General features: G+C 45.5%; 1 protein-coding gene across 1 annotated transcript; it reads left to right on the top strand.

The window, feature by feature from the left end:
• Positions 1–38,053: 38,053 nt before the first annotated feature.
• On the top strand, positions 38,054–139,865 carry LOC140191059 (uncharacterized). Its single transcript, XM_072248134.1, has 13 exons — positions 38,054–38,146; positions 40,830–41,000; positions 44,051–44,152; positions 44,980–45,030; positions 46,950–47,120; positions 53,446–53,522; positions 54,557–54,664; positions 59,369–59,492; positions 63,887–63,965; positions 64,180–64,309; positions 71,870–72,042; positions 78,152–78,563; positions 137,805–139,865. Exons 1-13 carry the CDS (start codon positions 38,129–38,131, stop codon positions 138,748–138,750), a joined length of 2,562 nt encoding a protein of 853 aa, XP_072104235.1. The 5' UTR covers positions 38,054–38,128; the 3' UTR covers positions 138,751–139,865.
• The last annotated feature ends 4,314 nt before the right edge of the window (positions 139,866–144,179 follow it).

Raw genomic sequence — 144,179 nt, 5'->3', positions numbered from 1 at the left:
AAAGCAGATCCCCTTTATTTACTTTGCCTATACATATGAGATTATCAATCTCTCCGTCAAATCCTTTCACCTTCACTCAAAGCCGAAACCGTCCAGTTTGTCAATGCAAGTGCAGTCTGTCAGACCTCACACCACTCAAACTTTCTGCAGCTTTCCCCAGCACGAGGAAAGGTTGAACAAGCTCGGGGTTTTCTCTCTGGACTGAAGGAGGATGAGAGGAAGCTTGAAAGGGGTGTACAAAATGATAAGAGGTATAGATCGAGTAGATAGCCAGAGCCCTTTCTGCCCAGGGTGGAAATTGCTGATAGGGCACAATTTTAAGGTGATTGGAGGAGAGTATAGTGAGAACAAAGGGGAAGGTGCCAGAAAAGAAAGGTGGGGAGGGGGAAGAAGGTATAGCCAGAGGTGATGGGTGAAGCCAAGTGGGTGGAAAGATGGAGCTGGAGAAGGAATCTGTTGGGAGAGGAGAGCAGACCATAGAGGAAAGGGAAGGAATGGGGGACAACCCAGGGAGAGGTGAGAGGAGTTAAGAGGCCACAGTCGGGAATAGGAGTGGGGGAGGGAAATATTTCCTTCTCCAGAAGGAGAAATCAATATTCAGGTTGGAGGTTATCCAGTTAGAATATAAGGTGTTGCTCCTTCACACTGTGGGTGGCCTCATCTTGGCACAACGAGACCGGCATGTCAAAACGAGAATGGGAATTGGAATTAAAATGCTTGGCCACTGGGAAGATCTGCTTTGGGTAGATGGAGTGGTGGTGACCAGGAAGTTTCTCCGATCTCTTGTTGCCTCCTTCGTGCATTCCAAGCGCACGATCATCAAAATGTTTGATCCTGTCCCATCCGTGTGGTTTTTCCTTCAATGGGACAGCTCCCACTGACTAATTCCATGCTGCAGTTTCTGTGAAAACAGTTTCAAAAACTGTGCCTATTCTAGTATCTGTCCCCCACTTTTCCTTCGCTACATCGACGACTGCATTGGCGCTGCTTCCTGCACGCATGCAGAACTCGTTGACTTTATTAACTTTGCTCCAACTTTCACCCTGCCCTCAAGTTTACCTGGTCCATTTCCGACACCTCCCTCCCCTTTCTAGATCTTTCTGTCTCTGTCTCTGGAGACAGCTTATCCACTGATGTCTACTATAAGCCTACTGACTCTCACAGCTATCTGGACTATTCCTCTTCTCACCCTGTCTCTTGCAAAAACGCCATCCCCTTCTCGCAATTCCTCCGTCTCCGCCGCATCTGCTCTCAGGATGAGGCTTTTCATTCTAGGACGAGGGAGATGTCTTCCTTTTTTAAAGAAAGGGGCTTCCCTTCCTCCACTATCAACTCTGCTCTTAAACGCATCTCCCCCATTTCACGTACATCTGCTCTCACTCCATCCTCCCACCACCCCACTAGGAATAGGGTTCCCCTGGTCCTCACCTACCACCCCACCAGCCTCCGGGTCCAACATATTATTCTCAGTAACTTCCGCCACCTCCAACGGGATCCCACCACTAAGCACATCTTTCCCTCCCCCACTCTCTCTGCATTCCACAGGGATCGCTCCCTACACAACTCCCTTGTCCATTCCTCCCGCCCCCATCCCTCCCCACTGATCTCCCTCCTGGCACTTATCCGTGTAAGCGGAACAAGTGCTACACATGCCCTTACACTTCCTCCCTTACCACCATTCAGGGCCCCAAACAGTCCTTCCAGGTGAGGCAACACTTCACCTGTGAGTCGACTGGGGTGATATACTGCGTCCGGTGCTCCCGATGTGGCCTTTTATATATTGGCAAGACCCGACGCAGACTGGGAGACCGCTTTGCTGAACATCTACGCTCTGTCCGCCAGAGAAAGCAGGATCTCCCAGTGGCCACACATTTTAATTCCACATCCCATTCCCATTCTGACATGTCTATCCACGGCCTCCTCTACTGTAAAGATGAAGCCACACTCAGGTTGGAGGAACAACACCTTATATTCCGTCTGGGTAGCCTCCAACCTGATGGCATGAACATCGACTTCTCTAACTTCCGCTAAGGCCCCACCTCCCCCTCGTACCCCATCTGTTACTTATTTTTATACACACATTCTTTCTTTCACTCTCCTTTTTCTCCCTCTGTCCCTCTGACTATACCCCTTGCCCATCCTCTGGGTTCCCCCCCTCTTGTCTTTCTCCCCGGACCTCCTGTCCCATGATCCTCTCATATCCCCTTTTGCCAATCACCTGTCCAGCTCTTGGCTCCATCCCTCCCCCTCCTGTCTTCTCCTATCATTTTGGATCTCCCCCTCCCCCTCCAACTTTCAAATCCCTTACTCACTCTTCCTTCAGTTAGTCCTGACGAAGGGTCTCAGCCTGAAACGTCGACTGTACCTCTTCCTACAGATGCTGCCTGCCTGCTGCGTTCACCAGCAACTTTGATGTGTGTTGCTTGAGTTTCCAGCATCTGCAGAATTCCTGTTGTTTGTTGTTCTAAAACCTGTTGCTACTTTCGGAGTACTCTTTCACTTGCAGTCTGCCTTTGATGGCTCTTCACTCTGGCTGTCTCGCTCTTCGCTCTGACTGTCCGTCTCTTCCAGGAGGGCCCCTGTCTGATCTCAGCTACATTCATGCAGCATATCCAGCAACAGCAAGCATCCTAGAAGCTGAGCACCGCAGCAATCAGATGAACAACGTTTTGCGGGTTATCAGTGATTTTCAGCAATGCCGTGTGTCCGGTAATAGCTTGTCGAAGCAGGACCTGTTGTTCTCTGTTCACTGCCCTCACCTGGCTTCATCTTCTAGCCCGAGCTGCTTCCCCTCCCCCAGCTTCTTACTTTGGCCTCTCCCCTTTCCGTTTCCGTCCTCGTGAAGGGTCTTGGCCTGAAAAGTCGATCACAGATGCTGCCTGAACTTCTGAGCTCCTGCAGCAATTTTGTGGTGCTCTGGATTTCCGGCGTCTGCAGAAACTCTTGTGTTCAATTCTGTCTGCCTGTCTGTCTCTCCCTCTTCTGCTTTTGCTTCCTTTAGATGATGAGGACACACAGTCCTCTTTTATTGTCATTTAGTAATGCATGCATTAAGAAATGATACAATGTTTCTCCAGAATGATATCACAGAAACACATGACAAACCGACTTAAAAACTGACAAAAACCACATAATTATATAGTTACGACAGTGCAAAGCAATACCGTAATTTGATAAGAACAGACCATGGCACGGTAAAAAGTCTCAAAGTCTCTTGAAAGTCCCATCATCTCACGCAGACGGTGAACCTCCAGCGCCGCAAACTTGCCGATGCAGCATCCTGGAAGCATCCGACCACAGTCCGACTCCGAGTCCGTCCGAAAACTCCGAGCCTCCGACCAGCTCTCCGACACCGAGCACCGAGCACCATCTCTGCCGAGCGCTTCGACCCCGGCCCCGGCAACAGGCAACAGGCAAAGCCGAGGATTTGGGGCCTACGTCTCCAGAGATTCTCGATCGCACAGTAGCAGCGGCAGCGAAGCGGGCATTTCAGAAGTTTCTCCAGATGTTCCTCTGCGCTTCTCACGGCTGTCTCCATCAAATCAGGATTGTGCACAGCCCCCTAGTTACCACATACGATATCATTCGGAACTGCCGCGCGCACTGTTCATCCCTCTTTGTCTTTCTCCAGACCAAGACCACACTTGCTGCATCTCAGCCATCTTTGGCAGGAGTAGAAGAAACCCCTTTACAAGACTGAATAATAAAGGACAAGGAATACTGCATTTGAAGTCTTGTAAGAGTTCTATGCAAATCCATTGGTAGGATAAATGAGCCAACATCAGTATTGTCCCTCAGGCCAGAATCCTCAGCATCAAAGCTCGGCACTGTCTGCATGCCTGATGCTAAATCCCCCAAAATAGGTACTCCACTCTAAGCTTTGTCACGTCAGCCAGTTCAGGGAGCACAGAGAAAATCCTTCAAGACTGATTACAAGGCGTCTTTGGGGAGAAATCATGAAACAATATCAGCTTTTGGGCATCCCAAGGCCGTACCTGCTGAAACTAGAGAAGCATCCAGAAGGCACAAAGTGCTTTGGGTCTTTTGAGGAACTGAAGAAGACCATGCAGGTTCAGTGATCCAAAGAACTTGGCACAACACTGACAATCTGGGTATCTGGCCTGGGACTTCTCCGGCTGGGTTGATGACATTTCACATTAATTCTTTTCCTCTATCTCCACATGTGATGTCATTGTTTATAGATCTTCCATCATTGCCTCATGTCCAGATGTATCTGGACTCTGCACGATACATTGAGGAGCTACAATCCTTCTTGGAGCAAGACAACTACAGCTGCCATTGTCTCCAGTTCGGTTCTCCAAGGTTATTTTTGCTTTTACTTTTACTGTTGAATTCGACAGGAGGGGCCTTGTCCTGCAAAAATAAACACTGGCTGCATTCCGAAACATTGATTCACTTGAGATTTGCGGAATTCCAGAGTTATTCCACGAGACTCACATATGATTTGACAGCGTTCCACAGACTCTCCCTATTGCTTGAACCTGTGTCATGTCCTCCACATCGAGCCTCTGAAAGAGAAGCTGAAGGTGAGGGCTCCGACTTTGTGCAAAACTGTAGTGCAAGCAGGCAATCAGGTGAATGGCCATAAGGAAGTAGATTGTGAGGTCAAGAGCCTTATCATACTAGCGGACAGTTCAATAGTTTTATAACCAGAAAGCTATCCTTGAGCCTTGTGCTTTCCGAGGAACTGTTATCAGGGTATTTTTTCACGACGTTCAAAAGCCCTAAGGCACCTTCCCACTAACAAAGTACTTTTGAAGTGTACCCCACTATTGTATTATAGCTTGCATAAGCAAGATGGTTTTCACCAGATCATCTAGTAACGTTGAACATGGATAAAGGTTGGGTAAGATACCAGGGGAAAGCTTTTGCTTCACTTTGGTATGATGTTGGAGGTCTTTGTGATTGGCCTTGATTAAACATCACACCTGAAAGATGCCATACTCCTGGTGACACGCTGGAGTATTAGCTCACACTTTTGTACTGGTATTTCTGGAATGGAAAATTGAATCCACAGCCTTAGGGGGTGAAAGGGATGCCACCCACTCAACCACTGAAAATGATTTTATTGTGGGGAGTGATTTGCACCATGGTAGAATGGGCACTGCATTAAAATTCTTCATTTCCTAAGGAGCTGTTGACACCCGTGGGCATGTGGCCAAGTGGTTAAGGCATTGGACTAGCGAACTGAAGGTCGTTAGTTCGAGCCCCAGTCGAGGCAGCGTGTTGTGCCCTTGAGCAAGGCACTTAATCACACATTGCTCTGCGACGACACTCGTGCCAAGCTGTATGGTTCCTAATGCCCTTCCCTCGGACAACATTGGTGTCGTGGAGAGGGGAGACTTGCAGCATGGGCAACTGCTGGTCTTCCATACAACCTTGCCCAAGCCTGCACCCTGGAGAGTGAAGACCTTCCAGGCGCAGATCCGTGGTCTCGCAAGACTAACGGATGCCTTTTATGTTGACACCTATGAATGAGGATGAGTGAGGAGGGAAGTAGGATTGGTTCTGGCAGGAGGAGGCTATTCCTATTGAACAGAGTGACAAGTTCTGTCTAAACTCTGGCTACCCCTCTGTCTCAGGTCCACTGTCCTCCACTGAAGCAGTTGAATATTCTGATGGCGATGCCACAGCCGCGTGTCTGTGCCTGCCGCGTGGTCACAGGAAGTGGCAGAGTGCTGATTACCAGTAAGTGACGGACTTCACTCTGAGGGCATTGGGCAAGTATCTGTCACTGTGCATCAAATTTCACGACACGTGCCAGTGATTAAACCTGATTCAGATTCTGTCAACCATGAACAGCTGCTAAATGGGACTGCAGGTGTCTGGACTAAACCAGCCTTCAGTGGCACAGCTGAGCTGGCACTTTGGCACAGTGGGCACCATCTGCTGCATCTTCAGTGCAGTTCAACCTGGCCAAGGGGAAAGAGCTACGATCTGATTCAGAACGACATTGAGAAAAGCTTTGAATGATGTGAAAGGATGCCATCTGCTCCTGTGAATAGTTTATTTAACTTAATTGAATAATTTCTAGACCCAACAAGGTGAGAGTAACAGATTTTCACATCTGAAACCCATTAGAGTTGTACGTTTGGGCATCTGGGTGGTTTTGTGTGATCATCGTTCCTAATGACAGTTTTAAATTCCAGGACATTATCCAGATTTATAATCGCACAGCCACCATGATTTGAACTCTGCCCTGAGCCCATGTCTGTGGTTATTAATCAGATAACCTGGGCTCCACCGATCACCACTGTCCTTGAAGGCAGCAGGGGTTTCCACTCCTTCCCACTGCTGCTTCCTTGGGGTCCGTGGTTGGGGTCTCCCATATCCAGCTGGCGCCTTGCTGGGGGTCGGGGTGCCCCTGTCCCACACTGATGGTGTGGGGGAGTTCTCTTTGAAAGTCATGTACGTTCTGGTGGACTGGACAGTTCCGCCATGAGTCTTTAATTTTATTCAATCTGTTTAATTTCCTGCAGTTGCTTTGTACCTCAGATATTAGTCGTGGAGGGAGCTGGCGAACGCTGGGCAGAACGTAAAGGTCGAGCTGTGTTCCCATCTTTGCGTCGCTGACTCTTCTAGTCCTGTTTTATAGGTGGCTGCAGATTAAGTGTCCTCACCGTATCCCTCCTACTTTGTACAGCAGTAGGCGGGCGAGCACCACGGATCCCGAGAGGGCCACGTTCCTCGGCAGTCGACCGTAGAGCCTATTGGATGATAGTGTGATGGAAGGTAGTTTGCCATGGGCGATGCAGGCTGAACACCAGCCGGCCTGTGACCACTCTCCAGATGAGTCATGGCCAGGTACTGTATGGGAGCACTGTCTGCTTGAATGATTTCATAGAACATAGAACAGGAACAGGCCCTTGGGCCCACAGTGTTGTGGTGAACCAGCTGAAAGTAAATCTGAAAACTAATCGCTCCTACCTACACAATGTCCATATCCTTCCACCTTCCTCGTATCCATGTGCCTGTCTAAATATCCCTTAAAAGCCTCAAATGTACGTCTCTACGACCATACCAGACAGCGCGTACCAGGCATCCACCACTCCCTTGCCCCTCATATCCCCCTTGAACCTACCCCCTCTCATCTTCAATGCATGCCCTCTGGTACTAGACATTTCTACCCAGCTCAAAAAATACTCTCTGTTTACTCTATCTGAGCCTCTTATAATCTTGTAAACCTCTATCAGATCTCCCCTCGGTCTCCACCATTCCAGAGAAACAACCCATTTGTCCAGCCTCTCGTGATACCGTAAGCCCTCTAAACCACGCAGCATCCTGGTAAACCTCTTCTGCGCCCTCTCCAAAGCCTTGGCATTCTCCCTATCGTGGGGTGATCAGAACTGTATGCAACACTCCAGGTGTGGCCCAACCTTTGCTACAGATCTTCAGGTTCATATTTCCATCTATAAACCTTTCACGGTCTCGACCAATGAAATGCTCCCCGAAGGGTGGTGACTGGAATAGGAGAGCTTACAACCAATTTGTGCATAACAAGTTCCTTGTAGTAACGAGTAGAAACATGCTTTCTTATTAGTGATTAAAAATTGCACACTTTTAACTAATGTATAAAAGGAAGAATGTAATGTTGAGACTTTATAAGGCACTGCTGAGGCCTCACTTGGAGTATTGTGAGCAGTTTTAGGTCCCTTAACGAAGAAAGGATGTGTTACCGTTGGAGAGGGCTCAAAGGAAGTTCACGAAAATGATCTCATGATTAAAAGGCTTGTCAGAAGAGGAGCATTGGATGGCTCTGGGTCTGTACTCACTGGAATTCAGATGATCTGGGGGGAGGGGGATCTCATTGAAACCTATTGAATATTGAAAGGCCTCAATAGAGTGGATGTGGAGAGGATGTTTCCTTTGGTGGGGGAAACCTAAGACCAGATGACAAAACCTTAGAATAGAAGGACATCCATTTAGAATGGAGATGAGGAATTTCTTTAGCCAGAGAGTGGTGAATCTGGGGAACTCATTGCCACAGGCAGCGGTGGAGGCCAAGTCACTGGGTATATTTAAGGCAGAGGTTGATAGGTTCTTGATTGGTCAGGGCATGAAGAAACTCGGGGAGAAGACAGGAGATTGGGGCTGAGAGGGAAATTGGAGGGAAACATGATGAAATGATGGAGCAGACTCAATGGGCCAAATGGCCTAATTCTGCTCCTACACCTTATGGTCCGAGGTTGCTCTATAGATCAAGTATATTCCTATATGTCCTTATTTCTCATATAAAAATATATTAAATTTTGTTTAATATCACTTCTGTTTATCGTTTTTGAATACTTTTACAAGATTGCTTAACACAAATGTTATTGTTTATTGGAAGCTCCATAAACTGAAGTTCGTACCTCACATTCTGTCAGAGTTGATTATCTTTGTCAGAAGGACTTGCAGTTGAATACCAAGGGAAGCATCTTTCAACAGTTCAGCAGCCCGTGGGAAACAAAAAAAAGGCACAAGTCATCAGTCGTGATTAATTGGCATGTATGCAGTAGATAGCCAGTGTCTGTTTCCCGTGGTAAAAGTGTTTAAACTAGATTGCATGAGGTGAGAGGGAGGAGGCTTAAAGGAGATCAGAAGGGTAAATTTTTAAACAGTGGATGGTATCTGGAATGAGGTAGCAGCAGAGGTAGTGGAGGCAGGGAAAGTAATAACATTTAAGGTGCATCTTAACATCCAGAAGCTTTCCCTGCATCTTAATAAGTAGGTGAACGAGCAGGGATATGGGATTTATGTAGGCAAGTGGAACTACTATGGCTAGGTGTGATGGTTGGCATAGAGGTAATGGGCTGAAGGACCTGTTTCTATGTTATGCAACTCCAACTCGTACAATTGTTTAGTAAAGTGTCATGGGATCTTTTGCATCCGCTTGGAGTCAGATCTCAAGCAAGAGAGCATCTGCAGATGCTGGAAATCAAGGTAACACACTCAAAATTCTGGACGAACACAGCAGGCCAGGCAGCGTCTATAGAAAAGAGTCAACAACTGACATTTTGGGCCGAGACCCTTCATCAGGACTGGGAAAATAAAGAGGCAAGGTCAGAGTAAGAAGGTGGAGGGACAGGAGGAAGAAATAGAAGGTGGTAGGTGATGGGTGAAACCAGGAGAGGTGAGGGGTGAAGTAAAGAGCTGGGAAGTTGATTTGCAAACAAAATAAAGGACTGGAGAAGGAGGAATCTGGTAGATGAGAGCAGAAGACCCATGGAAGAAAGGGAAGGGAGAGGAGTACCAGAGGGAGATGATGGACAGGTAAGGAGATAAGGAGAGAGAGGGAAACAGGAATGGGAATGTTGAAGGAGAGGAGGAGGGGGTAATTACTGGAAGTTTGATAAATCGATGTTCATGCCGTCAGATGGTATACAAGGTGTTGTTTCTCCAACCTGCATGTGGCCTCATCACGAATTAGAGGAGGCAATGGACTGACATGTCATAATGGGAATGGGAAGTAGAATTGAAATGGGTGGCCACTGGGAGATCCGCTTTTTCTGGTGGGTGCTTGGCGAAGCAGTCTCCCAATCTACGTCAGGTCTCACCGGGTGCACAGGGTACAGTAGATTACCCCGACAGACTCTCAGGTGAAGTATCACCTCACCTGGAAGGACTGTTTGGGGCCCTGAATGGTAGTGGGGGGAGGAGGTGTAGGGTCAGGTGTGGCATTTGTTCCACTTGCAAGGGTCAGTACCTCATTAATATCCCATTTGAAATACAACACTCTTAACAATGCAGCAGTCCCTCAGTACAACATTGAAGTGCATTTAAGCCTCTGGAGGAACTTCACCTATGAGCTTGTATCTAGCACTGATAGATTAGATATTTCCTATCAGCTGACATCTCTTGAATGCAACATCAAATCAAGATCCTATCTACGTTCACAGGCTGATGCAGAAAGATCTCATAGCAGTATTTCAAAGAGCAAGGATGTTTATCTTGGTGGCCTGACATTAACATTTACCTTTCAAAACTAAAACAGATAATCTTTCATTGACTATGGTTTCTTCATCACTTCAAAAGAACACCATTTTTGGTTTAATGCTGCTTGTGAATTTCTGAAGACAGGTTGCATATTTCAACATAACAATCCACAGCAGTCCCACAAGACTTGAGTACTCCTTTCCAGCCTTGTAGCTCTTGTTTTCCCCCACCCCCATCACCAAGTGTGAAATTCACAGGAAGTCCACTGCCATGGGATAGTTTTGTGACCCAGTGGCAGCACCTTACCACCTTTCTGGGTATAGTTTCTTGTGTTAAATTTTGTGGTTTGCAGTGAGTATCAAATGGAATAGCTTTACCACCTTTCTGGGTGTGGTTTCAGGTATTAAATTCTGTGGTTTGCCGTGAGTATCAAATGGAATGGCCCCAGGGTCACATTTCATATCTTGGGACACTAGAGAACTATGTCCATAAGACATGGGGACATAGAGTTTTTGGCCCATTGAGTCTGTTCTTCCATTCATCCATGGCTGATTTATTATCCCCCCCCCCCTTGAACCCATTCTCCTGCCTTCTCCCTGTATCCTTTGACACCCTGAATAATCAATAACCTGGCAACCTTTGCTTTAAATATACCTGCTGACTTGGCCTCCACAGTCATCTGTGGCAATGAATCCCACAGACCTATCATCCTTTGGCTAAAGGAATTCCTCCTCGTCTCTGATGTCATAGGCACCTCCATCCCACCTTGCGTGTGGAAATTTCACACGGGATTGGACCCAGATCATTGGTGCAGAGGCGTCAGCACTTCCAGCTGCACCACTCTGCCATCCTTGGGCACGGTCCCCTTACTCCCAGATCTCCAGCACACTTGTCCCCCAGTTGCCTGCAGAACTGGTGAATGCCTTGGGGAGAAATGCAGACAGACATGGAGTCAGGAGACTGCAGATGCCAGCATCTGAAATAACAGATAATCTTCAGGAGGAATTCAGAGGGTGAAGTAGCATCCCTAGTTGGTGTGGGGTGGGGGGAATGTGAGGAAATAGACAGCATTTTGGGTCAAACTCCTACTTCAGGACTTCTATTTTGTGAGAAACTCTCATTTCTTACAGCTACCCAAGAAGAAAGTAGTGATGATAGTGAGCAGAGCACACGGCCAACTTTTGAAAGGTGAGAGACTGCACAATTGGATGAGGTTGGGTTTGTCACATTGTGTAGATGGGATGTTCCGGTGTTAAGCGTAAGGCCTTGTGATGTGCTCAGATTCAGTGTCCAAAGTGGATCAGGATCAATAGTTAGACCACGTATTATGAAGAGGTTCCATGTTCCATGGCCCGTGGAATTTAAGAGTGGTTTGAGGTCTTTGTCTTTTAATATTGTTCCTAGGCAGACAAAAAGCACAACTCTGCTGGTGGGATGGGGTATAATTATAAAACTGAAGTAAATCCATTCAGAAAAGAAGTTGGGAAACGTTCCACATGAAGGGTGGAAGGCCAATGATATAGGGTGGTGATGACTTGATCTTGTGCATAGAAAGCAGAAAGGCCAGTCATTTCTTGTACACTAAAACTCTAAACCTGAGTAACTAGAGGAAACCCACACAGTCACAGGGAAAACGTTCAAACTCCTTACAGGCAGTGGTGGGAATTGAACTCATATCGGCTCTAAAAGTGGTCAGCACAGCACTTTGCGGTTCAATACCCGCCGCTGCCTGTAAGGAGTTTGTATGTTTTCCCTGTGACCACATAGGTTTCCTCTGGGCGGTCCGGTTTCTTCACGCAGTCCAAAGATGTACCAGTTAGTAGGTTAATTGGTCCTTATAAATTGTCCAATGATTAGGGTTAAATTGTGGGATTCCTGGGCTTGAAGGGCCTATTCCATACTGTATCTCAATGAATAAATATCTGAATTCTTCTTTCCCCAGCCTCCTCCCACCCCAAGGCCGCAAGACTAAACGCCCTGCTACCACCCAGCTCTCAACACTCCTGAAGCCCAGTAGGGTCTTGCTGTTTACTTCGTAAACTTGTAAATGCGCCTTATTGCAAACCTCAATTTTCTGAAATGCATTTTATTATTTGCCATTTCATTTGTGATAATATTACTTTGTGATGGGTGAATTATATGTACTGTGTTGTGCATCATGGTCCAGAGGCAGTGTACTTGTATATGCGTGAATGGCAATAAACTTGAACTTGGTATTTTAAAACCCAAGGCCATTGGTGTGTGATAACTAGAAGTTTTAGGAGATGTAGTGCCAATGCGGTAGATAAAATAGAGATTGACTGTGTTCATGGTGGTGGAGCAGGCCAAGAGATGTATAGTCGTTTGTCTCTCTCGCCCACCACCACATCCCTTGAGTGTATGTTGACAGGGATTTGTTTCTGGCACAGGACTCGACTGTATCACTCTCTGGGTACCATGGCACGGAAACCGCAGAGCTGCAGCAGGGATGTAGTCGGGTATGTAATCCTCAGTGAGAGGACTGGTACACTGATGGTCAACGTCCTTGATTTTAGTCAGTGGTAATGTTAGAGAGAGCCTGTATTTGGACTATTCAGGTATCTGGGTAGAATGCAGATGTTTTGCTTTTGTGTTCCAAGGTCTGGAAAGGAAAATTTCAGTGAGAGGGCAATGAGGTTTCTTTGGTGTTCTTGGTTTACATAGCCTTTGGCATTCAGCTCTGATGGCACCGAGCACCCACCTGTAAGGAGTTTGTATGACTGTGTGGGTTTCCTCCAGGTGCTCTGGTTTCCTCCCACAGTCCAAAAACGTACTGGTTAGTAGGTTAATTGGTCATTGTAAATTGTCGCATGATTGGGCTAGGGTTAAGTGGGGTACTTGCTGGGCAGCACAGCTCAAAGTTCCAGAAGGGCCTGTTTCTCAATAAAATAAATGAATGCCAAACCTGAATTCTACACTTACTCTTTGTTTGATATGTGCTGTGTCGTATGATGTTTCATTCATGGTCTCATAACCATGATTGTTCTTGGCAAATTTTTCTACAGAAGTGGTTTGCCATTGCCTTCTGGGCTGTGCCTTTGCAAGATGGGTGACTCAAGTCATTATTAATTAATGCTCTTCAGAGATTGTCTGCCTGGCATCTCTGATCACATAACCAGGATCCGTGATGTGCACTATCTGCTCATATGACCATCTACCACTTGCTCCCATGGCTTCATGTGACCCTGATCAGAGGATTAAGTAGGTGCTACATCTTACCCAAGGGTGACCTGCAGGCCAGCGGAGGGAAGGAGCGCCCTGCACCTTCTTTGGTAGAGACGTATCTCCATCCCGCCTCCCAAATTTGCGCGAATATTCGTGTCATAACCTACAGGTCAAGTGCTGGGTGTGGGTCAAGGCTGGCAAGGATTTCTTCAAAACAGCACACAGAACCACCCCATTGCCTCATTAATTTTCCTTGTAACCAAATCTCCACACACTTCCATCTGCTTCTGGATTGAAGCCAATGGTAGAGCGATTAAATTTGAACATGAGGATAGAGTTACAGAATGCAGAGTTGCTAGAGGAGTATTTAGTGATAGGAAAGGTCAAAATCATAGAGTAGTGATGCCCAACTTTTTGGAATAAGAGTCCCACTTAACCTACCAAATGTGGACATGTACCCATACTGCTATCAGTTTCTGTTGGCATCATGGGTACTCTGAGAAGCTGAGGATTTCTAAACATTGCTAGCAGCTAATATTTTGAGTATGCCACCAAGGCACATTTAGTAAAGTTGCTATCTCACAGTGCTGATGGTCCAGTTCAATCTTAACCGGTGTTATGTGTGTGTGGAACTTTCGGTTCCTCTCTATGACTGTGTTGGTTTCCCCTGGGTGCTCCAGTTTCATCCCGTGTCTCAGAGATGTGTGGACTGGGAGGTGAATTGGCCTTTGTAGATTATCCCTAGTATATATGTAGGAACCTAAGGCAAGTAGACGGGATTGCTGGGAGAACAGGTTACATGGAATGAGATTGTACTATTCTGTGTGCCAGCCAGACTCAATGAGATGAGCATTCTCCTATGTTATGGAAATAAAATCAGTCATGGAAATAAAAATAAGTAATTGTGAAAATGTGGAAATTGTTTTAGTATCAAGACATTACTCAGGCAAGAGCCAATATCGGTTTGCGGGCATAGCATTGATGGCAGATGAGTGGAATTTGGGATGTCAGCTGCAGGGTGTTGGACAACAGAGGTTATGTCATTGAGTCGAGAGTAATGTTTCTAGCTCTGCTCTTCTCCTCTTAGACCCGTATTGCCTGATGGTCAAGGATGTGCAACCATTGAAAGTCTTCTGCGGAGGAAAACCATCCTGAAGAATGGCAAGAAACCTCTGGTAGGGAATCAGTCCTCACACTGCCTCTCGTTGGCAGTCTTTTATTTCTGTTGGCCAGTTATCAGAGAGAGATGGGTACTGAATGACTTGATACTATTAACCACGTTATAGACGCAAAGACATAATGTGCTTGCACAAATGGGTTTCCCCTCCGGGATACATTCTCTTTGTTCTACTCATCCCTTCCTCACTTCTCTGATACTAAAAAAACTAACTTGTTTTTCTCTCTTTGTTCTGTTGAATGATCCTGGACCTGAAATGGTTAAGTGTTTCTCTTTCCACAGGTGCTGCCCAACCTGCTGACTGTTTGCAGCAGCATTTGGTTTTAGACCAGAGAGCAAGAGTGACCCCTCCCCATACAAAATGAAAATCACTTTTTAAAAAAGCCACAGACACTGAAAATCTCTCATTCAACCATGTGTCTATCATTCATTCTTTGGGGTTTCTTCTTTTGTGGATATCTGAGAAGAGAAAGAATTTCAGGCTGTGTACTGTATACATTCTCTGATATTAAACTGAACCATTTAATTTGAATCTAAAATACTAACAAAATGTTGGAAGTGCGCAGCAGGTCAGGTGGTATCTGGGAAGAGTTAATGTTTCGGTTTGTAGATATTTTGACCCTTTCAATTTCAGGTTTAGGTTTAAAGAACATAATTCTGCAAATTTACGTTCTTTAAAGTTAGTTTGTGCTGTGGGTGGAATATTTTCCATGTTGGGCTTTGGTCTGAGCTGAACAGCCAGCATTTGAGGCTTTGTACCTCATTGCCTGCTAACTTTGTGATAAGGATGAGAAGGGAAATAATTGCATTTCTCTAAACATTTTATGATATCTTAAAGTAATCTTCAGCCAGTGAAAGTTTTCTATATCATTGTTCCTGTAGTAATGTAGGAGAGCCAACAGTAACTTGTACAGAGGAAATTCAAAAAAACCATCAGTGTGACAATGAGGCCAGGCAGCATCTCTAGGAAGAGGTACAGTTGACGTTTCGGGCCGAGACCCTTCGTCAGGACTAACTGAAGGAAGAGCTAGTAAGAGATTGGAAAGTGGGAGGGGGAGGGGGAGATCCAAAATGATAGGAGAAGACAGGAGGGGGAGGGATGGAGCCAAGAGCTGGACAGGTGATTGGCAAAAGGGATATGAGAGGATCATGGGACAGGAGGCCCAGGGAGAAGGAAAAGGGGGAGGGGGGGGAACCCAGAGGATGGGCAAAGGGTATATTCAGAGGGACAGAGGGAGAAAAAGGAGAGAGAGAGAAAGAATGTGTGTATATAAATAAATAACGGATGGGGTACGAGGGGGAGGTGGGGCATTAGCGGAAGTTAGAGAAGTCAATGTTCATGCCATCAAGTTGGAGGCTACCCAGACGGAATATAAGGTGTTGTTCCTCCAGCCTGAGTGTGGCTTCATCTTTACAGTAGAGGAGGCCGTGGATAGACATATCAGAATGGGAATGGGATGTGAATACACACATTCTTTATAATATACCCCGGATTGCACCATCCGTTGTTAACCAGATCAGTAAGCACCCAACTCCTTTACGCTTACCGCTCTCGGTGCACTTCCAGTCAGCCGGAACGGTATTACCCACTGAAACTCCTCTTCTCCAAAAGTCTCTGTTGTCTCGACCCGGTCCTCCTTCCTCGGCTTTGTGATCCCCCTCTGCATCCTCTGTGTGTTTTCCTCTGGATTTCAGCAGGGGTGTCCACCGCTCTGTTAGCTAAACCAGACGGGATTTGCTGGTCCGTGGAATACACAATGCGACTTGCTTCTGTCCCGCGTGTCAGGGTGTAACCATTTCGGGAAGGGACAGCCAGAAATGATCACATTCTTTTGGCCATGTCCTTTGAGTGAAGGTTTCTAGCTAGGGAAGCGCTGTTGAAGGGTCAGCGAGGGTCTGAACTGCTTCCAGCACACGTACCACATGAGGCTATTCAGTCCATTGTATCCCTGCAAATTGACAGAGACCTATTCAGAATAATTCTACTTCCCAGCCCTTTGTCCTTTGTGTTTTAGATTACAGTTCATTAACTGGTTTATAGGTTTGAGTTTTCATGATCACTTTTCAAAGGGTTAGATGTTTCTGCCTCTACCTTGTTCAGGCCTCCACCACCCTTGAGTGGAGGAAAAATAGTTTTTACTACCTCCTCATTAATTCATTGTCCAATGACCTTAAATTTATGTCCCTTAATTACATCGGCTTCTCATAATTTTAAATGCCACAACCCCAAATCTCCCATCTCCTCTGTTCCAAAATAAACAGCCCCAATTTAGCTGGTCTCTTGACCCTCCTAACCCTGGCAACTTGCTCCAGTGGTACCACATCCTTCCAACGGTGTGGTGTTGGGAGCTGTAATGAGTATCCTTGCTGTCATCACAAGCAGGACCTTGCTCTTGGCAAATGAAGTCAAATAACTTGAACTGCCTCCTAACCACACACTGTCAAGCTTCCCGAGATCCTTCAGTTCCTGCACTTTTCTGATCCTGCTTTTCCCTTGTGTTTTCCCTTTCCCAAATACATTGGGTTCATCTCCCTTTTGGTGTGTCTGGGTGTTTAAGTTCAAGTTTAATTGTCATTCAACCATCCTGTACAAAGGGAGCCAAACGAAACACCGTTTTTCCAGGGCAAATCCCACTGCCAACAGGCATACACAGCACAGGACACGTAGAGTACGGCAAGTAAGCATACAGTCACTCAAAAATATATACCGTATGTGGGTGGTGGGTGGAAAAAGAGCAGAGGTTGGAGTTTGAAGCACCAGAAAGATTTTATTTAATTCAGTCCAAAGTGAAGGCACCTTAAACTATTTTTAATTATTGAATTTATCTACTGGTGTTGTGGGACAGTTTAAGTCGAGTTACTGCAAGAGGTTGTTGATTGTGGGTTGGATACCTCTCCTGATTGAAGATCCAGAGAGCGAGGACGTGTTCCAGCTCACGGACCCCGAACACGGTGAGTCATAGCTACCTTTGTTTCCTGTTTAAACCTGGATCCTGCTTCTTTATCAGTACGAAGAGCAGTTCTCAGTGCTGGGTATTTCATCCATTCAATCTGACCCTTCTCGTCTTGCTTCAAGTCCAGCATAGAACCCTTAGTAGGATTCGGAATCAGATTTAATGTCACCGGCGTATGTCGTGAAATTTGTTAACTTTGCGGCAGCAGTGCATTGCAATACATAACAATAAAAAACTGGATTACAGTGAGTATGTATATTTTTACATTTAAGTAAGTGGTGCATTTCACGCTTGATCCACCCTCTAAGTCTTTTACTCCTTAACTTAAATCTATGTCCTTCCTTGCTCATAGAGAGATACAATGCAGTAACCCGTCTAAAACTAGACCTAGTGTTTTTTTAGTGTTTTGATTATCATACTTTATTTAACATTTTCTCTGCAACTGTGAAGGCCAGAGGGGAAATAAATACTCTTCCCCACACATTCATCTCACCCCCCCCCCAAAAAAAAAGATAATGAATGGATACCATGATATTATCCACCATCCCTTCAAACAACGTAGGTGACAGCAGGACTTCACTTCGTGATGAACCCAATGCCTTTATGCTGGCTTTGACAGTAAAAACATGGAGGAGCCGTCGCAAACTCCCACAGCCCCCCAAGGATCCTGTGATTTCAGTCTCTGAGGCCGCCATGCAAGCAGCCTTCGGGAGAGACTTAGGGACTCCAACTCTGGATTATTTCCTCGGGGTTGACTCCCAAAGCCTTCCCCATGAGTGGGTATAGCTGCAAGGTGGCGGAAATTTGAGATCGGATTTTTCCTTCTCCTAGATGAGCTGCCAACCGCGCCTGACCGAGCCCCATTCGCCTGAAGCAACTGGTTTTAAGGCACCAGTAACCAGCCTTTGCCCCTTCTCCTGTCAGCAGAAACGGTTCCACCATTCTTGGTAGCTAAGCCACACCTGAAGGGCAGGAGCTGGACTTGTTTGACAGAGGCTATTTGAGGCGCACGCCATTTAATAGGCAATGGGAGCTTGTCCCCATTATTGCTCCCGGCTGTAACAACTTTAAGAACACTTCAATACTGTCATCCCCTCAAAAGTAATCAATAAGCTCCAAGACCTTGACTTCAGTACCTGCTTGTGCAATTGGATCCTTGATTTCCTCGCTTGTGGACCTGATTCATTTCAGATTGGCAACAATATTTCTTCCACGATCTCCACCAGCACAGGTGCCTACAGAGCTGTGTGCTTGGCCCTCTGCTCTACTTGCCTTGTACTTATAACTGTGTAGTAAGCACAGCTCCAATGCCATATTCAAGTTTGCTGACGACACCATTGTCATACACCAAATCAAAGGTGGTGGTGAATCAGCATACAGGAGGGAGGTTGAAAATCTGACTGAAGGGTTCCATAACAACAACCTCTTACTCAAAATCAGCAAGACAAACTTCTACAGAAGTGTAATAGCAAGTACATTGGTTGCATCACAGCCCTGTATGGAAACACCATGGGAAAATCATACTAAAAGTAGTGGATTTGGCCCAGTCCATTATGGGTAAAGTCCTCTCCATCATTGAGCACATCTGCATGAAACATTGTCACAGGAAAGCAGCGTCCATCGTCAGGAACCCCCACCACCCAGGACACGCTCTCTTCTCGCTGCTGCCATCAGGTAGAAGGTGCAGGAGCCTCAGGATTATCACCAGCAGGTTCAGGAACAGTTATTACCCCTCAACCAAAGGGGATGACGTCACTCAACTTCACTTGTCCCATCGTTGAAACGTTCCCACAACCTATGGACTCACTGTCAAGAGCTTGTCATCTCGTGTTCTCAATATTCATTGCTTATTTGTTCATTATTAGTTTTTTTTTGTATTTGCAGTTTGTTGTCTTTTGCACACTGGTTAAATGCTCAAGTTGGTGCAGTCTTTCATTGATTCTGTTTTGGCGATCACTCTATAAATTTATTAAGTATGCCTGCAATACACTGAATCTCAGGGTCGTGTATGGTGACATATAAGTACTTGGATAATAAATTTACTTTGAACTTGTAAATTTCTACCAAAATGCATGGCCATACACTTCCCTAATCTATATTATCTGCCTCCTCTTTGCCTATTCTCCCAATCTATTCAAGTCCTTCTGCAGATTCCCTGCTTCCTCAACACTGCCTGCCCCTCCGCCTATCTTGTATCATCTGCAAATTCGGCTGCACAAAACAGTATTAAAGTTCGTTTAGCAACACACACACACACACACACACACACACACACACACACACACACACAAAATACTGGAGGAACTCAGCAGGTCGGGCAGCATCTAAGGAAATGAATAAACCGTCGCTGTTTCGGGCTGAGACCCTTCCTCAGGACTGAGAAAGAAGGGGAACGGCACCAGAATGAAAAGGGTGGGGGGGAAGGGGAATGGCTGAAAGGTGATGTGAAGCCAGAATGGTTAAAGGGTTGGGGAGGAAGAAAGCTGAGTGGACCATAGAGAAAGCGAAGGAGGGGGAGAGGTGATAAGGCAGGTGAGAAGAGGTAAGAGACCAGAGTGGGGAATAGAAGCAGAAGGGAGGGGGAGGGAAATTCGTACCATCAGGTTGGAGGGTACCCAGATGGAATATAAGGTGTTGTTCCACAACCCTGAGGATAGCCTCATCTTGACACAAGAGGTGGCCGTAGACCAACGTGTTGGACCAAGAACGGGAACTGGAGTTAAAATGTTTGGCCACCAGGAACTTCCCTTTTGGTGGATAGAGTGGAGGTGCTTGACGAAGTTCTCCCCCAATTTATGATGAGCTTCACCAATGTAGAGTCAGGAGCACAGGGCACAATAGAACTCTGTTAGTTTTTATCACCAGTGCAATTATCTGTTTTGCAAATTATTGATGCTCTTCTTTGTGTTGTGCTGTGTAATTGTGGTTCAATGCTGCCTTGAGCTTCCTAATTCCTACAAGTTTCTGGCAGGCAGCAGAATGAATGCTACACTGTGGCTCAAGCATCTGAGCAGAACTTGCAAGACCAACTGGAGACAGGCAAGTACATCCAATCAAAGTCTATCGGGTTTCCTCTAGTCCCAAAGATAAATATCAAGCTTTGAAGGTTAAGAGGACAAAATAAAAAAGCACATGAATTCTCCTTGGTTAAGAATAATAGGTTAAGAAGAATCTCAAGATTTTTTATATCAAGAACAAGAGAGTAGGCAGGGAAAGAGTGGGTCCCATTGGGAATCAAAGGGTTAATCTATGTGTGGAGCTGGGTGATGTGGATGAGGTCCAAAATGAGTCCTTCTCATCTGTATTCACCAAAGAGAAGGATGCAAGTTCACGGAAGGGTATATGAGTATTTTTTTTTTAAGATTATGAGGACACTCAGTCCTCGTTTATTGTCATTTAGAAATGCATGCATTAAAAAAATGATGCAATGTTCCTCCAGAATGATATCACAAGAAAACACAGGACAAACCAAGAATAAAATTGACAAAACTACATAATTATAACATATAGTTACAGCAGTGCAAAGCAATACCATAATTTGATAAGAACAGACCATGGCACAGTAAAAAGAAAAGTCTCAAAGTCCCGATAGCCCCATCATCTCACGCAGACGGCAGAAGGGAGGAACTCTCCCTGCCATGAACCTCCAAGCGCCGCCAACTTGCTGATGCAGCACCATTGGAAGCACCCAACCGCAGCGGACTCTGAGTCCGGCCGAAAACTTCAAGCCTCCAACCAGCCCCTCCGAGCACTGATGTACTATCAATTACTCCAAAAGACTGGAAGTAGAGTAAATACTGAAAGGCTTTTATTAGCAGTAAAATGTGACCTTGACCACACTGAGTATCTGCCCTGGACTGAGGGGAGGAGCAGTGACACAATCGCCTTTATTCAGGGGTCTATGGAAGGAGCCACAGGAACAGTCAGCAGAGGGTCGTGTCCAGACAGGTAATATATATATAGTTCACCACAAGCACCATCCTCTGCCGAGTGCTTTGACCCCACCCGGCCGTTGAGCAACAAGCAAAGCCGAGGACTCGGGGCCTTCTCCTCTGGAGATTCTGGACCACACAGTAGCAGCAGCAGCGAAGCGGGCATTTCAAAAGTTTCACCAGATGTTCCTCCGTGCTGTCACATCCGTCTCCATCAAATCAGGATTGTGCATGGCACCCTACTTGACAAATAACAGACATCACCACTGGAGTGGCCGCTGTGAGCTATGTCACGCCACCATCTTCTCCTCCCACCTTGAGGAGAAGGTGTTGTAAATTGTGGGATACCTGAGGCTTGATTAACCCACGGCCCATCAAGATGATCTCAAGTTGCTATTTTTATAGGTTTGTTCACTACAACTGAGGTATGTGAAGGTTGAAGGACAACCAATGTTACTAAAGAAGATAAGATACCAGAGATAAGCCATATAATTTCATGCCGGAAACATTAATGCTATCTGAACCAAGGGGATTTGGAAGGTAGGGGCTTATCACGAACATTTAACATAGCTTTGAGGCAGAAATCTTTACTCACTAATTTGAGTTTCTAAGGAGGTCACTAAGACACCTGAAAGCAGGGAGATGTACATTATCTGTATGGACTTTAGTAAGGCAATCAAAGACCTGCATGCTAGGCTGGTTGTGACTGTGAATGAAGCCGCCAGAGAGAGAGACAGCTGATAACATAAAAGCCTTTATTTGGGACACACACAAGCTTGACAGCCTTTGGAGTCACTTGAGAGAGAGGCTTCCTGATCCAATATTACAGCACATTTTTATATGTTAAAGAGCAAAGGTAACAGGACATTTTCTATAGTTACAATGCTGCTTTTGAGTTGCATGTAGTGCTTCAAGTATCGGGATCTTCCCACCAACGCACCCAAAATGAGTGTTAATTATCGTTGACTCAGCGTCATATTCATGTTTGTGCAGAATCTTGGGTCAATGGGTGTTGATCGCATTCATGTATATGCCGATATATCAGTCAATTGGGAGTTTCCTGTTCTAAAATTTACTCTAAAATGCAGCTTCAGGAAGACTATTGTTGCATTTTAAATTCAATCTACAATCAATGTTCAGAGCTGAAGGCGGATTACTGTTGAAATTAATATCTGCTGTATACTTTAATAAGAACATAAAACATAAGAAATAGGAGCAGGAGTAGGCCATCCGACCTATCAAGCCCGCCCCGCCATTCAATAAGATCATGGCTGATCTGTCCGTAAACTCAGCTCCATCTACCTGCCTTTTCTCCATAACCCTTAATTCCCCTACTATGTAAAAACCTTTCTAACTGTTTCTTAAATATATTTAGTGAAGAAGCCTCAACTGCTTCCCTGGGCAGAGGATTCCACAGATTCACCACGCTCTGGGAAAGACAGTTTCTCCTCATCTCCATCCTAAATCTTCTCCCCTGAATCTTGAGACAATGTCCCCTAGTTCTAGTCTCAACTACCAATGGAAACAACTTTCCAACTTCGATTTTTACCTATCGCTTTCAAAATCTTGTATGTTTCTATAAGATCCCCTCTCATTCTTCTGAATTCCAGAGAGTATAGTCCCAAGCGACTTAATCTCTCCTCATAGGTTAACCCCTTGATTCCTGGAAAATCAACCTGGTGAGCCTCCTCTGCACTGCCTCCAAAGCCTGTGTATCCTTCCTCAAGTATGGAGACCAGAACTGCACACAGTACTCCAGGTGCGGCCTCACCAGTACCCTGTATAGTTGCAGCATGACCTCCCTGCTCTTGAATTCAATCCCTCTAGCAATGAAGGCCAACATTCCATTTGCCTTCTTAATAACCTGTTGTACCTGCAAGCCAACATTTTGCAATTCATGCACAAGCACTCCCATGTCCCTCTGCACAACAGTATGCTACAATCTTTCACCAATTAAATAATAATCTGCTCTTCCATTATTCCTTCCAAAGTGGATGATCTCGCATTTACCAACATTGTATTCCATCTGCCAGACCTTGGCCCACTCACTTAATCTATCTATATCCCTCTGCAGACTCTCCACATCTTCTGTATAATTTGCTTTTCCACTCAGTTTAGTGTCATCAGCAAATTTTGCTGCACTACACTCAGTCCCCTCTTCCAGATCATCAATGTAAATGGTAAACAGCTGCGGGCCCAGCACTGACCCCTGCGGCACCCCATTCACCACTGACTGCCAACCGGAGAAACGCCCATTTATACCAACTCTCTACCTTCTATTGGTTAACCAATCCACTATCCATGCCAATACACTTCCTCCAACTCCATGCATCTGTATCTTATTTATAAGTCTCTTGTGCAGCACCTTATCGAACGCCTTCTGGAAATCCAAGTAAATGACATCCAACTGTTCCCCTCTATCCACTGCACTCATTATGTCCTCAAAGAACTCCAGTAAGTTTGTCAAACAGAACCCGCCCTTTCTGAATCCATGCTGCGTCTGTCTAATGGAACCACTCCTTTCTAAATATTTCACTATTTCTTCCTTAATGACAGCTTCAAGCACTTTCCCGACTACAGATGTTATGCTAACTGGCCTATAGTTGCCTGCCTTTTGCCTACATCTTTTTCTAAACCCTAACTCCAGAGTATGTCCTGGCACTCAGTATGTGCCTTTCATGCTTTCTGTGAATGAGGTGGCCCATTCTGTCCGTTGTGTTGATTCAGAAGGAAACACTTGCACTTACATAGTGCCTTTCATATCATCTGAGACCCTGAGTGCTTCACAGCTAATGAAATATCCTTGAAGTTTGGTCTTGCTGGGCAATTCCTTCATGCCCTGCACGCTTTCCATCAAGTGACAGTGCTTTGTGAATCAACTGACCACCTGGACACCACAGACGAGGCAAGTCCCTCTCCCTTTGTCACTCCACCCTCACCATTGTCACAGGTTGCTATCTCTCCCCGGCTTGCTTCCCATCTTAAAGCTTGCCCCTCATTCGACGAAAAGTTTCTTTGCAATACCTCATGGAGTCGAAGATTGTATGATGAGGTCAGAAGGCTACTAAACTTAGTAGGAAGCCACAGTAGGGATACTGGCGTAATTTTCAGGTTGACATCTTGTAAACAGTGAGGTGTTGCAGGAATCAGTGCTGGACTTTCAGCTGTTCACAATATATAGTCATCTTTCCTTTAAATCAGGAGTTCCCAATATATTTTATGCCTTGGGCCCCTACTACCATTAACCGTGGACCTCAGGTTGGGAAATGTACAATAGCAAAAAGATTGATGGTTTCAAAATATGGGGGAGAGCAAGCTGAGAAGATGTAAGCAATTAATTTCAGAGAATTGGGTTAAGTGATGGGGAAAAAGCTGATAAATCTTTCGATGGAGAGTGAGAGCTTGTTGTTCCTTGAGACAGGGTGCCGGGGGGGGTGGGTTGGTGGACCCTGGATCAAGGGCTCTTTGGGGCTTCTGCGGTTGCTTGCATGATGGGGAGTGGGTTGGGGTGGGGGCGGGATCGGCGTTTCTGCGGTCGGGGGGGAAATAAGTGCTGATGATTTTGCTACTGGTTGTGCGAAGGAAGGGTGGGAGGGAGCTTCAGGGCTTTGATGTTTCTATCATCCATTCTTTGGGATTTCTTTGTTTCATGGATGTCTGCGAAGAGGATTAATTTCAGATTGTATACTGTATACATGCTCTGATATTACATGTACCTTTGAACTTTGCACCTTTCAAATACAGCTTAGGAAATGTGAAGTTAACTTCAGTAAGAACAATAGTAAAACAGTATATAAATAGGAACACGAGGAATTCTGCAGATGCTGGAATTTCAAGCAACACGCATAAAAGTTGCTGGTGAACGCAGCAGGCCAGGCAGCATCTCTAGGAAGAGGTACGGTCGACATTTCGGGCCGAGACCCTTTGTCAGGACCTGATGAAGGGTGTCGGCCCGAAACGTCAACTGTATCTCTTACTAGAGATGCTGCCTGACCCGCTAGCAACTTTTGTATAAATAGGAAGACTATAGAAAGCTCCAGCGTAAAGGGATTTGGGGATCCTTGTATATAATACACAGAAAGCTACCATAAAGTGCAAGTTGGTATTTGGCAAAGCTGATGGAATGTTGGGTTGTATCTCAAGTGGGTTAGACTATAAACGTAGGGAGTGGGAGGCCTTACCACAACTGTACAATTAACTAGTGAGACCATGTCTAGAATAGTATGGGAAGTTTATCAGAATCCAATTTTACATCACCAGTATATATCATGGAATTTTTTAACTTTGCGGCAGCAGTACAATGCAATACATGATAATAGAGGGACAATGAATTCCAGCCAGTATATATATTACATAGTCAAATAAGTAGTGTAACAAATAGGGAAAAAAGGTAGTGAGGTGGTGTTCATGGGTTCAATGTCCATTCGGAAATCAGATGGCAGAGGGGAAGAAGCTGTTCCTGAATTGTTGTGTGTGTGCCTTCAGGCTTCTGTACCTCCTCTCTGATGTTTGCAATGAGAAGAGGGCATGCCCTGGGTGATGGGCATGCTTAATGATGGACACTGCCTTTTTGAGGCATCGCTCCTTGACAATGTCCTGGATACTACAGCGGCTAGTGCCCATGTTGGAGTTGGCTAATTTTACAACTTTCTGCAGCTTACTTCGATCCTGTACAGTAGCCCCCTACCCCCCAATACCAGCTGGTGATACCGCCAGTTAGACTGCACTCCATGGTTCAGATGTAGAAATTTGAGATTGTTTTTGGTGACAACCAAATCTCCTTAAACTCCGAATGAAATACAGTCACCATCTTGCCTCCTTTATAGCTGCATCGATATGTTGGGTCCAGGCTAGGTCTTCAGAGGTGTCCACCCTCAGGAACTTGAAATCGCTCACTCTCTCCACAGGAAGGATGTAATATTGTTGGAGGCATTTCAGAGAAGGCTTACTGAGAGGGATTACAGAGCTGTCTTGCAAGGAAAGTTGAGAGTTTTGAAAAAAGGTGATCATATTGAAACAAAAGTTTCTTCATAGCTTGATGAAGTAAATGCTGGGGAAGATGTTTCCCTCACAGGGGTATTAAGGACCTGAGGGAATAGCCTCAGAATGAAGGGGTCTGTGTTTATAACAAAGATCAGGACTGGCTTCCGAAGTTTGAGGGGCTTTATAACTCTTTACTTCAAAGCTGTGAAGGCTCAATCCTTGAGTACATTCAAAGCTGAGATCATTAATCAGTAAGAAAGGAGCCTATGGATAATGGACAAAAGTTAGATCAGCCACGATCATATAGAATTACAGAGCAGGCTCAATGGGCTGAATGGCCTAGCCCTGATCTTCTTTCTCATGACTTTACTTCTTTTTTGTTGCAGCTTCCCACAAACTTGATGTCTTTTGAATGAGGTCAGGAAGACTGGAGGGAGAGATGGAGATCGTGTTGCAATTAATAGATTTAAATTGAGGGTGGCTGCTCGATGTGCAAATGTGCTAATGATATCTTCGGCCCACATGGGTTTCTCAGCCTGTCGAATCTTCATTTGTGGAGCACAACCAGAGACTGGAGTGACAGTGATGTTTCAAGCAGAGCAGACTAAGGTAAAACTGTCCTAGGTTGCCACTGTCTGACGAAGTGCTGATGGAAGATACTGACTAGTGGCAACATACAGGACATGCTTTCTGACCTTGTGTATGGCTGGAAGAAATGTTTGCCAATCTCTTCAGGGACTGTGAAGATATTTTGCAGTCTTTGGAACTTTGCCACTGCATTGAGGATTTCCTGTTGATAATCCTTGCTCATCTGTGGGTCGAGTCCGTGTTGCACAAATGGTTTAAGTGTGGGCACGCTGGGGTAACTTGGCTGTCATCCTTAAAGTAAAATTATTTTGTCCTTTTCTCCAACCTTGAGTTGCTCGAAGGAAACGCAACGTGCCCTTGAGCCTCAATCATAACGCTGCTGTGTGCTTGGAGAATGTCAATGTTAAGGAGTCACCTTCCTCTCTGCTACTGTTCAAACAGTGGAACACCTCGGACTTGGAATATTTATCAGAAATCCCAGACAGTGAGCTGACATGAACATATCCTGTCAGCACTTTACAAGCCTTGGCTGTCCTGGGCATTGACAAACTGGATCTGCTGATTCTTGAAACACAGGAGCTGATTGTGCATCTGTCAAAGCACCTTGGAAAGGTTACAGTGCAAAGTTTTTTTAAAAAACTTTTAGCATGGTAAAATAACAGAAGAGTTATATTTTGCATAAAGCACTGGTGGAAAGACTCAAAACAAGGAAGTCCTTGATGCTTTTTTTAATGCTTTTTCAGTTAACTCTTGTTTTTACCCCAGTAAAAGGGCCGCAATGAGTTCTCCAGTTTGCTTGATGACTCTGTTGCTGCTAAATGTGAACAGGCTCCCACTACCCATTGTTTGTGAGCCTCGAGCTTCCTTCCTACACCAAATAACCAGAGGTACAAACCTGTAATATCCCTGTCTGAATTATATTAAGTGGATGGGTGGGGTGTGAGAAGGTCATTTTTCAGCTACAAACCCAGGCTACAATCTTGCTGCCTCAGGGCTTCAAAATTCCAACTGGCATGTTACCACCAAGCAAATCCTACTTTAGCCACAACTCCCTGAACATGAATTCCACCTCAGCCGCCCACGGCTGATTTTGTAAGTTGCTGTTGTTATACATGAGATTGAATCCAGATGTCTTACAGGTCTCACACTGACCCCTGCTGTAGCATCACAGAGCCAAGTGTCAGAGCACAAGGAAACATTGCGAGATCCAGACAAATCTGGTGTTTCCTCTGTTAGCGAGTCGTAGTTGCTAACACTGGTTGGGCATACCTCTGGAGATTTTTTTTAATTGCATGACCTTCCTACTGGGAGAAGCCATGCTTTGCCTCCTCACCCAGTCCTGTCATTATTCACCTAATAAGCCCTACCAGTTCTTGGAGAGCGAGTTCTCTTTCATTACACAGACGTCTGCGAGCCCTCACCTTTCCCCCATCTCAAATATGTGTTTAAAATGAAAATAGGTGCTATACCCCAGTGATTTATTTGGCAGATAAGTTTTAGAAATTCCCTTTGGTTACTGGAGAGACGACCTGTACTCTGCATTTGGTTTAACTATTCTCAGTGGCATGCTTTGCCCAGGGGTAGGTTTGGCCTCACCATGTGTTGGATTGGGTGTGCCCGTGCTTGTGGGTGTCAGTCCTGCACTGGCTGTGTGGCACGTTGTAATTCCACGTGAAGCCTCGGTGTTTTTTCTACATGATTGTCCGGATGAGACGCTGTCCAATGTTCACCACTTTGTAAGTTCACTCATCCCGCACCACTCACTCACTGTGCTCTTCCCACACCTAACCTCCTGACAGCATGTATGTGGCACCACTTTACTGCTTGTGGTGAAGGAGACGCTGCTTTTAATGGGGCACTGATTTTATTCATTGTATTGCTGTGCACTTAAGGATGCAAATGGAAAGCAGTAATTTATTTGAATCTCTTCAAATTGCCTGACCTGTTTCGACAGTGCATATCTTGCCCTGTTCAATATTATTTTAGTTATGTCCCTCTCAAATGGGTGGCTCCTTGCTATCTACTGGCTGTAATGGGCATGACAGATTTTTTTGAACTCTTATCACAACATAATGTTGAATACTGCTGCACTGGTGACAAAAATCAGTGCTTCTCAGTGTCCAATTCCACCTTTGTTCCCGTTTTCCCTCTCCCACCCAGCAAAAAAAACTCTGGCAGTAGTGGAGTATGAATTGGGGATGATCGTGCTTGTGGGGTAATTGATTTGTGTGCAGGTGGGGTGTTGATAATTGGGTATGTTTGCTTGGCATGCGAATTGGTGTGGGATCATCACCACCGCCAGTTCTCTGAGGACCCGTGGCTCGAAGCTGTCGTGCACAGGAAATGCAATGTACAGATACTGACCTACTGACATCTGTGAATCCAGACACTGTTCGACCAGAAGGAATGAGGGACTCTAAATATTCCCAGCTCCTCAGTTAGATTGGTTCATCAGATCTGCAGGGAATATGGGAGTTTTGTCCTGCAGAGGGGTTGCGCTGGTTAAAACTGTACAAATACCAGCAGGGTCTCAGATAAAGGAGATGCAGAACATAATCTGACCTTTTTTAGATTTTAGTTTTAATAAGTTGCAGAATAAAAATGCAATAATATTAATTACCTTGTCTCTTATCGCAATAAAATTAATAATGTATTCTCATTTGTTTTTGACATGTATCGGTAATTATTAATCTGTGATTTTTAGAATAAAAAATAAATCTGTGATGGAATCTTACATTTGACTCTTATTATTTTTAATGGAATGTCCTCTGCTTTGTTCCTGTGCCCCGCCATTTCAGTGGGTAAACTCATGACCTACTCTAAACACAGGCGCACATACAGACACAAACTCGTGTGCACTTTTGAGCTGTGCTGCACTGCAACTCCTGATTTAACCCTAGCCTACTCACAGGGCAATTTGCAATGATTAATTAACCTACCTGTTCGTCTTTGGACCGTGGGAGGAAACTGGAGCACCTGGAAGAAACCCACGTGGACTCAGGGAGAGCGTACAAACTCCTACAGGCAGTGGTAGGAATTGAACCTGGGTCGCTGGTACTGTTTTAAAAAAAATGCTAACAAACCATGCCACCATTCTGCCTTGCAATTTCACCTGCTGCAGGGCTGTTTCCGTTGTCTTGGTGGCACAACAGACGCGGGGGGGAGGGCGGGGTGCTGCATGGCCTTAGTTGTAGCAAAGACTAGGCCTCATGTCGTGGGCTTGCCTGCTGTATACTTATTTAGTTTTTATTATTTATATTTTTTTTCTTGACTCTGTGTGCTCACTATTTTGAATGTGCTGTGTAAGTTTTGTACCTTTGGCCCCAGAGGAACAATGTTTCATTTGGCTGTATTCATGTATGGTTGAATGATAATTAAACTGGATTTTGATTTGATCTCCATGGAGATGCAAGAGACAGATGATATTGGAATGTGAAGCAAGAAAGAAAAACCAACTGATGGAGGAACCCAGAGAGTCAAGTATCATCGGTGGGGTGGGGAGATTGTCAAACGTTGTGCTTTGAAGTGCTGTGTTAGGACCATCTCCGTTCTGTGCAGAGTTGGCTGCTGGCTCTGGACCACTGCATCATGGAGGATCAATTGAACCGCACGTGTTCTCAGTGAGTTTGGTACATTGAGTGCTATACCGTAGACTCTACTCTACACTTCCCTCTGATGAAATGAAGCAGTGTCTGTTGTGGGGTGTGGAAAAAGAGGGATTAGCTGCTAAGTGGGTTTTACAACTCCAGCGCTGTCTGTCTGGAGTTCACGTTTGCAGTTATTGCGTAGCTTTCCTCTGCCCGTGGGCTAATGGGCTATGTCAAAGTACTGCAGCAGAGATGGATGTGGGAGAATCAGACCAGAGTTGATGGATACGTGTGTGAGAGAGAATAGGTTAGTGAGAAGTAAATGGGCAAATGGGATTGCTCCAAGAACCATCATAGGCTTAATGGGCCAAATGGCCTTCTGTGTGATGAGAATTGGAGAGCGCCTGTGCTTTATTCTGCAATCAATGTCATCACCAAAGCAGATTATCCAGCAATTATCACTCACTTACTGCCATGTTTCCTGCATTACAAAAAAAGTTTCAACTGTTTGTAAAGTGTTAATGGTCCACCATAAAGGACATCTGCAGGAGGTGATGCCTCAAGAAGGTGGCACTCATCCCGAGCAGACATCCCACCTCTCCCGGAAGTTCCGGGAGTCCCCCCCGCAAATTGATAGCGGCTCCCTGACACCCGCAAATTATATACAATACCCGGAAATTGATTTTTTTGAGAGGGAGAGCAGGATCGAGAGCGAGCATCCTGATTGGTCTCTCTTTGTGCTAAGTAGACCTATCAGTTTTCTCTGTGGGCGGGCTTTACAGTCGACCTCTGTCTGTCTTTCATTGTACATCAGTTCAGTTTCGTGTCCTGCACTGCCATGGCAGAGTGCTTCAAAAAAAAATATAAAACACACTTCACCCCAGACTCTGCTAAAGTGTACCCCTGCCTAATAGGGGTCAAAAATAATGACAGTGTTACTCGCTGCACTGTTTGCAACAGTGACTTTTCTATTACCCATGGTGGGTTAAGACTGTAAAAGACATGTTGAGGTGAGTTTAACAGGTGTCATTCGTTCATTAGCATAGCTAACGTTATTTAGAAACATAGAAAATAGGAGCAGTAGGCCATTCAGCCCTTCGTGCCTGCACTGCCATTCAGTATGATCATGGTTGATCATCCAACTCAGAACCCTGTACCTGCTTTCTCTCCATACCCCCCCATCCCTTCAGCCACAAGGGCCATATCTAACTCCCTCAACTGTTTCCCATATCTAACTCCCTTTGAACTAGCTGGCTAGCTGCTAAGGAGCCACTCTATTGATGTCCCACGTGATGAGGCCAAACTCCCTGCAGACGTGCTTAAAGTTGTAATAGAGTAAAAAAAACGACTCCATGATAAAGATAGCGGAGTGAAGGGATATGGGGATAAGGCAGGAACGGGGTACTGATTGTGGATGATCAGCCATGATCACAGTGAATGGCAGTGCTGGCTCGAAGGGCCGAATGGCCTACTCCTGCACCTATTGTCTATTGGTAATATAATATAGTATCTATTCTGTATTCTGTATAAGTACAGAAATAGCAAATACTCTGCCTACTCATCAACCAAGACAGCAGCAACTGTGAACATGGCACTGGCACCTGAATGTTCAGAGGATTTGTACAAGTTCACCCGGACAGAAAAAAGTCCCGTCCATACATGGCCTCCTCTACTGCCATGATGAGACTAAACTCAGGTTGGAGGAGCAACACCTCATATACCAGCCCCTTGGTATGAACATAGAATTCTCCAACTACCGGTAATTCCCTCCCCCTCCCTTCCCCTATCCCAGTTTCACTCTGCCCCCTCCCCCAGCTGCCTACTGCCTCCCTCTTGGTTCCGCCTCCTTCTACTACCCATTGTGTTTTCCCCTATTCCTTCTTCACCTTTCCTGCCTATCACCTCCCTGCCTCCCCTCCCCCACCCCTTTATCTTTCTCCTCCCTGGTTCTTCACCTGGAACCTACCAGCCTTCTCCTTCCCACCCTCCCCCCACCTTCTTATAGGGCCTCCGCCCCCTCCCTACAGTCCTGACGAAGGGCCCCGGCCTGAAACGTTGACTGATCGTTTTCACGGATGCTGCCCGACCTGCTGAGTTCCTCCAGCGTGTTGTGCGTGAGGCCATACAGTATTTTGGTTGATGAAAGCAACGATATCATGTGCCATTTTAGCCAGGTACTGGAATGAAACACAGGATTAGGTAACAGTTGGATTTGTAGACATGCAATGATGCCAAAGCTGAAAACATAGAATGCAGTTGAATATGTCAGGTGCTTTCAAAAAATCTTGGAGAAGTTCCCAATGAGAGACCAAATCTTGAAAAATCTGTCAGTGGTCAATACAGAGAGCCAAGATGAGGTGAATCCAGACCAGATTCTGACTTTGGCAGAGAGATTTCCAAATGTGATCAAGGCAAATGCAAGAGAACAGCTCCACCTGGAAGTCCAGGATTATGTCTCAACTAACCTTGAAGGACTGATGCCAAACTACAAAGGTTTGCCAGTTGATGAGTTCTGGGGGAAGCTGTGCAAAGTAAAATCTGTGAGCACAGGGCAGTTGAGATTCAAAGAGTTCTGCCAGTTGATGAAGCTGCTTTCGGTGCTGCCAAATTCTAATTGTGATGTAGCAAGGGCATTCAGCATGGTGCGTCACATTACGACAGAATTCAGAAGTCAGCTGTCTCACAAAACACTTGCGAATCTGATGTCTTGCAAAATTAATAAATTCATTGACGCAGACTGCTATGGGGTTGAGACTTCCGACAAAATGCTCAAATCTGCCAGGCAAGCCACATCACAGTACAAGGAAAGTTTGCAAAAGAAATAGAAAAGCTATTTGCATTAGCATTTAGCTATTAGCATTGAGACTGCCAACAAAACACTCAACATATGTATATATGTATATGTGTGTATGTATATATATATATATATATGTGTGTGTGTGTGTGTGTGTACATATGTGTGTATGTATATATGTGTGTATAAATAGTTTCAACATGTGATCAAATAAATTGTTGTGTTCTTTCCTAATCAAATATCCCATATACATGCACCCTTGGAGGTCGACCGGGGGGGGGGGGGGGGGGGGGGGATATGGGGTTGTGGGTGGCGGGGGTGCTACCTCACTGAAATGAGTCTTTGCAGGGAGGGATATCTGCCCTAGGAACCACCACGTAACTGGGACATGCCCTCTCCTCGTTACCCCCACTGGAGAGGAGGCACAGGAGCCTGAAGATCCAGACTCAGCATTTCAGAATCGAGCTTCATATCAACCGCATATGTTGCAAAATTTGTTCAGGTTTCTGTGCCTCCCCCCTGATGGTAGCAATAAGAACTTGGTGGGGGTGGTCCTTAGTGACAAATGCCGTCTCTTTGAGGCACTACTCCTTGCAGATGTCCTTGATACTATGGACGGAGGCTAGTGCCCATGAAGGAGCTGACTCAGATTACGATTTTCTGCATTTTACTTCAATCCCGCGCAGAGCCCCCTCCCCCCATTCCAGACAGTGATGCAGTCTGTTACAATGCTCTCCACGGTACATCAATAGAAATTTGCAAACGTAAACACGAGGAATTCTGCAGATGCTGGGAATTCAAGCAACACACATTAAAATTGCTGGTGAACGCAGCAGGCCAGGCAGCATCTCTAGGAAGAGGTACAGTCGACGTTTTGGGCCGAGACCCTTCGTCACGACTAATTTAAGGAAGAGTGAGTAAGGGATTTGAAAGTGGGAGGGGGAGGAGGAGATCCAAAATGATAGGAGAAGACAGGAGGGGGAGCCAAGAGCTGGACAGGTGACTGGCAAAAGGGATATGAGAGGATCATGGGACAGGAGGTCCAGGGAGAAGGAAAAGGAGGAGGGGGGAACCCAGTGGCCACACATTTTAATTCCACATCCCATTCCCATTCTGAAATGTCTATCCACGACCTCCTCTACTGTAAAGATGAAGCCACACTCAGGTTGGAGGAACAACACCTTATATTCCGTCTGGGTAGCCTCCAACCTGATGGCATGAACATTGACTTATCTAACTTCTGCTAATGCCCCACCTCCCCCTCATACCCCATCCGTTATTTATTTATATACACACATTCTTTTTCTCTCTTTCCTTTTTCTCCCTCTGTCCCTCTCGCTATACCCCTTGCCCATCCTCTGAGATTTTCCCCCTTCCCCCTTTTCCTTCTCCCTGGGCCTCCTGTCCCATGATCCTCTCATATCCCTTTTGCCAATCACCTGTCCAGCTCTTGGCTCCATCCCTCCCCCCTCCTGTCTTCTCCTATCATTTCAGATCTCCCCCTCCCCCTCCCACTTTCAAATCTCTTACTACCTCTTCCTTAAGTTAGTCCTGACGAAGGGTCTCAGCCCAAAACATCGACTGTACCTCTTCCTAGAGATGCTGCCTGGCCTGCTGTGTTCACCAGCAACTTTGATGTGTGTTAATGGAAATTTGCAAGTGTCTTTTAAGAACAGTCTCCTCTCTGCCATCAGATTTACGAATGGGTCATGAACACTACTTCATTATTTCCTCCTTTGCGCTATTTATTTATGGTCATGTTGCTGCAAAACAATGAATTTCACACGTCAGTGACAATCAACCTGATTCTTTCTGCTAGGTACTGGAGAGGTCAGATCGCCAGTTACAATCAAACTCAGACCATGACACCCTCTTCTGGCACAGAATGGTAAACGTCAGACATGAAATTCAACATCCAGCAGTCAAGGGAACTGGTCATCGTCATAATGTGCTGCATCATATGATGGTCTTTGGCCATGAATGTTCTTGGCAAATTTTTCTACAGAAGTGGTTTGCCATTGCCATCTTCTGGGCAGTGTTTTTACAGGAAAGATGACACCAGCGATTATCAATACTCTTCAGAGACTGACTGGCATCAGTGGTCACATAACCAGGACTTGTACTCATACGACCATCCACCACCTGCTCCCGTGGCCTCATGTGACTCTGATTGAGGGCCTAAGCAAGTCTACACCTTGCCCAAGGGTGACCCACAGGCTAGCAGAGGGAAGGAGCATCTTACACCTCTTTTGGTATAGACGTATTTCCACCCTGCCACCCTTGGGGAACTGGTAGATGTGGTTAGTTTGGATCTTAATGCGGCATTTGATAAAGTACAAAGTATAAAGGCTGATGTGGTTGAGGAGGGATATGATTGTGTTAAAGGGAGTTCTCCACATTGATACCTAGGATGAAGACATTGTCTTATGAGAAAACTGAGCAGGTCGGGGTGATACATAGAAACATAAGAAATAGGTGCAGGAGTAGGCCATTCGGCCCTTCGAGCCTGCACCGCCATTCAGTATGATCGTGGCTGATCATCTAACTCAGAACCCTGTACCTGCCTTCTCTCCATACCCCCAATCCCTTTAGCCAAAAGGGCCATATCTAACTCCCTCTTAAATATAGCCAATGAACTGGCCTCAACTGTTTCCTGTGGCAGTGAATTCCACAGATTCACCACTCCCTGTGTGAAGAAGCTTTTCCTAATCTCGGTCCTAAAAGGCTTCCCCTTTATCCTCAAACTGTGACCCCTCGTTCTGGACTTCCCCAACATTGGGAACAATCTTCCTGCATCTAGCCTGTCCAATCCCTTTAGGATTTTATACATTTCAATAAGATCCCTCCTCAATCTTCTAAATTCCAGAGAGTATAAGCCTAGTCGATCCAGTCTTTCATCATATGAAAGTCCTGCCATCCCAGGAATCAATCTGGTGAACCTTCTTTGTACTCCTTCTATGGCAAGAATGTCTTTCCTCAGATTAGGGGACCAAAACTGCACACAATACTCCATGTGTGGTCTCACCAAGGCCTTGTACAACTGCAGTAGTACCTCCCTGCTCCTGTACTCGAATCCTCTCGCTATGAATGCCAGCATACCATTCGCCTTTTTCACCGCCTGCTGTACCTGCATGCCCACTTTCAATGACTGGTGTACTGACTGGCCTGTAAAGCCATAGGAGAGGATGGTATTGGAAGGGAGGGAGAAACTTGGGACAAGTGACAGTCACTGGGACAATGATCGTAGTAATTGTTGGAACTGCGGAGAAGTGCCTAGTTCCTGATGGATTTCATCCAAGGGTTTTAAATGAGGGGGGTAAGTGGGGGAATAGCTGATACATTGGTTTTACTTTTCTCTCGATTAAGGAAAGTTCTAATTATGGGAAAATAACAAACATAACTCCTTTATTCAAGAAATCCTGAAACTACAGACCATAACTTGACATCTGTCATGGGGAAAGTTACAGGTGGAATTCTGCATTCAATTCTGGTGCTGTCTGTAAGGAATCGCTGTAGGTCCTCCCCTTGGAGTGAGCCGCTATTCCCTGGGAGTTCCAGTTTCCTCCCACAGTCCAAAGATGTAATGAGTAGGTTAATTAGTCATTGTAAATTGTCTCATGATTAAACTGGGGTTGTGAGGGTTTGCAGGGGTGGCTCAGCTTGAAGGGCCAGAAGGGCCTACTTGTGATGTTTCGCTAAATAAATGAAATATTCAAAATAATCAGCTGTTATACATCTCTTGAATGGATCTCACGTGAATGGATCTCTTAATCTCTCAATTTACAGTGCTGTGCAAAAGTCTTAGGCATATGTGTTTAGCTGGGGTGCCTAAGACCTTTGCACAGCACTGTACTGCTGCCGTAAAAACACAGATTTTATGACATGTGAGTGATGGTAACCTGAGGGGGGGGGGTCTATTGTGGACTGAGAGTGGGAAAGGGGCAGGGAGAAGGGAATGGAGAGGGAAGGGAGTGGAAAGCACCCGAGAAACATTCCGTAATGATCAATAAATCCATTGTTTGGAATCAAATGACCGTGCCCGGTGTCTCAGGGCTGGATGTGTCTAAGTGCCCTGCCCCACATCCCTCCCCCAGCTCACCACCCTCGCCATTCCCAACATCCTTAGCTCCCCCCAGATTTAGAAACTCGCTCTCCGCTCCACGTTTACAAATACTGTGCAGAAGTCTTGGGCACCCTAGCTGGAGTGTATATATGTGCCTGTGACTTTTACGCAGAACTGTACCTTCTCCTGTTATGTTTACCTGCACTGTAACTGTGACACGATCTGCATTCAGTTTTGTTTACCCCTTTTCTACCGACTCAATGTATGGGCTGATCTGTCTGGATGACGCACAAACAAAAGCTTTACCTTGATCCGTGAGTCAAAACCTTTCACTGCTTGTTTTCCAAAAACCTGCCAACAACCTGCGTTAGTGATGGAGTGTGGGAAAAGTTTGAAATACTCAACAGGTCAGGCAGCATCTGTGAAAAGAAAACCAGATTTAACATTTTATGATAAGACCCTTTTTTTTTTAATGAGCTGCTTCTGCTTGTGGGGGGGGGGGGGCTCTGGAACTAGGATGACCAGAATATGAATATAGTGACTGCCAGAATAAAGTCTGAGTAGTTGGAGGAGTCGAAAGTTATGTGGAGCTGACGACAAGTTCTCATCAACCATGATCTTGTTGAAAGGGAAAACCGTGTCGATGGGCCACATGATTCCACCTAAATTTTTAATTTTATATTAATTTATGCTCCTTGTGGGATCTTGTGCGTATGTTGGCTACTACGCTACAAAAAAAAAAATTAAAGTTCGAAGAATGGTCGTTGTAGGAGAGACAAGAGAAGAGCAGACTGGAAGCGGAGCGGAACCTTACTCCGGAGCTGCGTGTGTTGCACCCGGAGCGCTGAGCCGGTGCGCTGCTGGGCACGTGGTTTGCTAATGGCGCTGCCCAGCAGCCGCGTGTGAGGCAGGGAGAGACCGGAGTTTCGGGATGGGGAAGCGCAGCCGGGTGAGTGAGGAGGGGGGACGGGAACGCTGGGTCATCGGGCTCCACTGCTCCTAGCTGTCTACATCGCTCCGTTCATGCCTGTCTTAATTTCCTTTTAAATGCCACCATCGTATCTGCTTCCACTACCAGCAGCACCCAGCATTCTGTAGACACAAGAGGTACTGCAGATACTGGAAATCCAGATGTGCTGGAGGAGCTCAGCATGACAGGCTGCACTTATTGATGGGAATAAACTGTCGACGTTTCGGGCTGAAGGACCCAGCACTCTTTCTATAAATACTTGCCCTCCTCTCACTATAAAACTATGTCCTCTCGTTTGATGATGCGTTTGCTCTAACTTCTCACCTTTTTTTCCAGTCTTGATGAAGGGTCTTGGCTCGAAAAGTCTTCTGTTTACTCTTTCCCATAGGTGCCCCCTGGCCTGCTGAGTTCCTCCGGCATTTTGTGCGTGTTGCTGGGGAAAAAAATACCTCTTTTCCTTTTCACTCGTAATTTTGTAAAGTTTCAGGTCTTCCCTCGGTCTCCAGTGCCCCAGAAAATAAAATCGATCCAAGTTTCTCCAACCTCTCTTTATTGCTACCATGTTTTTGCTCTCCCCGCAGTGTTCATGCCTTATTTTTGTGTACATCCTGGTTAAGTATTTTCAGTGGTTTGTCCTTCATCACCTCCTGAAGGTGAGAATTCTACTAGTTTGTTGCCTTCTGAATGAAGGAATTTCTTCTTGGTTCGATGTGTTCTGCCCTTTATTCTGAGAAACTGTGACCCTTCTCTGTATGGACCCTTTCAGATGAAAAGTCCAGCATACCTAGCCATAGAAGAGCAAAGGACAAGCTGCTGGAGGAACTCATTTTTTGAGCATCATCTGAAACTCTGCAATTGATTTTCTTTTTGCACCTGATCTGCAGTCTCTTGTGTTCTAAAATAGCTAAGAGCTTCCTCGTTATTCTAATAGTATCATACGATTTCTCACACAAGGGAGCAGGGGTGACCTCCTTTTAATGTCACATTCAAAACACATCATCTCTGACATGTAGCACTCTGTCAGTACACCTGTGGAGAGCGGGGCTGAATTTTGTCCTCAGTCTCTGGTTCTTGTCCACCTGACTTAGAAGGTCAGGCTGCAGCCGAATGAGCAATGGCTAATGCTTGATCCCAGTGAAACCTGATCCTGTGCTCTTCCAACATGGTGACAGGGATGGTGAACTACTTGCCCCTTCTCTCGCAGACTGAGATTTACTGCATTCTTGAGTAAAATGCAGCCCCAGATAAAATCCTGTCATTGGTAGAGAAAGCAGAGCTTTTAGAGCGTGTAGTTAGATTAGAGAGAAGGCCTGTCTGATGAGAGAAGGGTGATAGGGAACTGGCCTCTGCTGAGTCTGATCATGGTGATGTGAGTGATCATAGGAGGCCATAGCTCGACTTCATCTGAAAGGCATGGGAAGGGAAAAAGATCTAAATCTCCAGGTTCCGTTACATCAGAGACGCTGGACTTCAGTAAGGAATATGACATAGTCAGCAGTAGATCTGAGCATGTAACATAGGCCTGTGCATTTGGGAATTTTACATGGGAGAAATCAAAACTGAAGCCAAAAAGACTTTTCATTGACTCTTAAACATAAGCGCTAAAGGGAAGAAGGTCTCAGCTGAGAGTTTACATCTTTGAGGTTTTGGAGTTCAGATAGGCCAAGGAAGATTCAGCAGATTAATTTTTGTGATGAGAGGACTGGCTATCAAGTGAAGCTAATCTAGCTAGGTTTGTGTTCTTTGGAATTAGAAGAATGTGAGATGATATTTTTTTCAAGCATTTAAGTTCCTAAGGGGCCACAACAGTTTAATGTCAAGATGTTTCCACTAATGGGAGATTGTTGAATTAAGTGATACAATTTAACAGGGAGGTTACTGTGGTATGCAAAATTTCTTTATCTTGCAGAGATAATAACATGTAAGAGCACAATGAGGTCACTGGGTCTGCTGATTTATTATCCCTCTCAGCCCCATTCTCCTGCCTTCTTTTCATTACCTATAACCTATCAGCCTCCATTTTAAATATACCCAATGACTTGGCTTCCACAATTTGAATTTCACAGGTTTACCACACTCTGGATAAAGAATTTCCTACTCATCTCTGTCCTAAAGGGAAGTCCTTGCATTCTGAGGCCATGCCCTCTGGTCCTAGACTGCCCCACTATAGGAAACATCCTCTCCACATCTACTCTGTCTAGGCCTTTCAATATTTGATAGACTTCAATGAGATTCTTCCCCCCCCCAATCTTCTAAACTCCAGCGAGTACAGGCTCAGGGCCATCAAATGTTCCTCATATGTTAACTTTTTATCTTTCCCAAGATCATACTCATGAAATCCTCTGGACCCTCTCCAATGCCAGTAGATCCTTTCTTAGGTAAAGAGCCCAAAACTGCTCACAATAAAGAGGGTGGTGAATCTCTGGAATTCTCTGCACACGTGAATTGCGTTTCTTTTTGAGGTTTTCATAACTCTAAAGCTCTTCACGATTAATTACATAAGTAATTATGAAATATAAGACTATTGCACTGCTGATGATTTAGTGATGGATATGTTTAGTCAAGCTGTCTTACTCTGTGGTGATAATTTGTTGCTGGTAAACACCAGCAATTGTTGGATGTTTTAATGGCTCTGTAAATTTTACTTTATATCCTTCTGCAGACTAAAAACCAGAAGAAAGCTCGGGCAAATGCAATTCACCTTGCACAGGAGGAGTATGCCAACGTCCCTCATTCCTTCGTGTTCAACCGAGGTCAGGTCGGACATAATGTGCTGCAGTTGATCAGGGATATGAGGCGGATGATGGAGCCTTACACTGCCCGCTCGCTGACGGTGAGTCTCATCCTGTTATGTGGAGACTTCCTTGAGAAGCAACTAGCTACAAGCATTTGAATGGGTAAGACAATAAGAAATGGGAGACTAGGGAGGCATGAAGAAAAATGTTCTGCAATCTTCTTCACTTTCCTGCTTGATCATTTTCCTTTTCCATGTGGGTGTCCAGGAAACAGGAGAGACTGCTTAGGCCTTTGAGGGGTTTCCTCATTGACCCGAACAGCGTATTTCATTCGCTGGCTGTCCATTTCTAGCACTCTGAATTTTATTTCAGATTTCCAACGTCAGCATTTTCTTATTTTGAAATTGTCCCCTTCTGACTCAGGATTAGCAAATTTATTTATTTATTCAGATACAGTGTGGAACAGGCCATTCCCGCCCCTTCGAGCTGCGCTGCCCAGAAACCCCCCAATTTAACCCGAGCCGAATCATGGAACAATTTATAATGACAAATCAACCTACCGACTGGTACGTCTATGGACTTTGGGAGGAAACCCATGCCGTCACAGGGAAAACGTATGAACTCCTTACAGTCAGTGGTGGGAATTGAACCCCGTTCTCCTGTACTGTAAAGCATTGTGCTTACCACTATACTTCTGCTTTTCGAAGAGATTTTCATAAACAGTAACGAAGGAAGAGGAGCTGAAAGATATGCTGATATCCTTGCACGTGGATGGGCAGTGGAGATATAGGACAGAAGGGAGATCAAGTCCCCTGGAGATGGCGGTTGAAACCCTCAGCTTGAAAGGAAGTGGCCGACAGACAGCAAATGCACTGATTGTGAATTTCCCAAAGATTCTGGACAATGAGTTGGAGTCACTGTTCCAGAGAAGAGAGAGCTGTACAACAATTAGCTTCATATCCTCCTCTCCCCACGACGCTGAGGCTGTGAGACAGCCCCGGCTGCTGTGCTTTGTGTCTGCAAGCTTCGTGGTGATTTGCCCCGCTAATATGATGAACTGAGACCGAGGCTTGGGGCCGACTCCAGGCGGCTCCAGGGATTCGGATCTGAGGACTTGAATTGGTTCGGAATGCTGTAGCTTGCTTCTGTTGTTTTGTGTGATTTGTGTTTTTTCTCTCTCTTTCTCTGCGCGTTGGGTGTTGGCTTGTATTTTATTTAATTGGGTTCTTTCAGGTTTCTTATGCTTACCCGTAAGCAGACGAATCCCAGAGTTGTGTAATTTATAGCAACACTCACAACACGCTGGAAGAATTCAACAGGTCAGGCAGCATCCGTGGAAATGATCAGTCAACGTTTCGGGCTGGAACCCTTCGTAAGGACTCCTGACAAAGGGTTCCAGCCCGAGACGTTGACTGATCATTTCCACAGACGCTGCCCGACCTGCTGAGTTCCTCCACTGTGTTGTGAGTGTTGCTTTGACCCCAGCATCTGCAGAGTATTTTGTGTAATTTATATATTCTTTGATAATAAATGTATTTTCAATCTTTGAATTTTGAATATCTGTCACTGGAAAGACACTGGAATCCATTATTGTGTAAGTGGAAAATCCCAAGGCAAGTGGGCAACGTGGTTTTGTGAAGAGGCAATCATTTTTGATGAATTTATTAACATTCCTTGAGGGTGTCACAGGTAGAGTGGATAATGGATGTAATGTGGTTGGAATTCCAAAAGATATTTGATCCCATGTAGAAAGTTACTGCACACAGTAAGGGTTTATGGTTGGAGTGTAACTGGTCCATGTAGATTGAGAGGGACCCGACTAGTGCCGGACTTTGGGACGGAAGGTCCCGAGTTTGAATCCAGCCGGTTCCCCTGCACTTTTTCTATCCGTGCTGGGTTACGAGCTGGTGATCTGTTTGGAAACTCACCCGGAAGAAGGCAATGGCAAACCACTGCTGTAACTTGCCTCGTACGCGGCTCCCCACTACGTCAGAGAGGCGTGGAGGGAAATCGTCCGCTAACCGGAGAAACTCCAGATGCAACGTACCTACCAGATTGGGGGGATTGGTTAACTCACTGAAAGCAAGTAATAAGATTAGATGGGTCATTAGCTGGAGAGTGCCACTGGCATTGGTGCTAAGACCTCACTGTTTGTAGTCTAGAGTGGGAAGTAAACAGCTTGATCGGCTAACAACAACCTGTGTTAAGTGAGATGGTCATCCAATTTGGCCAGTGACCAGACAACGACGAAGCAGGTTAGGCAATGCCAGCGATGGAAGTCTGCCCAGTACTGTTACCAGGATATTATAGGCACAGCAGAACACTTCCGGATCCTGTGATTTTTGATGCACAGGTTCTTTTAGGAGTACAAGAATGAGTTGGGAAATTGCTGCTGCATAATAGTTTATTGAAAGTTTAAAACAAGGAAACAGGCACAGAGCACAGGTGAGCAGGAACTAAGAGAACTAAGATGGCGATTTTTGCAGATATAGACACTTTTATACCAAGATGAGGGCAAATTCCTAGGATAAGGGAGGGGCCAATTGGAAGACATACAGGTATGGTGTGTTTAACACTTAGCCAATGAACAAAAGAACGATGATAAACCGTCTAACATTACATATTGTAAAAAAAAATACATTGTATATGAGTGAAACTACAAATTCAGTCTTGCTAAAAACTATTAATTCAATTAATATCTTATTAAAAGCATAAGGAACAACAGTTTCCAACAACACCATTCAAACTTTACACCATTAGATCATGGATGTTTAGTATCCTACTCGAATTATTGCCTCAGCACCATAACCCCTCTGCTCTTCTTACTGAGCAACAGCACTGATGAGGTCTGACGGTGAGTGGTTGAAATTTTATCTGCTATGTTCAGGAGCCGGTGGGGGGGTGGGTGCTCCTTCTGCCAGGTTTGGCGAGTGTCTGCCAAGAAGATTAAAGGGATGTCCTACATAGTGAGCTACAGGTGATCACAGTTCATTAAAAGTTGATGTGGGTCACACAGGAAACTACTCAGCATATAAAAGTTGGAATGGTATTTTACTGTAAGGAAAAAAAAATAATGCCAGTGTTCTTCCAGTAGCAATACTGTTACAAAACAACTTAGATTCATTTCCCTCCTAAAATTGTTTTTCAGGTAAGGAAGAAGAATTTGCTGAAAGATTTTGTCTCGGTGGCCGGACCGCTTGGGGTGACGCACTTCTTAATTTTTACAAAGTCGCCAACAAGTGTAAACCTTGTGAGTAGGTGAAGCTCAAATTGTTTTCCCCACGCTGATCCCTTCTGCAAATGTCATGCTTGTCCCTCCTATCAGCAGGAGAGTGACCTGAGACCAGTCCAACGGAGAGGTTGTGGAGAACCTCTGTTCCTGCTCAGTGCCCCAGAATACAGTACTGTGCAAAAGCCTTGGGCACATGTGTAAGGCTAGGGTGCCCAGGTGTTTTGCACAGTACTGTAGTAGTTTTACATATTGCATGTACTGCTGCCAGACAAAAAAAAAAATCATGACATACGTGAGTGATGATAAACCTGGTTCTGATGGGGGTCTGTATCGTGGACTGAGAGTGAGAAGGGGGCAAGGAGAGGGGAATCACGGTGGGCAAAAGAGAAAGGGAGAGGGCAGGGGGCAGGAAGCACCGGAGAGACATCTGTAATGATCAATAAACCAATCGTTTGGAATCAAATGACCTTGCCTGGTGTCTCAGGGCTGAGTGTGGTTGCATCCTTTGCTCCCCCTGGATTTACAAACTTGACATTAACAAGTGCAGCACTGTGCAAAGGTCTTAGGCACTCTTGCGATATACATGTGGCTAAGACTTTTGTGCAGTACTGTAGTTCCAGCTGCCTTCTCCCCAGCCTGTCAAACAGCAGATTGTAGTGAGTTCACCCCAACTGGGCATCCATTCACAAAAACAGAATAGCAAGAGCCTCGGGAAGAAGTTGCCTTGCGCCCCTCTCGGGCACAGTTTGTTGCGAGGATTGGCTGTGGGCTTTACTGATAAACGGGCAGTGTTGTTTTCAGATCACTCAGTGGTATTTTCTTTCTTCTCCACCCCCGACTCCCAGAAACTGGCTCGCTTACCAAGAGGTCCCACGCTGACGTTCAGAGTTTGCCAGGTGAGTGTGCCTCAGTTTTGTTGGACTCTGCGCGCTCAGAGTTTCTTTCAGGTGATCACTTTATGTTGCTGTCTTGGATTTCTACAGATGTGGCAAATAGGGACTGACATTACAGCCCTATGACTACAAAATACAATTACCCTGAGAGACAAATCAGAACTCAGTGCATCTCGTTCATTGACGTAGGCCAAAGTTCGGAGGAATGTTGTCTCGTTTGGCAGTATACATGTACACAATTGAATGATAATGAACTTGAACATGTTATGTTCTTTTTCTGTGTTATTACCCAGCCCTACTATTGTGTCTGGCCTGTGTTTAGCCCTGTTTGTGGGCTGCCAGGATTGCTACCTCATTGCCAGGTAACCACCTCTGATTTCTGCCCATGTTCCAGTGAGCCCTAACATCCTCTGCCGCTGGCCCAGATGAATATTGAAGGGGCATTAGGAATCTCCCACACGGTCAGGCACCCCTGTCCCAAGCTGCAAACCAGTCCCAGGGCCCATTTTATCCTGTGTGGCTGCCTGCCCCACACTGTACCCACTCCTTTCCTCCGTTATACCCTTTATTCTTCCCTGCCTCCAGTCCGCTGACCACACCCGTCCCGCTCTAGGCTCTTGCTTTCCTCACTGGGTCAACTTCATGCTCCCCTCTCTGTTTCATCCCTCTGTACTGCACCTGCCTCCTTCCTACCCTACCCTACTTCCCGTAACCTCACACCAACTCCCAATTCTGAAACCTTAGGAAAGGTCACTCCATGGTTTAACGTTACTGAGCTGTGGCCCTGCTAGTTCGGCGGCAGAAGCGTGGTGACGCTTGCGGCTGCTTCCAGCACGTTGCAAAACAATGGCGCAGACAACACATTTCACTGTGTGCTTTAATACAAGTGTGGTAAAATTAATCTAATCTTTATTACTTGAGCCAATTATGCAGTACCTGTTCAAGTATGAAACCCAACTTGTCCAGTGCTTGCCTTTCCGCAAGCTCCTGGAGTTGATCCTTCACTCCTTCTCGCCGTTCTGGAAGAGCAACCCCCAGCCCCGTGGAACTTGAGGAGGAGTTTGTGTGGGCTGGCACTGCCATACGCCCAATGGCTGCACAATAATCTTTTACTCTCCTGCCTAATCTTCATATCCTCTGATCCCCTCAGTATCAATAACCTACTGACTTCAACTTTCAGTACACTTCACAACCGAACATACAGGGCCAACTGGGATGGGGTAAGCCAAAAATTCATAAGGTCGCCCCATGTCACTGATTTCACGATAACGTAGACTCAACCTCACAAACTACCTTGTAATGGTGTTGCTGCTTGTTATACCACTGGCGTTCAGGGCAGTAATGAAGGCCTTGCATCTCTGATGGTGGTCTGATTCCTTCAGCATGTCGGTAGTTTCCTCTCGGTTTTCACTACAGTCAGTCACGTGTGCTCCGGGTGGTGACTCAGGAATACCATCGCACTCAGGTGCAGAAGGATTCTTCTTTGCAGTTTCCATAACAACTTTTACTGTACCAGTCAGGGCTGTCAGCCCTGAGCTGAACCCCCGGACCTGGAGGACCGGTGGACCACTCTTGGTCTGGTCTCTACCCTTTGACCTGTCTGGCATAGGTGACCCTACCAAGAGCCAAAGCATTTGCCTTGACTGCAGCCAACATAACTCTGGGTCACTGAGGCACACAAGCCTCCAAGCCATGGCAAGGTTGGAGGACCTCATAATGCCCTTGCACTGCGTTTTGTAACTGTAACTCTTTACTCTGCATTCTTTTATTGTTTTCCTTTGTGCAGCTTCAGTGCACTGTTGTAATGAAATGATCTGTATGGATGGCATGCAAATCAAAGGTTTTCACTGTACCTGTGATAACAGACAAATTTACCAAAGTGAGTGGTTTTCCCAGATTTCTCGTGTCCTTGTGTTTTCCAGTACTCTTTGGTGAAGGATATTGTGTCGTCACTGAAGAGGCACCGGATGCATGAGAGCCAGTTTACCCACCACCCTCTGCTGGTGCTGAACAACTTTGGAAAGGATGGCATGCACATCAAACTCATGGCCACCATGTTCCAGAACCTATTCCCGGCAATAAATGTCTACAAGGTAGGATCTTACAGAAGGGTTTGAAGTCGAACCGGGGTGCTTGTTCTTGACGATTAATATCTGCAAGGTAGGAGGCTCCAGAAAGGTTTGAAGTGGGGCCAGGGGTGCTTATTCTTGATGATTAATGTCTGCAAGGTAGGAGGCTACTGAAGAGAGGCCAGGGGTGCTTATTAGGCAATTGGAAGTTGGAATTGTTGTTGGTTTTGTGAAGTGATACTGGGATCAGTAAGTGTCCTTTTCGAGAGAGAGAGAGAGAGGGAGACAATCAGGCTCTTGAGCTGCACATTACGACAACCACTCGCTAGTACTGATTGCTTTTGTTGTCCATTGGCGACTGTGTTTCCACTTGCCAAGGTCCTCGCTAAAACCTGTCCCCTCTTCCTCCTAGGCTGCTCCTTAAACGTGATGGAGTCTCAGCAAAGGGTGCTGTAGTTGAAACCCCAGTGGGTTAAAAACTGATGGAGGATGGATTAAAAAGCTACACCGACCTAAGCAAGGTGGTGATCAGCAGTGGTGGTTGGGCAGGGTGTTAGCAGTGAACTTACAGTAAGACGTGCCCTAGACCCCAGTGGAGATACACATCAATGCAGAAGAAAGGTTATATTTGAAGGTTGGCTAAGGAATTAATGTTTGTATTAAACTAAAAGAAAAGGTATTTGGTTTGTGAAGATTACTGAAAGTTAGAGAGACGGCTGGGAAATATTTAGAAACCGGCAAGGGATGACTATAAAAATACAAAGAAAGCAAAAATAAAGTATGAATGTAACGTACCAAACAATCTAAAAACAGTTCCTTCGCACCTTACAGGAGACTAGCACAGAAATTGCAAGGGCACAGGCAGAGATATTTAAAGCATCCTTAGTCACATGCGGATAGCTAATGTTGGTCTGTCGTTTAAGAAAGGCTCTGAGAGTAAGCCAGGAAATTATAGGCCAGTGCACCTGACATCAGTTGTGGGAAAGTTATTGGAAGATTTTCTGAAGGACCAGATATATTAGTATTTGGATAGATGGGACTGATGTGGATTTGTGCGTGGTAGGTTGTGTCTAACCAATCCTGTAGAGTATTTTTGAGGAAGATACCAGGAAAGTTGATGAAGGCAAGGCAGTGGATGTTGTCTACATGGATTTCAGTTGCTTGGCATTTAAGATGAGATGGTAGATTGGATTAGACATTGGTTTTGCATGAGAAGCCAGACTGTGGGTAGTAGAAGGTTGCCCTTCCGATGGGAAGCCTGTGGCTAGTGGTATACCAGAGATCAGTGCTGGATCTGTTGTTGTTTGTCATCTGTATCAACAATCTAGATGATAATCTGGTTAACTAGATCAGCAAGTTTATGGGTGTATAGTGGACAATTAGGAACACTAACAAAGCTTTTAGCAGGATCTGGACCAGCTAGAAAAATGGGTATGGAATTTAATGCAAACAAGTGCAAGCAGTTGCACTTCGGTACGACTGTCCGGGGCAGGACTCGCACGGTGAGTGATAGAACAAAGGGATCTGGGAATACTGATCCATAATTCCTTGAAAGTGGTGTCACTGGTAGATAGGGATACAAAGAAAGCTTTTGGCACATTGGCCTTCATAGATCAAAGTATTGAGTACAGGAGATGGAATATTATGTTGAAGTTGTATAAGACGTTGGTGAAGGCCAATTTGGAGTATTGTGTACGGTTTTGGTCACCTACCTACAGGAAAGATATAAATAAGATTGAACGAGTACAGGGAAAATTTACAAAGATGTTAGCAGGACTCGAGGGCCTGAGTTAGAGGGAAAGGTTAAATAGATTGGGACTTTATTCCCTAAAACGTAGAAGATTCTATAGAGGTATTCAAAATTATGAGGGGTATTGATGAGGTAAATGCAAGCAGGCTTTTTCCATTGAGATTGGGTGAGACTACAACTAGAGTTCATGGGTTAAGGGTGAAAGGTGAAATGCTTAAGGGGAACTTTTTCACTCAGAGGGTGGTGCGACTGTGGAACGACCTGCCAGTGGAAATAGTGGGTGCAGGATCGGTTTCAACACTTAAGAGAAGTTTAGTTAGGGACATGGATGGGAGGGGTGTGAGATGAATGGTTCAACATGGACTAGATGGGCTGAAGGGCCTGTTCTGTCCTGTAGTGTTCTATAACTCAATGAGTTAAGTTCTACAGACAATAGCTAAAGTAAATGCTTAAGGCAGGTCCAGTAGTGTAGATTAAGAATAAACTTTAAGTGTCTAATAGAATTTAAGACTTGGGTAGATACGTAGAGGATGTGGGCCAAATGCAGGAAATTGGGCACCATGGATGGATCAAATGGTCTGCATCCCTGTTGTGTTGCTCTATGACTCTACGAGCCTTGGAAAGTGTGACTGGGGAATTAAAAATCTGAAATGGAGAAGTGCAGAGATTCAAATTTAATTATTTTGTAACCATTTTCTCAGTAGTCATAAAAACCCGAATGATGATAGAAAAGCAGGGGGTGGGAAGGATAGAGTTTAAGCAATTTACACCTTTAAGCAATTGCTGTTATTAGAGAAACAACTATTATTTAAAATTAACAGGTGTAATGTTTCCAAGTCTCCTAGACACGATGGCCCACGTCCGACAGTTGGTAAAAGAAGTGGCTGCCGAGACGGTGGGTCCATTGGTTGTGATTAACCAGAATTCCCTGCATTATGGAGAGGTCCCAGATGATTTGGAAACTGAAGCTGTAAGGCGACTGTTCAAGAAAGCAGCCAGATAGAGATTGGGAAATAATATTCAGTTAGTCCAAAACGCTGAAGCCCGTGATTGACGGGGTACAGATAGTCGATCTGCTCTAGTGTGAATAGGGTGTAACACGATTGATGGATTAGCAAGCACTGTTTCTCGTGTTGTTAACTGCAGTGGCTCTAGCATTATCAGAAAGATCTGTTCAAGTGTGAGCTTTGAAGGCAGCTGCAGCGCTAGTTCTGCTAAAACCCAACTTCCTACAGCTTGAGGCCCCTTAGGAACGTAGCTATTGTGCGGTGGCAGGATATTTACAAAATTATATAATCAAGCAGGTGAAGGTTTGATGGAAGAGAAATCCATGTTTGACAAATTTGCAGAAGTTTGTAGTAACAAAGAAAAAAAACAGTAGATTCAGTGTATTTGGGTTTCTAGAAGATATTTACTAATGCTGTGTAGAAGCTTAGAAAATAAGAGTAAATGTTGTTAGCATTTTGGTTTTGATATGGGCATTGGGTGGTTTCCCACTGACAGGGCAACTGGAGGTTAATGTGATAGTGCTGGTTTGGCATTTAGTAACTAGTTGGGTGATATACAGGTCAGTGCTGGAGCCTCTAACTGATTAATGATTGGGGTGAAGGGACTAAGTGTAAATGCACTATTATTAATTATAAATTCAGTTCACCTGTAGGCTGTCTTTATCTCTGAGATGGATCTTCTCAACTGCAAAGGTGTTTTTGACAGTTAAATTTCCAGCTTCAGTTCTGGTGAATTCCTCGTCAGGGTGGCTGTGTGTTCTCTGATTGGGGTCCCTGATGTTTCAATGCACGTGATTCCCCCAGGAGCGGCTGCACCGTTGTACCAATACCGTAACTCAAAATCATCCTGTACTACACGTTTCCAATCACCATTTTATTGAGTGTTGTATAAATGTATCGCTTGAGCAACATGACAATGTATGTCCTGTTCATCACGTCCAAGACAGAAAAGCTGCCCTCTGCTAGACCTCCGTGCTCAGTAGTTGGAGTACTCTCACCCTGACCACGCCCCTCCAGAAACCAGCTCTCTCAGCCCTTTAGTTTCTGCTGCCCCTCTAGATTTTCCATCCCCTACTTGCCTTCCCAGACTGGGCCGTACCAAAATGCTTATTCAAAATTTCCTTCACCATGTGGATTACCAGCTACCTTGAGATGCTGGGTGGTAAGGAGACATTAAGGTGTGTTGGACTCCATCAGAACAAGGGCGTGCAATACACCATTCCGACCTTCTCCCTGGCCTGTGATCAGTAGCTGGTTCCGCAGGGAGACCACGGGCTGCAGAAAGTCAAACAGTCCATGATCTGATATGTTAAGGTGCATGATTCTGGTAATAGATGTAGAGTAAATGGCAGGAGCCTTAAGACCATTGGTGTACAGATTCCCCGTCGTATGAAGTGTTAGGTGATCCTGGCTGGGTGACTGTCCTTTGCTGGGGGCACATCCCCAGCCAGTCAAAGGAAGTAGGTAACGGACTGATGCAGTAGGATACCGTCCTGTACCTGTGGCTGAGTCTGAGGAGAGCCATTTTGTTTCCACTGCCCTATGGCTGCATTATATCCATATCCAGTTGTGGATCAAATGATTTGGACCGTGCTGTCGGATCTCTTGTATATTTTCTGATCTTTAGGGTTCTCAGGGAGTCAGGAATGATAAGCAGTCTTAATTCCAAGATTTCAATTTATTTTAAAGCACAAACAAGCATACAAATATTAGACAAACTGAATAAAGAGCTGAGAAACAATGCTGAGAGATGAATGCGAATAAAAAAGCAAGGATGGCACCTCTGAAAAATCCATCACTTTTATAATAAGATAAAGAAAATTCCTTTGATAGCAATTAATTAGTTAATAGGCTACATAATTAAGACAGTTACATCACGTGGGTAATGTGGTAATACGTAGCCAATGAAAAATGGGAAAGGTGATAAACCATTAGTTTAGCTTCTATACCGCTTTCTGCCAATGAGTGGGGATGAACCATACATACTGTGAAAAATACACGAGTTTGTTAAAAGGTACAAGTCTTTTATAAAGTATTATTAAGAGAAAAGGTGGGTTCCAACAATGCCTTTCTTCTGCAGCAGTACAGAAGCAGGCCTTGCAGCCAACAATGTCTGTGCTGGACGCAACACTGAATTAAATGGAATCTTTTCCTTCTCTGTGTGATCCATGTCTCTCCATTCACCTACTATGTTCATGTATTCAGCTAAAGGTTACGTAAACACCACTTTCATGACATACCAGACACCTGCCACTCTGTGTATAAAAAAAAACAAAACAAAACACCTTACTCCACACATCTCCTTTAGACTCTCCCCTGCACCTCCACCACCACCTTAAATGCATGCCCTCTAGTATTGAGATTTTGACTGATACTACTACCCCATTCTGCACTTCTTATAATCTTGTAAGCTTCTGTCAGGTCTCCCCTCGGTTCCAGAGACAACAACACAAGATTGCCCAACTTCTCATATCCTTGAATCCCGACAGCATTGTGATGAACACAGAGTCTCTAGATGCTGGAAATCTAGAGCAACACATACAAAATGCTCAGCAAGTCGGGCTGCATCTGTGGAGGGGAATGAACAGTTGTGTTTTGGGCTGAGACTCTTCATCAGGACTGGAAAGGACCTAACCAGTTCTCCACCATGCTCCTAGACTGACATAAACACATTGTGATAAACTTCTTCTCATAGTCATAGTCATACTTTATTAATCCCGGGGGAATTTGGTTTTCGTTACAGTTGCTCCATAAATAATAGTAATAGAACCATAAATAGTTAAATAGTAATATGTAAGTTATGCCAGTAAATTATGAAATAAGTCCAGGATCAGCCTATTGGCTCAGGGTGTCTGACCCTCCAAGGGAGGAGTTGTAAAGTTTGATGGCCACAGGCAGGAATGACTTCCTATAACGCTCACTGCTGCATCTCGGAGGAATGAGTCTCTGGCTGAATGTACTCCTGTGCCCACCCAGTACATTATGTAGTGGATGGGAGACATTGTCCAAGATGGCATGCAACTTGGACAGCATCCTCTTTTCAGACACCACCGTCAGAGAGTCCAGTTCCATCCCCACAACATCACTGGCCTTACGAATGAGTTTGTTGATTCTGTTGGTGTCTGCTACCCTCAGCCTGCTGCCCCAGCACACAACAGCAAACATGATCGCACTGGCCACCACAGACTCGTAGAACATCCTCAGCATCGTCCAGCAGATGTTAAAGGACCTCAGTCTCCTCAGGAAATAGAGACGGCTCTGACCCTTCTTGTAGACAGCCTCAGTGTCCTTTGACCAGTCCAGTTTATTGTCAATTCGTATCCCCAGGTATTTGTAATCCTGCACCATGTCCACACTGAACCCCTGGATGGAAACAGGGGTCACCGGTACCTTAGCTCTCCTCTGGTCTACCACCAGCTCCTTAGTCTTTTTCACATTAAGCTGCAGATAATTCTGCTTACACCATGTGACAAAGCATCCTTTCCAAAGCGTCCACATGCTTCCTGTAATGGAACAAGCAGAACTGCACACAATACTCTCCGTGTTTGTTGGTGCCATGTCTTTTACGCTGCTCTTCTGTGTCCACGTACAGGTTGGCCTAAATACCATCAAGCGCTGTGTCCTGATAAACTATGACCCCACCACACAGCTGATTGAAGTCCGGCACTAGTAAGTAAGGTCCCAGAGTCCACGGTGGGTTAGGAACGAGTGGGAAAGGGGGAGAAATGGCATTCTTCTTTGGAGTCCCTGGGGGGAGGTCAACACACAGCCCCAGAGCCGAGTAGTCACTCTGTGATCCCAGTGACACAGTGGATTGGAGAAAAATAAGTGATGTGTGGGGTGTGGGAGGCGGTCGGTGATCCGGGGTTGTTCTGTTTGGCAGTGTGAAGGGTTGTTGGGTACTTGGTGATGCTGGGGGAGTGGGTGCAAGGATCATAACCAACTGGATGAGTGGGTAAGTGATGGTGAGGCAGGTGGAATAGACCCTGGAGACGCCACTGATTTGGAGCACTCTAGCCACCCACCCTCAAATAATATGAACAATTTGGGGATCCGCACACTTCCGTGGAAATCTGGAAAACTCCTCAGCTCCACTTGGGCTGGATGGAGTTTTGGTGAGTCGGGGTGTACAGAAGTCAATGCTGAGTAAACCGAGCCAGGCTGAAGATCAGGCCTATTGGAGCCTCCTGCTGTCCCTGGGAAAAGCCTCAAGGGGCTGAATGGCCTGCTGTCTCTGTAACAGTCTCAATGGACTGAATGGCCTCATGGTTTCCAAGTGTAACAGTCTCAAGGGATTGAATGGCCTCCTGCTGTCCCTGTGTAATGGTCTCAATGGGCTGAATGGCCTCCTGGTGTCCCTGTGAACAGTCTCAAGGGGCTGAATGGCCTCCTGCTGTCCCTGTGTAATGGTCTCAAAGGGCTGAATGACCTGCTGTCTCTAACAGTCTCAAGGGACTGAATGGCCTCCTGGTGTCCCTGTGTAACACTCAAGAGATTGAATGGCCTCCTGCTCTCCCTGTGTAATAGGATGAGTGGCCTCCTGCTGTCCCTATGTAATGGTCTCAATGGGCTGAATGGCTGCCTGGTGTCTCTGTGTAACGCTCAAAGGATTGAATGGCCTCCTGGTGTCCCTGTGTAATGGGCTGAATGGCCTCCTGGTGTCCCTGGGTATTACTAAGGAATAACATGAGTCTCCTCTGCAGTTCCATCAAGGTGGTTCCTGTTGGGATGAGCAGGGGTATAAAGAAGCTGCTGCAGGAAAAGTTCCCCAACATGAGCAAGTTTGAAGACATCAGTGATCTGCTGATGAAGTAAGTCCCACCTTTGCATTCTGGCACCCATTTACCCAAAGCCAGTGGTTGTTACAGTCACATAGCAAAACAGCACAGAAACTGGCCCTTCGGTCCATCTGCTTTGTGCCAACCGTGCTACCCTTCTAAACTAATCCCATGTGGCCAATATCCTTGTCCAACTGTCTTTAAATATTGTTATTGTACCTGCCTCTGGCACCTTGTTCCATTCACACACCGCCTTCTATGTGAAGAATTTGCTCCTCTGGTCTCTTCTCAGCCTTTCCCCTTTCACCTCAACCTAGATCCTTTAGTTTCTGATTCCCAGCCGTGCAAAAAAAGTGAGACGATTCATGCTATCTGCACCCCTCATGATTTTATACATCAGTATAAATTCACCCATCAGTCTCGTAATCTCCGTGGAATAAGTCCTATCCTGCCTAATCTCCTTGTAACTCAGCCATGCTAAGATATTCCCCTTCTCACTCTTTCTAGCTTAATGGCTGCTTCCCTAGAAAGGGTGACCAAAACAATACTCAGTGCTCCCAAGTGTAGCCACCCCATCATCTTATACACCTGAAACAACTGCTCATCTCTTCTACTCATTACCTTGACTTACGAAGGCCGGCATACAAAAAGCTTTCTTCACTAACCAGCCTTTCTACCCATGACACCAACTGGCAGAACCCTAATCACTAATCCCTAGACTATGACCACTTTGATCACTTTGCTCTAAAATGGACTTTGTTTTCTTTTAATCTAATTGTATTCTTTCTTGTAAAAATCGTGTTCAATTTATGTTTAATGTGTTTTCCTTGTGACCTGCATTTGTCTTCCTTACTCATCTTGAAAGTTAACCTTTAGACAATCCTGCACAAGGACTCCCAAGTTCAAAAGTTCATTTATTATCAAAGTACACAACTTGGAAATATTCTTCTCCAGGTAGCCATGAAACCATGTAAGAATTTTTTAAAAAGCAGCATGATCATCAAGACCCCAAATCCCCCCTCCCAGCACAAAAGAATGAACAAAAACAGAACGGGCACATCGACCCCCCCTCCCCGCACAAAAAAAGCAAGAAAGATTAGACAAAAAACACAATGTAAAAAAAACTATAAGATTGGAAAAAAAAATACTTCGTACCTCTAATTTTTTTAATGTTCTCCCTATTTAGAAAAGTGTATGCATTTATTCCTTCTACCAAGGTGCATGACCATACACTTCCCTACGTTATATTCCATCTGCCGCTTCTATGCCCATTCTCCCAATCTGTCCAAGTCATTTTGCAGACTCCCTGCTTCCTCAACGCTACCTGTCCCTCCATCTATCTTTGTATCCTCTACTACTTGTCCACGAAGCCATTAGTTCCATCGTCCGATATCACTGATGTACAACGTGAAAAGTAGTGGTCCAAATACTGACCCCGGAGGAACACCACTAGTCACTGGCAGCCAAACAGAATAGGCCCACTTTACTCTCACTCTTTGCTGCCACTCAGACAATCTTCTATCCATCCTATACCTTCAGACTTTTCAGCTTTCCAAGCAACTTCTCCTTAGTAATTGCAACTAAACTCACTCCTGCACCCTGGCATGCTCACATTTCTGGCATATTGCCAGTGTCTTCCACAGTGAAGACTGATGTAAAATACTTAATAATTTCATCATCCATTTCTTTTTCCCCATTATTATTGCTTCAGCGTAATTTTCTGGTAGTCCAATATCCTCTCTTTTTATGTATCTGAAAAAACTTTTGGTAACCTCTTTGATATATTTGCCTAGCTTACTTTAGTATTTCATCTTTTCACTCCTTGTGTTTTTTTTCAGTAGCCTTCTGTTGGTTTTAAAAGCTTCCCAATCCTCTAATTTTCCACTAACATTTGCGATACTGTATGCTGTTTTTGACTTCCCTTGTCAGCCGTATTTGCCTCATTCTCCTTTTAGAATACTTCACCGTTGGGATGTACCTATCCAGCGTCTTCTGAATTGCCCCCTGAAACTCTAGCCATCGCTGTCCCCTGCTGGTGTCCCCTTCCAATCAACTTTGGCCAGCTCCTCTCTCATGCCTCTGTAATTCCCTTTACTCCACTGAAATACTGGTAACCTGATTTTTAGCTTCTGCTTCTGAACCTTCTATCGTGTTGTGATCCTTGTCTCTTGAGAGTTCCTTTATCTTCAAATCTGGGTTGTTACAATTCAGAATTGCTGTTCCCCTGGTGGACCCAACCACAGGCTTCTCTCAAAGTCACCTTGTGGGCATTCTTCAAATTCCCTCTCCTGGGATCCAGCACGAACCAACCAGCTCTTCCCAATCTACCCATGAGAATTGTAACATTCCCCTTATTACATGCCTTTTCTATTTCCCAGTGAAATTTATATCCCACATCCTGGCTTCTGTTCGGGAGCCTGTATATAACACTCAACAGGGTCTTTTTACCCTTGCAGTTTCTTAATTCTACCCACAAGGATTTTACATCTTCCAATTGTATGTCACTTTTTTCTAAAGATTTAATTTCGATTTTTACCAACAGAGGCACCCCACCCCCTCTGCCTACTTGCCTGCCCTGTTGATACAAGTGTATCCTTGCTCCCAATCATAATCTTCCTTCAGCCACAACTCAGTGATGCCCACAACGCCATACCTGCCAAGCTCTAACTGTGCCACAAGATCATCTACCTCATTCCATATACCGTGTGCATTCAAATATAACACCTTTCTGTATTCATCGCCCTTTTTGATTTTGCCCCAATGTTACACTTCACCTCATCCCGTGGACAGCAATTTTGCCCTGTCGTCTGCCTGTCCATCCTCACAGATGTCATTTGATGCGGTCATTTCTCGGGGTGCGTCTGAGTGGGTTACACGGTCACCAAGTCGTGTTCTTTAGCTGCTTGAGCTGTGTGACTTTGCATTTCACATCCTCTCGTAAAGGCACTGTGAAAGATTGCCACATCCTTCTACCGCAGAGTTGAACTCTTTCCTTAGTTCATTCCTTTTCTGAAACCGCTGCAGTGGGGGTGATGGGGATAAATAGATTTACAACATTTAAAAGGTGGTGGGATAGGTACTGGGATAGGAAAGCCGAATAATATGACCTGAGGAGGCAAATGGATGGTATCAATAAGCAAATTGGTTGTTACAGGCAAGGTTTCTGATTGGACTATACCAATTCAACTCACCTATTGGTACACATTTTCCGTACATTTATAAATTCAGGCTTCTATGCTGGTTTGATGCTCTTCGTTAATGAGTGTACATCCTTTTGTTGTGCACTCAGCCTTTTAAATATCAGAAACACAGGAGGTTCTGCAGATGCTGGAAGTGTTCAGCAACACATACTCAATGCTAGAGGAACTCAGCAGGTGAGACGACATTTGTTGGGAATAAACAGTCAACGTTTTGGGCTGAGACCCTTCAGGACTGGAAAGGAAGGTGGCAATAGTTTGAATGCAAAGGTAGGAGGAGGGGAAGGCATGCTGTTCTGTCTAGGTAGCCTCCAACCTGTGGCATGAGCATCGATTTCCCTAACTTCCATTAATGTCTCCCCCACTCCTGTTTGATTCAAAACTCGTATATTTTTCACAATGTGGTGTTTTTCTCCACCTGCTATATTTTCATTGGCTAAGTATTAGCACATGACTGTGTGTCTTAATTGGTCATTAATTATTTTAGGAATTTGGTCTTATCTGACATATTATCTCACCTGTACAGGGCCCTGGTGAGACCACACCTGGAGTACTGTGTGCAGTTTTGGTCTCCAAATTTGAGGAAGGACATTCTTGGTATTGAGGGAGTGCAGTGTAGGTTCACAAGGTTAATTCCCGGGATGGCGGGACGGTCATATGTCGAAAGGTTGGAGTGACTAGGCTTGTATACTCTGGAATTTAGAAGGCTGAGAGGGGATCTTATTGAAACATATAAGATTATTAAGGGATTGGACACGCTGGTGGCAGGAAGCATGTTCCCGCTGATGGGTGAGTCCAGAACCAGAGGCCACAGTTTAAGAATTAGGGGTAGGCCATTTAGAACGGAGTTGAGGAAAAACTTCTTCACCCAGAGAGTGGTGGATATGTGGAATGCTCTGCCCCAGAAGGCTGTGGAGGCCAAGTCTCTGGATGCTTTCAAGAAAGAGATGGATAGAGCTCTTAAAGATTGTGGAATCAAAGGTTATGGGGATAAGGCAGGAACTGGATACTGATTATGGGTGATCAGCCATGATCACAGAGAATGGTGGTGCTGGCTCAAAGGGCCAAATGGCCTACTCCTGCACCTATTGTCTATTGTCTATAAAAGAGCCAGCTTTTGCAAAGGCGCCATCTTCTTTCTTTGTCTTTGTCTCTGTCTCTGCTTCTTTGGTTTGAAATGCTTTGTATCTGTTCCTTTGTTTAAACTTTAAAATAAATGATCAGGAAGCAACAAGTTTTCACTCATTCATGGAGTCCTTAAAGAACCCGGGGATCAGCAAAATCACCGAGATCCCACACCTGACTTGCGGAGTTCTTCAAGCATTATGTGTGTGTTACTCGGTTAATTATCAGAAAGCTCTCTTTACTAATGCGTGCACTATGCATGATAATAATGTATTGCGATGCCCCCACTTTCACATGTTGCCGGTAATAAAATTGAACTTTATGTTCGTATAACAGGACATGGTCACCCTCTCTCACTGTCTCCCCACTTGTCCTGCATTGATTCTGTGTCAGTGATTTTTGTGTCCGTTTGCAGAGGAGCCAATCTGTCCGAAAGTGAAGCTGAGCAGGACGGAGAGCACAACATAACCGAGTTACCGCAGCCTTACGCAGGCCGGGGGAACATCAAAGCTCAGCAGAGCGCGATTCGGCTCACAGAGGTCAGTAGATCTTGCACACAAATGATCTTCTGGAAGAACTCAGTGGTTCGAGAAGCATTAATGAAAGAAGTGAAGTTGTCCTAATCCAGGGCTTTCAGTGTGAAACATCGACAGTTCTTTCCTCTCACAGATGCTTTTCCACTGGCTGAGTTCTTCCATTGTTTGCTGCTTCAATTCCAGCATCTGTAGCCTCGTGTGTCTGGATTTTGTACAACCCTGGCAGAGCTCAGTCAGCACTAGCGTCAGTGTTCTGCTCGGACACAGCCAGTTTGTCCCACGCTCATACCCTGCTGACATGGGTACGAAGCTTGATAGATTGTTCAGGAACAGATTCCAGATTCTACGTTTCAATGCATGTCCTCTGGATTGGCAAAGGAATAAGGTGCAACTAGCAGAGGAATTATCCCCACTGCCTCTCCCCATCAGCGCACCACTACCCCTGCTGTGAGAGGTGTTGGAGACCACTGCCTGTTTTTTAAATAATACTTTTCATCAGATTTGTACAAACTCTTGTATTTTTCGCGCTCACTGGCAGAAAGCAGTATAGCAGCTAAACTAGCGGTCCGTCGCTTTTCTCATTTTTCATTGGCTAAGTATTAACACATTACTCGCGGGACATAATTGTTTTAATTATGTAGCCTATTAACCAATTTATCTCTATCTAAGGAATTTCTCTTGTGATAGGTTTTTCAGAAGTGCTGTATTTATTCCTTTGTCTTACACTCCTTAGCATCAATTCCCGTCTCAGCATCGTTTCTCAGCTCTTTATTTAGTTTGCTTAGTATTTGTATATACTCTAAAATAAACTGAAATCTTGGAATTAAGAACACTCGCCCTTTCTGACTCCCGGAAGAACCCTAAGGATCAGAGATTAAATGGAGATCCAACAGAGGTGATCTCTCCTCCACAAAACTGTGTAATGATTTTCCAATTGATGAACACAGCATCCCCCCAAGGACAGATGTCAAACCATCCCACTGAGGGTCTATGCTTTCTGTGTCTCTTTCCAATAGATATATTATTTTCGTAGTTTTCTAATCTGCTGAACCCTTTCCTGACTCCAGGGAGTTTTGGAAGATGCATTCGCTGTCTTTGAAGATACTAAAGAGCAGAGGATCAAGACTTGCCAGCCTTAAAGTTTGGCCATGTTAGGTTCCACCCTGCCTTTTGCTCCAAGCTTTTTTAGTGCTAATTTGCTTTCAATAACAAATCTACAGACAGATAAAAAATATTTATTCAAAGTGACTTCTGTTTTCTTACTTTCTATTACAAATTCCTCAGTCTCATCCTCTAACAGACAATCATTTGCCTTTGCTACTCAACTCCTCTGTATATACTATAGCTCTTCCTTTCTGTGTTTATATTTCTCAACTGCTTGTAATCTGTTTTCTCCTTTTTGTTGTTATCTTTAGATATTTCTGAACCAATTCACCTCACTCTAGTCTGCTGTTAATCTTTATCGCATTTCCTTTTGTTTTGATGTCATGACCTCCTTATTTTACCAGTGCTTGTTTATTCTGTCATGGAGTCTCTGTTGAAAATTGTAAAATATCTCATTAAGTGGCCGCACCCGCGCTGATCAAACATCTTACTTTTTAATCCGCTCGGCTAGTCCACATTTATCTTGATTCCTTCATGCAGTAGTGCATTTGCTTTTCAGCACCAGTGCTCACCGATCAGGATTCGATTCCTGCTGCTCTCTCCCCGTGACCGTGTGAGCTTACACCAGATTCTTCCCACATTCCAAAGGCCTGCGGGTTAGGATCAGTGAGTTGTGGGCGTGCTGTGTTGGTGCTGCAAGCTTAGCCACTCTTGCAGGCTGTCCCCCAGCACAATCTTCTGACCGTGTTAGTCATTGATATGAAGCAATACATTCTCACTGTTTGTTTCTATGTTAATCTGATAAATAAGGGTCATCTTTAACTTTTTCTTTGTGCAGGCTTCAATGATGCACTATTTGCAAATGCTGTCTGACTCACTTGGTAATGTTAGCCGCTCCTTTTCCAGTTCCCCCACTCTCTTTCAACTTGGTTTTAACACCCCCTTTTAATTTATCTGGTTCACAGGAAAATTTGTTATTGAACTCATTAACATTTTTTAAAATAATGAATGAGTGGGGTGTCGAGATAGTCTGGAGAATCAAGTCAGTCCAGCCCAACCACAGTCCTGAACGGGCTGAATGATCAGAATTTTAGTGTCATTGACAATGTGTGTGGAGCTACTACCTTCATCTTAAGTTTCTCACGAACGGAATGAGAGATGTTGTGTTATAATCGTTCTTCCCCCGGGGCATCCTTTATAATGAGACCATTAATTGATCCTGCTGTTATTTCTTTTTGGTTAAAGATACGGCACGGTAAGAGCCTGTCTGACCCAACGAGCCTTTGCCACCCTCTTACACCCATGTGGCCATTAAACTACTAACTCGTACGCCTTTGGACTGTGAAAGGAAACCAGAGCACCCCGACGAAAGCTGTGTGTCACGGGGAGAGTGCTCACTTTCTTTACAGACGGCGGTGGGAGTTGAACCCGGTTTGCTGTTGCTGTCGGAGTGTTCTTATGTTACCATGCTTTACTTAATCATTAAACTAGATTTGTCCCATCTGTATGAAAATTCAAGTCACCCACAATTATACCAGTATCTTTCTTTAAGGCCCAATTATTAATTTCTACCTTGTCCAACAGTGTTATCATTACAGAGTGTGTGGGTTACTCCCACTATTGACTCTCTTGCTATTTTGTTTTTGTATCCACCAAAGTGGCTTTGTATTTTCATCTTCTGAACCAAAATTTCTCCCCAGTATACGACCTTTATCAACAGTATCAATCCACCTACATTTCCTTTCTGTCTAACCTTCAGAAATAACAAGAACTTCCTTCTCAGCAATGTGTCTGTAGTGGCTACTAATACGCTTTCATTCTGTTTGCCGTCAGCTTGAGTAAATGATTGCACTTTGAGCCCTTAAAGAATTTGGCAAAATGCACAGAGAACAGAAGAGATCCTGCATTTGCTAGAAATCCAGATTAACACACACAAAATGCTGGAAGAACTCAGCAGGTCAGGTAGCATGTATGGAGAGGAACAAACAGTCAACCTTTCAGGTTGAAATCCTTCATCAGGACAGAAGGGTTCTGATGGAGTATTATTATTGACACACAGCACAGAATAGGCTCTTTGAGCCACACCACCCAGAATTCCCCCAATTTAATCTTAGCCTAATCCTGGGACAACTTATAATGACCAAATAGCCTACCAACTGGTACATCTTTGGGTAGTGGGAGGAAACCCATGCAGTCGGGGGAGTACGTACAAACTCCTTACAGGAAGCAGCAGGAATTGAACCTGGTTGTGGATATACCCTATCCCCGTTATATAAGGGGGATACGTTCCTCGAAGTTGACGCATAATGTGAATAATCATTTACATGGAGAAAATAGGGATGAGTTCCAGAGGGCTTCCTAAATATGTTTTATCTGTAATTTATTCACATTTTCATACCAATATGACACAACAGCAGTACCACAAGACAACATTTGTATTATATTTCATCCATTTAAGTTAATGTTCAATGTAATAAATCATAGAAAATTAACATCCTAGGGTGTACAGTACTCACCAACAGCGGCAGATGTGTTCGCTCAGGGAGATGAGTGGTTGTTGTGGTGTCGGGCAGCTTTACATGGTTAAGGTGGATGGTTGTGGTCGTCAGGATCATATCAAGCACAGCAAGGGGTGAAGGAAGACTCACAGAAACTCTTAGAACTGCTGGCAGCAGAAAGCGACACCGATTTGAAAAAAGTGGTGAGGGTTGTTTGCTTGGCAGCATTTTGTTTTTCAGCATAAATTTGCTTGTAGGGAAGAAAGGTTGAGGGCAGGGAACGACTGAAATGCTGACTCCGTTCTAAACTTGGGTCCATGTCCATCGCCATTTGTGCCAAGTGTTCCGACTTCCACCATTCCCTCACCATTGGTAAACTCCAGGGATTTTCAAAACTGTGAGTTTTGGTCGCATATAAGGAGATGTTGGTAGAAATAGATTCCTCGCATAACTGTGAATCTGCATTGACTGAAGATGCATATAACGAGGATTGGGTGTACTGTAAAGTGTTGTGCTAACCACTACACTACCATGCTGTCCTAATTAAACATAGTCAAACATTCATGGTGAATGCTTAAAGGTTAGGAGGAGTAGAGGTCCAATTGGAACTTCAGGACTACATACAAAAATGGTTAAAAAATCAGAGAGTAAGATCCTTGCATTCCAATCTAGTAGTTTTCTGCGGTCTCAGAATTCAGTGATGCACCCTTGAATACCCACGGTATCTCTCCAAGGAGTTTCAGTTTTGGAGGTATCACTGCTAATCTGTGTGTCTGTGTGATTCTCTTCTCGTAGATTGGTCCCCGCTTAACCCTGGAGTTGGTGAAGATTGAGGAGGGGATGTGCGGTGGAGAAGTGATGTACCATTCATTTGGTGAGTACCAGTGACAGAACTCCACCTGCCACCTGCCGTTGAAGATGACACCTTTGGAAATGTTTCAAAAGACTTGCAGTGAAATCAGGCAACTAAGTAATGGGTGCTTTGGACATCATTGTCAAGATCAAAGACGAGAAAGAATAAATTGTGATTTTTGTGAACATGTAAGTATTTGGGAATGGTAGTGAATGTGCTCGATCTTTTATTGCAGTTGAAAAGTCAGAGGAGGAAATCCAGCAGCTGCTTCAACATAAAGAGAAGCGACAGAAACTGAAGGAAGAGAGAAAGAAAAAACAAGAGGAAAATATTCGGCTCAAGAAGAAGGAGCGCGAGCTGCACAAGTAAGTGTGATAACGTGCGTGCATCTTCACCGCTGTTGCTCAGCCAGGGATCGGAGGGCAACAGTGCAAGTTCCTGGCTGTCAACCTCTCTGAAGGTCTATCCTGGTCCAAGCATATTGATACAATTACAAAGAAGACACACCAACGGTTATACAGTATTTCATTTGGAGTTTGAGGAGATTTGGTATGTCACCAAGGACTCAGTTCAATAAAGTTCAAAGTACATATACACCACCATAGACAACCTTGGGATTCATTTTCCTGTGGGCCCACTCAGCAAATCTGTAGAATAGTAACTATAACAGGATCAATGTAAGATCAACCTGAATGCAGAAAACTATCAACAAAGACTCAAACAACTTTCTACAGGTATACCAGCAAGAGCATGCTGTCTGGTTGCATAACCAAACCATCAGCACTACTTCACTGTTATATAGGACATGGAACATCACAGAACAGTGCAGGCCTCCCAGCACACAATGTTTTTTCCCCCTTTTTGAAAAAAAATTTATTTATTACTAACAAACAAGTGAACAAAAAAAAACACAGCACATCCATGAAAACCACAACCATAGCAAAATCAAATTAAATATTGAGCAGCAAAAGGGAGAAAAATATAAAGGCAAAAGTAAACATACACAGCACCAAAAAACCCTCAGTCCTCACCCCGTAAGAAAGTCCAATACAGGGCCCCATATCCTTTCAAAGATGTCCCCTCTGTCCTCATTACATAGTCTCAGTCTCTCCAAATGTAAAGTATTTGCCAGTTCTCTCAGCCACAGATTGTACGTAGGCACAGAGTCTATTTTCCACATTTGCAGGATTAACTTCTTAGCAATCACCATGTCAAACAATACAGCCTTTTTTTCATACATATTGGCTGAAGCGAGGGAGCTTGTTGCTTCAAGGATGGCTGTGAGCAGGTCTGGTTCCCACCACTTCCCAAAAGCCTCAGAGCAACAGTGAAAGATACTTTTCCAGTTGGCATAAAGCTTACAACATGACCAGAATAAATGTGACAAGTTACTAGTCACAGATTTACATCTATTACAAACTGGTGAAACTTCAGGGTAGAAACTGTGCAGCTTTTCTTTGGAATAATGAAGTCTATGTATTGTTTTAAACTGTATAAATCTGTGTCTGACATTGGCCGAACAATCATGTATACTCTTTAAGCACTCATCCCAGACCTCCTCTGTCAGTTCTATAACCAATTCATCCACCCATACCTTTTAAGCCCTGCAGTATTCACCCGAGCTCCATTATGTAGGATCTGATAAAAATAGGATACCGCACTACGATTAACAGGATCAAATTTATTTATTGCCTCCAGGGACTCATGTTTGTCTAAAAACCTAGAAGTTAGGTGTATATTTCCTAACATAATCTCGAATGTGTAATTATCTAAAAAAAACGCAAGATGCAGGGATATTGTAAACTGCTTGTAACTGCTCTAATGAGGCAGTTTCCATTAATATATAGGTCACCTACACTACAGATGCCTCTCTGTTTCCAGGTAGAAAAAACAGTATCAATCAGGCCAGGCAAAAAGGAATGATTGTCAATATAATTGACAAGATTGGAGTGTCAATGTAAGTTTTTGGGGCCTTAATGTGTAGTTGAATCTGCTTCCAAATTCTTATAGTGCTGCCGACCAAGAAGCTGTTACTAAAATATGACTTATTAACTGCAGTGGGGCTATTAAGGAGAGCTGGTAAGGAAGTCTTCTTACAAAGCATTGGCTCAATGAGTAACCATGCTGGGCCCGAGTCTGAGGTAGAGGGTGGGCCTTTTTTCCGCCATGCAAGAATGGATAGATGGGCACCCCAGTAATACATTTTAAGGTCTGGTAGGGCAAAACCACCTGCTTCCTTGGGCTTTGACAAGTGTTTTTTGGTAATTCTAATGGCTTTATAATTCTGAATGAAGGGTATAATAATTGAATGCATTTGCTTAAAATATGACAGAGGAATAAAACATGGAATTGGCTGGAAAAGATGAAGAAATCGTGGCAGTACAATCATCTTCATTGCATTAACCCCACCAAAAAAATTGGAAGGGTTTTCCCAAAGTCAATACTGCGTAACCTGCTCAACTTTATTTCGCCAGTTCACTTGCAAAAGATCATCTGGGTTTTTTGTAATAGTCACACCAATATAGGAAATATTATCATGTTATTTTAAAGAGAATGGACTGTCAATACGCCGTATTAACCACTGCAGTAACTGGCATTAGTTCACTCTTATCCCAATTAATAGAGAAACCTGAGAAACTGCCAAAATTATTAATTAGAGTCAGAAGGGCAGGTATTGATGTTTGTGGGCTGGAGATATATAAAAGGACATCGTCAGCGTATAACGAAAGGTGATGTTTATGTCCCTGCATATCAATGGGAGATATCAAAGGGTCCTGTCTGATGCTAACAGCCGGTGGCTCAATGATAACTGCAAACAAAAACGGAGAAGGAGGCAGCCTTGACGAGTCCCACGATGAATTGCAAAAGGGGAGGAAATATTCTGATTAGTGATAATTGAAGCAGATGGGTGTGAATAAATTATCTCAATCCATTTAATGAAGGATAGTCCAAATCCAAATTTCTTAAGTGCAAACATCATATGTGGCCATTCCACTTGGTCAAATGCACGTTGCACATCTAGTGTGATAACTACAGCCTCTTCTGCATGAAATTAAAGTACATATGTCTACCTGGCATAAAGCCAGTTTGATCTGGATGAATAATAGAACAAATGCGTTCTTTTAACCTATTGAAACCAAGAATTTTAGTTTCAAAGGGCAGCAGTGAAATGGGGCGATATGATGAAACCAACTCAGGATCACGGCCTGGTTTTGGAATAGTCATAGTCATACTTTATTGATCCCGGGGGAAATTGGTTTTTGTTACAGTTGCACCATAAATAATAAATAGTAATAGAACCAGAAATAGTTAAATAGTAATATGTAAATTATGCCAGTAAGTTATGAAATAAGTCCAGGACCAGCCTGTTGGCTCAGGGTGTCTGACCCTCCAAGGGAGGAGTTGTAAAGTTTGATGGCCACAGGCAGGAATGACTTCCTATGACATTCTGTGCTGCATCTCGGTGGAATGAGTCTCTGGCTGAATGTACTCCTGTGCCCAACCAGTATGTTATGTAGTGGATGGGAGACATTGACCAAGATGGCATGCAACTTAGACAGCATCCTCTTTTCAGACACCACCGTCAGAGAGTCCAGTTCCATCCCCACAACATCACTGGCCTTACGAATGAGTTTGTTGATCCTGTTGGTGTCTGCTACCCTCAGCCTGCTGCCCCAGCACACAACAGCAAACATGATAGCACTGGCCACCACAGACTCGTAGAACATCTTCAGCATCGTCTGGCAGATGTCAAAGGACCTCAGTCTCCTCAGGAAATAGGGAGACATTGGCTTTACATAAAGTGGGTGGCAGTCTGGAAGCTAACCTAGACTGATTCAATATTCGTAAGAGCAGAGGCGACAATTTTGGACTAAATACGTTGATGAATTCCATACTAAAACCATCCAGACCCGCTGCCTTATTATTAGGGAGGGAGGAGATGACCTTCTTGATCTCATCTAGGCTTATATCAGCATCAAGTGTATTTACTGAATCTGTTGACAGTGTGGGCAGATTCAGATGATCAAAAAATGCTTCCATTGCTTTAATGTCCGGACTGCCTTGTGATTGGTAAACATTAGCATAGAACTCCGCAAAACACTTATTAATTTTTACTGGGTCCGTCAAAAAAAAGCCATCTTTCGCCTTTATACGATATATGGCCCTGGAGGCCTGCATCTGTCTTAACTGACAGGCTAATAACTTATGGGGCTTTTCACCAAGCTCATAATATCTCTGTCTGACTTGTGTAAGTAGTTTTGAGACACTCTTGGACGTTATAGAATTATACTCATACCGTAAGGCTGTAATCTTATTAAGTAATTCTGCTTCATGGTTTATTTTGTAAGAAGCTTCTGGATTTGCCAACTGATCATCTATTTCAGTTAACCTTTTCTTGAATCTTTTTCCGCTGTCTCATATGCTATTATGCAACCTCTAATAACCACCTTCATGGCCTCCTAAAGAGTGGAGTCATCAACATTGCCCACATCATTGGTGCTTAAGTATAGATCTATCTTATCTGAAAGATAAGAGCAAAAATCCTTATCCTTTAGCAAAGCATTATTTAAACGCCAACTATATTCACCTCTTTTGTGGTTCAGTTTTAAGTATAAGGGAGACAGGAGTGTGATCCGATATAAGTATATTATGGTAAGGAACAGAAAATAATCAATCCTCGAGTAGGATTTGTGTACTGTGGAAAAATATGAAAAATCCTCTTAACCCATTGGCCTCCAAATATCCACTATGTTATATGATTGCATGAGATTATTAAGTGTTACACTTTTTAAGTGAACAAACTTGGGGACGTCTATCTAGGAGGGAGTCTAAGATGCAATTAAAGTCTCCACCTTCAATTATGTTAGACAGATTAGGCGTGGCCTTAAAGAGGTTCTGAAAATAACTGGATCATCAAAGTTGGGCCCGTACACATTCACTAGTGTCAATGGTATAGAATTTAACATTCTACTTATTATTACATAACTGCCCCTCTGGTCAGCGATAGTTTGTGGGTGAATAAACAATATTTTTTTTATTAGGATTGCAACACCTCTAGTTTTTGTACTAAAATTCAAGTGGTAGACCTGAAATGCCCAGGAGGGACAAAGCACTTTTGCTGCTGTTTTCTTAATGTGCGTTTCTTGGAGAAAACAAATAACAGCTTTGAGTGTACAAAGATGTGCATGCACCTTCCCTCTCTTCAGTGGACTATTCATCCCCCGTACATTCCAGCTGACAAGTTTAATCTCGCCAGTGCTGTGCATATGCAAGTTAGATGTCATGTCTGCTGTTTAACAAAAAAAATGCTGTATGGTCGTGGCGTAAAACAAACAGTAACTCGAACAAACAGATGTGCTGTAACAATCCCTTGAGAAACACAAAAAGCCCTCCCAAAAATAAAAACACACCAGGAGTAGTACTTCCATGCCCCTAACCTAGAGTCAAAGCTATATCCAAGAGCCAACACTTGGCCTGCAGTAGCGAGATAACTACTCATTACTCACTAAACACGGGAGAAACACCTCTTCACAAATACACTATGAAATATAAAAGTAAACAATAACAATCAGTCCTCACCCACATCTTAGCGTGGGCTTATTTTTCAGTTCCTCATGCGCTGAACATAACAAACAGTCTCCAGATGGAGCTGCTATCGACCAACGACAAATCCAATAACCCAGCGCTAATCCGTTTTTAGGTTTATATGGTGTCCGAATGCCAATCTTTAACTTCACGGCTCAGGATCTCCTCCGCTACAGCTGCAGTGCTGAATGTACAGGTGGTATTGTTAACTGTAACCACAAACCTCGCCGGAAACCGGAATCCACACCTAATTTTCCTGGCTTTGCACTTCTCCTTAATGTGCTGAAAATCCTGACGTTTCCTCATGGTAACCGAGGTTAAATCCGGGTAAATGAACACCGGACGCCTGTCATATAGCAGCAGAGCTCTCTCCCTGGACAACCGTAGCACCAGCTCTTTCACCTGGTAGTGGTGTAGCCTCTTGGCTTGCCATTTTTAGCAGGTGCTAGGCTCCGGTGGGCACGGCCCACTTCAATCAGCTGGTGAAAATGTTCTTCCCCCAGCAACGTGGCTACAAATTCCGTCGGCTTATTGTTTTCGGCTTTCTCCTGAACCTAGATAATGCGAATGTTTTGACGTCGAGACCGAGCTTCAAGGTCATCCACCTTAGCCTGTAGCTGTGTGTTTTGGGATATTAGGCTATCAAGCCGCCTCTCCAACTCTTCGATTCGCCTCTCATACGAATTGGCGGCATCTTCCATTAAAGAAACACGCTTACTGATTTTGGCTAGAGCCGCTGTTAAGTTCATGATTGACTTATTATGCTCTGCATGTCTCCTGTCTACCAAACTGTACAGTTTGTTTACCACCACAAGGACTTCTTCAATGGTGGTGGAGACCGGGGCACCAACAGCATTAGCTTTAGTTTCTCCTGGGCCCGCTAACTTCGCGGAGCCCTCGCCAGAATCTTCTTCTCTTGCGCCCCTTTCTTGTTTTTTTCGCTTTACCTGGCTTTGTCATTTCGTTCAGCCTGTTACAGCTCACTTCAGTCACTTAAAAAATAAGAATTAGCTGCTATTTGGGTGGGGCAAAAGGTGAAGGTAGGCGCAGCTCCCGGGACACACGTCTACTCCATACCAAGACCCCACGTAATCCCTCAGCCCACAATGTTGTGCCAACTTTATAGCTTACTCTAAGGTTAATCTAACCGTTCCCTCCTACGTATCTCCATTTTCCTAACATTCATGTGCCTATCAATGAGTCTCTAAATATCCCTAATGTATCTGCCTCTACCACCACACCCAACAGTATGTTCACGCACCCACCACTCTCTGTATAAAATTCTATCTCTGACATTCTTCCCCCCATACGTTTCACCAGTCACCTTACAATTATGCCCCCTGGTTAGCTATCTCCATCCTGGGAAAAATATCTCTAGATATCCAATCGATCTATGCCTCGTATCTTATACACCTGTCAAGTAACCTCATCTCTTTCACTCCAAAGGGAAAAGCCTTAGTTCACTCAACCTTTCCTCACAAGACATGCTCTCTAATCCAGTCAGCAACCTGGCAAATCTCCTCTGCCCACCCTCCGAAGCCTCCTTGTCCTCCTTGCGCCAACCATTCAGGGCCCCAAACAGTCCTTCCAGGTGAGGCAACACTTCACCTGTGAGTCGACTGGGGTGATATACTGCGTCCGGTGCTCCCGATGTGGCCTTTTATATATTGGCGAGACCCGACGCAGACTGGGAGACCGCTTTGCTGAACATCTACGCTCTGTCCGCCAGAGAAAGCAGGATCTCCCAGTGGCCACACATTTTAATTCCACATCCCATTCCCATTCTGACATGTCTATCCACGGCCTCCTCTACTGTAAAGATGAAGCCACACTCAGGTTGGAGGAACAACACCTTATATTCCGTCTGGGTAGCCTCCAATCTGATGGCATGAACATCGACTTCTCTAACTTCCGCTAAGGCCCCACCTCCCCCTCGTACCCATCTGTTACTTATTTTTATGCACACATTCTTTCTCTCACTCTCCTTTTTCTCCCTCTGAATATACCTCTTGCCCATCCTCTGGGTTCCCCCCCAACCTTGTCTTTCTTCCCGGACCTCCTGTCCCATGATCCTCTCGTAACCCCTTTTGCCTATCACCTGTCCAGCTCTTGGCTCCATCCCTCCCCCTCCTGTCTTCTCCTACCATTTTGGATCTCCCCGTCCCCCTCCAACTTTCAAATCCCTTACTCACTCTTCCTTCAGTTAGTCCTGACGAAGGGTCTCGGCCTGAAACGTCGACTGTACCTCTTCCTACAGATGCTGCCTGGCCTGCTGCGTTCACCAGCAACTTTGATGTGTGTTGGTTGATTTAATTTAATTTGTTTTTTTTTCATTCCAGGAAGAAGAGTCTGGAAGGAATTAGGAGGAAGGAGCTTCAAGTAGGTGAGGCTGAAGGAGACAGTGAGGTTGAAGACCCAGGTACAGGGGAGAACCAGGGTCAAAGCGACGAGTCTGAGGAAGAATCGGACCGGGAGCATTACAGACAAGAAGTTGGAGTTGAGCCGGATGATGGTAACTGTCATATTTCATTTTGGGCCATTCAGTGCCTTGACCCTGTTTTGCCTCTCAGTAAGGAAGATCTGTAACCTCACCCCATGTATACAAGTGCTGAAATCACTTTGTACTTTGGTGCTGCAATATCTGTCTTATCTCTATTTCCTGTACTTTCATCAAATTTGTTTTAACCAAATGTTTTGATAATGTCAGGTTTATAATTAGCATGAGTGTTAATCACAAACAGCTTCATTCACAGCTGGTGCAAGAGCTTACAATTCCTAGCGCCCTGTTACCTTCTGTCGAGAATTGTAACTCCATTACAGGTCCTACCCAGGTTACAACTGGAGGCCATACGGGTGTTTGGGAGATTGGCAGGAAGCTTTTGCTGGCTGCTGCAGAGCTTTAGACTTCCTCTGCTGCCTGGATGCTCAGTTCACAGTGGAAATTCCGACTTGAAAATTACTTGAATTCTCAGGAACAAACTTGCATTAGATGAGCTACATAATGATCAGCTGTCACATTGTGGCAGTGTATGGGGTGACTGGTGAAAGGAGGCTGGTCTGTAGAGGGGTGATCTCCTTTGAGAGGACTACTGGTGAAATGAATACATCTATTTTGATTTGCTTTCTGAGAAGCACTCTTTATGGGTTTTTTTCTTTGTGTGTGCCATACTCTGCCAGAGCCTCGGGGACCACTTTTCAAGTGGTTGTCTTGGAGGAAAGATTCTGTGAGCGGTCCCCCACGTCCTTCTCACAGCGCAGTTTTTTTTTACGAGGCCGAGCTGCGAGCTCGACAATCAACCCGGCACGGATGGAAAGCGTGCCCGGGAGCGGCCCGACTGGGTTCGAACTCGGGAGCCTTCGCTCCAGACTCTGGGCGCTGATGTTATTGTGCCACCAGCTGGCCCTTTATGGGGGTAAATAAGTAAATAATCTGTGGTGTGTCAAAATTTGCACAAGCAGGTCCAAGTTTGTTAGGCAGCTCCTGCATCCACCCCTGCAAAGCTGACTCAAAAGATCTGCTTTGACATTTCTCCAATAACAACACTCAAATTACGTTTAGTAGGAATGAATTCCTTAGAGAATTAAAGTAGAATTATTGCAGTATGCTTCGCTTAAAGATCATGCAACAAGTTCTGATATGTTCACACAATCACCTTACTTGTTCCCAATCATTTAAACAAAGTCAGGAGGTTCTTTAGGGAAGTCAGGACAATTTCTCTGCAGTACCTGGTGTATTGGCAGAATGCACTAGCAGGGATGACAGTAGAACAGCAACAGCTGGAATTTCTGGAAGCAATTCGGAAGGTACAGGATAGATTCATCCCAAGGAGAAAGTAGTATTCTAAAGGCAGCATGATGCAACCGTGGCTGACAAGAGAAGTCAAAGCCAACCTAAAAGCCAAAGAGAAAGCCTATAATCGAGCAAAAGTTAGTGGGAAGTTAAAGGATTGGGAAGCTTTTAGAAACTAACCAATGGCAACTAAATAAGTCGTAAAGAAGGAAAAGTTGGAATATGAAGGTAAGCTAGGCATTAGTAAAGAGGATACCAGGAGTTTCTTCAGGTATATAAAGTGTAAAACAGAGGTAAGAGTAGATATTGGGCCACTGGAAAATGATACCGAAGAAGTAGTAATGGGGGCAAGGAAATGACGGATGAACTGAATAAGTATTTTGCATCATCTTCCTTGTGGAAGACACTTAGCAGTATGCTGGAAATTCGAGAGTTTCAGGGACAAAAGTGAGTGAAGTTGCCATTACTAGGGAGAAGGTGCTTGGGGAACTAAAAGGTGTGAAGGGAGATAAGTCACTTGAACCAGATAGTGTGCGCCCCAGGGTTCTGCAAGAGGTGGCTAAAGAGCTTGTGGAGGGATTAGTAATGATCTTTCAAGAATCGCTAGATTCTGGAATGGTTCCTGAGGACTGTAAAATTGCAAATCTCATTCCACTCTTCAAGAAGGAAGAGAGGCAGAAGAAAAAGAATTATAGGCTAGTTAGTTTAACCTCAGTGGTTGGGAAGATGTTGGAGTTGATTGTTACGGATGTGGTTTCTTGGAGGCACATGATAAAATAGGCCATAGTCAGCATGGTTTCCTCAAGGGAGAATCTTGCCAAACAAATCCTTTGGAATTCTTTGAAGAAATAACAAGCAGGATAGACAAGGAAGAATCGGTGTATGCCGTGTACTTGGATTTTCAGAAGGCCTTTGGCAAGGTGTCACACATGAGACTGCTTAACGAATGCGAACCTTGGTATTACAGGGAGGATTCCAGCATGAATAAAGCAGTTTCTGATTGGCAGGAAGCAAAGAGTGGGAATAAAGGGAGCCTTTTCTGGTTGGCTGCCAGTAACTAGTGGTGTTCCTCCGGGGTATGTGGCAGGGCACTTCTTTTTACGTTATACATCTATGATTTAGACGACAGAATTGATTTTCCTGAGGCCATGTTTGCAGACAATACGGATATAGTTGGAGTGGCAGATAGTGTTGAGGAAGCAGAGAGGCTACAGAAGGATTTAGATGATGAGAATGGCAAAGAAGTGGCAGGTGGAATACAGGGTTGGGAATTGTTGTGCACTTTGGTAGAAGAAACAAAAGCATAAAGTATTATCTAAATGATGAGAAAATTCAAAAATCTGAGGTAGAAAGTGACTTGGGAGTCTTAGTACAGGATTCCCTAAAGGTTAATTTGCAGGTTTGAGGAACGCAAATGTGATGTTAGCATTCGTTTCAAGAGGACTAGAATATGAAAGCAAAGTTGGAATTTTGAAGCTTATGGACGTGCTGACATTGGAGAGGGTTTAAAAGAAGTTCGTGAAAATGATTCCGGGATTGAAAGACTTATGAGGAGCGTTTGATGGCTCTGGGCCTGTACTTACTGGAATTAAAATGTTTGGGGTTTCTCATTGAACCCTACCAAATCTTGAAAGGTCTCGATAGGTGGATGTGGGGAGGATGTTTCCTATGGTGAGGGAATCTTAGACCAGAGGACACAGCCTCAGAATAGAGGGGGGTCCGTCTTGAACGGAGATGGGGGGGAATTTCTTTAGCCAACGACTGGTGAATCTGTGGCATTCGTTACCACAGGTAGCTGTGGAGGCCAAGTCATTGGGTATATTTGAGTCATGGGTTGATAGATTTTTGATTAGTCAGGGCATGAAGGGATACAGGGAAAAGGTAGGAGATTGGCGCTGAGGGGGAAATGGATCAGCCATGATGAAATGGCGGAGCAGACTCGATGGGCCAAAAGGCCTAATTCTGCTCCTATATCTTATAGTATTCTAAGCCAACAATAATTCTGGCCCTGAACTTAAGGAAACTTAGCTCATTTTAAATACACATGCTCTTGACATTCTTGCTTGAATCAATTATGGATGAACGTGTGATGTCTGAAATACACAGCTACAAGATATGTCCAAATTCAGAAGGGTATGCTGTAAAATAACAGTTTGCCAGTCCTTTCAGAAAAACAGAGAAATGCCAAAAATGTAATGTCCCAGAACCACCTCTGAATAAACTCTCAGCAGATTAGTGATTAATTTGTGCAGTGTGTACTTGATATTGTGTGTTCCAGAGCAGCTGAACAACATGGGAAGAACAATTTTAAATTACCTTGTGGGAAGCTCACAAGCAATAACAGCTTTAAATTTGAGCTGATTTTCCTGACTGGAGAGTTAGCAACAGTATCTTCCATTTATGTAGCACATTTAAAATCTCACAATATTCCAAAGCACAGAGATAGATAGAACATAGAAGAGTACAACACGGGAACAGGCCCTTCAGCCGAATCAGCTAAAAAGTAATCAAAAACACCCACACACTAATCCCTCCTACCCACACATTGTCCATATCCCTTCATCTTCCTCACATTCATGTACCTATCTACATGTCTCTTAAAAGCCTCTAATGTAGTTGCCCCCACCGCCATACTGGGCACTGCATTCCAGGCATCCACCACTCTGAGTGGGGGAAAAAAACTTAACCCTCACATCCTCTTTGAACCTAACCTCTCTTACTTTCATTTTGACATTTCAACCCTGGGAAACAGATGCTCCCTGTCCACTCTATCTCTGTCTCTCATAATCTGATAAACCTCTATCAGAACTGCCCCCAGCCTCTGCCACTCCAGAGAAAACAACCCAAGTTTGTCCTACCTCTCATGATAGCCCATGCCCTCTAAACCAGGCAGCATCTTGATAACGCAAACACGAGGCATTCCTGTCCTGACAAAGGGTCTCGGCCCGAAACGTCGACTGTACCTCTTCCTATAGATGCTGCCTGGCCTGCTGCGTTCACCAGCAACTTTGATGTGTGTTGCATCTTGATAAACCTCTTCTGCACTTTCTCCAAAGCCTCAACATCTTTCCTATAGTGGGGGCAACCAGAACATTTTTAAACATAATCTCATACATGCCATCTCAGTGGGTATTAGGATAGACCACTAAAAGCTAGTTCACAGTTAAGTGTTATGTGAGTCTTTAAGAAAGGCAGAGTGCTTTGAGAAGGAATTCCAGAACTTAGGACCTTAAAATAGAGGAACAATTAAATTGTGGGTGAGAGAAGGCCAGAGTAAGAGGGCAATAAAGTTCCCTGAGAGTTTTAGGGTTGGAGGAAATGGGAAGGGATGTAACTGTGGGAATTATATGAAAGGAAGGATGAGAATTTTAAAGTCAAGATGTTCCTTAACAAAGATCCAGTTTAGACCACTAGGGCTGATGGGTCAGGAGGTTGGTGTGAGTTACAACACAGTAGAGTTGTGGATGATTCTTAAGGAAAGGTTCACCAGGATGCTTTCTGGATTAGATGGTGTGAGCTGTAAGGAAAATTTCATTGTTTTCTCTGGAGTGTCAGAAGTTGAGGTAAGACCATAAGACATAGGAGCAGAATTAGGCCATTTGGCCCGTCGATTCTGCTCTGCCATTCAACCATGGCTGATCCTTTTTTCCAGCTCCTCAGCCCCACTCCCTGGCCTTCTCCCCTTAACCTTTAATGCCGTGTCCAATCAAGAACCTATCAAGCTCTGATTAAATACACCCAATGACTTGGCCTCCACAGCTGCCTGTGCTAATAAATTCCACAAATTCCCCACACTGGCTAAATAAATTTCTCCGCAACTCTGTTTTAAATGGACGCCCTTCTATCCTGAGTTTGTGCCCTATGTCCTAGACTCCCCCACCAAGGGAAACGTTCTTTCCACATCTCCTCTGTCTAGGCCTTTCAACATTCGAAAGGTTTCAATGAGATTCTTGCTCATCCTTCTAAATTCCGGTGAGTACAGACCCAGAGGCATCAAACATTCCTCCTATGATAATCCTTTCATTCCCGCAATCATCCTTGTGAGCCTCCTCTGAACCTCTCCAATGCCAGCACAGCTTTTAGATGAGGAGCCCAAAGCTGTTCACAATACTCAACAGTGCCTTAAAAAACCTCCGCATCACTTTCCGACCTCTTGAAATGAATGCTAATATTGCAAAGATCTGACAGAAATTTATACAATCACAGATGGAGTAGACAGAATCTTTATCACAGGGTGAGCATGTCAAATACTCAAAGATATGCATTTAAAATAAAGAAGGGGAAAATTTAAAGGTAATGCAGGGCAAGGACCCCCTCCCCCTCCAGACACACTCACACTCACTCACTGTCAGTGGTGGTCATCTGGAACAGGCTGCCAGGGATGATGTGGAAACAGATACAGCTAGACGGGCACGTGTATATGTGGAGAATAGAGGGATATGGATCAATTACAGGTAGAAGGAACTTAGTTCAATTTGGCATTGTATTTGTGGGCTGAAGAGCCTTTTCCTTTGCTATGCTGTTCTATGTTCTATCCTGTGTTCACAGAGGAGAATGAGGGTGGTGGCCAGGAATGATGTTAATTTGTCTGTTTTAGACATGAGTGAATATTAACTGAACCTACCCATATCAAAGTTAAGAATGGGACTATTCCTCCCACCTGCATATCCTTGTAGTTATGGTTGAAGGTAAAAGTTGGTGATGGTGCTGGATGGGATTTGCTTCTGACCTATCCTGCATACTCTCATGATGTCTTGTGCTTCTGATTGTTGCCTGCTTGTGTTACCTTGTCCTAGTCTATTTGCAATTGTTGTTTTCTTTCCCCCATCAGATCTGTTCCCAGGAGCTTCGAGCAGGAAAAGGAAAAGAGACAGGTCATCTCAGTCATTCAGGAAAGTCAAGAGGTCAAAGGGCCCGGGAGAAGTTCCCAGCAAGCAGCACATGAAGCCAGAACCTGGAGGAAATAGCAGAAGGAAGAATTTTCAGGGGAGGAAATCTCGGCTTCTGGGAACTTTGCTGGGTAAATCCAGGTTCAAGAGTTCATTGCTCAGGAGTAAAATCACACTCAAGGGCAAAAGTCACCAACATACAGGCTCCAAGGCCAAAAGTCATCACGGAAGTTCTAAGACCAAGGGTCAGCATCCAGGCTCCAAGACCAAGGGTCAACGTCCGGGCTCCAAGGTCAAGGTTCAACGTCCAGATTCCAAAGGCAGAGGTTGCTCTCATAAAAAGTCCAAAATAAAGTGTTAATTTGAACAGAGATAAAAACAAGGCCAGTAGATATGTATGCACACAAAGACTTGTAATTTGCTGAACTTTAAGCTGTGCTTCTCTACATTAGAACTGGTTTTGAAACGTTCATGTATAAATGACGCAGTCAAATCTGTCAGTAAATTTCCAGCAGTGGTGGTTGATGCCTTTGTGTTCAGTTCAAAGCTTCTTGCAAAGTAGTTCATAGTCTCAAGTAATGTTTATTGTTGAGGAAAAGGAGTTGTTAAAGGTCACAGCAGTGGCAATCAGCCCTTGTTATGATGTGTTGTTCAAGTGTTCTTGAATTGAGATGAAGGGTAGGATCTGAAGTCTGTGACGGCCATCGGTCAAATGTGGAGTTCTCTATATGTGTCTTAACTCAAATTTAAAGTAGTCTACTGTAAACAACTTGGATGCTGCACTATATAGATGACTACACATGGAATCATAGAAAAGTACAACGCAGAAACAGGACCGTAGGCCCATCTAGCCTGTGCTGACCCACTTAACCTGCCTGTTCCCTTCGACCTGTACTGGAACCATAGCTCTCCATACACCTACCATCCATATACCTGTCCAAACTTTTCTTAAATGTTGAAATCAAGCTCACATGCAGCACTTGTGTTGACAGCTCGTTCCACGCTGTCATGGCCCTCTGAGTGAAGAAGTTTCCCCTCTTGTTCCCTTGAACTTTTCACCTTTCTCCCTTAACTCGTGACCTCTGGTTGTAGTCCCATAGTGGAAATAGCCTGCTTGCATTTACCCTATCAATACCCCTCATAATTTTGTATCCTTCTATCAAATCTCTTCTCAGTCTTCTACGTTCCAAGAAATCATGTCCTAACCTAGTAAGTCTTTCCTTATAACTCAGGCAACATCCTTGTAAATGTTCTCTGTGCTCTTTCAACCTTGTTTACCTCTTTCCTGTAGGGACGTCAGCTTTACAACCCTATCTACCTGTGATGTCTCTTTCAATGAATTATGGTCCTGTATTCCCAGATCCCTTTGTTCTACCGCACTCCTCAGTGTCCTACTGTTCACTGTGTAAGGCCTACCCTGGTTGGTCCGACCTCACACTTGTCTGCGTTAACTTCCATCCGCCATTTTTTAAGCTGGTCCAGAACCCGCTGCAAGCCATGACAGCCTGCTTCACTGTCCAGTGCCCTCCCTATCTTGCTGTAAGTTATAAAAGTACTTTGGCAATAAAATGCTTTTGGAATCCCTGTCAGGGAAGTGAATAGTACCAAAGCTGCTCACTTGGAAGCCCTGCGGGTTCCAGTGTTAATAATTCCCTGAGAGAGGACCTCGTTTTCGATGGGCTCCAGCGGTGGGTGGGAAAGGACCAAACACAGACACCCATCCCGGTGTTCCTACCAGTCTGTAACTCCTGACGACGCATTAATCCAGGAGTCACATTTCCAACCAGAGTGTCCATTGAATGGGGCACATCGCTGTAAACTCTTCCACAGCAAGCAAAGACGCTTCACGGCAGGCTGTTGGAGTAAGTGCAAGAGAGCTGCTGGAAACCCTTCCGTTAGTGGTCGGCTGTGAAATCGCAGTTCTTGGTGTAAGCTGAGACACTCTCCCACTGAAGCGAGAAAACCCTTACCCAGAAAGGTTCCACTGAACACCGAACCTAAACCACAGGATGTTGCTGTGGCCTGAGAGCGGTGTAAATAAATAAGCAAGGCTTTCCGAGCTTTGGTGGAGAGGAGCTGGAGTCGGGGTGAGGGCGGGGCAGCCCCTTGGGGAGGATGTTGCTCAGTGAGTTGCTGGGTGGGCAGGTTGGGCCCCAGATCAGCATACATCCCCCTGTGTGTTTTTCTGGGTTGTGGTAACAGCAGATTGTGAAGCCACCTTCAGGAGTAATGGTGTGGCTGGACCAGTAAGGTTATGGAAGAAGGAGAAGACAGTTGAACTCCAGGCACACTGCTTCAATAAGGTTGAGTTCTTCCTCGGCCACATTGTAGTGCCTCATATATGCATTGGTAGGTAATATTCCTTGCACCTGGACCCTTAGTAAATGCTGATTGGTAGTTTTGAGCTCTTGCACAGAGGTGGGGGGGGGGAGGGAGGGTCTATCAGCACTTGTGTAAAACACCTTCTGTTTGAAATTTTGTATTTAATATTTCTGTGTGACTCACATTCTCGGTGACATTAGTCCGTCAACCCAAAGGTAGTCAGGAAGTTTGACTGGAAATCCATTGTTTATGAATCCCAGCAGCTTCCGTAAGAGCTATGACCTTTCATTCTTCCTGGTATTCTTTCTGTGGTTTTTAAGCTGTGCCTTTTTTGTTTCATCCTAAATTCTCTTGCTTCCTCGTATTGAGTTCCCTCATTTCCTTTCCCATTTTGACTAATTTCTGACTTGCTCAAATCTCTGTCCCTGTCCCAGACCCACAGTCTCCCTGAGACCTGGCTGATGTTTCTGCACCTTGGTAGGTCAGTTCATCCACTTCTGTTGTAAAGCACTTTGAACTACATTGTTTGTCTGTAAAATGCTCTATAAATAAGTTATTATTAGTAGTAAGTTCTTGCTCCTAATTCAACATCACTGCTGTAGTACATTTACCTAAGACAAAGTTGGATAGATTTTTGCACAGTAGGGAATTAAGGGTTATGAGGAAAAGGCAGGTGGGTAGAGATGAGTCCATGGTCAGATCAGCCATGATCTTATTGAATGGTGGAGCAGGCTCGACGGGCCAGATGGCCTACTCCTGCTCCATTTCTTATGTTCTTATGTTGTGTATGGGAGCAATCTTCAGTGAGTGAAAGTGTGTGGCCTGTTTAGTTGGATATCTGTCTGACAGGAATGGATAACTGTTCTTTGTAGGATGTGTACATACGCAATGGAGAGGGTTCAAAGGGGGTTCAGGAAAATGATTCCAGGATTGAATGGGCTGTCACATGAGGAGCATTTGATGGCTGTGGGCCTGTAGTCACTAGAATTCAGAAGAATGAGGGGTGACCTCATTGAAACGTGTAGAATGGTGAAAGGTCTGGATAGAGTGGATGTGGAGAGGATGTTTCTTCTGGTGGTAGAGTCTAGGACCAGAGCACACAGCCTCAGAATAGAAGGGTGTCCCTTTAGAAGGAAGGTGAGGAGGAATTGCTTTCACCAGAGAATGATGAATCTGCAATTTGTTGGCACAGGTGGCTGTGGAGGCCAAGTCATTGGCTATATTTAAGGCAGAAGTTGATAGATTGTTGATTAGTCAGGGCATGAAAGGATACGGGGAGAAGGCAGGAGATTGAGGCTGAGGGAGAAATGGATCAGCCATGGTGAATGGTGGAGCAGACTCGATTGGTCAAACAGCCTGATTCTGCTCCTATATCTTATGGGTTTATAGTCTTACTGTAGGCCAGGTGACTCAACAGGTAAGTGAGTGAGTGACCTCCACGACACTGGAAGCATCCTAAACTAATAGGAAGGCCTGAACTGGTTTAATTGCTCTGGGTTCCTCTGGAGAGACACCCCCAAACCCTGGTCGGTCAGTCAAGGCTCATTCTTCTCATTCAGTGTCATTGCTGTAGTCATGGGGCAATCAGTAAATGAAAGGGTGAAATCTCTAGTTGAATATCCATCTCATTGGACTGGATCTTCAAATAATGTGTATTTATTTTGCTTTCTTGAGGGATGCGTGCATTTACTCTCCATCTCGAATCACTCTTAGAAAGTAGGTGCCTCTCCTTATGTCACCAGTTTGTATGGTGAAGGCTGGTATTGGGTATGGTGTTCCTAAATAAAGAAAGATTTCACTGAAGTATGTAAGACTTCACTTCGATAATACCTCTTTGACCCTATTATCTCGATGTGTTGAATGAAGGAAGTTCTTGTACAATTTAATCTTCTTGATGGTCTGAGTTTTTTAAACATACATGCATACCACTGAACATTTCCTGTTCCAACTTGTCACTTCTTAATGTTAAATCAGAAAACTCAGGGCTTTAACTTGAAATCTACCCAAGTGAGATAATGTTGGCTACGTTCTCTCCAGCAGATAGCCTTCTGAGTTCTGAACTTGTGGCACTCCTTACAATAGTTCTTGTCACTATCAATGCCTCAGACAGCCCTTTTTTATGATTTTTCTTCAGTTTTAAGCCTTTCTTAGTTCTTGCCCCGGTTCAGTTAGGGTCTAAAGTTATCACTTGAGCTGTCATTCATTCAAGGACCAAACTAGACACATCTGCTTCCATTTCTCTGTTCCAACCCGTCTTTAACTTAAATCCGAACCCTTTCAGTGTTGGTTACCTGTCTCAGTAGCATCTTGGGTGGGCTAAACAAGAGCACATATTTTCTTATCAGTCAGAGAACTCTTTAGATGCAAGGGGTGCCCCGTTTCACAGTTCATCTGAGGTATTTCATCCACAGAGAGTTCCAAAGACATCATGTTCTTTATTATGTTTGTTGTGGAAAGAATTTTAGATTCAGTCATTTATCGTGTACACTGAAGCGTACAGTAAATAGCCGGCTGGTGGTGCAATGGCATCAGCGCCGGACTCCGGGGCGAAGGGTCCCAAGTTCGAATCCGAGTCGGGCCACCCCTGCCGGCTTGAGCGTCGAGCTAGCCACTCAGCCTCATTTATATAAAAAAAAAGGTTGAGTCCGGAACGCTCATATCATGACCCGGTTAATCCGGAAGGAGACCAATCCTGACACCACGTGCCAGACAAGAATGGCTGACTGTCTGGTGTGACATCTAAAAAAAAGCATACAATAAAATGAGTCATTTGTGTTCACAATCAACACAACATGCCACAAATGTCCAACAGCACAACACAAGCACCACAGCAAAACAAGCCCTTTTCCTCCCTCCCAACCACTCGCACGGATAGTCCTCTAACCCCAGGACAAGCCCCCAGCCTCCAATGGTCTTGCAAACTCATGGGCATCAGGCTTAACTTGCTGCCTAAGTGGTTCACTCTTTAGTAGAATGGCTTAGTTAACAGGGCTGAATCAATGCAACTCTTCTTCACATAGAATCTGACCAAGTGTTGATCTTCATTCTGTACTTTGGAAAGACATGTTGACATATAATGGACTGGGTCTCCCAAAGCTTGATAGGGTACTTGACATCTTGCTACTGCCTTTAGTACTGGATGCAGTTTTGGGTTCCTTACTTGACAGAGAAAGTGTAGCGAATGTTCCCTATATTGGTTTCAGGGACAGTTGAGTTTACTGCACAAGAGACTGAGTAGACTGGGTCTGTATTCTCTGGAGTGTAGAAGGGTGAAACACAATCTCATGGAAGCTCAAAGTTATTACAGAGCTTGACAGGCAAAATGCAGAAAGGATGTTGCCTCCAGCTGAAGAACCTACAACCTTGGATCACGGTGGCAGAACAAGGGGTTGGAGGAATAGTGCCAAGATGAAGAGAAACTTCACTTGGTCGATTGTGAATTGTTGGAATTCTGTATCAGGGAGGCTCGGTCATTGAGTTCACAACAGAAACTGATTTCTGAATAAAAGGATCTAGGGATAGTGTAGGAAAATGGTGCTCCCATTAGCCACGTTCCATGGTAGAACAGATAAGGGCCAAGTGGCCTGACCGTGCTCCTGTTTCATGGATCCAAGTGGTAAAGGGCCAACCATGTTGGTGACCTAGCATCCGACAGGACATCCTGGGTAAAGGTAGATTTCCTTCCCCCAAGAATATCAGTGGACTAGAAAGTTTTTATTGAAATGAAGTAGATTTAGTAGTCAATAGTGTTGAGACCAGTCCTTTATTCCGTTTAATTACTTGATTTCCAAGACCCAGCAGCCAAGACAACGCTTATGTCTTTGGGCGATAGGACTTGTGTCTTGGGGTAACAGACCAGTTCTCTGGTTCAAAGTCAAAGTAAATACATATATCAATGTTCGTGTAGGTCACCATATACTGTGATCTTCTTGCAGGCCTTCACAGTAGAACAAAAAACACAATAGAATCAATTTATTTGTGTAGTTTTTGCCACACGAAGATTGACAAATGACCAGTGTGCAAAAGAAGAAAGACTGCAAATGCAAAATTAAAAAATAATAATAAATGTAATTAAATAATACTGAGAACATGTATGTCTACTATCAATCACAGTGCACAACACTCTCGCTAACCTGCAGCCGTTCGGCCCTCCTGGGGCAGCCGACACCCCCCACCACACTCGCCTTACTGGCCTGTATTCACGTGACCATCCGTATGAAAGAAGATGGCCGACAGGGCTGAAACTTGCTGAGCTCTGCAAAGCCTTGGCGGTTTATTAGTTATCTGTATTGCAGACTGGCATGGAATTGCCACATGATTTAGAATGGTGAAGTGTCCCCGATTTTTCGCAGAGGTGACCCAGGCAGGACAACAGCTCTTCAGTCCCACCATGTCTCCATCAGCCGTCCGTGTGCACTGTTTTCACACCTCTCTCACATTCTCATCATTACTGACAGACTCACCTACACATTAGCAGTCAAGTAACTCCCAGTCTTGTGCATTTTAGACCATAAGAATTGGGAGCAGATTTAGGATATTCAGCCCATCAAGTCTCTCTGTTCTGCCATTTGTTCATGGTTGATTTCCTGGTGTCATTTTCATAAACGACCTCCGGACCCTCTCCAATACCAGCACGTCCTTTCATAGACTGGGGGCCCAAAGCTGCTCACAATACTCCATATGCGGTCTCTCCAATGCCTTATAAAGCTTCAGCATTACATCCTTGCTTTTATATTCTTGTCCTCTCGAAATGAATGCTAATGTTTTTGAGCGGAAACTGGAGCACTTGAGCTTAAACACAGGGAAAAGGAGGAAATTCTGCACCAGGGATCAGGATTGAACACGGGTAACAGGAGCTAAGGGGCAGCAACACTTCTGCCCCTCTGCCAGGGAGTAGTCCCAGCTGCTGAAAGTGTGTATGGCTTCCTTCGAGTCTCATGTATCTGGTTTAAAATGCTGCCACGGAAGACAGGCAAAAACTTACTGGCGGTTCATAAAGCAAGAAATGCAACTAAATACCATTAATAACAGATAATAAATGATAACCACAAACAACAAAGGGATGAGGCTGATTTGAGGGTTGTGGCCTGTGGGTGTGAGGCAGGGTTGGAGCGAGGTCGAGGTGGGGTCAGGGACTTCTGAGGGGAGGAGTTTCAGAGCTGGTCTACCTGAACTGAGAATGTGGCAGCGGGGTCCAATGAGACAGGGCCCGGGTCCTAGTGTGAAGGACGACCCAAGGTTTGGATGATTTAAATGCCAGGCTGGATGGATTGAAAAGGCAGGGTGTGGGGACCGGAGGCGATGTTTGGGCCAGTCCTGCTCACTGCCCCGTGACATTTACTTCACTTTCCATGGCGCTGAGACTGTGAAACTGCTCCAGCTGTTCTTTGCTTCGTGTCTACGAGCTTGACGATGATTTGCTGTGCTGTGTGATGAACTGAGGCTGAGGCTATGGGCCTGCTCCGGGCTTCACGCCTCTGGACTCACTTTCATTCTGAACGCTGTTGCTTACTCTTATTGTTTGCACGATTTGCCGCTTATTTTTCTCTCTTTCTCTGCGCATTGGGTGTTTGTCAATCCTTTTATGGGTCCTTTTGGTTTTCTTCGTTTTGTGGCTGCCTGTAAGGAGACTAACCTCAAGGTTGTATGTACTTCACTTTAAACTTTGAACCTTGCACCATCGCTACCATTTCCATTAAGCCATTGTAAACTTGGTTTACAAGGGACCAATGTGAATGATCAGCAATGGAGAGGACCTATGGTGGGTCCAGCTCATAGCTGCAGTCATGAAGAAGACATGCCAGTACCTCCTCTTTCTTAGAACTTTAAGGAGATTTGACATGTCATTGAGGACTCTGACTGAAGTTCTAACATGTGCACTGGAAAGTGGACTGGTTGATCTCGTCCTGGTGTGGAAGCTCTGATGTACAGGGATGCGGAAATGGGTGAACTCAGCCAGTCCCGTCACTGGTGCAGCTATCTCCACCATTCAGAACATCTACAGGAGGAGTTGTCTCAGGAAGGTGGCATCTATCATCGAGGTCCCTCACCGTCTGGGCCATGGCCTCTTCTCAGGCAGCAGTTGGGAGAAGGAAGAAAACTCTCCCTGCCATGCCCGACCACAGTCCGACTCTGAGTCATCCGAAAACTTTGAGCCTCCGATCAGCCCCCGACATCGAGTACCGAGCACCATCTCTATCCGAACGATTCGACCTCAATCTCGGCACCAGCAGCTGGCAAAGCCGGGGATCTTGGGGCCTACCCTCCGGAGATTCTCGATCGCGCAGTAACAACAGCAGCGAATGGGCGTTTCAGAAATTTCTCCAGATGTTCCTCCGTGCTTTCACGTCTGTCTCCATCAAATCAGAATTGTCCACGGCCCCTATTTAACAGAGACGATATCACTTTCACCGGAGAGTTGCGCGTGCATGGCACGCTGCTATCTTCTCCTCCCGCCTTTTGCTAACTTATAATTAGCCTTAAAATGTACTGAGTTGCTGCTGCGAATAACTAATTGTACGGACATACGTGTTGTGTGTGTCTCTCTCTCTCTCTGACAATACACAAACAAATCATCAAGCTCCATATCAAACAGTTTAATTTAATATCACAGAATGTATACAGTATGCAACCTGAAATTCTTACTCTTCACAGGCATCCACAAAACAAGAAACACTAAAGAATGAATGATAGTAACCCCAAAGCTGCAACCCCCCCACCATGCAAGCAATAACAAAAGCCCCCAAAGAGACCAGTGGGGATAACTTCACTCACTTAAACTTTGAACTGATTCTATAACCAAAGGACTCACTTTCAAAGCCTCGTGCTCCCAGTAGTAATTATCTATCTGAAGTTTCTCTTTTTGCACATTGTAAGTTTATCAGTCTTCATCATTTTTCATTGTTTCTCTTGTACTTCTTTGTTTTCCCATGAATGCCTGAAGAAAAATTAATGTTAGGGTAGTATATTGTGACATTTGTGTATATTAATATAAATGTACTTTTAAGTTTTTCCTCTGCAACCACAAAAACCATGTTATCAGCACCTGATAGTGAGCTCACTGCAGTAAGGGTAGGGCACCTGAAAGCTTCCTGTATTATTCACTGTAACTCACATACAAAATGCTGGAGAAACTCAGCAGGTCAGGCAGCATCTATCGAAATGAATAAACAGTCAACTGTTCAGACTGAAACCCTTTTCCAGGACTGAAAAAGGAGGAAGATGCCAGAATAAAAAAAAAGTGGGTGGAGGGTGAGGAGGCGAGCTAGAAGGTGAAAGGGAAAGCCAGATGGGTGGGAAAGGCTAAAGGGTTGGAGATGAAGGAATAGGCTTCCTCTGTAGTTGTTGTCTGGCCCGTTGAGAGCCCCCAGCTATTTGGTGTGTCATTCTGCATTTCCAGCATCTACAGGATCTCTTGTGTTGGTGATCTGCTGTGTTGCTCAAGACCTGCTCACAACCATCTGGCTGCTCTGGGACCTTTACAGCATCGACACCCACCCAACACCACTTCGCCCAATGGGATAAACTGTTGAGTCTACTCAGAAGGAGCCAGGGCAGGAGCAGAGAGGGCAGGGAACCTTCATGTGAATCTGATACAGCAAAACAGGTTGAACAAAGCATTTGGCTCCAGGCCAAGCAAGGGCACAGAATTCAAATGCAAATGCTTAGGTTAAGTGTCTATAACAGATGCTTAAATGGTTAGTTGAGTTCTAGGTACTGAATTTGGGAGTGGTGTGAAATCAACCCACATTGTTATGCTCCTTTTAACCTACATCACTTTCAATCTAACCTTTCTCAATTTCTTTGTCATCCATGTGCCTCTCTGAGAGATTCTTCAATGCCCCTAATGTATCTGCCTCTACCCCAACACCCACCACTCTTTGTGTAAAAGAAACTTATCCCTGACATCAGCCCTGATGAAGGGTCTCAGCCAGAAACGTCGACTGTTTATTCATTTCCATAGATGCCGCCTGACCTCCTCCAGCATTTTGGGTGCATTGCTCTTATCATCTTGTACACCTCCAGCAAGCTTCCTCTCATCCTCCTACAGTCCAGAGAGAAAACCTCGAGCTTGTTCAACCTTTCCTCGTGCTGGGGAAAGCTGCAGAAAGTTTGAGTGGTGTGAGCTCTGACAGACTGCACTTGCATTGACAAACTGGAGGGTTTCGGCTTTGAGTGAAGGTGAAAGGATTTGACGGAGAGATTGATAATCTCATATGTATAGGCAAAGTAAATAAAGGGGATCTGCTTTTAAAGTTATACTACAGCCACCCAACCCCTTAGGGGAGCATCTTACTCAAAAACTCTTCCAGCAGGGTACAGGTATCAATTTTAATAGATGTTTTGATGACAAACTCTGCCATCATCATCAGGGATTATGCCTGGGCATGTCTAGAGAAGATTCACTTATGCTGGGAAAGCATGAGATCCTATTTCATCTTATTCAAAAGTTCAAAGTAAATGTTATCATCCAAGTACGTATATGTCACCATATACAACCCTGAGATTCATTTTCCTGTGGGCAGACTCAGCAAATCTATAGAATAGTAACTATAACAGGATCCATGAAAGATCAACCAGAGTGCTGAAGACAACAAGCTGTGCAAATATAAATAAATAAAGAGTCCTTAAATTGAGATCATTGGTTGTGGGAACATTTTAATAATGGAGCAAGTGAGTGTCGCTATCCCCTTTTGTTCAGGAGCCTGATGGTTGCGGGGTGGCAAACGTCCCCAGATCTGGTGGCACGTGTCCTAAGGCTCTTGCACCTTTTACCTCATGACAGCAGTGAGAAAAGACCATGGCCTGAGCTGTGGGGAATCTCTGATGACAGACGTTGCTTTCCCACAACGGCGTTTCATGTAGATGTGCTCTGTGGTTGGGAGGGCTTTACCAGTGAGGTACGGGGCTGAACTCACTACCTTTTGTAGGATGTTCCTTTCAAAGGCATTGGTGTTCCCCACACGCGTCCATGATGCAGCCAATCCAGTACAGTCTACTACACATCTATAGATGTTCATTGGCGGAAGGACAGAGCATGTGTGTTTAAGATGGTTAAGCAAAGATCAAAAGTGACCTTGAGCATAAATTTTTTAAAAACCTGAAGACACTGTGGGAAAATGTTGTAGAACAGGAGGACCTAGTAGTACAGATACATAGTTCCCTGAAAGCGGTGTTACACGTAGACAATGGTGAAGAAGGATTTTGGCACACTGACCTTCTTTAGTCAGGGCATTAATCAAATCAAGTTTAATTATACAAACCGTACATGGATACAGCTGAATAAGGCAGCGTTCCTCTGGGACAAGGTGCAAAACTTTCAAAATAGCAAGCAAACATTCAAAAATGGTGAGTAACATCATTCAAAATATCAAGCCAAGAGGCATATTCACTCGAAAAAAAAAACATATAATCCGAGACTCTGAGCAACAATGTCCAGCTATTGACAGTATAGTCCCCCAGCAGTGCGCAGATGCATGCAATCCAACTTGTCATTTCACCGCTCAAACACTGACGGGAGAGGCCAGGCCCCAGCTGAGCGCAACCATGCTGTAGCTCTTCTGCGTCCTTCGGCTGGTCTGCAGCTGCAGGCAAGCCCGCAGCTTGGGCCTAGTTCTCACTACAGCTGAGGCTGCACAGTTCCAATGCCATCTGTCCCTCCACCAGACAAGGGTAACAGGCCCGCGGCAACGTACATTATCACTATCCAACAAGTCTTGTGATCGCAATTGAAATGTGCAAGACGCTCTCCCACGGTTATACTGCACCGACCCCTATGTTTCTGAGTAGCGGGAAGCAAACACAATCCACAGCCAGGGCAGTTGCTACAATATCCCAACCAGTTCCTTTGACACCTCGACCGACTCCGCTGCCAACACCTGCCAGTTACACTGGTCAATGAGCAGCTCATGGATGGAGTAGCCCTGCAGTGCCCAAAGATCTTGGAGTAGAATTGTCCTTGGATTGTAAAGAACTACAAAGAGAAAAGCACCTTTGGTTGGCCCCTGATGTTGATGTTTGGAAAATTGCGTTTGGTTTTAGTCGCCGTCCTTTGGGAAGGATGTTAATAAGCTGGAGGGAATGCAGAGGAGGTATATGAGGATGTTGCCAGGACTTGTGAGATTGCGTTATGGCAAAATGTTAAGCAGGTTGAGATATTTTTTATGGGAATGTTGGAGATTGAGATCTTACAGTTAGGTTAACTCCTTTATATCCTTGTAAGGTACTGTGCTGCTGCAAAAAAAACTAGTTTTCCTGCCATTCATACTGGGTATGTATGCCTACGGTAATAAATCTGAATGATTCATCTCAGTCACTTCCTTCGCTACCACAAAAAAACATGTTGTCGACTCCTGACAGCAAGCTCCGTAGGAAGGGCAGGGCACATGACAGCTTCCTGACTGGATTGTTCCAGACCTGCTCCCAACCACCTGTCCATCTGGCTCTTTCAGAACTGGATAAACTTCGTGTGCAGCATAGAGGGGGTCTTCTTTTACACAAAGTTGGGCAATTGAGAACTAGAGGACAGGGGTTTAAGGTGAAAGAGGAGACATTTGACTGGTACCTTCCCACCCATTGTATGCTCAGTGTATAGAAAGAGCTGCAGAGGAAGTGGTTGAGGCCGGTACATTGAAAACATATCAGAATCACTGGCACACGTCGTGAAATTTGTTAACTTAGCAGCAGCAGTTCAATGCAATACATAATATAGAAGAAGAGAAAAAAAAGTAAGAAGAAATAAATAAATCAATCAATTACAGTATACATATATTGAATCGATTAAAAATCATGCAGAAAACAAATAATATATATTAAAAAGTGTGGTAGTGTTCACAGGTTCAATGTCAATTTAGGAATCGGATAGCAGAGGGGAAGAAGCTGTTCCTGAATCACTGAGTGTGTGCCTTCAGGCTTCTGTATCTCCTACCTGATGGTAACAGTGAGAAAAGGGCATGCCCTGGGTGCTGGAGCTCCTTAATGATGGACGCTGCCTTTCTGAGACACCACTCCTTGAAGATGGAGCTGACTAAATTTACAACCCGCTGCGGCTTCTTTTGGTCCTGTGCAGTAGCCTTACCCACCCTATATCAGACAGTGCTGCAGCCAGTTAGAATGCCCTCTGTAGAATCTTGTGAGTGTCTTTTGTAAACCTCCCCAAACTCTTGCCTTCTTTGAAATTACATCAATATGTTGAGCCCAGGATAGGTCCTTGGAGATGATGACACCCAGGAGCTTGAAATTGATCGTCCTTTCCACTACCAATCTATTGACGAAAACTGGTGTGTGTCTCTTCATCTTACTCTTTCTGAAGTTCACAATCAGTTCCTTGGTCTTACTAACATTGAGTGCAAGGCTGTCACTACGACACCACTCAACCAGCTGATCTATCTGTCTCCTGTACACCTTCTCGTCACCATCTGAAATTCTGCCATCGATAGTTGTGTTGTCAGCAAATTTATACATGGCCTTTGAGATGTGCCCAGCCACACAATCACGGGTGTGGAGAGAGTACAGCAGTGGGCTAAGCACACATCCTCGAGGTGTGTCAGTGTTGTAGTCTCCCGGCGAGGAAGTCAAGGATCCAGTTGCAGAGGGAGGTACGGAGGGCCAAGTTTTGGAACTTTTCAATCAGATCTGTCGGAATGATTGTGTTAAACACTGACCTGTAGCCAATGAACAGTGTTCTGACATAGGTATTAGCACTGTCCAGGTGATCCAAGGCCGTGTGTAGAACAAATGAGATTGCATCCATCACAGGCCAATTGTGGTGATAGGCAAATTGCAGTGGATCCAGGTTTTTGCCTAGGCAGGAGCTGATTCTAGCCACATCCAACCTCTCAAAGCACTTCATCACTGTAGATGTAAGTGCTACTGCACAATAGTCATTAAGGCAGTTCACCCTGCTCTTCTTGGGCACTGGAGTGATAGTCGCCCTTTTGAAGCAAGTGGGAACTTCCGACAGTAGCAGTGAGAGATTGAAAGTGTCTTTGACCACCCTTGCCAGTTGGTTGACACAGGTTTTTAAAGCTCTACCAGATACATCGTCGGGGGCTGTCACCTCCCAAGGTTTCACCCCCTTGAAAGACATTCTGACATTGGCCTCCAAGACAGAAATCACAGGTTCACCGGGTGCTGCAGGGATCCTGATAGATGTAGTTTCATTCCAAGCTGGGTGAACAGGGACTGGGACAGATCTGCCATGTTTGTGCACCACCAAGCGTTGGTCTGCCTTTGAAAGACTCAGCACACCCATCTTGACAGTGAATAGTGAAGCCAGCCAGCTGTATTGCCGCCTGTGGAACGGTGGGGGATAACCAAGACTCTGTGAAACAAAAAACACAACATTTAACAGACCTTTGGACAGATACATGGATAGGAAAGGTTTAGTTAGATTGCTATCAGTCAAACACAGGCAAGTGGGACTAACTTGTGTCGGAATCTTGGTCAGCATAGTCCAGTTGGGCCAAAGGGCCTGTTTCTGTGCTGTGCGACTCTATATTCGAACAAAAAATGGAAAACAAGGGATAGCACTCAGCATGTCTGGTAATACCCGCGGGAAGAAAAGCAGAGTTAAAGCTTCAAGTTGCAGTCGAAGATTCTGATGCACAACTTTGGTCTTCAGCCTGAAGCAACCTGACCTGCTGAGTGCTGCCAGCATTTTCTGTCTTTGTTCCTCAAGGAGTGAGTGGATGTGATCTAGAATTCAGTGCCTGGGCGCGGAGGAAGCAGGTGTGGTAGCCACTTTCAAAAAGCAATTGAATAGGCACTTCAGAGAGAGATAAAAATGAAGGGTGATGTACAAGGAGGTAGGGCGTATGATCGGATTGCCATGCTGAGAGCCAGCACAGCTCAGCAGGTTGAATAGGGTCTTTGCGTGCTACAACAATCATAGTGTACGGCACTGAAACAATCCTTTCAGCCCATCTGGTCCTGCTGATCATGATCACTCCTGGTCAGTGTGGACATGGTGGAGGATTACAAATACCCGGGGATACGAATTGACAATAAACTGGACTGGTCAAAGAGCACTGAGGCTGTCTACAAGAAGGGTCAGAGCCGTCTCTATTTCCTGAGGAGACTGAGGTCCTTTAACATCTGCCGGACAATGCTGAGGATGTTCTACGAGTCTGTGGTGGCCAGTACTATCATGTTTGCTGTTGTGTGCTGGGGCAGCAGGCTGAGGGTAGCAGACACCAACAGAATCAACAAACTCATTCGTAAGGCCAGTGATGTTGTGGGGATGGAACTGGACTCTCTGACGGTGGTGTCTGAAAAGAGGATGCTGTCCAAGTTGCATGCCATCTTGGACAATGTCTCCCATCCACTACATAATGTACTGGGTGGGCACAGGAGTACATTCAGCCAGAGACTCATTCCACCGAGATGCAGCACAGAGCGTCATAGGAAGTCATTCCTGCCTGTGGCCATCAAACTTTACAGCTCCTCCCTTGGAGGGTCAGACACGCTGAGCCAATAGGCTGGTCCTGGACTTATTTCATAATTTACTGGCATAATTTACTTATTACTATTTAACTATTTATGGTTTTTTTACTATTTATTATTTATGGTGCAACTGTAACAAAAACCAATTTCCCCCGGGATCAGTAAACTATGACTATGACTATCCCTGAGTAAGTTCCTTCATTTGGCTACATTAGGCCGGTACCTTTCCACTCCTTCCCTGTCTATGAAACTGTCCGAACAATTATAAATGTTATAATTGCACCCTCCTCCAACACCACTTCGAACAGCTCATTCCATGTACACACCCCCCTCAGTGTGAGAAACTCTTCCCTCCAATCCCCTTGAAATCTCTCCCTCTCATCTTAAACCTTTGACTTCTAGTTGTAGACTCTCCTACCCTACAATGAACACCATGGCTATGTGGACCACCTACCCAATCTATGCCCTTCATAATTTTATAAAGATCTCTAAAACCATCCCTCTGCCTCCTATACGCTAGTGGAAGCAACCCCAGAATATCCAGCCTCTCCTTATAATTCAACCCTTCCAGGCAGCCAACGAACCCCCTCCAGCTTAATTATGTCCTTCGAGTAACAGGGTGACCAGAACTTCACCCATTAATCCAACTGCAGACTAACCAACAGTTTTTCAACTGCAAAGCAATGTCGCTCGCTCGCTTCAGGTCACACCTGGAGATTCCAGTTGGCAGACAATCTCTCTCTCCACGCCGCTCTGACATATTGGGAAATCATGTACTCGGCAGATTACAGCAGTGGTTTGCCTTTCCCTACCGCCGGGTGAGTTTAAAGAGATCACCACCTCTTGCAGTGGATGACCAGGACGTCTAAGTGCCTTGTCGTGCTCTTAGCACTCCACCAACGCCTGCTGGCCTGTCTTCTTGACCGTTGGACCATTAATCGGTCTCCTCCGTTCTATCTGCCAGGGCCAGACTTCACACGCTGGGACAAGCAAATCCCCTACCTCACTAAGGGTCAAAGACCGGTCGGCTACCCTCACCTGATTTGGCCCGTCTGCCAAGACGGTTTACTGGGGTGAGGCCGCTGCACGTGTTACAGCTACTTGGAGCCACAGGTGAGAGCTGAGCACCAGGTGGGAACCAAAGGTGGACGAGCTGCCCTGAAAAAGGGCACGGCAGGCCCCCCCACCAGAGGTGCTACCCCTCCCTAGACACCCCATACACCCCAAAAGCAACATCACAACAACAATATTCAATGCCTCAGCCAGTGGAAGCAAGTATATAAGGCCATTAGATATAGGAGCAGAATTAGGCCATTTGGTCCATCGAGTCTGCTCCACCATTTCATCATGGCTAATCCATTTCTCTCTCGGCCCAATCTTCTGCCTTCTCCCCGTATCCCTTCATGCCCTGATTAATCAAGAATCTATCAACCCCTGCCTTAAAAATACCCAATAACTTGGCCTCCATAGCCTCCTATGGCAATGAATTCCACAGGATTCACCACCTTTTGGCCCTCATCTCCATTCTAAATGGAGGTCCCTCTATTCTGAGGCTGTGTCCTCTGGTCTTAGACTCCTTCACCATAGGAAACATCCTCTCCACATCTATTCTATTGAGGCCTTTCAATGTTCGATAGGTTTCAATGAGATCCCCCCCCCATTCTTCTGAATTCCTTTATCATATCATATAACTTTGCCATTTTGTCCACCTGTGTCACCACTATCAGATCACTAAGTACTTGTACACCAGGGTCTTGCTGTTTAATCACACTCCCCAGGTCTGCACCATCCACTGTACATCCAAGCCTGGTTTAACCTTCCAAAATTCATCAGTTTGCAATGGTCCACTTCCACAATTAACCCAGATCTTGATGTAGCCTTAGACATTGGTATGATTCTACACTGCGCTTCTGTCGATAAGCACAGTCGGCTTCCTGTTATATGCATCAATAGAAACTTTCACTTCCTCAATCACTGACACCACAGGTCAGTAATTCACCATTATCTCAAATTTTACAAGCATGGCAACAGCTGCTCAGATGTGGGTTCAATTCTAAATTGGAAGTAGCCCATCATCTCCTTCTCGCTGCTAACCCCTCCCGCAGTGGGACATTTATTGTAGAGTTTACGGCAATACATTGCAACAGGCCTTTTTCACATACACAAAGCCCATAATAGCTGGTGGTTAGAACACGGCCAAGTCAGTGGTGCCTATGCATGAATGGGGAACAAGTGTGAAATCGGTGACTGGATGTGTGCAGAGTCTGGCAACTAGGAGCTTGAGAGAAAGTGTCAAGTTTGGCAGGGAGAACAGAGAGATATCATTTGGAGAGATATCATTTATCAGAAATGTTCAGTTTTTACTTCTAGAAGATTTCCTGTGACTTATGATGGTTGGGGGAGTAAACACACTGCGGAAGTTCAACAAATGAACTGTAACCCTCCTTTTACTCGTTTTCTATTGCTTCTCCTTTCTCTTTGCCTCTCTCGCCTGAACTTTTCTCTTTTCAGTTCGCCCTTTTCGTCATTCTTAAGATTCCACCTTGCCCCACACAACACTCCCATCTTCCCATGGCCTTTCCTTTTTCTTTCTTTACAAAAAGAGATTGAAGTAGACATTATCAAAATCATACATAGTGTTAAGCTGGTATGTAATAAAAAAGAACTGCTGCACAGAGTCTTGTCATCTTCAGAAGTTTTCGGATGACTCTGCCATAGTTGGATGCATCAGCAAGGGAGATGAGGCTGAGTACAGGGCTACGGTGGGAAACTTTGTCACATGGTGTGAGCAGAATTATCTGCAGCTTAATGTGAAAAAGACTAAGGAGCTGGTGGTAGACTTGAGGAGAGCCAAGGTACCGGTGACCCCTATTTCCATCCAGGGGGTCAGTGTGGACATGGTGGAGGATTACAAATACCTGGGGTTATGAATTGACAATAAACTGCACTGGTCAAAGAACACTGAGGCTGTCTACAAGAAGGGTCAGAGCCGTCTCTATTTCCTGAGGAGACTGAAGTCCTTTAACATCTGCCGGACGATGCTGAGGATGTTCTATGAGTCTGTGGTGGCCAGTGCTATCATATTTGCTGTTGTGTGCTGGGGCAGCAGGCTGAGGGTAGCAGACACCAACAGAATCAACAAACTCATTCGTAAGGCCAGTGATGTTGTGGGGATGGAACTGGACTCTCTGACGGTGGTGTCTGAAAAGAGGATGCTGTCCAAGTTGCATGCCATCTTGGTCAATGTTTCCCATCCACTACATAATGTACTGGGTGGGCACAGGGGTACATTCAGCCAGAGACTCATTCCACCGAGATGCAACACAGAGTGTCATAGGAAGTCATTCCTGCCTGTGGCCATCAAACTTTACAACTCCTCCCTTGGAGAGTCAGACACCCTGAGCCAATAGGCTGGTCCTGGACTTATTTCCTGGTATAATTTACATATTACTACTTAACTATTTAGGATTTTATTACTATTTAATTATTTATGGTGCAACTGTAACGAAAACCAAATTCCCCCGGGATCAATAAAGTATGACTATGACCATGACTATGACTAAAACAGCAATTCTCCTCTTAACGACCTTTCCAGTGATAGAGTTTCTCCTGTCCTTACCTGCCACCCCATCAGCCTCCCCATTCAACATGTCACCCTCCACAACCCACCCCCACTCAGGGCCCCAAACCGTCCTTCCCGTTGAGGCAACGCTTCCCCTGTGAGTCTGCTGGGGCCGCCTATCGCGTCAGCTCCCGGCGCAGCCTTCTCTGCTCCGGTGAGACCCGTCGTAAATATGGGAGACCGCTTCGTCGAGCAGCTCCGCGCCTCCCACCACAAGTGGGGCTTCCCAGTGGGCAAACATTTTAATTCCCATTCCCATTCCTGTTCCGACGTGTCAGCCCATGGCCTCCTCTTGTGCAAAGAAGCGGCCACCTTCCCATCTTCAGGGTGGCGGAGCAACAGCCTATATTCCATCTGGGCAGCCTTCAACCTGATGGCATGAGTATTAATGTCCTCTTCCAGTTAAAAAATATCCCTGGCCCTGCCCTTTCTCCATTCCCCACTCTGACCTTTTACTTCTCATCCACCTCTTACTTCCCCCAGGTGCCCTCCTCCTTCCCTTTCTCCTGCTGTCCGCTCCCCTCTCCTGAATGCTGAGTCCCTCCAGCACTTTGCGTGTGCTGCTTTGTCATTGAAAGCCTCCCCAGTAGCATTAGCAGTTCATAACCGCAAGGAATGCAACAGATGCTGGGACTCCAGAGCAACCCATGATGAGACTGTTCATCAGGTCTGGAAAGGGAAGGAGAAGGGAAAACTGGAATGAGGTGGTGGTGGGAGGGGAAGGAGTGCTGGCCGACAGGTGAGAGGTGAAACCAGGCGGAGGCGAAGGTGGGTGGCTGGGCAGGCGAGAGGAGAATCAGGTGAGAAGCTGAGAGGTGACTGCGGGGGAGACATAAAAGGCTGGGGAAGAGGAGTCTGATAGGAGGGGAGAGTGGACCGTGGGAGAAAGGGAAGGAAGAGGGGCACCAGAAGGAGGTATGGACAGGTGAGGAGAAGATGTAAAGTAGAAGATGGTTAAAGTAAATTTATTATCAAGGTACATACAGTATATGCCACATTATACTACCCTGAGATTCATTTTCTTGCAGACATTCACAGTAAGTAAAAGAAACACAATAGAATCGATGAAAGACTGCTCCCAGCAGGACAGACAGCCAATGTGCGAAAGACAACAAACTGTTTAAACACAAAATGAAAGAGGAGAAAAGAAATAATAATAAAATATAAATAAACAATAAATAGCAAGAATGTGAGATGAAGAGTCATTGAAAGTGAGCTGATAGATTGTGGGAACAGTTCACTGATGGGGTGAGTGAAGTTACCTCTCTGGTTCAACAGCCAGATGAGGGTAGTAGCTGTTCCCGAACCTGGTGGTCTGGGTCCAGAGGCTCCTGCACCATCCTGCAGAGGATGAGAGCATGTCCTGGGTGGTAGAGGAGGCCATGGAATTAAAATGGGTGAGACCCGACATAGATTGGGAGACCTCTTTGCCGAGCGCCTATGCTCCATCTGCCACGAAAAGTGGGATCTCCCTGTGGCCACTTTTTCAATTCCACTTCCCATTGCCATTCCAATATGTCAATCCACGGCCTCCTCTACTGTTGCGATGAGGCCACACTCTGGTTGGGGAAACAGCACCTTATATTCCATCTGGATAGCCTCCAACCTGATGGCATGAACATCAATTCCTCAAACTTCCAGTAATGCCCCCCTCCCCTTCGCCTGTTGCCGTCCCCTTTTCCCTCTCTCACCAATCTCCTTGCCTGCCCATCACCTCCCTCTGATGCTCCTCCCACTTTTCTTTCTTCTTCCATGGCCTTCTGTCCTCTACAACTAGATTCCCCCTTCTCCTGCCCTGTGTCTCTTTCACCAATCTACTTCCCAGCTCTTTATTTCAGCCCTCCCCCTCCTGGTTTCACCTGCTACTTTGTGTTTCCCCCTATCCTCCCACCACACTCTTACTCTGACTTCTCAGCTATTTTCTCCAGTCCTGATGGCGGGTCTCGGCCCGAAATGTCGAAATGCTGAGTTCCTCCAGCATTTTCTGTGTGTTGCTCTAACTTCCCACTAATTTTTGCTCAATGATATGCCCTCTCTTTGGCTTTCATGTTGGCTTTGACTTCATTTATTAAGCATACAAATCTGAAATTCTTCAATTCTCTGCGTAGTCATGAAACCAAGAAAGCAAAGAAAGGCAACAATATCATCATCCCCCAAATCCCACCATCCCGCCAAAGAAAATGAACAAATATGGAACAGCAACACACATCAAAGTTGCTGGTGAACGCAGCAGGCCAGGCAGCATCTCTAGGAAGAGGTACAGTCGACGTTTCGGGCCGAGACCCTTCGTCAGGACTAACTGAAGGAAGAGTTAGTAAAAGATTTGAAAGTGGGAGGGGGAGGGGGAGATCCGAAATGATAGGTGAAGACAGGAGGGGGAGGGATGGAGCCAAGAGCTGGACAAGTGATTGGCAAAAGGGATATGAGAGGATCATGGGACAGGAGGCCTAGGGAGAAAGAAAAGGGGGGGGAAAAACCCAGAGGATGGGCAAGGGGTATAGTCAGAGGGACAGAGGGAGAAAAAGGAGAGAGAGAGAAAGAATGTGAGTATATAAATAACGGATGGGGTACGAGGGGGAGGTGGGGCATTAGCGGAAGTTAGAGAAGTCAATGTTCATGCCATCAGGTTGGAGGCTACCCAGACGGAATATAAGGTGTTGTTCCTCCAACCTGAGTGTGGCTTCATCTTTACAGTAGAAGAGGCCGTGGATAGACATATCAGAATGGGAATGGGATGTGGAATTAAAATATAAAGCAGGATCTTCCAGTGGCCCCACATTTTAATTCCACATTCCATTCCCATTCTGATATGTCTATCCACGGCCTCCTCTACTGTCCAGCTCTTGGCTCCATCCCTCCCCCTCCTGTCTTCTCCTATCATTTTGGATCTCCCCCTCCCCCCCCCACTTTCAAATCTCTTACTAGCTCCTGGCCAGATGCGTTCACCAGCAACTTTGATGTGTGTTGCTTGAATTTCCAGCATCTGCAGAATTCCTCGTGTTTACGTTTTTAAATAAGGAACAGGTACATCCACCCCAAAATCCCTCCTCCTGCATAAAAACCAAGCAAAATGGACAAGGCACATTGACCCCCAAATCCCTCTTCCCAGGATTATAGAATATAATTCTATAATTCTGAAATTCTATAATTCTATAATTATATTATAGAATATAATTCTAAGTGAAATTGGATCATTAGGAAGAGGTGATATAGGGTTGGAAGGTGTTGAATCGTAGTGGAAAGAGTTAAGGAACTGCAAGGGTAAAAAGACCCTGATGGGAGCTCTATATAGAACCCCAAACAATAGTAACAAATTTAGAATATAATTCTGGCCAGCTCCTCTCTCCTGCCACTGTAATCCCCTTTACTCCACCGTAATACTGCTACATCTGACTTCAGCTTCTCTTTCTCAAATTGCAGGATGAATTCCATCATATTATTCCCTATAGGTTCCTTTACCTTAAGGTCCTCAATCATTTCCAGTTCATTGCACAACACCGAATCCAGCATAGCTGATCCCCCATGGGCCCAACCATGAAATTCCCCCTCTTGGGATCCAGCACCAACCTAATTTTCCCAATCAACCTGCATATTCAAATACCCCATGATTATAGTAACTTTGCCCTTTTTGCATGCATTTTGTACCTCCCATTTTAATTTGTATTCCACATCTATTACTATTGTTTAGGGTTCTATATAGAGCTCCCATCAGGGTCTTTTTACCCTTGCAGTTCCTTAACTCTTTCCACTACGATTCAACACCTTCCAACCCTATGTCACCTCTTTCTAATGATCCAATTTGTTTTTTACCAACAGTGCCATGATGTAATGATGCCCACAAGGCCATACCTGCCCATCTGTAACTGTGCTACAAGTTCATCTAACTTATTCTGTGAACTGTGCACATGCAAATATAACACCTTCAGTTCTGTTTTCACTGTTTTTGATTTTGTCCACTCTTTACATTGCAACTCATCCTGTTGACTGCAGTTTTGACCTTGCTCGCAGTTTCACTTCACGCTGCCTCGGCTGGTAAGCCAACAGCCTCTGCTTCTGCCTCTGTTTGTGGCACACACAGCAACCCAGAAATTATTACCCTATAGATCCTGTTTCTCAGCTTTCTACGTAGCTGCCTAAAATCTCTCTTCAAGATTCCCTCATCTTTCCTACGTATGTCATTGGTCCCAAGGTGTACCAAGACTTCTGGCTGCTCACCCTTCCCCTTGAGAACACCGTGGACGCAACATGTCAGCTGGGTGTCCGTATCGTACCCACAGATTCTTATCTCTGTTCCTCTTCACCCCTCTCCTCGCCGGAGCCACAGCGCCAGACTCAGAGACCCGGTGACTGTGGCTGGCCCTCCCCCCTGGTAAGTCGTCCCCCTCAACAATATCTAATGTGATACGCTTATTATTGAGGGGAACAGCCACAAGAGTACTCTGCACTGGCTGCCCCATTTCCCCCTCCTTCTTCAGGGGTGACTCCTGTCCGTCACCTCCTCATTCTTCCGTACGAGCCCAATGCCATCGGAGCTGCAGCTCCAGTTCCCCAGTTTGCTCTGTGAGTCACGGCAGCGAGGTGCACCTGGTTATAAATGGCAATGAACTGGAACTTGATTCTGATTCTGCAAGCTTACGAGTTAAGGTGGGGTGTGGGTGAGGCTAAACCGCAGGAGCAGCCCTAATTGTTCAACATTAGAGCAATTTAAGAGTCTGCCTACCCTCTTTGCTGCTTAATGTCTGAAATATAAACTTGCTGATCAACTGCAAGGAATATGTAAAATCTGAATAAGTGTTTGTTTCCTCTTCAGTTAGTCCTGACGAAGGGTCTCGGCCCGAAACGTCGACTGCACCTCTTCCTATAGATGCTGCCTGGCCTGCTGCGTTCACCAGCATTTTGTGTGTGTGTTACAGGAAACATACTTTCGAATCAACGTTAGAGCTGAGATCTGCGCTGTCATTTGCAGCGCCGCCCTTTGTTCCTATGTAGACCGAAGTGCTGAGCCAAAGTTTTGCGACAAACAAGGTACAAACTCATTTGGCACGAAGGCACAGAACGGCGAGGGTCTCGGCCCGAAACCTCGGCTGTTCACTCTTTCCCATTGATGCTGCCCGGCCTGCTGAGTTCCTCCGGCGTTTTCTGTGCGTTGCTCGGATTTCCAGCATCTGCAGACTTTCTCTTTTCAGTGCTTCCAAGAGTTCTGGCTTCTGCAGTTTTGTAAGGAGGAGGTGAGTGCGAAGGAAATTATTCTAGGTGTGTTTTGATTTGTATTGGCATTTCTTTGCTGTGAGTGACCGCATAAAATAATCCAGCAAAAGTTTCAGAAGAATCCTATCACGGGAGATTAGTGAGAACGTGGAATATCCTAGTTTTTTATTTCTTTCTTTGGAGGGTTTTAAAAATTGTTTTGCGGGGTCAGTTGAAAATTATGTTTTTTTCTCTCCCTTAGGGAAAAGTAGACCTTTCCTTTCTGGCTGTAAACATCCCTAATAAATCAAGCCATAATTCACTTGGACTGAATTTCTCCCATATATTAGTTCACGGCAGTCGGTGCTTTCACAGCCAAAGCTCGGGCACAAGTAGCGCACCAGTGCAGCCGGTGCGGCCAGTGCACGATCTTCCGTGTGACCTGTTAACTCAGTCTGCACTCCACGCTGGATGCAAAAGATTTACTTTGATAAAGAGTCAGAGGGAATTTACTCTCCATCAGTGGGGGCTTGCTGTGTGAAATTTAGACCGTAAGACATAGATTTTGGCCATTCGTCCCGTTGGATCTGGACTGATATTCCATCATGGCTGATTTACTATCCCTCTCAACTTGGCTGCAGTGTCATTTCAGCAATATTGAATTAATAGTGAAGTGCTTGGGGGCGACCTGAAAAGAGATGTTAAAAACACGCTGAAATGCGGAAGGCGGAATCACCGACACAGCAGCGTAATTGTACAGAAACAACCTTGTAAGTGGACAGCACGGTGACACACAGGTAGACAGGGTCGTAAGGAGAGTCGACCTTCATAAATCAGAGTATTGACTACGGGAATTGGGTCTTGTGTCTCTTACCGCTGGCGTTTAGGGCAGCAGTGAAGGCCCTCCATCCCCGGGCGTGTTCGGGGCGCGCTTCATCGTGTCAGCGGCTCCTCTCGATCTTCACTACATAGACATATAAAACACGAGGGGGAACTTCACGCAGAGGATGGTGAGAGTGTGGAACGAGCGGCCAGTAGAAGTAGTGGATACGAGTTTGATTGTAGCGTTTAGGAGAAGTTTGAGTAGGTACATGGATTGAGGGGGTATGGAGGGATACGGTCTAGGTGCGAGTCAGTGGGACCAGGTATAAATACAGTTCGGAATGACCTGCTTCTGTGCTGTAGCACCCCAGCATCATCCCGGTCTTCTGCACTGTGGTCTTACCGATCACGCACCGGCCTGGCGTGCGGAGCGCTGATTCTCTGTCTAAACCCAGCGTGGAAAATGTAAGCCTTGCGTTCCCTCTAATTGTTAAAATTTAACAGGAAGCAGGAAAGACTGAACCTATGATACACCACTAGATACGGGCTTCCAGTCAGGAGAAACAACCCTCACCATCACGCTCTGCTTTCTACCACTGGGCCAATTATGAGTTCAATTGCTATCTCCTTTTGGATCTCATGTGATCCAGCCTCCCGGACTATAGGCCATAAGACCATAATACTGTAAGAAAGTGGAGCAGAATTAGGCCATTCAGCCCATCAAGTCTGCCCCATCATTCCTTCATGGAACCTCTCAACTCCTTTCTGCTGCCTTCTCCCTACAACTTCTGTCACCCCGATAAATCGAGAACCTATCAACTGCTTTAATATAGCCAATGACTTTGCCTCCACAGCTGTCTGTGGCAATGAATTCCACAGATTCACCACCCTCTGGCTAAAGACATTTTTCCTCATCTCTGTTGTAAATGGACGTCCCTCTGTTCTGAGGCTGTGCTCTCTGGTGCTTAAACTCCCCCGCTATAGCAAACATCCTCTCCACATCCACTTTATCCAGACCTTTCAATATTTGATAGATTGCAATGAGAACCCACCTCTCCCCATTCATCTAAACTCCAGTGAGTACAGGCCCAGAGCCATCAAGTGCTTCCTTGCTGTTAAACTTTTCATTCCTGGGTTCATTCTCATGAACCCCTTCTGACCCTCTCGAATGCCAGCAGATCTTGTCTTACATGTGGGGCCTGTGGCGGGTACTTGATAGCTAACCAAGGTGGCTGACAGCCTGAGTGCTGGGGTTGGCACTGTGTGACAAACTTCCAGAATAGCCATGGTCCAAGTCAGAAAACGTACATCATGCCTGCGTTATGAAACCAGCAAAGACAAATGATGTTATAGCGATATCAGAAATAAGCGAAATAACAAAATAATTGGTTAGTGAGGACTGAAATGAGCATTCCAATTAGCAGTCAACAAAAAAAAATCAGCACGGTTGCCTCTAACTCTCAACAAGACTAAGGCAGAGTGTGAATACGTAACTGTACTCATCCACTTTTTTGTAATTTATTTTTTATTGAATTTCATCATCAAACAAACACTTCCATAAGATATATTTCAGATACTGTAAATATATATCATATAGTCATATTTGTCACAAATCTCCACATAATATTTATCTGATAGAAAGGAGAGGAAAGAAAGAACAATCGAAAGAAGAAAACTATGTATAAGTAGGGAGTGATCTATTATTTTACAACATATTCATTGACTTGTGAGAATAAAATCAGGCCTATGAGGTGTTATGTAGTTAAACCATTTTTCCCAGTATGAATCAAATTGTTCCAATTTATGATTAACAGATGCTGTTATCTTCTCCATTTTGTAAATGTCCATTGTAATTTCCATCCATGCATTTAAAGTTGGGCTCTCCTGTGATAACCATTTCCTGGTAAGGGTCTTTTTACCAGCCACCAGCAGTACATTCATTAAATATTTATCTCTTTTCAACCATTCTTGAGGTATATACCCAAAATATATGGTCTTACTCCCTAAGGGTATTTCACATTTAAAGATGTCTTGTAGGGCATTGTGTATCCCACTCCAATAGTCTTTGGTAACAGAGCAATCGCAGAAAATATGATAATGGTTTGCATTTTGATTTCCACAATTTCTCCAGGAAACAGGGAGGTTACTATCATAATGGGATTTCTGAGAGGGTGTAATAAAATATCTTATCAAGTGTTTCCACCCGAACTCCCTCTATTTCTGTGAACTGGTACACTTCCATTGATACCTCCATATTATTGTCCAGTTTTCCTCAGATATTATTATCCCTCCTTCCTTCTCCCATTTTGTTTTAATGTATGAAGTTGAATATGTTTTAAGATTTGACAAACCCTTATAAACACTTGAAATTATTCTGCTACCGTTGTCTGAATTATATGCTTTTCTAACTAGCTCTATCAAACATGTACTCACCTTGGTTACATTTTTAACCATCCTATTAACATACTGTCGCATCTGTAAATAGCGGTAAAAGTCTTGTTTTTCTAATAAGTGTTTCTCTTTGAGCATTTCAAAACTGAACAGTGTTCCTTCTTTCATTACATTGCAAATAGCTGTTATTCCCTTAGCTTAAATCTAGCATCCAGTTCATTCGGTGTAAAATCTGACTCATACGCACACCATTTAAGAATTGCAATGTCTCTCGTACTCATTCACTTCTAACATGCCCCGACCCATGTGACAAATTACCCACAATAAACACGCAACACAGAATACAGTACTGACAGACAGAAAATAGACACGTGGCTCCTACAGGGCCCAAAACTGCACACGATACTTGCTAGCTATTTACTTAATTATTTAAGTGTGGCCTTCTAAAGCCTCAGCATTATATCTGTGCTTTTGCATTATAGTCCTCTAAAAAATGCCGACATGGCATTTGCTTTTCTTACTATCACCTCAACCTACAAGTTAACCTTTAGGGAATCCTACTGGAGAACTCCAAGCCATGGTGCACCTCTGATTTTTAAACATTTTCTCCCCATTTAGAAAATAGCCCACGCTTTTTCTCCTTTTGCCAAAGTCAATGACCAAGCACCTCCATTATGTTCCATCTGCCACCTCTTTGCCCACTCCCCCAATCTGTCCAAGTCCCTCTGCAGACACTCTGCTTCCTCGACACTACCTGCCCCTCCACCTGTCTTTGTATTGTCTACAAACTTGGCCACAAAGCCATCAATTCCTTCATCCAAATCATTGACATGCATCGTGAAAAGAAGCACACCATTAGTCACTGGCAGCCAACCAGAAAAGGGCCCCTCTATTCCCACTCTTTGCCTCCTGCCAGTCAGCCAAGCTTCTATCCATGCTTGTACCTTTCTGTAATATCATGAACTTCAGAAAATCCAAATAAACAACATCCATTGACTCCTTTTGTCTATCCTACCTGTTATTTCCACAAAGAATTCCAACAGATTTGTCAGACAAGAATTTCCATTTAGAAAACTGTGTAAAATTCAGCCTTTTGGAAAAGAATGAGCTCACATCCCTGGAGATATGAAGGGTCAGGAAGGGCGAAACGTTAGAGTCACTTCTAACTGACTGAAGTCTGCAAGCCAGTTTTCCAGCACTGGCGTGAATTTGCATTACATTGTGTATTTTCTGTTACTGTTTTATTCCCGCGCCTCCCCTGGCCAGATATCAAATACTCTCTGTGCGCAGAGACACATTTCCCACCCACTCCCCCCCCTTTAAAATCACCGTTGAGAACTCAGTCAGCTCGATCATAGGCACTAGCCTCAGTAGTATCCAGGACATCTTCAACGAGCGATGTCTCAAAATAAACTACCTCGGTCATCAAGGACCCCCTTCACCCAGGACGCGCCATCTTCTCATTGCTACCTTCAGGAAGGAGGTTCAAAAGCCTGACAGCGCACACTCAGTCACTGGGTATATTTAAGGCAGGGGCTGATATATTCTTTATTAATCAGGGCATGAAGGGATACGGTGAGAAGGCAGGAGATTGGGGCTGAGAGGGAAAATGGATCAGCCATGATGAAATGACGGAGCAGACTCGATGGGCCAAATGGCCTAATTCTGTTCCTATAATTTATGGTCTTATCATGGGCAAAGATTCAGGAACAGCTTCTTCCTCTCTGCCATCCGATTTCTGAATGAGCATTATCTCACTACTTTTTTGTTGCACTCCTTATTTAATTTAACTATATTAATAGTTAAATTTATATATATATATATGTAAGGGGGTTTTGACTTTTATGTTACTGCGGAGGCTAATTAAAATGGCCTCTTTGTTATGTTAATCTGGGGAATGCGGCTTTGTTGTGTTAAACCTTGAGAAAGTTTGCGCTATCAGCTTGTTTTGGTTTAGAGTGTGATAAGAAATATGTTATTAACCAATTGGGATAGTTCCAGTAATATCTATAAACTGTAAATCATTTAATCGTATCTGGTGTATTGTCTGTTATTTGGGCGGGGTGGGGTACCTCACACAGCATCCACACAAACGAATTATCCAGTTTGGCGGGGCCGAGGGTTGTTTCCCTAGACGACAGCGAGCCGAGCGACCCTGAGGGTGGCCATATTGGAGAGCAAGTTGTTGCCCATCTAGCAACTCCCCTTTAGGGACTCCAGCTCTGGATTTTTCCCTTGGGTTTACTCCCAAAACCTTCCCCCTCGTGGGGATATAACCCCACAGGGCAGTGGAGGTTTGCGATCAGGGCTTTTCTTCTCCTAGATGAGCTGCCAACCACGGCTGACGAGCCCCGTCTGCCCGAAGCGACTGGTTTTAAGGCGCCAGTAACCCGCCTTTGCCCCTTCCTTCCCCTATCGGTAGAAACGGTTCCGCTGGGCTTAGTAGCTAAGCCACACGTGAAGGCCAGGAGCTGGACTTGGTTGTCAGAGTGCACTACAATTGAAGCATTTAATAGGTAGTGGGAGCTTATCCCCAGTTACACCACCCTTGTTCCCAGTTATAACAACCTTAAGGAACCATATATATACTTACTGTAAATATATATATTTTTTTCACTTTAATTCAGTTTTATCCTCCAGTTATTATGTATTGCATTGTACAACTGCCACAAATTTCACGACATATGCCAGAGATATTAAACCTGATTCTGAATCTCACCCTGAACCAATGCTGCCTGAGTCTCCTCCACCACAGAGCAGATCAGTATAAAACTCTGCAACACAGGAACAGGCCCTTCGGCCCGCAGTATTGTGCTGACCTAACTCAACTAGTAATTAAACAGTAAGGTCAGCATTCTTCCTTTTTTTTACAGCGTTTTTACACTGATCTTTTGCTCCCATTTTTGCTTGGCAAACTTCTATAGCTGTGTGGTGGAAGGTGTGCTGACTGGCTACATTACGGCCTGGTACGGGAACACCAACGCCTTTGAGCGGAAAATCCCACAAGAGGTAGTGCGTTCAGCCCAGTACATCAGGGGTAAAACCTTCCCAACCATTGAGCACATCTATGTGAAACGTTGCCAGAGAAAAGCAGCCTCCATCATCAAGGATCCTCACCACCCAGGCCATGCTCTTTCCTCACTACTGCCATTATGTAGAAGGTACAAGAGCCTCAGGACATGTTCCACCAGGTTCGAGAACAGTTACTACCCCTCAACCATCAGGCTCTTGAACAAAAGGGGATAACTATACTCACTCCACTTCTGGTGTTCCCTCAGTTGATGGTCTCTCTTCATCTTGTTATTTCATGCTCGTTATTTACATTTGTATTTGTATTTGCATTTACACAGCTTGTTGTCCATTGATCCTGTTTACGGTTGCTGTTCTATAGATTTGCTGAGTATGCCCGCAGGAAAAAGAATCTTAGAGTCGTATGTGGTGGCACGTGTGTAGTCTGGTAATAGATTTTACATTGAACTTTGTATTCTTGTCAACATCCCTCTCATGTTCTACTGCCCATCTACAACAAAGGTATCATAGCAGTCAGCGTGATCGCTTTACAATGGCAGCGATCACTGAGCAGCTTTCGATTCCTGCCGCCATCTGAGAGGTTCTCCCCGTAGGTTTCCTCCAGGTGCTCCAGTTTCCTCCAAAGACATAGAGTTAGGGTTAGGGTTAATAAGCTGTAGGCGTGCTCTGCTGGCGCAGGGTGCGTCGTGATACTTGCAGGCCTCCCCCAGCACAAGACCTCGTACTGTGTTGGTCGTCGGCACAAAATGACCCATTTCACTGTGTGATTATGCCTCGATGTATGTGTGACAAAGCTAATCTTTAAACAAAAGCCTTTAACAAAAAAACACAAAGATTTTTGCTATGTTGGAGGAAACTAGAGCATCTGGCGTCGACTCAGTAGGCACAGGGAGAAGCCGAAGAGTAGAGTATCCTGCTGTAGTTATATTGGATCTTGCATCTGGTGAGATGTTAGAGTATTGTCTGCAGTCTGTTCCTGCTACCCAAGGAATGGTTTGCTTTCCTCAGGGCAAATTAAGTTCGTGATTGATTCCTGGGACGGTAGATTGTTATCTGAGGTAGCATTGACTAGACACTGTTCTGTGTTTGGAAGAATGGGGGATGTTCTCAATGAAGCACAGAAGTCTGATAGGGTTTGACAATAGAATCAAGGATGATGTCTCTCCCGACTGAGGCGTCTCCAACCACTTACAAAGTAAAGGTTTAGCCACTCAGATAGGGAATGAGGAGAAATTTCTTAACCTAGTGACACAAGAGATTACAGATGCTGGAACCTGCAGCAATAAACAAGACGCTGGAGGAGCTCCATGGGTCAAGTGACATCTGTGTGAAGAAAATGGAAAGCGAACATTTTGGGTTTGGATTGAAAAACGGGGAGATAGCCGGTATAAAAAGGTGAAGGAAAGGGGTGAAATTTTCGCGAGCAAGCCATAAATAGAGCAGCTGAAATCACTGGGGAAGCATCTCACAGAACCCCTGTCAAAGCAAGGAGGAAAACTTCTGCAAAGTATGCATAGCTTGAAGTGGCCGCAGAGAAGCAGGAAAATGGAGACGCAGGAGACTGCACCTAGAGGCTGGTGAATCCTCAGAGTTCTCCACCCAGGAGAGATGAGGAGGCTCAGGTTGCTGAGTATATTCAAGACTGATAAAATTTTTGAATATTACAGGAAATGAAATAATACTGGGTAGGAATAGGAAGATAGGCCTGAACCAAAAGATAAATCAAACCAGGGATTCAGATTCAGATTTATGTCACATGTATATCGAAACATACAGCAAAATGTGTTGTTTGTGTTAACAAGCAGCACAACATAACGATGTACTGGGGTAGCCCGCAAATGTTGTCACACATTCCAGCATCGATATAGATGCCCGCAGTGATCAGCAGGCTAACACAAACAACGGTAAGACAAAGTAGCAGCAGAGAACAAGCCCCATTCTTACCCTAACACCCACCCACTCTCACTCACGAACAGGCCTCTGAGCCCAGGGCAGGCAGCCCCTGGGCCTCCGATCTCCAGTCCTCGGCTCTCAAGCTTGCAGCCATCAATCCTCCAATCGCTGGGTATGCCGACCCAGGTAGTTTGCATGGCCCGTGCTTGTTGACTGGGGAGATGGCATCTTGCAATAGACAACGCATATTGGCTTTGCCAGTGCTGCCCACATCCTGACTGACTTTAAAAGAAAAATGACCTCCTGAATCTGTTTTCATTATTGTATCTCTCTCCACAATTTTTTTTCTCTGTTCATAGTTGAGTTCTCATGAGAGGGAATGAACTAAGTATGAATTTTGTTCCGGAAATGACAAGCCAGCTGGCGTGCATGAGGCCAGTGGCAGCTATTGGAGAGCTTCTCGTCAATGGGCAACAGTGTTGTTTGACCACCCTTCTTCTGCCAGCCCCCTCCCTCTCATTGACTGCAACATGTGACTTCATTTGGGAGTGTGGGAGAGCAGAGGCTGAGCCAAGTTGCCACAGCTGTAATGATGCAAGGCTGGACTTCGGGTGAGCTACTTGGCCACATGAACCCCCACTTTATCACACCAGCCTGAATCCAAGAGAAGGTGGCAAGGTTTTCCTCAGCCCTGCTGGATTGCCTGACCCTTTTTGATGGGGATAGGGGTCAATTTCCTGGAAACATGTGGTGGTTTTAGGGAAGAGGGGGCTGGTTGCTCAGAGCTTGAGGATGGGAAGGTTGAATGATTCTGGCCAAGGAGGGGCTGCCTCATGGTCTGGGCTGGGAGGCCGGTCACCTTGTTGCTTTGGAGGGGTGAGGGAAGGTTGGCTGATGGTTCAGATGGGAGCAGGAGATCTTAGCTGTTTCTCAGGGAGAACTGGGGGGTGGGGTGGGCTGGTAAAGTCTTAGTGGGAGAGTGACCATTTTGGCGGGAATGTCTGTTGATGTGTTTGTTGAGGAATGGGAGCAAAATTTTCCTCATGGATTAGAGGTCAGTAGGGGTGATTAATAAGTTCGTGGCCTAAGGTAGGAGGAGTCAATTGTAGAAAACCTAGCACATTTGTTTTTCAACATAGTCCCCTCCTACATTTACACACTCAGTCCAGAGGTTGTGGAGCATACAGATCCCTTCTTTGTAGAAGTCGGCATCTTGGACCTCCAGCAAGTGGTCCACAGCAAGGGTGATTGATAAGTTCGTGGCCTAAGGTAGAAGGAGATGAGTTATTAACTTCAAACTTTCTGCATAATCACTCAAAGAGTTGAACTGCACGTGCATGTAATGAGAGCTGTATAACTCATCTCCTTCTACCTTAGGCCACGAACTTATCAATCACCCCTTGTATTGTCAACACTCAGTAAGTCTGAATTCCTTGTAAAACACTGACACCTTTTGCCAAAACCCATCTGGAATTTTGTGGTTTGACTCTACTCCTATCCCATCCATCGGCTGGCCAAGCCTTTGTTAGGGTTGGCCACGTGGCTGTGGACTTGCTTGTTTTGGTAGCCACTGTGCATGCATTGGCTTTAGAGAGGGTGGAGGTGCACAATATTTCACGGGACGACATTGAGCTGTTGCTAGGTGGTCTACTGAAAGGATTAGGTCAGGAACAATGTGAGGTTTCTGTGGGCTAAAGGCTTGGGTTAGGCTCTGTGTTTCCTGAAGGGCAGCACAACTGCCTCATACTATGAGAAAAATACAGAACTTCCTGGGAATTCTGGAAGACCAGTGTTCAATCCAGACCCTGCACATGTCCACCTGAATCTACTTGTTGTAGGCCAGTAGACCTTAGAATCCTAATGATGCATACACAAACCAGTCAGAGCGTGTGGCCAAACATCTCTGGGTTGTCTCCTTGGCAACCTTCCCAATTAAGTGCCTCAGATGTGGATGCGTCAGTTGGACTGAAAAGCCTGAGGCTGGCTGTCCTCTCTCACTGGCTCGGAGGTGGACCATCAGGACATCTGGTTCCCTGAATTCTGAGTAACAGCTATCGACTCGAACAGTCTCCCGTTATCAAACTGGAGTGTTGCTCAGCAATGTACTGCGGTTTGTGGGATTTTTACCATGCCATGCACACATTGGCCGCTGCTCTTCCTACAGCAGTGATTCAGGGGGGGAAATGCACAAGATACTCAACAGATGCTAGAAATCTTGAAATGCTGGCTGAGGCGGCATCTGCAGAGGGAAATAATCAGATGACTCAGTCCTGATGAAGGGTCATGGCCCGAAACATAAACTGTTTGTTCCACTCCATAAATGCTGTCTCACCTGCTGAGTTGCTCCTGTATTTTGTGTGTGTTGCTGAAGATTTCTGGCATCTTCAGAATCTCTTGTGTTTGTAAAAATGTTAAGTTGTTTTAACGTTTTAATCAGTGAAAGGCAGATGATAAAAATAACAACAGGTATTGACATGTTGGGTGAGAGGAAAAAATTTCCAGTCATGGTATTTGAAGGAAGATATTGACACTGTGCATACATTTCACTTACTCACTCACACCTCCCCATTTCCAAAAACATCCAGGATGGACGCTCCTCCTATCCCAAGTTATCAAGGAAGTCTGTGCCACATAATGGGCTTGAGTCATGGCAGAAACTTGGACAAACATCAGCCACTAGAGAGGAAGCAAGTAATTCTGAATGAAGAGTTGGATTTTTATCAAGATCCTTTTATAACTGTTTTGGAGGGCGGTTAGGCGATTGAAATTTATCCTGGGTGGTCCTGCTGTGTGTTTTTGGTGTTTGTAAGGACATCCAGGCCATGCTGTCTTCTCACTGTTGCCATTGGGAAGGGAGTACAGGAGCTACAGGTAGAGCCCAGACCACTGGGTTCGGGAACTGTCATTACCCCTCAACCATCAGGTTCCTGAACCAGCGTGGATAACTTTACTCACCTCAACACTGAACTATGGACTCACTTTCAAGGTCTCTACACCTTGTCTTCTTACTATTTATTTATTTGTTTGTTTGTTTGTTTGTTTTATTTTGTATTTTCACGGTTTGTCTTTTGCACATTGGTTTGTCAGACTTTGTGTGTAGTGTTTCATCTGTTCTGTTCATTGGTTCTACTGTGAATGCCTGCAAGAAAATGGATCTCGGGGACAGTATTTGGTGAAGTATGCACACTCTGATAATGAATTTACTTTGAACTCTGTCAGGGTCAGTGTTTCAGTGTATGTGTCTGCTGTATTTGTGTTTCACCGTGTTAGGGCTGCGTGTTGGTAATGGTGTGTGTGCGTGAATATTTTGCCTGTCGCTTCGAGAGGGGTTGGTGCCGGGAATCCGGAAACTTCATATTTCACAGAACCCCCTCTCTCCGCCCCCCCCCCCCAATCCGTGTCAAGAAGAGGCATACCTGAAAGGTGGGAAGTGGGACTAATTGAATATTCTGTCAGAGGCAACATTGGGTTGAAGGATTGGATAGTGTTCATGAAATGCATTAGCAGGAGATCCCTGTTCGGTATCATTCTATGAGTATTGCATGGACTAATCAAATTAATTAGATGCATTGATTGATTTATCAGATGTACATTGAAACATACTGTGAAATGTATTATTTGCATTAACAACCAACGCAACCTAAGCCCGTTGACTCTTGCTACTGATTCCTGCACCAACATAGATGCCCACCATGTTTGGCAGAACAGCAGCAAAATGAGCCCATTTCCCGCCCACTCACACGTGCAGACGGACCTCCAATCCCAGGCCTGCAGCCTCCAGACATGCCGACCCGGAGGCTTTGACTCTTTGGCCAGTACACTTGCCAGCATCGATTCCGAATGGAACTTGTTTTCCAACTTTCCAACTCAACTCTCCCCCATTTCCGCTCAGTACTTCTGCAGCTGCCTGAATATTTAATTTGCTGCTGTTGTTAATTTCATCGCCAGGTCATTGGAGAGGTGCTTATAACAAAATGAAAAGTGACGGTGATAATCCCCGGCCATTTCTAATCCCCTTGGTCACTCCCCGCAGGAATCTCTTGGCTGTACGAGGAGTTGAGCGATATTTTCAGAATTGCAAAGTTGTGCAAATCTCACAGGAGTTCAGAAATAAACCGCTTACTGTCCTGTACTGAGGAAATGAAGGAATGTCTCTATCCATTCCCTCTCCCCCCTCACCCCGTCTGATTGAAGGCCGTGGTTCCAGCCAACTGCTTCCAGATGTGGAAAAGGCAGCTGTTGAAGGCTGATCCTGCATGGTTCCAGATGTTTCCATGGCTTTTCGCTATCCTGTCTCCTCATCCGATTCTGTGCTACCTGTACTACAGTACTGATCTCCAGTGCATCTCCTTTTCAATGGCAGCGGCACAGTGGCACAGCAGTTAGTGCTGATGCCTCACACCTCTGTTCCATCCTGGCCTCTGTTGCCGCCCAGGGGCAGCCTGCACCTTCTCCCCTCCATCGTGTAATTTTCCGTTGGAGCTCCAGTTTCCTCGCTGGTGGATTAACTGGCCACTGCAAATCGTCCTCTTAGAGAGGCACGGTGGCACAGAAGCCCAAGGGTAAGGGTGAGAGAGAATGAGTTTTTTTTTAGATTATGAAGACACGTGGTCCTCTTTTATTGTCAATTAGTAATGCATGCATTAAGAAATACAACATATAGAATAGTACAGCACAGTACAGGCCCTTCGGCCCACAATGTTGTGCCGACCCTCAAACCCTGCCTCCCATATAAGCCCCCACCTTAAATTCCTCCATATACCTGTCTAGTAGTCTCTTAAACTTCACTAGTGTATCTGCCTCCACCACTGACTCAGGCAGTGCATTCCACGCACCAACCACTCTCTGAGTAAAAAACCTTCCTCTAATATCCCCCTTGAACTTCCCCCGCTTTACCTTAAAGCCATGTCCTCTTGTATTGAGCAGTGGTGCTCTGGGGAAGAGGTACTGGCTATCCACTCTATCTATTCCTCTTATTATCTTGTACACCTCTATCATGTCTCCTCTCATCCTCCTTCTCTCCAAAGAGTAAAGCCCTTGCTCCCTTAATCTCTGATCATAATGCATACTCTCTAAACCAGGCAGCATCCTGGTAAATCTCCTCTGTACCCTTTCCAATGCTTCCACATCCTTCCTATAGTGAGGCGACCAGAACTGGACACAGTAGTTAGTGCTGATGATACAATATTTCCTCCGGTGTGATATCACAAAACACAGGACAAACCAAGACTGAAAAAACTGACAAAACCACATAGTTATAACATATAGTTACAACAGTGTAACAATACCATAACTTGATGAAGAAGTCCATGAGCACAGTAAAGTTCAAAGACTCTCAAATGTCCCACATCTCACGCAGACGGGAGAAGGAAGAAAAACTCTCCCTGCCATGCCGACCACAATCCGACTCTGAGTCATCCGAAAACTTCGAGCTCTGATCAGCTCTCCGACGCTGAGTACTGAGCGCCATCTCTGTCTGAATGATTCGACCTCCTTCTCGGTCGCCAAAAGCAGGCAAGGCTGGGGATTTTGAGGCCTACCCTCCAAAAGATTCTCGACCATGCAGTAACGACAGCAGCGAACGGGCGTTTCAGAAATTTCTCCAGATGTTCCTCTGTGCTTTCACGTCCATTCTCCATCAAATCAGAATTGTCCACGGCCCCTATTTAACAGATACGATATCATTTTTCACCGGAGGGCTGCGCACACGCAGGCGTGCCGCCATCTTCTCCTCCCGAGTTGCAAGCTTGCAAGGAAAAGGAGGAGAATGGATCTGATGGGATTTATTTTTAAGGAAATAGACTCATGGGCCAAATAGCCTAATTCTGTTCTTGTGCTTTGTGGTCTTATGGAACTTTCGTTGGACCGAGTGATTGTCGTGAATAACTGATGTCCCATTTGCTACTGGGGACTTGCACAACAAAATGTTCTCCTTAAACCTCTCTGCCTTTCTTCCCCTCCACCTTCATGTAAAATGAGGATCACGGTTAACTGCAGGACCAGTATCCAGACACCTGGCCGAATGATTCAGCGACACCAGATCAAATCCACTACCACAGCGGTAAATTGAACTGAACCAAAGCTGTCTCAGTCACGGCGGCTACAAAGCCACCTGATTCCAGCCGGTTCATGAACATCCTTAAGAAAGGAAACTGCCTCGTCCAGTACAGCCCATGAAATTCCAGACCTGTCAATGTGGTTTAAGTCAATTAACTTTTAAAATGGCTGGGAGGCAATTGGAGACAGACAGTAAATGGCAGCACTCCACATTTTGAGAGGGAATAAACAAAAAAAAATACTCTTTAAAAAATTTTTTAGTCTTTTCCAAGTCTTTTGTCGACATGTCACCAAAAACTCCAAAAAACTTTGGTTGCTGCGCAGTGGAGAATATCCTAGTTGGTTGCATCATGAGCTGGTATGGAAACGCTGCTCAGGAATGAAAATGATAGGTGTAGCCCGTAAGACCACGGCACTCCTTGTAACGAACAACACGACTATGCAGAATCAGCATGGATTTATTGTAATAAATAACTCTGACTAATCCACTGGACTTCCTGAGATTTGCAGAGGTTAAGGGTAAAGAGGTCGATATTGGTACAATCTTTGCAAGAGAGTCCCTCCGGGAGCTGCTCATTAAGGCAGAGCGTGCGGAATTGTGGGAATACCGACCCACGGATTGGGAACTGGTCACCACACGCAAAACAAGGAGTGAGATTTAATGGACTGTTTACGCCGTGACTCGCAGATGCCGCAGGGGTCTGGTGCTCAGGTCTCAGCTGCTCTCGATTTGGCGGTGGGGGCAGCTACAATTTCGCCACTGTCTGTGAGGAATTCATACATCCTCCCTGTGACCGCATGGGTTTTCCCTGAATGCTCTGGTTTTCTCCCACGTTCCGAAGACGTACAGGTTGGGGTTAGAGAGTTGTGGGTGACACTTGCAGGCTGCCCCCAGCACGTCACATCCTTGGACTGTGTTGGTTGTTGGTGCAAACGATGCACTCCACTATATGCTTCAAAGTAGAAAGTAAACTTATTATCTGAGGTGTGTAAATGTCACCATATAGTGCCCGGAGATTCACTTCCTTGCAGGCATTCACAGTAGAACAAACAAATACAATAGAATTAATGAAAAGCTACACACAGCTGAACACTGACAAATAACCAATGTATAAAAAAGACAAACTGTGCAAATCAAAAATTCAAGCAATAATAATAAATAAATAATAGCGAGAACATGAGTTGTAGAATATTTGAAATCGAGTCCGTAGGCTGTGTTCAGTGATCAGTTTAGAGTTGAGGTGAGTGAGGTTATCCACTCCGCTTCAGCCTGATGGTAGAAGGGTGATAGCGGTTTCTGAACCTGATGTTTTGATGCACGTGTGACAAATAGAGCTAATCTTTAAGTCTTTATCGGCATCGGATTCCTTCGGCTGCGTGAATGGGGAAATGAGTGAGGGATCTCATGGTCGAGGAAACCACCCATCAAAGTTCCAGGATGTTTTCGACAGGCGAAGGTCACCTACGATTACCACTTCAGACTGAAAATGCCTCCCCCACCAATACCTCACCCCTCTTTACAAATCCCAAGTTCCCCTCAGGGATGTGAGGATGGCAGGGTTCAGGGAGGTAGTAGGTTGTGGTGGGCAAACATCGGAGGGAGGAGAAGGCCCCAGAACATTTTGTTTCTAGAAAATCTGGTGAATAGCGGCCATGGCCATTGGGGGCTGGTGGCCCAGCATAATGTCCATCGAGCAGCTTGAAGTCACACTGTCCTCTTTGTTAGCCTTCACAGACTGGGTTGAAAGCTATTACGAATCTGTAACAACACATCACCATGGCTTTGAACCAGAAATCCTTTGTCAAAATGCAGGAACAGACCATTAATGAGCAGCTAGCATCAGTAAGTGGTTTGCACTGGGTGTTAGTTATGAATGGATTTAGTCCGTTAAACTGACTGTGCCATGGGAGGAGGGATGGGAAGAGGTCCACGAGAGAAAGGCCTTGAAGTACCAGCCCTTAGTGCAGGAGTGTAAAGACAAGGTTGTTCCCTGTGGAGATCGGCTGCAGAGGTTTCCCAGCCAAATCAGCATGGTGGTTGTTGTCAGCTCTGGGCCTGGACAAAAGGAGCAAAAAACAAGCAGCTCATAGGATGGGGGAAGAGGCAGAACGAGCTTCTTGTTGGATTTGGAGTAGGCAAGAGGAGGGGAGCTGGAAGCCAGGAGCAGATGGGCAATGATTTGGCCACCACTGCCAGCCTACCAACTGGAGAGTGTCGTGGTTAAGGGTCGAAACCCTCGGTGAAGGTTGGGAACCACCTGATGACATCTGCTGCTGGCTGAAGGCTACGGTTACCTTATAACGTAACTGGAGAATGCACCCTAACAGGTGTATGTAACAAGTAACAAAGTACAACAGTTGCCTTTCTGTTAAGGTCTGTGATATGTTTTGGACACTGTCGTGCTACCCTGCAGAATTGTCACATTAGCAGGATTTAGAGAAGGCGGACAGGACTCTCACAGGGGCTAGGAAGCGTGCGTTCAACAAAGGGATTTCCGCACGCGCTTGCTGGCTTTGGGTCTGGTGTCTCGGAGTGTTGGGGAGCTCTCCATCGACGTTGAAGGCAAGGAGGATAATATTTCAGACAAGTTTGCACTCAGTAAATTTACTGGAGCCAGAGAGAGGAGAAGGTGACCTGAAGAGGATGGAGGCACGATGGTGGTTGTATACACGTTGTTTCAAAGATGTGGGACGCCACTCAAGCAGGATGCTGGGAGCATACAGACAGCAATCTGCTTGAGCAAAAGCCTAGATGGAGTGGACATGGACATGATATCTCCAATGGTGGGGGAGTCTAGGACTCAAGGGCACAATGTCAGAATACAAGGACATCCCTTTAGAACAGCAATGAGAAATTTCTTCAGCCGGGGCGTAGAGACTCTGTGGAATTCATTGCCACAGGCAGTTGTGGAGGCCAAACCATTGAATATACAATATATATGGATAGAATAGGGTCTTTTAAGAGCCTCTTAGATAGGTACATGGAACTTAGAAGAATGTGGTAGGGAAATTCTCGGCGGTTTCTCGAGTAGGTTACATGGGTCGGCACAACATTGTGGGTCGAAGGCCCTGTAACGTGCTGTAGATTTCTATGTTCTATGTTCTGTATTTAAAGTGGAGGTTGATGGATTCTTGATTATTAAGGGCCTCAAAGGTTATGGGGAGAAGGGAGGAGAATGGGCTTGAGAGGGTTAATAAGATGGGCATGATGGAATGGTGGAGAAGACTCAACAGGCCGAATGGCCTAATTCCGATCCTAGGTCTTACTGAGCTCAGCAGGTCAGGCAGTATCCATAGGGAAATTGGACAGTTGGTATTTTCAGTTGAAAATTGACAATTCCTTCCCCCATAGATGCTGCTTGAACCTCTGAGAAGGGTTCTGGCCCAAAACGTCGACTGATCGTTTCCACGGATGCTGCCTGACCTGCTGAGTCCCTCCAGCGTGTTGCCAGTGATCCTCCAGCAGACTGTTTGTTGTTTCGGATCCCAGCATCTGCAATCTCTTGTGTCTCTAAATTTATTCATTGCTTCAGGTTCCAACCACTCTAATATCTTGTATCTCCCATTAAGATCACACAATGCCACGTGCTACCTAAACAAGGCAAGACAATTAACTGGACAATGGGTCCACTAGATTTACACTTTACCTAGCAGCCAGTCATTTTCTGTTTCAAGATTGCAGTTGCTGATGCATAAATGGTCCTTGCTGATGAATTAAAAACAACAAGATGTTGATTTGCTTTCTTGTAGCTGGAGACTTGTTTTTTCAGATGATTTCTACATAAAGTTAAAAGAATTATCATCATTAGACTGCCTTGCTATCATACAAAATTCTGAAAAAGATGGTTCAGATTGGTGTAGGGAAGATGCTTCTGCTGGATGTAGGGGTCTGGAATAGAAACGAGCTGGGAAACACTGATTGGGGAAGATGCTTGGAACTGAGATGAAGAAAATGTTCTTCATAGTCATAGTCATACTTTATCGACCCCAGGGGAAATTGGTTCATTTGGTAGTAGAGAACCTGTGGAGGCCAAGTCCCTAGGAAAAAAAAAAGGGGGATGGATAGATGCTTAGACATCAAGGAGAGGGAAGGAGTTTGGAGATAGAAGATTAGTTGATCAAACTGAAAGGTAGAACAATCTCGAAGGGCTGAATAGCTCGTAATTCTCTGTGACAAATGGTCATCCGTCTCAGCTCCATTTTCTCGCACTGTCGCCACACTCTTTGATTTTCTTATTATACAGAAATCTTAGCGATCTCTTGTTTCCTAAAAAAACGTTTCACCAAAACTCGAAACTGATATTTGAATGAATATTTCGCTGAGAACCAGTGTAATGCCCTGTTCTAGTGTTTGATATAGGAACTAGGTTTTTAGTTAGTTTTTTTTAAAGAAGAAACCCTCTAGGAAACAACTAGTTTTACAGCATCAGAAGCTGAAGGAAATAAAATGAGCCAGATTAAGAGAGCATGGGAACATCAGAGGAGCAGGTTGAGAGGCTTCTGCTAAAGCCAGCTGTGGTGTGAGCAGGTATCTGAGTGATCTACCCTTACTGCTGTGAAGCAAGAGCTCAGCCAATCCAATTCAATGGACGAACTCCTTCCCTACTGCCCGCTGTTCGAAATGCATTCTTGGCTGCCTCATGAGGGCAAGGAAGTACCCTGTCCACATCAGCACCTAAACTACAGATGTTTGCTAAATGACCCCTATCAAATTAGCAATGATGTATCACACACAAAATGCTGGAGGAACTCAGCAGGTCAGGCAGCATCTATGGAGAGGAATAAACAGTTGACCTTACAGGCTGGGACCCTTCATCAGAGTCCCAGTCAACGGTCTTTGCCCAAATCCTCAACTGTGTCCAGATGAAGGGATTACAGTGCTAACCTGTTAATTTATTTTAATAGGATAATTTTCTCATCCCAAGAATTTGCCTGATGAATCTCTTCCAAGATGCCTGCAATGCTAGTAGGTCCTTTAGATAAGGGGACAAAACTATTCACAGTATTCCAGGTGTGGCCTCATCAAAATCCTGTATAATTATCACAAAATTTCTGTGTTTCTACACTGCGACTATTTGAAATGAAGACAGCGTGTTAACTACTTGCTAACTTTGCCTGTAAACTTTTTGTGACTCATGCACTAGAACACCTTTTTTAAACTCATTTGCAGTGTTTTTTTTTCCCTTTGGATAGAAATCTGCCTTTTAATTCCACTGAGACATGATCTCACCCACGTTAAATCCATGTGCCAAGTTTGCACCCACTTGCTCAGCCTATCTACACTACTGTGCAAAAGCCTTAGGCACATGTAAAAAAAATCTGTAAAAATAATAAAACTAAAAGTTTTTGGATGTCAAAAAATGATTATAAAGAGCAGCAAAGAGTGAAAAAAACTAAATCAAATCAATATTTTGGGTGACTACCCTTTGCCTTTAAAACTGTGTCAATTATCTTTAAGTACATGTTGTGCAGTTTTATAAGAAAATCAACTGGTAGGTTGTTTCAAGTATCTTGGAGAACTTGCCACAGTTCCTCTGCAGACTTTGGCTGGCCCGCTTGCTTCCGTTTCTCCAGGTAATCCCAGACAGCCTCGATAATATTGAGATCAAGGCTCTGTGGAAGCCATACTATCTGAAAGGATATAAAAAATCTAGGGTGACCAAAACTTTTACACAGTACTGAATATACTGCCGCAATCACAAAATCCTTGTCATGATTTGCCCTTCCTCCTGTCTTTGTGTCGTGTTAAATTGTTCTCATAAAGGCAAGAAAAAGCCTCAAAGTCCCCTGGAAATTAATTTAACATACTTAGTCAACCGGGGCCCAAGACTGATGGGGAAACATCCCAGAATTTACTACAAGCCAGTCCCAAAGGGACACTGAACGCAAACAGTGGAAAGAGGGTACAGACCCCACACTCAGCCCGTTGAGAATTGTTTGTCTCACCTATAATTCAAGTTGCACATATACTACTTAGTGGTACGGCTCGTGGAAATTATTTAAAGATAAAGATTAGCTGTATTTGTCACATTTGTTACACATCCAAACATACGGTAAAAACGAGTCGTTTCTGTCAATGACCAGCACAGTCCAAGGGTGTGCTGGTGGCAGGTCGCAAGTGTTGCCATGTTTCCAGCATCACCGTAGTGTACTAACAACTTACTAACCTAACACTGTACCTATCAACTTGTTTTGAGGAATTAATGGTCCTTGATCTCAAGATCCCTCTGTTCCTCCACATTGCTAAGAATCCGGCTATTAATCCTGTACTTTGCTTTCAAATTTGACCTTCCAGACAATGTTACTTCACATGTTCCTGGATTGAACTCCATCTGACACTTCTCAGTCCAGATAAGCACCCAATGTCCCATCGCCACCTACGACAACCACCTGCATTATCCACAACACCGTGCCATCTGAAAACTTACTAAGTCACCCTTCCACTTCCTTATCCAAGTTGCTGATAAAAATCACAAAGAGTGCAAAGACTTTGGTTTAATCTTGATCTCACTTTGCACATTCTCCCCGTCATTGGGTTTCCCCCGGGTGCTCCAGTTTATTTGCACATCCCAGAGGTGTCTGGGACAGCAGGTTAATTGATCGCAGTAAATTAATGGCACCACGGTGGTGCAGTGGTTGGCGTAATGTTATCACAGCGCCAGCGACCCGTGGTCAATTCCATCACTGTCTATACAGAGTTTATACGTTCACCCCACGACTAGGCGGGTTTCTTCCGGGTGCCCCGGTTTCTTCACACATTGCAAAGACATACGGGTTCCTAGACTAATTGGTCATGTGGGTGTGTAATTGGGCGGCGCGGGCTCATTGGGCTGGAAGGGCCGGTTACTGTGCTGCTTCTGTAAATAAAAATAAAAATCATAAATCGTCCTTGGTGTGTAGTGGCAGGATATGTGGGGAGTTGACGAGGCTCTGGGGAGAATAGTGTGGGTGGGTGCCTGCAGATTCATTTGCCTTCAGGGTTTGCTTCTGTGCAGTGTGCCACTGTGAACCAATTGTGATACCGACCTGCCTGTGAAATAATTTAACAAAGAAACCTGCAGAAAATATTCAGGGTTGAGGACACTGTGAGCATTCCATTGTGCTCTTTAGTTTAAATTCAGCTACAGTGAGATCTTTTAATTCAACACTATTTTTGGTGAAACCTGGGTGGAGCACAAACCCTGTGTTGTGTCTATACAGTCACGTCACTTGAGTATGACACCCTGGCTGTGAAGCATCGCTCCGCGCTGCCTGTTCCAATCAAATGCATTCTTAGTGACTTCAATGAGTTTGCACCATTAATGCTGACTCCACGTTTGAAGTTCTGCCCTTTAGGCCATAAGGCTATAAGACATAGTAGCTGTATGAGGCCATTTGGCCCATCGAGTGGACTAGTAGAGGTGTTCCACATTGTGCAGTTACTCATTTTGTCACTGTTGCTAAGCCTCCAACTCTGATGCAAGATTCTATGGAGAGGCGTCGCTGTTGGTGATATCTGCCCTAAGGCTGTCGGGTTTGCTAATTCTTGAATGTCTAGACAAGGCAAATGGCCATGGATGTCCCCTTTCTCCCTCCAGCAGCTGTCAGCTCTCCAATCGCTGCCTGGAGCCGTAAGCACAAGCTGCCAACAAACCTCAGTGGAGAGTATCCTGGTCTGTCACAGGAAAAGCCCTCCCCACCATTGAGCACACCTACAAGGAGCACTGCTACAAGAAAGCAGCATCCATCATCAGCGACAACCACCATCCAGGCCACGTTCCTTTCTTACTGTTGCCATCAGGAAGGAGACTCAGGAGCCTTGGGTCCCACACCACCAAGTTCAGGAATGGTTATTACCCTCAACCATTAGGCTCCTGAACCAGCATGGACAACTTCACTCTCCTCAACACCGAACTGATTCCAAAACCTATGGACTCACTTTCGAGGACTCCACCATTCACGTTCTCAATACGTTCATCTCTCTGTCTATTGATTTGCATTTGCACAGTTCGTCTTCTTTTGCACATTGTTTGTCCTTTGTGTGTAGTTTTTCATCCCTTCTATTGTATTTCTTTGTGTATACCGTGAATGCCACAAGAAAATGAATCTCAGGGTGGTAAACGGTGACATGTATGTACTTTGACAATAAATTTACTTTGATCTAACCGGGAAATGGCGGCACATTTTGGAACCTCTCATCCAAAACGTGCAGTCAAGTACAATTGATCACAAAACTGGTGAAAAAGACGGGAGCTGCTCCTGAGGATGACTGCTGACCCTCTCCCAGGTTTTAAGGGTCTAATATTTCAAGGTTGTATTCACGCAAACTCTGTTCAGTTGGTTAACAACAGAGTCGTTACTTGTTAATCTGATGAGACTGTGCTTCTGACCCGTAATCTCAGTCGTAGTTAGCATGTGCCAGGCAATCAGAGCTGTAGATTTAGGGTCCGTCACCATCCCAGATACAGTATTAGATGGCATATCACTGCCCACCTACAGTGCCATGGTCTCTGTTGACATCTCAGCTACGTCTTGTCAAAGCCTTTGGGGAATTTTCTCTTTATGTTGTTCATATCCAGTGTCACAACAGTCTCTAAGCCCCGTTGTGGATTACGAGCCCAATTTTGGGGCACAAAGTTGTAAACAAAGGCTGGGGAAGTGAAGAGGGCGCGGTGGCATAGTGGTTAGCACAACGCTTTACATTACAGCCGCTGCCTGTGAAGAGGTTGCACGTTCTCCCAGTGTCCGCGTGGGTTTCCTCCAGGTGCTCCAGTTTCCTCCCACAGTCCAAAGACGTACCAGTTGGTAGATTAAGTGGTCATTGTCAATTGTCCTGTGATTAGGCTAGGGTTAAACTGGGGTATTGCTGGGCAGTGGGGCAGTGGGGACATAGTCCATGCTGTATCCCAGTAAATAAATAATATTATTGTCACATACTTTACTTTATACTTTATTGTCGCCAAACAATTGGTACTAGAACGTACAATCATCACAGCGATATTTGATTCTGTGCTTCACACTCCCTGGATTACAAATGCTAAATATTAAAAATAAGTAAATATTAAAAATTTAAATTATAAATCATAAATAGAAAATAGAAAAATGGAAAGTAAGGTAGTGCAAAAAAAACCGAGAGGCAGGTCCGGATATTTGTAGGGTCCGGCCCAGATCCGGGTCAGGATCCATTCAGCAGTCTTAGCACAGTTGGAAAGAAGCTATACTGAGATATAGTGAAAAGCTTTTGTTTGCTTGCATTTCCAGAGAGATCAGATTCAGGCTCACACAGTGAAATACGTTGTTTGTGTTAACAACCAACACAATCTAGGGATCTGCTGGAGGTGCGGAGGCCTGAAGTGACACCACACATTCCGTCGCCAACAAAGCTTTCCCACAGCCCTCAGGGAGAGAACACAAGCAAAACAACAACAGCAAAACAAACCCCTTTGCTCCCTCCCACCTTCCCAATCTCTCTCTCTCTCTCTCTCTCTCTCTCACACACACACACACACACACACACACACACACACACACACACACACACACACACACACACACACACACACACACACACACACACACACAAGCAAGTCTCTAACTCTAGTGGAAGCTGTCTCCAGGCCTCCAACCCTACAGTCCCTGGTCTGGACTCACAGATTTGTGGATATTGGACATCCAAATCGCAGATAGTAGGCCTCAACTTCCAGACTCGTTGACTTTGGCATTCCAATTTCAATCTTTGGCAGAGACTGGTGATCCAGAACTATACAAGAAGGCTAGGTACTGTATGCCCTTCGGAAGGCGATCTTAAGAGCGAGAAAACAATTCCATTTGAGGCTAGAAACATTAGCTCTGGCAGGGTTTGCAGGCCATTACCTCCCTCAAAGTGAAACCTAATGTCATGAGTGCCAGTGAAGCTTCTCTCCCAGATGAGATCAACACCTTCTATGCCCGCTTTGAAAGGGAGAATAGCTATGAGGATTCCTGCTGCATCCAGTGGCCCTGTGAAGTCTGTCTTGAGGCCAACGTAAGATCATTCAGGAGGGTAAACCCTGGCAAGGAATCAGGCCCTGGGGTGTACCCGGTAGGGTTGTGAAAATCTGAGCCAGCCACCCGGCGGGAGTGTTCAAGGACATCTTCAGTCTGTCACTGCTGCAGTCAGAGGTTCCCACCTCCTTCGAGAGGCTGGCAATCATACCGGTGGTCAAGAAGAGCAGGTCAATGACTATCACCCAGTCACACTCACACCTACGGTGATGAAGTGCTTTGGGAGGTTGGTCACGGCTAGAATCAACTCCTGCCTCAGCCAGGACCTGGACCTACTGCAATGTGCCCATCACCACAACAGGTCTACAGCAGATGCAGTCTCACTGGCTCTCCACTCGGCCTTGGGTCACCTAGATAGTAATAATGCCTATGTCAGGCTGCTGTTTATTGATTACAGCTCAGCATTCAATGCAATCATATCCTCATTTCTAATCAAAAAGCTCCAGAACCTGGGCCTCTGTACCTCCCTCTGCAACTGGATCCTTGACTTCATGACTAGGAGATCATAGTCTGTACAGATTGGAAATAACTTCTCTCGCTCACTGACATTCAACTGTCAAGGATGTGGCTTAGCCCACTGCTGTTAGACTCTATACCTATGACTGTGTGGTTAGGCATATCTCAAACATCATCTATAAACATGCCAATGGCACAACCATTGTTGGTCAAATCTCAGATGGCGATGAGGAGGCATACGGGGCGAGATAAACTAGCTCGTTGAGTGGTGTCATAGCAACAACCTTGTTAGTCCTGACGAAGGGTCTCGGCCCGAAACGCCGACTGTACCTCTTCCTATAGATGCTGCCTGGCCTGCTGCGTTCACCAGCATTTTTGTGTGTGAACCTTGCACTCAACGTCTACACCATAGCCTACGCAAGTGGGCTACGCCGTTGTGAGCATTTATACTTGTGCGTTGGTGTGTCTGCGTTGCTCTGCAATTCACCGCCAAAACACTATTTGGCGGTGGGGTTTCTATGCCACTGTGTTGAGTTTCTTCGTGCTGAGACTCAACGCGAAGAAACTCAAACTTCAAACAATGGTGACTGTGTTACGTACCCCGTAACTGGGTTGCCAAACCAGCAGAAATGGATCACTCAGTTGGAGTCTGGATTACTAGAACTAAGAAAGTTTTATTAAAGAAACAAGCAACACAGTACTCTAACCAAAAGGATAATAAATGCAACAGTTCAGCAATGAGAAACACACATGTGCACAGAATTCAGATAACAGGATCAATCAAGCTCTATCGTTGTCTAGGGGTAAATGACCAGTTTCAAAGTGACGCAAAGTTCAGTTCAATTTAGTTCAGTTCAGTTTGCAGTAATCACTGCCGTGGCGATGGACAGTGGGGGGAAGGAGAGAGAGAGCAAAACGAATGAATATTCAAGGCTTCCACACAGACCTTCGCAGTCAGCTTTCGGGCGAGTCCTTTGTGATGTCATCTGAGGTCACCGACCGTGACCCCTCCGTTTCCAGATATGATCGTTTCTCTGCGGTGAACCCAGCACCTAGGCAAGGGTGGACACACACCAGGTTCCCACCGATCGTGCCTTTCCACCCTAAGCGTCTATGGCTTGATCCCGCGATCAGCCGTCCAAGAACCTCCCACCGACTTGTGAGAGGCGCACCGCTTCCAGGGTCTCGTTACCTCGGGTGTCGTGTGTGTCTTGCCTTAGCGAACCTGTCCCTTTTTATCCCCCTGCTGGGGTATCGCCTGTCCATCATTTCAAACAGTTCAGGGTTCAAAGGGGGAGCCGATCTTGACAGCTCTCCTTCCTTCATTAACATCTCCAAATGCTGCTCCATTGTTTTCCTTATCTCTCTCTCTCTCCTGAAGACAGGTGGCAGACCAACTGCTGATCCCACTGGTGCCAGCACAGGACAGCTACATCTTAATCTATGTGTATTCTTGTCACAACTGAAACTGAAGGAGGATGAATTTTCTGTTCTTGTCCGGCCACTGAGAGACATGGACGAGGAAATGCATTTCAAATATTTTCAGATGTCAGCAGGTAGATTTGACCATTTGGTTCATCGTCTCCGACCATTAATATCGCATCAGTGTACGCACAGTATACTCAGAGACTGGCAATCACCATTCGAGTTTTAGCATCAGGTGGAAGTCAACAGGCTGTAGCAGCTAGATACAAACTGGCGTCAAGCACAGGGTTCTCCATAATTTCGCAGGTCTGTAAAGCTTTATGAAAAGCATTGCAGTCAGAGTTCCTTCCCTGCCCTTCAGTCGCCCAATGGGAAGCTGTTGCAGTGTAGGAGGAAATGCGATGCTACCAAGCGGACCAATCACGGTTGCGGTCTGCGTCACCGCGACGCGTAGTTACATTTTTGGGGAGGAGCGCATTAGGGTACATGGCTACACCGTACCTGCGGCGTAGATTTGACACACTTGTTACATACATCTGTTAGGGTGCATTCTCCAGTTACCTTGTAAGGTAACCGTAGCCTTCAGCCAGGAGCAGATCCCAACCTTCACCGAGTGTTTCAACCCTTAACCACGACACTCTCCAGTTGGTGGGCCGGCAGTGGTGGCCAAATCATTGCCCATCTGCTCCTGGCTTCCAGCTCCCCTCCTCTCACCTACTCCAAATCCAACAAGAGGCTTGTTCTGCCTCTTCCCCGATCCTACGAGCTGCTTGTTTTTTGCTCCTTTTGTCCAGGCCCAGAGCTGACAACAATCACCATGCTGATTTGGCTGGGAATCTCCATTGCAGCCGATCTCCACAGGGAACAACCATGCCTGCCATCCCTTGTCTTTACACTCCTGCACTAAGGGCTGGTACTTCAAGGCCTTTCTCCCGTGGGCCTCTTCCCATTCCTCCTCCCATGGCACAGTCAACTCAACCAGAATTATTTTCCTGTCTTCGGTTGACCACAGTACAATGTCTGGGCGTAGGGTTGTGTGCACCACATCCGGGAACTGCAACCTTCTTCCCACATCAACCCTCATCTCCCAGGACCTGGCCATTAGCAGCAGACTGGGCTTTGGTTGTTTGGTTACGAAAGGCCTGGCTCCCCCTTTGATGAAGGTGATGGCCTTCCTCAAATCTGTGCCAGCTGTCCTCTTCTTGCATCTCTCCTGCTCTAGTGTGTCAGCAAGAGCCAGAAGCACCTTATCATGGCGCCACCTATACCGTCCTAGAGTTAGAGCTGTTTTACACCTGGTCAGTATATGAGTCAGTGTCTCCTTTTGACCACAGAGCTTACAGTTCGGGTCCTCTCTCATCCCCCATGTGTACAGATGTAATGGTGAAGGAAGGGTGTCATACACGGATCGCAGGAGGAAGGAAGTACAGAAGGGCTCCAGTCTCTATAACTCTGCCCATGAGATCTTGCGCTCACAACACGCTGGAGGAACTCAGCAGGTCGGGCAGCATGTGTGGAAATGATCAGTCAACGTTTCGGGCCGGAACCCTTCGTCAGGACTGTAGAGGGAAGGGGCAGAGGCCCTATAAAGAAGGTGGGGGGAGGGTGGGAAGGAGAAGGCTGGTAGGTTCCAGGTGAAAAACCAGTAAGGGGAAAGATAAAGAGGTGGGGGAGGGGAGGCAGGGAGGGGAGAGGCAGGAAAGGTGAAGAAAGAATAGGGGAAAACACCATGGGTAGTAGAAGGAGGCGGAACCATGAGGGAGGTGATAGGCAGCTGGGGGAGGGGGCAGAGTGACATAGGGATAGGGGAATGGAGGGGGAGGGAATTACCACAAGTTGGAGAATTCTATGTTCATACCAAGGGGCTGGAGACTACCTAGATGGTATATGAGGTGTTGCTCCTCCAACCTGAGTTTAGCCTCATCATGGCAGTAGAGGAGGCCATGTATGGGCATATCCGAATGGGAGTGGGAAGCAGAGTTGAAGTGGGTGGCTACCGGGAGATCCTGTCTGTTCTGGAGGACGGAGAATTTTGAATTCCTCCACAACAGATGACAGGGGAAGCTGAAGTTGCCCAGAATGAATGTAGAGGCCCACTGAAGAGAAGCTTGGGGAAATTCCCAACCATCTCTGCAGGTGCTTGTTGGTTTTCCTCTCGATGCCCTCTACGGCAGTCATGGTGAACTCATAAAGTGTGAAGAGCCAGAGAAACCTGGGCAGAATGCTGTATTGGTACAGCCAGGTCTTGAATTTACCCGGAAGTCCAGATTTGTCGATTTTCTTCAGCCATTCCTCTGTCTGCTTCACAACATTGGTGACATTGGCCCCATCTGTCAGCGATACATTAAACCACTTCCCCAAGCGTCTTATCGGGTTATCTTCGATGGAAGGGATGACCTCACCCTGAACCTGGAGGCTAAACTTGCTAGTAACTTTGCCCTTTCTGATCACCATGCACCTGAGGTATAAATTGGCCTTAACATTGCATTTGCCTTCCTTACTACCAACGCAGCCTGCAAGCTAACATCTTGTACAGTAAACAGTCTGTGAGAAAATCTTTTCACTGTATCTTGGTACATATAAAAATAATAACTTAATAGCAAATGCAAAGAGTTGGCAGACAAAGTACAGTGTAAGAAAGTATGCGGTTATGCACTTTGATAGGAAGAGTAAAGGTGTAAGCTATTTTCTAAATGGGGGGAGAATTCAGGAATTGGAGGTGCAGAGGGACTTGGGATTCCTAGTTCAAAGGTAACCTGAAGGTTGAGTCAGTAGCAAAGAAGCCAAATGCAACGTGATCATTCATTTCCAAAGCACTAGAATACAAAAGCAAGGCAGTCCTGAAAAAAAAGGTCTCAGCCTGAAACGTCGACTCTTTACTCTTTTCCATAGATGCTGCCTGACCTGCTGAGTTCCTCCAGCCCTTTGTGTATGTTGCTCTGGATTTCCAGCACCTGCAGATGTGCTCTGAGGCTTTGTCAAGCATTCGAGTGCATCTGGAATACTGTGACTAAGGAAGGATGAAGTGACCCTGGAGATGGTCCAGAGTAGGTTCTGCGAGAGGGGCTCTGGATCTGTAATGGGTGGCATTCAGAGATCTTATTGAAATCTATCAAATACTGAAACGTCTGGATAGAGTGGACGTGGAGACAGTGTTTCCATTAGTAGGAGAGTCTAGAATCCAAGGCACGTCCTCAGAATAAAGGAACACCCCTTTAAAGCTGAGATGAGGGTGAATTTGTAGAGTTTGTTCCCACCGTGGGCTGTGAGACGGAAATCATTGGGTATGTTTAAGGCAGATATTGGTAGGTTCTTGACTGATAAGGGGATTAAAGGTTTTGGGGAGCAGGAGGGAAAACAGGGCTGAGAGAAAATATCAACCGAAATTGACATAGTGGAGCAGACTTGGTGGGCTGATTTATTTAATATTGAGATACAGTGTGGAGTAGGCCCTTCTGGTCCTCCAAGCCTCACCACCCAGCAACCCCCAATTCAATCCAATTATAACCATATAACAATTACAGCACGGAAACAGGCCATCTTGGCCCTTCTAGTCCATGCCGAACTCTTACTCTCACCTAGTCCCACAAACCTGCACTCAGCCCATAACCCTCCATTCCTTTCCTATCCATATATCTATCCAATTTAACTTTAAACAACAACATCAAACCTGCCTCAACCACTTCTGCTGGAAGCTCATTCCACACAGCTACCCCTCTCTGAGTAAAGAAGTTCCCTCTCATGTTACCCCTAAACTTTTGCCCTTTAACTTTCAACTCATGTCCTCTTGTTTCAATCTCCCCCACTCCCAATGGAAAAAGCCTATCCACGTCAACTCTGTCTATCCCCCTCATAATTTTAAATACCTCTATCAAGTCCCCCCTCAACCTTCTACACTCCAAAGAATAAAGACCTAACTTGTTCAACCTTTCTCTGTAACTTAGGAGATGAAACCCAGGCAACATTTTAGTAAATCTCCTCTGTACTCTCTCAATTTTATTGACATCTTTCCTATAATTCGGTGACCAGAACTGTACACAATACTCCAAATTTGGCCTCACCAATGCCTTATACAATTTCAACATTACATCCCAACTCCTATACTCAATCAACAGGAATTCTGCAGATGCTGGAAATTCAAGCAACACACATTAAAGTAGCTGGTGAACGCAGCAGGCCAGGCAGCATCTCTAGGAAGAGGTACAGTCGACGTTTCAGGCCGAGACCCTTCGTCCTGAGAAGGGTCTCGGCCTGAAACGTCGACTGTACCTCTTCCTAGCGATGCTGCCTGGCCTGCTGCGTTCACCAGCTACTTTGATGTCTGTTGCTCCTATACTCAATGCTCTGATTAATAAAGGCCAGCATACCAAAAGCTTTTTCCACCAGCCTAACCACATGAGATTCCACCTTCAGGGAACTATGCACCATTATTCCTAGATCCCTCTGTTCTACAGCATTCTTTAATGCCCCACCATTTACCATGTATGTCCTATTTTGATTAGTCCTACCAAAATGTAACACCTCACATTTTTCAGCATTAAACTCCATCTACCATCCTTCAGCCCACTCTTCTAACTGCCCTAAATCTCTCTGCATGCTTTGAAAACCTACTTCATTATCCACAACACCACCTATCTTAGTATCATCTGCATACTTACTCATCCAATTTACCACCCCATCATCCAGATCATTAATATATATGACAAACAACATTGGACCCAGTACAGATCCCTGAGGCACACCGCTACACGCCGTCCTCCAACCTGACACACAGTTATCCACCACCACTCTCTGGTGTCTCCCATCCAGCCACTGCTGAATCCATTTTACTGCTTGAATATTAATACCTAACGATTGAACCTTCCTAACTATCCTTACGTGTGGAACCTTGTCAAAGGCCTTACTGAAGTCCATATAGACAACATCCACCGCTTTACCCTCGTCAACTTTCCTAGTAACCCCTTCAAAAAATTCAATAAGATTTGTCAAACATGACCTTCCACGCACAAATCCATGTTGACTGTTCCTAATCAGACCTTGTCTATCCAGATAATTATATATACCATCTCTAAGAATACTTTCCATCAATTTACCCACCACTGCCATCAAACTCACAGGCCGATAATTGCTATGTTTACTCTTAGAACCTTTTTAAACAATGGAACCACATGAGCAATATGCCAATCCTCCGGCACCATCCCCGTTTCTAATGACATTTGAAATATTTCTGTCAGCGCCCCTGCTATTTCCACATTAACTTCCCTCAAGGTCCTAGGGAATATCTTGTCCGGACCCGGAGACTTATCCACTTTTATATTCCTTAAAAGCGCCAGTACCTCCTCTTCTTTAATCGTCATACTTTCCATAACTTCCCTACTTGTTTCCTTTATCTTACACAATTCAATATCCTTCTCCTTAGTGAATACCGAAGAAAAGAAATTGTTCAAAATCTCCCCCATCTCTTTTGGCTCCACACATAGCTGTCCACTCTGATTCTCAAAGGGACCAATTTTATCCCTCACTATCCTTTTGCTATTAATATAACTGTAGAAACCCTTTGGATTTATTTTCACCTTACTTGCCAAAGCAGCCTCATATCTTCTTTTAGCTTTTCTAATTTCTTTCTTAAGATTCTTTTTACATTCTTTACATTCCTCTCGCACCTCATTAACTCCAAGCTGCCTATATTTATTGTAGATCCCTCTCTTTTTCCAAACCAAGTTTCCAATATCCCTTGAAAACTATGGCTCTCTCAAACTTTTAACCTTTCCTTTCAACCTAACAGGAACATAAAGATTCTGTACCCTCAAAATTTCACCTTTAAATGACCTCCATTTCTCTATTACATACTTCCCATAAAACAAATTGTCCCAATCCACTCCTTCTAAATCCTTTCACATCTCCTCAAAGTTAGCCTTTCTCCAATCAAAAATCTCAACCCTAGGTCCAGTCCTATTCTTCTCCATAATTATATTGAAACTAATGGTATTGTGATCACTGGACCCGAAGTGCTCCCCAACACATACCTCCGTCACCTGACCTATCTCATTCCCCAACAGGAGATCTAACACTGCCCCTTCTCTGGTTGGTACCTCTATGTATTGCTGAAAAATCTATCTTGCACACATTTGACAAACTCCAAACCATCCAGCCCTTTTACAGAATGGGCTTCCTAGTCTATGTGTGGAAAATTAAAATCTCCCACAATCACAACCTCGTGCTTACTACAAATATCTGCTATCTCCTTACAAGTTTGCTCCTCCAGTTCTTGGTCCCCATTAGGTGGTCTATAATACACCCCTCTAAGCGTCACTACACCTTTCCCATTCCTCAGTTCCGCCCAAATAGCCTCCCTAGACGAGTCCACTAATCTATCCTGCCAAAGGAGCGCTGTTATATTCTCTCTGACAAGCAATGCAACACCTCCCCTCTTGCCCCTCCTATTCTATCACACCTGAAGCAATGAAATCCTGGAATATTCAGCTGCCAATCACAGCCCTCCTGCAACCACGTTTCACTAATAGCTACAACATCATATTTCCAGGTATCAATCCATGCTCTAAGCTCATCCACCTTTCTTACAATGCTCCTAGTATTAAAATAGATGCATTTAAGAAATTCACCACCTCTTACTCTCTGTTTACCCTTAATGGAGCAAACAACTTCGTTATCTTTTTCTTCCTTCTCCCCTGCACCTTCGGTCTGAGTACTGCCGTTCTCTGCCCCCTGCCTATCCTCCCTCACACACTGTCTACCAGCTTTCTCCATTTGTGAACTAACCTCCTCTCTCCTAGTCTCTTCAATTTGATTCCCACCCGCCAACCATTCTAGTGTAAAGTCACCTCTGTAGCCTTCGCAAATCTCCCCGCCAGGATATTGGTCCCCCTAGGATTCAAGTGTAACCCGTCCTTTTTGTACAGGTCACACCTGTGCCAAAAGAGATCCCAATGATCCAAAAACTTGAATCCCTGCCCCCTGCTCCAATCCCTCAGCCACGCATTTATCCTCCACCTCATCGCATTCCTACTCTCACTGTCGCGTGGCACAGGCAGTAATCCTGAGATTACTACCTTTGCAGTCCTTTTTCTCAACTCCCTTCCTAGCTCCCTATATTCTCCTTTCAGGACGCCTTCCCTTTTCCTACCTATGTCATTGGTACCTATATGTACCACGACCTCTGGCTCCTCACCCTCCCACTTCAGGATATCCTGGACGCAATCAGAAACATCCTGGACCCTGGCACCAGGGAGGCAAACTACCATCCGGGTCTCCGGACTGTGTCCACAGAATCGCCTATCTGACCCCCTAACTATCGAGTCCCCTGTTACTACTGCCCTCCTCTTCCTTTCCCTACCCTTCTGAGCTACAGGGCCGGACTCTGTGCCGGAGGCACGGCCACTGTCGCTTCCCCCAGGTAAGCTCTCCCCCCCAACAGTACTCAAACAGGAGTACTTATTGTCAAGGGGCACAGCCACTGGGGTACTCTCTAGTACCTGACCCTTCCCCTCCCCCCTCCTAACCGTAACCCACTTGTCTGCCTCCCATGGCCCCGGTGTGACCACCTGCCTGTAACTCCTCTCTATCAACTCCTCACTCTCCCTGACCAGACGAAGGGCATCGAGCTGCAGCTCCAGTTCCCTAACACGGTCCCGTAGGAGCTGCATCTCGGCGCACTTGGCGCAGATGTGGACGTCCCGGGGGCCACATCCTCCCACATCCGACACCGAGCACAACAAGCTGCCCTCACACTCATACTTCTCCTCTCCTCAAATAACAGGAAAAATTGAAAACCAAACCTACTTTGCCTCGCCCGTTTCCGCCTAAGCCCGTTGAGCCAAAGCCCTTAAGCCTTCACTCTGCTCCCGGCTCACTCCGCCGCCCGCAAACTACGCTGCCCGCTGTATAAGGCCGTGTTCCTTTTACATCTTCCGCGCTTCACTGCCTGACGTCACACACCTGCACAGTCCCGCCTCTCTGAACGCCGATGAAAAAAAACGAAAAATTCAAAATGGCTTCCTCCACACTCCTGCTCCGATTCTCAGACTTCCTTTTCTGAATTAAACCTGAATCAGGATTTCTGTCCTTTTAAATCTTCTGTGCTTCACTGCCCGACGTCACACGCCTGCGCAGTCCTATATGTTCCTGTATCTTATGGGCTTGTGGATCCACAGACCTGGATGTGAGCCTGACCTCCGGTGTAGCATATGTGGAGACATACACATTTCCCCTGGGTGCTCCAGCTTCCTCCCAACCCCAGAGACCCATTGGTAAGTTCATTGGCTACTCCAAATTACTTTGACTGTAGGTGATGACAAAAGGGATCAAAATTAGTTTGTGAGTGAGAGGGAACGTTATAGGGGTACATGGAAATAAAGGGAGAGGGAGTGAGACTCTTAGGCTCAATTGCTTCCCTGAGAGCTGGCAGGGAGCCAATAGGCCAAAGGGCCGCCCATTTGTTGATATCGCACAATTCCCTGCTAACTTAAAGGAGACGCAAACAGTATAATAATGCAATGAAAACAATCACTTCCTTCAGGAGGTTGGTAGCTACAAATACACAGTGCACTGGGTATCACAAAGAATGCTTTATGTTCAAAGTCCACTTACAAGCAAGCTCAATTATAGGCCGGTTGTTTGTGGAAGGGATACGTGGCAGATCGTATGTTTGTTTAGACAGGAAAGGAGGTAAGGTCTGAAGGCCATCTCCCAGTCAACTGGCTGAATGTGTAGCTACTTTTTTGTTCAGTAAATATCACTGGGAGAGCTCAATGCAAAATCGAGGTCATCTGCTGAAACTGACTCACTTCTTGTTTGGGTTCCAGGTTCCCTCGGCACACTCGTGTTTCCTCGAGGGGCGTTTCAAGTCTCGGTATCTGCAAGTCGACACGGGTAAAAGAGGGGCCTGGATCTAGAGAGTGAACAAGGGGGAGCTGGCCCATGGAAGGACAGAAGAACAGGTTCAATGCTTCCCACGCTGACATCCAGAGGTCGATTTTGCCTCCGTTTTTTGGGGTGGAGTTTTTCCTGGCCTTCATTGGGAATTGCCTGGCGATCGGCCTGTTCCTGAGGCAGAGGAGGACGTGGCATTCAGGAATCATCTATGCCTTCAGTCTGGCCGTGAACGACCTACTCTACGTCGTCACTCTGCCCCTGCTGGTCACGTATTACTCCATGGGCAAGCACTGGGTGTTCGGGGAGGGCCTGTGCAAAATCGAGCGGTTCCTCTTCACCTGCAACCTGTATGGGAGCGCCCTGTTCATCACCTGCATCAGCCTTAACCGTTACATGGGCATCGTGCACCCCATGTTCACGCATAACCACCTGGAGCTAAAGCACGCCAAGATCGTGAGCCTGGTGGTCTGCCTCATCGCCTGCACCATAACCTCACCCACGCTTGTGTACTCCGAGGTGAAGGCGAAGGGGAACAAGTCCGAGTGCCTGGGCTCTGCCAGCTACGAGGCTTTGCCGAGTTACTTCTCCTACAGCCTGTCCCTGGCTGCTCTCGGCTGCATCATCCCCTTCCTCGTCACCTTTGTCTCCTACCTCTCCATCTTCAAAGTGGTGCTTCGCAGCCAGAGCGTAGACAAGCTGCAGCGCAGGAAAGTGGGCCTGCTGGTCTGCACGGTCATCGTGCTCTACGCCGTGAGCTTCATCCCTTACGTGGTCTTGCGCAACGCCAACCTTTACCGGCGCCTGCATAAGCTGGACAAGGGGAGGCCCAGCCCCATCTACAAGGCCTACCAGCTGAGCAAGGGCCTGGTCTCCCTCAACAGCTGCATTCACCCGCTGCTGTACGCCTCCCAGTTGGACAGCCTGAGGGAGCTGTGCATGGGCTGTGGGAGACAGAGAGTCAGCACACAGGACCTTTGACCCCCCCCCCAGAACAATCTTCCGCAGTGTCAGCTGCCACAGTTTGTTGCCTTGTCCTTCCTTCGCTGTCGCTGGTGTTTATGGAACAGAATCAGGGATCTATGGGTTGGCGGGGGCTGGTTGGCCCACTGGTTGAAAGCAGGTCTCCTAGACCTAATCTCCTGAGACTCCTGATGTAGGTTCTTGACCTGAAACCTCCACTACCCCTCTGCCCCCACAGATGCTGTGCCCTTTCAGCGCTTTGCTGCAGATTCTGAAATCTGTCGTCTCTGGTGTCCGCGGACTATACCCACTCCCGGAGCTGACTGCGGTGAGGGGGTGGGCCACTGTGACCGGCTTGGCTGGAGCCGGCGTGGACGAGAATGGGTTCCCTCCGGGCTGTAACTACCCTGCAACCTCTACAAGCAGAGGAGAGTGAACACCATCCCCTGCACCTGGGGGTGGCGGCCACGTCCTGAACTACCAGAGGCTAAGAGAAAAACCCAGCTAATCCAGCATTGGCAAAGCCCACGACAAGAGATTCTGCAGATGCTGGAGATCTTGAGCAATGCGCACAGAACGCTGGAGGGACTCAGCAGGTCAGGCAGCATCTATGGAGAGAAATAAATAGACCTCATTTCAGGCGGAGAGAGTGCTGCTATTTTCCCCTCCACTCCTCCATCTGCTTATCATCCCTCCTCATTTAGATCCGCCTTGCTACCTCTTGCTCCACTTCACCCCCTCTCCTCTTTACACTGACTATCCCCTCCCAACCCCAGCCCCCGGAATATAAATTTCACGACATACACCGGTGGTATCCAACCTGATTCTGATTCTCTACTCTCGGCCCGCATTAGCGACTGTTTATTCCCCTCCATAGGTGCTGGCTGACTCGCTGATTCCCTCCGGCGTTGTGAGCGTGCCGGGAAACGCAGGCAGTCTGACGCCCGGCTCACTTGTTGATTTGGAACGACATCTGTGGGCTCGGAGTCCAACGAAGCCGGGACACCCAGGGTCATGGACAGGAGTGAAGCCAGTATATGTTTATGTATTCCCTGTATCCTTTAAACACACTTTTACGACTATGTAACCTGCTTTTTAAAAAAGTGAAATAAAAATGTTTGCATTTTATAAAATTATGTGAAGTACGGAGAGAGTAAATGGTCAGTCATCTCCCCAGGGTGCAAGTATTGCGTCATTAGTTAGGATACAGGAGCATAAGACATAGGAGCAGATTTAGGCCACTCGACCCATCACGTCTGCTCCATCGTGACTGATTTATTACGCTCAACAGCAACAATTTTACTTCCTGAATACCTTCGGGCATACCTTATGGGTTTTGGGCTGCAAGTCGTGAAAATCACTAAGAAATTTCCCTTTTACACACCGTTTTCTTGAAATTGCCTATATTTCTTATTTCAATTTGTAGTTCAAATCAATTAGAATGTTGCCTACAATATAAGCTGAAACGTTTTCTGCCTTGGCCAGGCGTGCTTAGCCGGGGCAGATGCTGCATGACAGGACAGGATTTATAAAGCCACACACACACACCACTTTAAGCATTGCTTTTACAATTGTATCCGCTTGTGATCACATTGATACACATGCTCTTCGTGCATGGCATTTTGTGTGTCCTCATTATAAAGTAATTCTGTTTTCAGGAGTATTTGTGATACCAAAATGTCTCACCAATGCTGTAATAGCCATGACACTTCCTGTTATATTTGTGGCAAGTACATGCTTAAACCTCAAAGATGGAGCATGATTCCTCTTATTAAGAAGGCACAGGAGCTCTGCTTTGGGTGTAAAGCTGGAGACCAAGACAAAGCCTAGGCTGCTTACATTTGTTGTGCAACATGTGCTGTCGATCTTAGGGCTTGGCTCAGAGGTTCTCGGAAATCAATGCCGTTCCCTGCCCCAATGATTTGGCAAAAGCAAAAGGATCATGTGACAGACTGCTACTTCTGTCTGACCAGTGTGTCTGGTTTCTCTGCTAAAAACAAGAAATCTTTCTCATGAACCTCCTCAGGAACCCTCTCCAATGCCAACATATCTTTTCTTAGATAAAGGTATTGTAGCGATTACTTAAAAATGAACCAAAACCATTGAGAAACTGAGTAGAGAAGTTGACACTGTATGACACACTCCTTCTCTGTCATCTGTCCCTGTCCCTGTCCCACACCCCTCCCGAGGTGCTCCACTGTCGCCCTTCCCAACATCCTTACAAATTCCACGTTTACAAACTCACTCTCCACTACACTTTGACATATACAAGTCTATACAAAAGTCTCTGTCTCTTTCTCTATCTTTATCTCTGTATATTATCTCTATCTATCTGTCTCTCTATTTCTATAATATCTCTATATAATCTCTCTCTCTCTCTCTCTCCCTATATATAACAAAGAGAGTCTGGGAGAACAGGAAGCTGACAACGCACACCAAAGTTGCAGTCTACAGGGCCTGCGTCCTCAGCACACTGCTTTACGGCAGTGAGACCTGGAGCCTCTACTACAGACAAGAGCGGCGTCTCAACGCCTTCCACCTTCGCAGCCTGAGACGCATCCTGGACGTCAAGTGGGTTGACCAAGTCACCAACAATGAGGTCCTGGCCTGTGCCCAGATACCCAGCCTCTTCACCCTGCTCCAACAACGCCGTCTCCGCTGGCTGGGCCACGGACACCGCATGTCAGACGGGAGGATCCCAAAGGCTGCTGTACGGGGAACTGGCCTCCGGCAAGAGAGCACAAGGGCGGCCCCATCTTCGTTTCAAAGACGTTTGCAAGAGAGACATGAAGTCACTGAACATGAACGTCGAGAGGTGGGAGGACATGGCAAGCGATCGCTCTCACTGGAGGCTGGGACTACGCAGAGGTCTGAAAAGAGGAGAAGAGAAGCTGAGGCTTGCTGCTGAAGAAAAGCGCACTCGTCGGAAAAACAGCACCAAGACAACACTGGAGGACAGCGCCTTCAAGTGCAGTCGCTGCAGCCGAGACTGTCACTCCCGTGTGGGCCTCTACAGCCACAACAGACGCTGCTGTAACACAGATTGACGCAAGACCTTCCAGGCGCAGATCCATGGTCTCAAGAGACTAACAGATGCCACCAAGACTTTTGCACAGTACTGTATAACGTAAAAAGACCCAAACCTAACCCCTGCAGAACACCACTTGTCACTAGAAGCCAACTAGAATAGGCCCCCTTTGTTCTGAATCATTGCCTCCTGCCAGTCAGCCAATTTTCTATCCATGCTAGTATCTGTCCTGAATTGTTATGGGCTTTTATCTCGTCAAGCGGCCTTATGTGCGGTGCCTTGTCAAAGGCCTTATGAAAATCCAAATTAACAATATCCACTGATTCTCCTTTATGTAGCCTGCCAATATTTCTGTGGTAAACTGTGTATATAGGTTGTAACTGGGTTACCTGTCTGGACACGCCCCGCTGCTGACTGCTCCTGTGGCTCCTCCCACAGACCCCTGAATAAAGGCAATTGTGTCACTGCTCCTCCCTCAGTCCAGGACAGATACTCAGCATGGACGTGAATCCATTTTACTGTTAATAAAAGCCTTTCAGTATTTACTCTACTTCCAGTCTTTTGGAGTAATTGATAGTGCAACAATTTTATTAACAGTAACTTTAAGACATGGAACACGTTCTGAGACCCGACAAGTTAGACCTTGACCCACAAACTCCTGAAGCCAGAAACGCTTTTGAACTCTGGCTGGCCTGCTTCGAATCATACCTGGAGGAGATTGAAGAGACCGAGTCCACCGCGAAGCGCAGAGTTCTCCTCTCCAGGGTCAGTCCACGGGTCTACTCAATGATAAGAGACCAGCTGAGCTACGATGGCACGATGAGCACCCTCAGAAGACAATACCTGCAGCCAGTAAACACCGTTTACGCGCGGCATCGCTTAGCGACGCGGCAGCAGCAGCCCGGAGAGTCAAGCGCTGGGTTCGTCCAGGCCCTACAGACACTCGTGCGGACCTGCGATCGCCGGGGGCTGACGGCCGAACAGCATGCGGAGCTCCTAGTAAGAGACGCCTTTGTCACGGGGAACAGGTCAGTGTATGTGCGCCAGCGGCTGCTGGAACACGCCGATCTTACCTTACGTTTGGCGATTGAGCTGGCCGACACGCTGGAGGCTGCTTTGCACAACTCTGACGCTCTCCAGGCACGCGATCTCCCTACGGCCTCGTGGATGCCACAGACCCCGCAACCCACCGGTGAATCGACCACGGTTGCTGCCAGTCGCAAGTCCGCGGAGTGCTACTTCTGCGGACTCGAGAAGCACCCCTGGAAACGCTGCCCGGCCCGAGAAGCTACCTGCTCCAGCTGCGGAAAGAAGAGCCACTTCGCCAAGGCCTGTAAGTCCAAACTGCGAGCAGGATCGAGCAGCGCCACGTGCGAGGCATGGGGGTCGCCATCTTGCCTGCATGCCACCACCATGTGCGAGACATGGGGGCGGCCATCTTGGTTGGCGCCACCTCGCACCGCCTACTCATCAGGCACCCCACCGCGCTGGACTCCGTGACCCTTGACCAAAGTGCTCCCCACCAGTTCGCAAGGTCAATGATGGACATCCTGGTGGAGGGGCGCAGGACAAGCTGCCTGTTTGACATGGACAGCACAGGGAGTTTTATCCACCTGGACACGTTTCACCATTGCAGACTCGTGATACGGCCAGTAAGCCAGAGGGTCACCATGGCTTCCGGGTCGCATACAACAGACAGCCGGGGGGGGGGGGTTGTGTAACGACGCTAGTGGTGCAGGGCACAGAATATCGAGACTTTGCATTACTGGTCATGCCTCAACTGTGTGCCCCTGTGCTATTGGGGCTTGACTTCCAGAGCCACCTGAAAAGCGTGACAATAGAGTATGATGGGCCCCTCCCACCAATTACTGTCATAAATCCCAGTTTTGTAGGAATACGTCACATACCCCACTACTGACCACACACACACACACACCGACCCGCACTTCCCACCCAACATTATGCCAAATGCCGCACTACCAACACCACTTGCGGCCTCTCCACCCTCAGGATCCCTCCCCCACCGCTGTTCGCCAGCCTGACCCCCGACTGTAAACCTGTGGCAACTAAAAGCAGGAGGTACAGCGCGGGGGACAGAGCTTTCATTAAGTCGAAGGTGCAGCGGCTGCTCAGGGAGGCAAGCACAAGTCCTCGGAGGGCGCAGGTGGTCATTGTTCGGAACGGGGAGAAGAATAGGATGGTCGTGGACTATAGCCAATAGGTTCATACAGCTCGACGCGTACCCTCTACCCCGCATCGCGAATATGGTCAATCAGATAGCACAGTACGAGGTGTACTCGACCATAGACCTAAAATCCGCTTACCATCAGCTCCCCATCCGCCGGGAGGACCGCCCTTACACCGCCTTCGAGGCGGACGGCAGGCTTTATCAATTCCTGCGCGTCCCCTTTGGTGTCAC

This window comes from Mobula birostris, chromosome 32 (assembly GCF_030028105.1).
Source record: "Mobula birostris isolate sMobBir1 chromosome 32, sMobBir1.hap1, whole genome shotgun sequence".
NCBI lineage: Eukaryota > Metazoa > Chordata > Chondrichthyes > Myliobatiformes > Myliobatidae > Mobula > Mobula birostris.
This window is presented reverse-complemented; position numbering and strand designations above follow the sequence as displayed.

Coding starts and splice junctions, on each gene's coding strand:
- LOC140191059 (XM_072248134.1), top strand. Junction 44,153..44,979: donor CGCCAACAAGTGTAAACCTT/GTGAGTAGGTGA, acceptor CCCGACTCCCAG/AAACTGGCTCGCTTACCAAG. Junction 47,121..53,445: donor CGGCAATAAATGTCTACAAG/GTAGGATCTTAC, acceptor GTCCACGTACAG/GTTGGCCTAAATACCATCAA.